This window comes from Chelmon rostratus, chromosome 16, assembly GCF_017976325.1.
Source record: "Chelmon rostratus isolate fCheRos1 chromosome 16, fCheRos1.pri, whole genome shotgun sequence".
NCBI lineage: Eukaryota > Metazoa > Chordata > Actinopteri > Chaetodontiformes > Chaetodontidae > Chelmon > Chelmon rostratus.
In genome coordinates, this window is record NC_055673.1 from 12,132,543 (window position 1) to 12,276,721 (window position 144,179).

Consider the following 144,179-nt stretch of genomic DNA (forward strand, 5'->3'; position numbering starts at 1 on the left):
ACAAACCGAGGGAAGGACCGTATACAAGCCATTAAACTCACCACAAGCCTGCTGAAGTTCGCAGAAATGTCTAATTCATCAGGAGCAGGTGAGCTGAAAGCAACTTCAGGTCCCTGCAACAGGCGAGCCGGACGAGGGCGCAGTGCACCCCTCACACTTCCAGGCACGGGAGGCGAGCTCGAGCTAGAACAGCGTGCGGATACAACGCGACTTCCGATTGGTTAGAATCATGCAGCGAATATGTCAACCCGGCCGCCATTGGGCAGCTGTAAGTGGGCGGTGCTGTGCATGGCATTTCATTGATATAGCCTACAGCTGGTGGCTTCGGATCCGCCACACGAAGTGGAAGGGCTGAGAAAGTGACGAGGGCTTGATGTAGGGGTGTTGTAGAGGGCTCGAGCATTGTTTTATTTTTATTTTTTTTAGAAGAGTGGCACACCAAAGATTTGCAGAAGACACGGCCAAAATGCTCTGCCACGTTACTCGTCCGGATTCGGTGGTGATGGAAGTGGAAGTTGACGCGAAGGCGAACGGTGAAGACTGTCTGAATAAGGTAGGCTGTGATGGAATACACATCGCGTTTTGTTATCGTGATGCCCTTTTAAAATACGGTGTCGTGATCAGGTATGGTGGAGGAGCTCCTACGAAACTTTACATTTCCCGTTTTCTTCACACTTAAAACGAGTCGTCGCCTATGCGCGACTGAGATATTCAGATAAACAAGGCTGATGAATTGAACCCTGCCTCGGCACGACGTAGGAATACTTAAATAAGATGTATTCGCTGCTTGACATAATGTTCAGTGGGAACTTCATCTGCAAACAACAGAAACTAAACTATGTGCTTCAGTTTTGCACGCAGGGACGCCGGAAACAAAATGTTCTGCTGCGCGCAACGTGCGGGGAAAAAGTCAAACACGTTCGTAACAATGAAGGCTTAAAATGTAGATTCATAGTCGAAACGTATGAGTCGATGCACAGGCAGTAAAGTTTTGCCCCCACGGTGTAAAACTGCTGGCAGTCGCCTCTACCTGCACGGCTTAGTCAGAGGCAGATGGCTTTGTGGAGGTTACTGGAGTTCATCCTGCCTCAGCGTTTCCCTGCCAGTCAATCCGAAACTTCAGTCACAACGAAGTTATTTAGTTTCCCTCCAAAGTGGACACTGCATGCGAACATTTCCTTTCATCAGTAGCCGCAAGCTGTTGTTACCCCCCGCTAATATAAAGCAATTTCACATGCACGGCACAGCCTCATCTTGCCGTGGGTGAGATGAATGAGTTTTATCTCAGCCTCCGGGCTCCCTGCAGACGTCCACCAGCAGTTGTGTAATAACCTCATGGCCGCCGCCGCAGAGGGGGCGTGGGATTGTGGGTTTGATGAGCCCCCTTTTTACCCCGGGAGAGCCTCCAAGTTCACTTCCACCCTATCGTGAGCTTTAGAATATTGATGGGCTTTTTATCTGTGTGAGAGGGGCACTGGGGTAGCGGAAATCCTAATGAGCAAAGTGATAAAAGCACTTGTAGCCAATTCTGTTAGCCTCCTGCAAATCTTGTGAAACTTCATTGATTCCTGTTGGGGAATTCTGTTGATTCCACCCTCCACTGGGAGTCCAAAGGCAGCATGGATTGAATATTCAAGTCCTTCCAGCATGCTGTCACAACTCAAAAGTCAAGATGTTAGGTGCCTCTCTGCTCACTCTTCTTTCTTGCTGTAAAAAATAACTTTTTTTTATAGAGCCTGTAAAGCTTCCTGTCTGATTTTAATTTCTTTGTCCCTTTATGACCCATTTCTCTCATCTTTCAGGTTTGCAGAAAGTTGGGCATAATTGAAGTGGACTACTTTGGGCTGCAGTTCACGGGCAGCAAAGGAGAGAACCTGTGGCTGAATCTGAGGAACCGCATCTGCCAGCAGATGGATAATGTGGCGCCCTGTCGGCTGAGGCTGCGCGTCAAGTTCTTCGTGGAGCCTCATCTGATTCTGCAGGAACAGACGAGGTATGTTTACCAACTTGCGGCGACTCCTTGCCCAGATCTGCCGCATGACACTCTTGTTTATGCTGCTGTAGTTGCATATGAGCAGGTATCACTGTATTTAACCACTTATTGACACATTCTCTACCAAGCACCTGCAAGTCAGCTTGTCATCTTCTCTGAACGAGCTCAGAGAAATTAAATCTTTGTCATCAAAACATACTTTTGTTTCCTTATGCATGCAATGATGTGCACAAGCCGCAAAGTAAACAACCATTAGTAAGTTCCTCCAAACATAATCTTATCGCTTTGTTTCCAATACAGTGAAATGCCCTGTGGTAACCTCTTCCCCCGGATGCTTCCGGGGTTATTGTAGGTCATTTTGGCAGAGCAGCAGGCAGGAAATGTGATCCAGCAGCTCTGGGGCTGTGTGCCCTTAGGGACCCTCTGTGTGACAGCCTGGACCTCTGTCACTGCCCCCATTCAAATCAAAATAACTTTTGTTGTGCTTTTTTTTGTTTCAATTGTTTGTGGCCATTTTTGTCTGAACAAAAGCACAGCCCTCCATTTGACATTACTGCAGATGCTGTTTGGAAACTGTGCGACAGGCCAGTGTAGGGTGTTTTCCACACAGTGTCCTCATCATTATGAGTCACTGTTGCAGCTGGTGTTCAGCAGTGTTTGAAAGCATCGGGATCTAAAATCTCACATGCACTTTGAGATCACATCACATACGCCCGAAATGTGACATTTCCATTTGCTCCAGCAATATAGCATGTTGGAGTCACATCTCCCCCCTCCACTATCTCTCCTTTATGCCAGATTGGAATATAAAGCACAAGTCAGAACAAAGTAAAAAGCCTTGACAAGTCTAGATCCTGACTCAGTATTCCCTAGCCCCAGTTTTGTTTAAAGTTATAAATAGCAAGTGCATTCGCAGCTCTCGGAACCTGTCCAAAAAACTTGTTTTACACACAGTGTCTAGTCTGATACCGTGGGTGTTATATTCGCCCCAGGCGGTGCCGCCGGTGTTTGATACTGCAGCGCTGGAATCATGGCTGGTGGAGGGAGGGCAGGCTTGAGGGGAAATTTGTTTGGTGTCTTTTTAAGCTCCGCCACGCTGCTCTTGCCCTCTCACTCACACACACAGCATGCCACTAGAGCCGTTCATTAAACTGACATGTATCTGCTTTGGCCAGAGTTCGTCTGGCATTCCAGTAAGCTCTCGGTCGGTCACCAGTTAACCCACAGCCCACCTTCAGCTGTTTCTCACTGCCTCTTCCCTCTACTCGCTGTGCTCGATCAAATGAAAAGATATAAAGTTTGCTCTCTTGCCATATTTTTTATCGCTGTCGGATATAAACTCGCGCTTCCTCTCCGTCCATCTCACCCACCCTGCACCCCCCCCCCCACTCTGGCCCATATTTGGCAAACCCTTTGAAGAGGAAAGTGAAACGGGGCTGAGGCGGAGTGCGGAGGGCACTTGGCTGCCTCTGCTCTGACCTCCACCAGATTAGCAGGGGTTATCAACAGATGGCTGCCGTCGGGTGGGGGTCACGGGGTTGTGAAAAAAAGGTGAGATAAAGATGTGAGATGGCAGGCGAGGCTATGAGGGGTTGCTGCTAAAAAAATACTCACACATGGCACACACCAACACGCTGTCAAGTTACGTGGTAATTTCTTTGCGCAGCCTTCATGCCATCCATCAGCTCAGATGTGATATAATTTAAGGGAGCATTTTGGGGGAGCAAAGCATCCGATTTAGAGATGAGACAAGATGTTGACAGCACACAGCAGTGGCACTTCCCTGGCTCTGGGAAACTGCTTTACTTCATTTACAAGGGTCATAAAGTTATTTATTTATGTCATATATTTAATGTCAAATACTATTTTTCATAACTGAAGTTTATTATTTAAACTTATTTAAAAAGTCTAACTTGATTTGTAGGGAGTCTGTTCATAATTTGACTGAATTAGTACTTTGACGACCAAGCAGAGTCCAATTTGCCCGTTTTTTTGTGCTGTCACCTTTGACCTACTTCCTACCACAGCCTCCTCACCACTTGTGCTGCCTGCAGGCACACCTCGTCATGGCAAGCACAGAAATCCTTCCTGTATTGCACATTTCTGTTACTCACACAGGGCATGTTTGCCATATTTACTGTGAAAAAACGCAGTTGAAGATGGTAGTCAAATTTAAGAAGATATTGCAATCATCAGCCACGTAAGTAGCAAATAGGAATTGTATGTGAGTAAATGTTCTCAGCAGCGTATGGACAAAGCAAACTGTCAGCTGAGCTGAGGGGTGGGCCTCTTTTTCTACGCCCTTCTTATAGGCCTTATTACATAACCTGCACTGGACTGAGCGTGCACAGAGCTGCTTATATAAGCTGCTATGCACTCTGCTGCCACGTAAAGCCTGGCGGGTCACTTCAGTGTTCATGCTCACATGCAGCTGACTATTTGGGTACTTTGTGTTAATTCATCTTGCTCTTATGAAGGGCCTAATTGTGTGTGATAAAGTTCAATCCAGACTTGAAGCAAATTTTTATAGCATTTAAACCAAGAAAGTGAATACTGGCTGCTCATGATACAGTTGTCTGGTCTAATTTCCTACAGTCAGTAATACTTAACCTATATAAGCTTTTGGAAGGGGTCTTTCTAATGCACACAACCGAAGTGCAGGCCATATCTATTTGAGTTGTGAGGCTTGAGCTCAGCTTGATTCTGAGGAAGCCGTGTCTTTTCTTCTAAAAGCCTTTTTTCTTTAATCCCATTGCTTTGAGATTCTCCATTCACCCATCTCTCCCAGGCTTGTTTTATAAATGTATTTCACAGCTTGCTTTGCCAAATAGGATACTTTTTGCAAATGCATGATGTCTCTCAGCTGTTTTAGACAGCTACACGAAACACAGGCTGAAGCGAGGTCATTCAAACCTTCCAGTGGTTGGAGATGGTTAACTTCGCACTGAAAGACGCTTCTAACAGTTTCTTGGCTTAATCTTTTTTTTTTTTTTTTAATTTCATGCCAGTGGAACCCCAGATCAGTCCCCCAAAATATAGTTGCTTATAAAGCATTTGAACTGTTTTTCCATGACACGTCAACTGACGTGAGGTAACAGTTTGCCTGCAGGAAGTACTACATTTATTGGCTGAGGGAGCCTGACCCAAGGTCCTGAACAACAGCCTGTGTTATCTGCATCATTAAACAGCACTTGCTGAGGGGTGTTTCTGGTTTAAATAGGTGAATGTTTCCCCTTCATTAGCCTATGTATTAACATTCTGATCAGGAAAACCCTGGATACACACAGCTATTAGAGGCTTTATCAGAGGTCCTGATTGTTAACCTGTGTGCCCTTTTTGCTGTGGAGCTTATCTTTAACTTAAATCCAAGCCAGAAGCCAGATGAGTTTTAACTAAGGTCATTTTAATCATTGTCTTTTAAGTCTGCTTGCTTGTTTTCCTGTGAAGAGTTCCTCAACCAACAGTGTTACAGATTTTTAAAAAGAGTTAAAAAAAAATATTCAAAAATAGCTAATGCTAAGAGGCAGTGAGGAAAGCTAAAAGTCATATTTTCTGTGATGCAGCACAGTGTTGGAAGTAGTTCCAGACTCAAAATAAAAATGTTTTTATCCATCTTACTACTACTTGCCCAATTGATGTCATATCTCAGAACAGTGACCCTTCCTCCTTATATAATCCCAGGCAGTGCAAAAACCTGTTGTCTGTAGAAGTTAAAGTGTTGCCTGCCTGTGTGTTAGCCTAGGTTATCGATCTATTCAGGGTGTTTCCTTTCCTTTCCCCCAGTGCACGGTGGGATAGGTTCCAACTTTATGTAGTGTTTGTAAAATGGATCACCAGAGAAAAGATTTTACAAAACAAAGACTTGACTTTGTGAACATTTACATTAATCCTCAATGATAAATCACAGCAGCGAGAAAACGGTTAACTCGACTACATCGTACATTCTGCATGATTCAGATGTGTTTCTACGACATCAAATTGCAGTTTAATCTTACATAAGCTCACACACGAAAACTGAGACATGGTCTCTGACAAAAATCCTACTTGTCTACTGAATGTTCTGCAAAAACAATTTGATTTAGTTTATTCAGGTCACACACCAGTTATCATTTCTAGCTCACTGTTGCAGGCTACGTAGACGATCAAGCTGAAGATCACACAACACGCCTGTGGGTCTTCAGATGTTCAAAAATACCTCCCCAAGTTTTTATCAGCAGGCTCCACCGTCAGTAGACACTTTTACTTTGCCTGTGAGTTTCTATGCACCTCCGTTTGTTGTGCACTCGAGTAGCCGAGCCCTGGTTCGTCTTGTTTGAAGTCATAACATTATCTGTTTTATGGCTGTCCGAGAATGACAGAATTGTTATATTTGTTTGTGTGCCTGAACTTCGGATTGATGCTGGGCTTTAATCACCATTTTACCATCCAGTACAGAGCACCAGCCTGTAGCCCCAAGGTATTTAGCATACAAACAGCTCCTTTGTTTTATTGCTGTATAGCTTTCAGTCCAACTCTGCACAAAGCAAAGGCGCATGTGTTATATTTAGTGCTTGAAATTATCATTTTGCAACCCCCTGGTAAATAACACGATTAAAGCCACAATAAGCGTTTGTGTCTGGCCATCCATGCAGCCCACACCTCTGGGAAGATGTTAAGCAGAGTTTACTTTAGTTCACTGACAGATAGTAACCTCGCAGCACACAGCTCCTGGCAGTGTGTTATTTGACTAGCTCACAAACCGCATTGTTGAGAGCCGGAGCGATGAGGTCGGAAACTCTACTGGTGATTGGCTGCATGAGGCGCAGTCTCTAGGCAGAGGTGTTAGGTTTCAGTTTGGTGGGGACGTTTTGTTCTTCTGTGTGGCGCTGACATTCTGCCTACTGGGGGAATAGACACTGGAGTTGGGGCAGAAAACACTAAAATGAGACAATGGTTTTATAGATGGGTGGAACGGACTGGAGAGTTCAGTTGACTTGGTAATAAGTCTCAAACTACTAGAAAAAGTACGCCTGTTCTTTCCAAATGGTTCAACACTGACTTGCTTAAAATGCGCAAACACTGCATTTTTGGGTGTTTTCAGTGTTTGAAATTTGAACGGTTCAAAGCCAGGGCAGAAGAAATCAGATGAATTATATCATCCATGTCCCCTTAGCTCAGCTGTGTAGCCAGTGACCTATTTTTCAAATATTCTTTCTCAGAGTTCAGGCCCGCTTTAATTGAATTATTCCAACCAGGCAATCAAGTATTCACACATTCTTGCAGTACCCCCATATGACTACCCCCCTACAACCACTGTTTTGAAGCATATTTATTTCTTCTTATACTGTCAGCATTCACAGGGGTATTATGACTGTAAATGAGAAAGCCTCTTAAGACTGTGATTATGGGTTATCTCTATGAAGGACACAACAATGTGAAGGGTGTATACAGTGTAATACGGTAAAAGTAGGCCATGAGACTTCAGGTCTGGTTTCAGCGCTGACTTCCTGGCATTCAGTCTGTCTAAAGAACAAGGCAAGGCTGTGCCGGTGGCTGCAGCACACATCACGGATGACTCTGTGAGACGTCTGCAAATGCGTCTGAACAGTAATGTATGTTGGTCTTTGACATGGTGAATCAAGCTGGCTGAAGCATACGCAGGAGAGGTCCCAGCAAGAGGCAGATTTTACCGCTGTGAATTCTGTCTCGACAAGGCACTCTCCTGAGTCGTAGTGACTTCAGCTCCCATCATCAGCTCAGATGCCCGGTCGGTTGAGCATTAGGGTCATTTATCTGTCATTTATTATTTATCTGTGTCCACCTGATGGGTTTGTCAAGGAATAAAATCTTTAAAACGTGTCCCCACATATACAGTGGCGTCACAGCAATGGGTCTCAAGTGTTGTTGTTTCTCCCATGCCCTAGTTTAGGATGGACCTCGACATGTGCTGAGCTGCAGTATCTGGTTAATATTCGTACAACTGGAAAGATGTATGACTTAACAGTTGATTGAACAGCCAGACTGTTACTTTAGGGTAATCTGTACAAAAACTTCTGCCCTTGTTATCATAAGAAGAGTTATGTAGTGAGCTCTTATTGCTGTGCAAAGCTGGTGTTTAGGGTAGATACAGTAGCAGAGTAGCTTCATGGGGGCCTCAGTGGGAGAAATTGCTACCTTCTGTGTGTGAAGCAGCTGCATGTTGATTTTTAGTCATGTTTTTGTGGTGTTTGGCAGAGTGCATATCTGATGCCTCTCATGCAGCCTCAGGGAAGTAACACCTTGAACTGTAGTTACCTGTTCGCGTATGATAATTGGAATTTTTGGCCTGAGCTCAGCAAAGCACACGCACCTGTTTACACACGTGGCCGCCTCGCTCGGCAGCTCAGTGGTCAAAAGTTGCACGCCAAAGTGCACATTGTTATAGATGGCTGGTCAAATGAAACAGCGGTTAAACTGAGAATAAGCAACATGAGGAGACATTAGTGGTGTCACAACACCAAACTAGCAAGCCAGGACACGCGCCGAAGGAAGCTGGTAAGATATCAAATGCCTTGCTCACCGGCACAGTGACCGACAGTAACCTCTTCCAACCCCCGCCTGAACTAGAGTAACCTCCACAGCTTGCCCTGTCGTAACCCTTTGTCGGCACCCTGTCGTAAAAAGTCAGCCCTATTGTTTGCGTCAGGCAGGTAGCTAACTAGCAGCGCTCCATCACATGATGCCTGCTGGGCCTGACACAATAGAGTGCAGTGTGTGTGTGTGTTTGTTGGAGGGAATGGGATGTTTAACACCATATCAAAGCACTGTTTGTTATGCCTGAGGCTAGTCAGCTATGGGGTTTCGTTGTTTTGGTCTGGCTTTATCAGGGGCGGTGTAGGCCGACTTTGTTTGTGTGCCTCACAGCTGCTTTGCGCTACTGTTGTTACTCCTCTGAAGCACCGTGAACATGTGTTGGATGAGGTGTGTCTGTGTTATTGCATACTGGAGAAGTTACAATACACAAGAGTGCATATTCTACCACCAGTCATCGTGTGCGGCTCCCACAAGAGTACAGAGGAAAGTCCCCTCCAGCTCATTCCCATGTTGTTCTTACCAGACATCTCGATAAGATGCCATTTCTACATGAGCACAACACAATGGGTTCAAATAAACTTAATACAGGAATGGTAAGTGCTACCTTCCCCCTCCACCCAAAGTGTCCCTCTAAACCCTCTCAAATATCCCCAAGTCACAGTTTGACCTGATTTGCTTAAATGAAAAATGTCTCCCTTTGCATCCTGCTTCAAAGAGAACTGTAGCCTGAGGGAGATTTTCTTTATTTATTATTGGAAATAAGCCATTTCAGGCACAGCTTACTGCTTTTAGTCAACCACATCAGGATGTAATTTGCCAAAATGTTGGTAGTCTATAGAGGTGTTAATAGCCCAAACATTGTGATCAGAGAGGTTTACACTAGGTCGCTGCAGCAGCGTCCACGCATGCATGAATCAACTTTGTATGTGTTGGCGAGAAGGCAGAAAATGGGATAATGTCTGGGGAGAAAAATCGAGTCAAGGCGTTGAAATGAAAGAACTCTGGTCACCATCAAACCAACAGGATCCCAGCTAGTCAGCAACATCAGCCAGTGGAAAGCTGTCCGACTCGTCGGACAGAAGCAGGTGACAGCGAGCAGGCTGGTGCGTGTACAATCTTCTTAAGGTTACTGTGCCGAAGGTCATCCCAAGGAAGGATCTGTCGAGGTTACTTTAGTTCAGCGCTCTTCATGCTGGAAGGATCGAGTCGGTCAGGGTGTTTCTCCTTGTGACGTCTTGTCACCTGCTGCTAGAGGGAGCGAATTCCACACATCTTCTGGTCAAAACAATGGAAAGCACCAGCCAGGGCTTATGTTTTGAAAATGTAGCTGTTTTCCTTGGCTGCACCGAAACTCCGTGTTCCCATTTAATCATTCAGCCCAAACAATAACAGCTGTTGTTTTTGACCACCACTAATCTTTGAACTATCAAAGATTTATTGTCACCTCATAAACCCACCTACTTTCCAACAAGCATTCAAATGTCAGGCGAAACGAGATTAGTGTTAATGTAGTGTTTCTTTAAATAGGCGTCTTTTCATGAGTGTGGGGGTGTAAGAACCACATTTTTGATAATGAGCCACAGACAGGACGCCGGCCATTCTAACTCCCTTTAAGTCACATGATTGTATTCAATATTTGATGTGGCGGTAACACTTAATCCCAGCAGATACAGTAGAAGTTGCCGTCAGTCCAAGTACTTCCTCTACTGGAAACAACCTCCATTCAATCCTGTAACTACTTTCCCTCTCACAACTTCCACTTTCAGAGCCTCTAGTGAATTCACACATAAAGGAAGCTCTAATAGTTTTGGGGAAGAGCTTGAACAAAAGGGAAAGTGAGTCATGGTGACAACTGAACAAATGTCAGTTCTGTTTCGTTCTGCTGCACACACACACACACACACACACACACACACCTGCTGTCTGTGGTGAAATTCTAGCCCTGTAATGACCACCTGCTCTGGGCTGTGTGTGTTCCAGACATCCCGACTCCTCGATGATTACACATGAGTCAGTTCAACGATGAAAGTGGGCATTGTTTGTGTTTGCAGTGGTAGAGATGAGCATTTGTGCTATATCTGGATAAATGTAAAATCACTCTTTGTTTATCCAGTTAACCATCGCCGACCACATCACATTGCCAATTGATAGATTTCCCATTTGACCACTGTTCTTTTTTTCCCTCCCTGTCCACCAGGCACGTCTTCTTCATGCATGTGAAGGAGGACCTCCATAACGGTCACCTACGCATGGGCTCAGAACAAGCGGAGGAGCTGAGTGCGCTCCTGGCACAGGCCGAGTTTGGTGACTACAACCAAAACACAGCCCAGTACTGGTACTCAGAGCTGTGCGGAGAGGAGCCCAGCACTGCCACTATCGACAGGTACAGCACTCTTTAAGCAAACCCAACACAGGCTTCAATCGGAGCAGGAAATTAAAGTTGTTTCCCAGTGGTGCACACTAAAACCTGGCCCTGAAGGCCCTGAATCGTTGTTCTCCCCACATCTAACTGTAATAAAAACCCTACCCTGACCCCAAAACCACCACTAATGATGTTGGGGTTTTGGTGTAGTTTACACAAGACAGCTGGAATTTGAACATCATTATAATCCCTTGTGTACACATAAGTTAACAAGCTCTGGCCTATCGGTAAAATCTTTTTTCTGCCACCTCTCCTGAAGGTCTACCTCATAAAGCCATGATGAAAAGTAAACGATGGTTCGTGGTAATGAGCCAAGGATAGTATAATGTAGCAGCTGGTGTTCTAGGAAATGAAAGTACTTTTAATAAATCAAAATGCTGTCTTTAGCAAAAAAAACACAAAAAAGAGCTACGCTGAGTTGAACTGATAGTGCTGTCTTTCATTTTCTGCAGCATATTTAGAAATTGCATTTTTTTTTCCCCAGCCAGAGTAACTTTATCTATGAGGGTGAAAGACTTTAGATAAGACTACAACACACACACACACACACACACACACACACTGATCAGCCAAACAGAGCAGCTGACAGGAGATCCCATAGCATGCATTTGCACTGATAGAACCCACTGTACATCTTCAACGTTTCGTTTGAGCGTGGGCCTCATGGTGCAAACACCGCACCACGTTTACCACAGCAATGCCTGTCCCACTTGCAACTGTTGGGACTTTTTCTAAGGCTCCATTTTGTAATTGCAGCCTTTGGCATGCCTAAAGGAACCAGTTGTCGTGCACATGGTACCGTTCCTCAAATGCTGAGACTCTTTAAATTATACATTATCAAGCCCCATCTGCCAAACGTGCCACATTAAACTCTTTATCTGTGTGCTGTATCGAGCCAATGGGCACTGTTATTCTCTGCTGCACCTACACTCACCCCCAGCCTGTTGTGTATGCGGGGGGCGGGGAGTACAGCTATTAAGTTTTCACACTGTTTATCATGACTTTTTCATGTGACCTTTTTTTTTAAACTCTCAAGGATGCCACTCAAAGTGTAGTCAAGTACGATAACAGATGCCATTGGGCATTTACTAGCAGCCTGTAGAAATCAGCAGGCTTCACAGGCTAAAAGAAGCATTCACTGTGCTGCCTAAGCATTGATCTCATAAGTGTAGTTGTCAGAAAAGACCCAGTTTAACATCAGAGCTTTCTGCCCAAGGTTGTGTTCAACTTTGACAGTTAAAGCACACTCTGGTGATGCATTCATCCTGCTTGTGTAATCCACCCGTCACAGTGGGTGTTCATTGATTATAGAAGATTATTTATATGGTAAAGCTTGTGTCAGAAAGTGTTCCAGTCTGAGTTTTACAGCTATATAAACTTAAGATGGTCTTTCTTTCCTTCTCTCCCAAACTTGTGCAGCATCATATCCAGACACAAGGCTCTTGAGGGTTCGAGCCAGGGCTCAGTGGAGTATCAGGCCCTGCAGCTGGTCTCCTCTCTGGAGCATTACGGGGTGGAGTGGCACTGGGCTCGTGATTCAAATGGCCAACGGTTGGCCATAGGAGTCGGCCCCGAGGGGATAGCCGTTTGCAAGGAGGACTTCAGCTTAGTCAACAGGTATGCTGCACCCAGGCCCCTGCAAAGAGCTGTGCATATTCCCATAGTGGTGGAACGTTTCATGTTGCAGTAGGTAGGCAAGTTTTTGTTTTAAGAACTATATTTCTGCCTTATTCTATATGTAACCATGTCATCTCTTTTTCTCTCATCTTAGAGTAAGCTATCCAGTCATCCAGATTGCCACCCAGTCAGGGAAAACCGTGTACCTGACAGTAACTAAGGACACAAGTGACAGCGTGGTGCTTCTGTTCAAGCTCATCAGTAACCGGGCAGCCAGTGGCCTTTACCGGGCCATCACAGAGACACATGCCTTCTACAGGTGAGAGCTTAAAAACATGCAGCATTTAAGTGCAGATCAATAACTCTCTCACTCTTTCTCACACACACACACACACACACACACACACACACACAGTCCCTGCAGCTATAGAGCTGTACAGTCAAATTTTAAAAGAAGCAGATTCAAGACTTTTAATAACTTGTTCCAAGTCAATACTGCCCTAAATTATTAGCAGTCGACTATAGACTGTGGCTCACCTCATGCTGAGCCAAGATAACGATTCAAATTATTTTGAAGCTCTGCCTGGTGGAGTTTTATGTTTCTATATTGGTCTGTCGACAGTCTTTGCTACAGCTGTCAGTCATTCACTAATCTGACCTGCATTAGAACAATCTATTACTCACTGTAGCATGGTTTGATGGAACAAGTTTATTGTTCACTGTCTAAAGTCTACTATAGACTAGTAGATGATTTAACCTTTAAAACATGCTCTGTAAAAACATGTTCTGCCCCACTTGGCATACAGTGCTTCCTGAGTATGCATTCTCACACATTTGTACACATTGACTCAGGGTGGCCCTGTTCCACCTGTCATTTTTAACCATGCATTATGGCGTAAATACATGCAAAGAGTCACACACAGCCACATAAAAAAGCATCCTTGACCCAAATGAGTGTGGATGGAAACGCAGATTGCACAGGACAATCTTCAGTAAAGTCAGAATTTTTCCTTCCCATTGGCTGCATGTGTGTCTGTGGGTCTGAAATTTGCAGTGAGCAGGGACAATTCAAATGGCTGAGCTATGAAAATGTACTCAGTCAGTCACAATAGTACAAAGGTACAAAAGACAGCCCTGTCCTTTTGTTTCTCCGATGGGTTTTAGCTCAGAGTCTGCAGGGTTTTGGGGTTTTTGGCAGCCATATCTACATCCTGCTTGCTCGGAAACGAGTGTTAATCTCACAGTGGTGAATACGGCATCAGAACAGGATGATAGTGCTTGACTGTGCTGTGCAGGGGGGATATTAAATTAACAGAACACAACAGTGAGGTGAAGAAGAGGTTGTAAGGCAGATGTTAGTCTTCTGCAAATAATTTATTGGTATTATTTATTGGAACTGGTAGCTTTTTGGGTGAAATGCTCTGATTTTGCTGACATTAGTAAGCATGTCTTCATTTCATTTCTAGGTGCGACACGGTCACTAATGCAGTGATGATGCAGTACAGCAGAGACTTTAAGGGCCACCTGGCTTCACTTTTCCTCAATGAAAACATCAACCTGGGCAAGAAGTACGTTTTTGACATCCGACGCACCTCCAAGGAAGTGTACGACCACGCCCGTCGTGCCCTCTACAACTCCGGCGTTGTGGACCTGGTGTCCCGCTCTGGCAGCGGCGAGCGCTCCTCTCCTTCACGCTCCCCGAGCAGAGGCGACCAGCAGGACGACGGGCTGGACTGCGGCAGCTGCCAGCAGAGCCGGGCCCTGCAGGAGCGGCTGCAGAAGCTCAGGGAGGCTCTGCTGTGCATGCTGTGCTGCGAGGAGGAGATAGATGCCGCGTTCTGCCCCTGCGGCCACATGGTGTGCTGCCAGACCTGCGCCAATCAGCTCCAGGTGAGACTCTTCTTCACTCATTGTGAAAATGTCGAAATGAGTTTTCTTTGGAGGGGTTTGTGTATCAGCCACATGCATTTGCTATACTGCAAATGGTGACGCTACCTTTAGAAGTAGTACTTTGTAAAAGTCAATTAGACAACCATGCTTTGTTTTTTGCCTTGGCTCAACACTCTTCTGCCTACTTTAAGTTTCCAGTTATGCTGAAAGCTCCTTAATTATATTTTACTTCCAACTTTTGATCCTTTTCATGGTCCTTTAAACAACATTCAAAGCTTTGCTTACACACTGCTGACCTGATTGTCCCCCTCTTAATCAGCTAAATGTTGCCCTTCTTTTTAGAAGCAGATGGTGTGTGTGTGAGAGAGAGTGTTTGTCTTATAAAGGGATTATAGCAGCCAGCCAAGTCTTACTTCAATTAACTCAACTAAGAAACGTGACCCAGCTAATAGACGTTCGAATGAGTCAGTAGAAACTTAAGATGAGAGAAGTTCCACCGCTGCAGCATCAGTGTGGAAACAGTTTTCACATGTAGCATGATTCAGCTGTTCCTGACCGTTCCTGGAAGACATTTGTCACATCCTTCAGTTTTAACGTGGATGTTGGTCAGATAACTTTAAATGGTAGCAGTGCTCTCCCTAACTCATATGATGACAGCAGGTTTCTGAGACTCTCGTTCTGATTGTGGTTGCATTTTCTCCTCGTTTGCGCCTTTTTGTTTGACTGGCTTTGACACCTCTTGGGCTCCCAAGTGTAATGCAACAGTCACATTTCCGACCAGAAGTGTGTAAACTCCCCTCTTTAGCCTTTGACATCTGCACACAAGCTCAATATTAAAAAAAAACTTGGTCCTAAGACTTTTCTCTCCTTTCCCCTCAGCTGTGTCCTGTGTGCCGGTCGGAGGTGGAGCACGTGCAGCACATCTACCTGCCCACCTGCACCAGCCTGCTGAACCTGACACTGACTGACAACCACCAACATCGCAGCAGCACCAGCGGCGGCATCCCGGCACCCATCCACAGAGAAATGGCTTCTCCTCACAGCTGCTCTGCCACAGAGTACGACCACAAGATCTACCACACGTAAAGACAACTCCACGAAAGCCCACCGAACTCCACTCTGAACACTTTGAAGCTGGACCAGCCAGATTAACGTTTCATTCAGAAGGAACACTTCGCGTCCGACTGGACTCCATGAACTACCAAACATATAGAAACTCCTGAGCAAAATCAAAGACCGACACATTCAAAACCACTCCCTCAACTAGTGTGTGTGTTTTACTATTTCACTTCGTCCCTTTGGACTGACTGAGTTTGTCTGGTCTGTTCTTAGTATTGTTATTAGCTGTCCAAATCTTGTATGTTTCTCCCCTGCCTCCACATGATTTTACATTAGGCTCTTATTTTTCTTTAAATTATTGCATCAGTTGACCTGATACAGAATAGAAAAATTATGCTTTGAATTTATATGCTGGTTGTTTTTCTTTGCCCCATATCTGGCCCCAGAACTTGAACCATATGATGAGCGTATGTGTTTTACAATGGCTGAACACTGTACATAGTGGTTGAGACTTCTTTTGTTTTGTTTTTTTATGCTCCCTGATATTTTAACGCTCATCTGTTTTGATTTGAGAACAGAATGTACCAGAGTGGAATGCATTGTTTTATATTTGATTTTTTTCATTTATTTTTCACGTTCCATGTTTTCCATGCCAATTAGGTGGGTATTTAGAGGCTAACCAGCACTGCTCTGGGTATAGCACTGCAAACTACTAAGACACACCAGGTGCTAAGGCCGCCCAGGTCCCGGTATGGTGATCTGTGGGTTAAATGGAAGTTTCTTTTAGCCCACAAGAACTGTGACCATGGACGTAAAATGCAGTATCTGGCAGACACTCCTCCAGCCTCCTTCACTGCGAAACAGGTCTTGTTGATTAACTGCCACTCGTCCAAAACAACAAGCCCAATACAGCTGCATCTTGAAATTTTTATCTCCATGCCAACAAACAGTTAATTAAGAGCACAAAATGCTCTTCTACTAGACGAAGGACCACAAGGTTCTATACTGTGTCTGTATATATATTTAAAAAACAGGAATTTGTCCAGCAGCAGCTGGTTCCTCTGAAGACCTCAGCTATAAATTTCTTCTCTGGGGTGTACTAGTGAGTTCCTTTTATATTTTTAAAGGGTACTAGGAGATCTATCTGTGCAATACTTGCTTGCTTTTTGAAAAGCTTTTCATTTATTTAATTTCAAAGACTATATTTAAAAGGAAAAAAAACAAACTACGTTGTCACTTTACCAAGGAAGTTTTCCACACGTCTGTAGGGGGTTTGGCCTTAATGTAGCAGCAACACCGTGTTTGTAATGAACTTTCCGCAGACTTTTTTTTCTGGCAAGAAAAGGAAAACTGTATTTCTTTAACGCTGACTCGATTTAAGCTCGGTCACTGCAGGGGAAGGACTTTTATTTTTCACATTGTACAAGTAGCGATTTGTTTCTGTTTTCTGAAGCAAAAGCCACTATGCTCTGTAAAATAACTCTTAGAATGAAATCATTTTTATATATTCTGTTTTTAACAAAAGAAAAAGTATTAATAAAGTTGTTTTTTAAAAACAAGCCCTCTGGATTTGTCTTTTAACTGAAAGCACTTACGTACACCAGTAAAACCAAAACTGTACCTAACTTCAGGAATTATAACTCAGACTGCTGTAAGTTGTATTGAACATATGTTGCACTGATGATTTCAGTGGAAATACTAGGTTGTTGGTTCCCAAGATGGAGGCCAAAGGCCAGAAAACATTTTACATTCCTGAACTTTGACTTTTCTTGTGAAATACTGGATACTTCTACCTCTTTAGGACTCAAAAAATCCTTCAAATAAGATATGAGAGAAGAGCAAATCTCTCTTTGGTCGGTTGAACTGCTCATAAATCTTGTCCACTACGGTCAGGATCTATGATGAGGGGTTTAAAGGGGAAACCAAGCAAAAATGTTTGGAACCCCTGCTTTAGGCAGACCAGCCATCATCCTCCTGACACTTTCACATTCAGGTCTCTGTTCTTAAAGGCATATGTACTGATGGGCACTAAAACAAGGAATTCAAATTAAAGCATCATTCAGGGGCCTGTTCTTAATTTTACTCAGCAAAGTTGCCGAGATCAGTCGGTAAACCTGCCTTCTTGATCAGTCACCTGGAGATTTCACGAGACACTGTGAGACAAGAAAGGGCCTGCTGTGTGGAGTGAATACCTGCCACGAGTTCTTAGTCGTCACTTCTCCAGCACCCAAGGTGTATCGTACACTGAAAGGTCAAGGCGTCATTTGTCATTGTCAGACGAGGAGCGGGATTTGAGAGTTGCACAGTCTGTGGTACAAAGAGGCTCTCTGTGTTGATGAGAAATGACAAGCTCCACTGGACTGTGATTATGAAGGCTGCAAGTAAGACTGAAGAGCAGGAGCTATTGATTAGTCCGACTCCATCCCTCTCTCTCTGAACACCTCTGGATGAGAACGCTTCTCTCTTTTTGCTCCAATCTTTCGTCTTTTTTTTATGTGCTCTCAGGCTTCACTGCCATTAAACTTCAAGGACACCTCTGACAGCAGGGAGGGAGATGAGGAAGAGTGTTGTGATTTCTACACAGTCAGCCACGCAGAACACTCGTTGTTGGAAACATTAACTGGCATCAGATGGAATACTGGCTGACTGTTTAACTTAGGTTAGCACACACAGCCACAAACAGGTGTGAGGCTGTGCCCAGAGCCAGCGACACGCATCTGAAGCACACAAACAGGAAAACCAGCAGTCATGTCAGGGAAAAGGTGGATACGCTCACGGTATTATGATACATGGCTAAAGAGAGCGGTGGAAAAAACATGGAAAGATGTTAAGCTCTTTGAAACGTGAAAATCTTTTGTCACACTAATCCAGAAGTGCGTTAATCTCTTGTTGAGGAATTTCCAACAAAATATGGATTTTGCTGTGGGAGGTGACATGTGGAGCCAGTGTCAGAGGAACATAGAAAGAGAAAAACTAAAAGGGTTTAACAGTTTCATTCGGGACCGTGGATTTTGGATTTGCCTAATCTGTTGCATATTTATGTTCTACTGGAATTGTGTTTCAATAAAATGTCATGGCATGTGGGACAATTACAGCCATTTTAATGATTTTTTAAAAAAATTATTAAAGGATAGGTTCACCATTTATTTATATATATATATATATATATATATATATATATATATATATATATATATATCCTTTGTCCCTTTTCTAGTGTGGATGTAGCCAAGAGCAACAGCCAATAAATCCTGATAGAGGCGTGCTTTGTGACACATTTTTTATCAGGAGAGCATACACAGGCTCGTCTGACGATACTGTACAGGGAGCTACTGTGTATTTTGTTATTGCCGTTAAGGTTGTGTGTGAATATAAATGATGGCAAACAGCATAATTCAAAGCACAGGCTGGAGAAGACACAGAAAGAAGGCGTATCAGGTGGGATATGATTTGTAGCTGGAAAGAGAGTGAAGTGACGGCGCAGGCGCCACCAGTCATTGCCTTTAAATAAATCTCCTGTTGCACACGTGTTAATTTATGAAATCCCGACCTACTCTTGATGTCATGACAGATCCATATCTCACAACTTACGCGGGTTTAGCGGCCTGAACGGTGCATTTCCTTCACATGTACTGTCAAACCCGGGCGGGGATTTCCGCTGGCCTGTGCTGCTGCCACCGATGTTGAACCACTTCACAGTCGCTCTCTGAGACCGAATGCCACAGACACATCTGCCACATTGACGGCTGATCTCTCGGCCTGTGTTCCACATGACACAGCCCAACAACAAATGGGAGATCAATTTGGGAGCCTCAAATTTTACTTTGATTTTCAACCAATTCAGACAGAAGTATGTAGCAGCGCGTAGTGTGCTGACAGGCCATCTCAAGCTTGTGCCTTGACAAACATTGACTGCACGGTGGTTAAAGGTTAGGAGCTTGTTTATGACTTTAGAAGCAAGTCTTCAAAATCAGGTTAAGCATGTCGAGTCAAACAGACAAGATCTTATACTGTGAGGCACAAAGGACAGGACAGCATGTAGCAAAATAGATGTAAGCAAGTCTGCTCCATCCCTCTGCATGTCACAGTGTCTCTGAAGACTTGCCATGCTTTCTTGTTAACCCAGAATGCCATTTGACCTACTTCTCTGGAGCTTGAGCTTGTTATTGTTATTTTTACACTTAACGCTTGTTTAAGTGGAGGCCGTGCAGAAGCCAGGGCCTACCGCGAAAGAGGAAGTGCTGCACATTTAGCTCAACGTCGTCTCCTGGCTTCAAATTCTAGTTCATCACTTCAAACCGCGAAACGCAAAGCGCCATTCGTACATTCACGCATATTCCCCGATGGAAAGGACTCGTCTTCATCCTCATTACCTGAGCCACTCGCACAGAAAACAAATAGAATTTTTAAGCTCTTATCATTTCAACTCGCGCCAGGAAAAGAACATCAAAGATTCTCACCACCTTCTCCCACCCACCGCCATGTGGTTTTCACATATGCTCGGCCCAATGACACGCTGCCAGGGGAGACGCAGCTCCTCTGAAATGTGTTTGAGGGAAGCTTCCTCAAGGCAAACAGAGCCCACCTCTGGATGGCATCGTCAGCTGGTAACTGGATAAAGGGTGAGGCAGTCTCTGGTCTCTGTGTTTGTGTGCGTTTGGACGTGTATTACTCATGATGTGGGGGTCACATTGTGGAGACTCACCTTATCCATAATGTACATGTGTTTAAGGTAAGGTTTAGGTTAAGGTTAGGGGAAGGGTTGGGGCCAAGTAGTTGTTATGATTATGGTTAGGTAAGTCTCAAGGAAATAATGTCTATGTAATGTCCTCTGAAGTGATGGAAACAGCTCTGTGTGTGTGTGTGTGTGTGTGTGTGTGTGTGTTTCCATGTTCTCTTGAAAGCCCTAGATGAGTGTAAACAACATGCCACTGCACGGCAACACAATGTTCTCAATGCAGTGTTGTCACACGCATGTATCCACTTCACTGTGTTATAGTGAAGTGTGGAGCTAATGCAGACTTAAATCCTCTGGGTAGACATGAAAAATGTTGAAAAAGCACAAAGGGCAATTTGTGTGCAAAACAAGTTCAGCTATTTAGAGTGGTACTGAAAAGAGTATCCACATGTTAAAGTATTTGTTTTTGGTATTTTCCAGATCGAAGATCACACCTGAGCAAATGAAAGCCAGCAAAAAAAATAACATCTGTGATGCTAGATACTATTTTCTTGCAGAAGATATATACACACACACGCACACACGCACACACGCACGCACACACACACACACGCACGAGACTTGGAATCATCCGCCATGCTAACTCCCTGGAGACGCAAAGCAGTATTTTGATCTGAATACTAATATGGTATAATGGTAATGGTAGCCTACTAACGTGCTGACAAAGGCAATGCTATCATGCTGATGTCTAGCAGATATAACCATAATATATATGACAATGCCATGATATATATATATACCATGTTCATTTTGCCAGTTTAGCATGCTAGCATGGTAACATTTGCAAATTCACTAAACGTGAAGTTCAAGTGAAGCTGATGGGAATGTCATTAGCTTTGCAGGTGCCAGAGGAAAAAAGAAAGGTTACAATAATTTATCCTGAAGGTGTCTCGAATGTCTGTATCAGAGTGCATCCAGTAGTTGTTAAGACATTTCACTCAAAGCCACAAATGTGAGCATGACGGTGGTGCAGCAGGGGATCAAGAAAGGATTAATGAATCTGGGAACCATTAACGTACATTCAATGGTTATGGAGATATTTCAGTCCAGTCAACAGGGTGGATCAACTGACTGAGATCATGGGACTCCTGACTTCTATATAGGACAGTTCTGGACATCGAGTTAAACATTACAGGTATTGTATATTAGGTTAAAGAGTCAGAGTCGCTCATGCCATACATGCAATAACCTGCATGTATATAGAGAGACAACTACTCATTGCACTTTCACCCACTTCCTTCCTCAGCCTGTAAGTCAGGCGAACACCTGAGACTCCAGCTGTGACCGCGGCAAGCTGACACAGGATACATGGAGTACACCAAGTTAAAGCCAGACTGTTGTTTCTTATCAGTTTTACTGCCTCGAGAGGCTTTAAGAGGCCGACCTTATTCAGCACCTTCTTATCAATGCTGGTAAGTGTGATGTGTTCAAGGGGTTAAAGAGCAGTGGGTTTATTGCAGCTGCTTAACCATGAGGCATGAGGTTGAATATCGGTGGATCCAGCGTACCATGACAGTGTTGTTTAGACACTCAGTTCAAGCTTTCTTGTTATTTTATAGAGCACTTTTTAACTTCTGCACAAAAAATATAAATAACGACCATGTATTACTGTCAGACCATAGATTTAATTGAAATCAGTCACCCAACATCCAATTTTCCAATTTCTGCTCAGTTTTACAAATCACATTACGTTTACTTCACTTCCTTTATTCCTATGGAACAGCAGAGTTTACACCGAAACATTCTGATGAATTAACCCATTCTCTTTAATTCTTCATTACATGCTTGCAGTGCAGGAAATGAGTGAATGCCAGCGGAAAAAGTTCATTTTTACAATTACCATGCTTTTAGGAAGTGCTTCCTGTAGGGATGGAATACAAAGAAAGCGCAGTTAGAGCAATCAAACAGTGCTGTAAAGGCAGCAAGAAATACATAACGGACAGATGCATAAATATCGTAAAGGCTCCTCTTGTTGCCAGGAAACACTTTAACAAGAGCTTTAACCCTGGTGCTCATTCTTCTCTTTATTTAGCAGCCACTTTCTTCAGCTATGCTGACATCTACTGGTCTCAATTTGTACAAACAATAAATGCTGGGAAACCTATGCTCATGTGCAGTGCGACGGCTTTTCTGTGATCTGCTGCTATGAAAAGAGACAACATAATCTCAGATGGATATTAGAATTTGTTTCAATAAAAATAATTGCTAAATAACTTGAAAGCACTGACTTTAAGTTGCTCATAACTGATCAAGCCATTGATTCTTCTGGGATATGGCTGTACAGCAGTTGCTCTCTTGCCAAACCATAGTTATGTAATATAACGACTTTCATGACTATCTTGAGTTGTAATTTATAATGTACTGTATTTATATAGTTTTACATTGTCATGTTGGGCCATTTAGAAGAAGAACACAGTAAATAATTGTGCTTTTTAACACCTCAGGGTACTTTTAGTAAAGATCTCGTTCTCGTAGACATGTTTTAAGACAGGTAAGAAACTGAGATTCTCGGTGAGCAGAGAAACTTTTCCCCCTCAGCAGATAAATGTGAAACAGGGATCGAGTGTCAAACTCTGCACATCATTTTGCACTGTGAAGCTCAAACATCCAAGTGAAATAACAAGAAGCAAAATTTTTGACTAGATACAATAACAGACTGTATGATACCCTCTAAACAAGTTTTTAGACTTTATCCAACAGGAGGGGTCAGAGTTGCTGATGCATCAAAGGGTTGAACTCTGATGAAAGTGATATTTCAAGCACAACGTCTTTTTCTCTTCTTTGCCATGCACAGCTGACACAGTACGAAAGCAGAACAAAAGACACACCAACGGGTGCATTAACAATTTAAATGGAACACAGCCGATAAATGCAAAAACAGCTGAATGCTCTCTATTGCACACTGTCCACCATGACTGACAAACAACTTTTCCTCAGTGTGCCTGTCAGTGCACTAGTCTGTCTTCTTCTGCGCCTCCATCTCTCTCTCTTTTCTTTGCCGCCTTCCTCCTTCTGTCTCCCTTTCTCCCTGTCCTGTCTGCCAACATCTAAGGGAGCAATGCCCCAACTGGACAGCAGGTGTGCTCTTTCGCACTGCAGCACACAACCCACTGCAGTGCTACCATGTCTGTGTGTGCAAGAGAGTGTGTGTATGTGTGTGTATATATGCGTCAGGCTTGCCTGCCAGCTTGGCCACTGCTGCTGCTGCCACTCTGCTGAAGGAGAGGGGGGAGAGAGAGGACGCTGGAGGAGTGGAGGGAGAAAGGGAGCAAGGGGGATAGAGAGACAGAGAGAGAGAGGGAGTCCAGGCCCAAATAAAGCCATGGGGGCCGGGGCTGGGCTGGGCCCCCTTTTGCTATAAATACGCTGGCCGCCTGGAGGTTCGGGTTTGGTGGTTGGGGCTTGGGACCAACGGCCACCACTGCTGCAGCAGCCTTCCTCAGGGGATTCTCCTCCGCATACTCATCATCCTCATCCTGGTCATCGGCGTTCTGGGCATCCAAGATGCCTCGTGTGGACGTAGACCTCAAGCTGGACTTTAAGGATGTCCTCTTCAGACCCAAGAGGAGCAGCCTGAAGAGTCGCTCAGAGGTCGGTGCTGTTAATGACTTACTCTGATAATGTAATCCAAATATTACAGCTACAGTTCAATCGAACATCAGACCAGGATACTTCTCAGGCGTGGAATCTGTTGACTGTAGCATTCAGGAAGTACACTTAATGCCTCTAGGTGACGCAATAGAGGTTAACTATTCATGCATGGGGTGGACGGTCGAGGGCGACTAATGTATGGGCCTCCAGTGCTAACACTGTTTTCTTTAATTATCATCCTGATAAAATTGATAACTGGACATATCTATTTGCAGAGCAGCAGCAGCACTCACATTGATTAACCCTGTATCTTGAAAAGACGTCTTACTCAAGCTGAAAAGTGCACGCTCAGTGTAATTCTATATTTGTGCCTTTTCTTTCGTGTAAGCCAGCAGGTGTACACTGCCTTTGTACTTCGGTGAGCAACATAAACGCTACCCTGAGGGAGAATATAACAGTGTAGTGACCTTCTTAAAGGTGACAGAAAACAAGACCACCCTGTGCCAGACGGAGGCTATGAACAATAACTGTCTGCAAACAGCAAAAGAAAAAGAACAGTCTGAGATTTAAAAAACACACACACACAAAAAGAAGATTTTCATCAGAACGGATTTGGGTCTGTCATCAATCACTGCCATTGTGAGCAGGTATAACAGGCCACAGGGTATCTAACATTCCCTGATTTGTCACTCTGAGACAACACAACCCTCTCCTTGTTGTTTCATCCTCGGAACTTCCTCAGCTTAGCTGTGTGTCACTAGATCAGGGACTGGTACCGATCCAAGATCATTATACTGGTGTGGTGGCACCAGATCTGGGGTGGAAGGTGGAAGTGGGTGGGAGTTGGCTTTTGACAAGTGGCAAGCAACATGAGACACAGGAGACTTCTCAGAAAACATGTTTAAAAATAGTAGTGCATGTTACAGTCAACCAGAGCACATTCCTTTCGCCACACATTCGATATATACACTGACACAGATAACAGCACAGAGAACAGCCAGTACATGAGCACTGAGTGCAGTAAAAGCCAAGTCTATATCTTACCTTATTCTCCACATTCCATCAAATTCTCTTTTCCTACAGTAACTAAATAATAAAGAAAAGACCTAAAATAACTGCCTTAATTTCAGACATCAGCGGTCTACACAGTATGACTTTACTGCAGCATATACTGCAGCCAGTATGCTGCAGGCAACTCTAATGGCCCATGCAGGCTGAAAGCATCCATCTGTTGACATCCTGACTGTTCTTGTTTGAATTATTGCTACATTTAGCAGGGGCAGAAATCCACCTGCCAAAGCTAAGCTTACCAGACATCCACACTGTTGTTCAGAGGAGGGGAGCGTATGTGAGCATCACGGAAGATAAACTGCATCAATAACAAGAGGCCGCATGGCGAGCTGGTCAGCAATCAAGCACTGATGCACCACCCAGTAGAAACCCTTCAGTTTGGACTTTACTGAGATTTCTCCAGATGCTTGCATGTCTGATGTGACTGATGTGACTGTACCATGGCAACAACAACACCTGCAACACACCTATAAATAGATGACTACTGTATTTAGGTGCTTCAAATTGTACGACTGCGCGTCTGTATCAGCTTAGCCAAATGTTTTTAGAATGCAACTCCAAAAACCCCCTCTGTAAAATCAGATGAATTCACAAATGTTTTACTTTTATCACACTGAGGGTGATTTAGTGCAAAAACTGCAGATTTAAACAAATTCTTTCAAATATATGCAGAGCTAACACAAATCAACTAATGAATGCCTTTTTTTTAGTGATTCTGTTATTTTTTAATAGTCAATTCATAGCAGAGACCCTAAGAATGCTTCATAACTGAGGCCATTGCATCCCTGTGTCATACTTGGTCATGATTTACTGGTGAATCAACCGGAGAATCCTGAGTCAGCGTGCCATTTTTAAAGAAGGGGCCTATATTGATTTTCTGCAGCGAGACGATGGACACGCACGACTTGACGCTCCTCCCTTCTCAGCCATACTTCTTTCGCCACCTTCCCCTTTCTCCAACCGTTATGAGTTATAGCCTCATTTTTGCTGTGATTCTGAAAATGATTCTGCCGTGAAGGTTACGGCACACTACTATTTCCACGGCTGCAGTAGTTGTGCATAATAGATGTCTTGGATCTCCTCAGCAAAAGCATTCAGCACTGACTGTTGGATTTAAATACATTGAATAATTTCAAAGCTTAAAATGTGTTTTAAACACTAAACAAGTTTCACTTTTGAATATAACTATCTTGAAAACAAACAACCATCTTCCTTCCCTGTAGCAAATATGTGTGCTTGTATATTGCCAGCTTGTTAACATGATACACCTTCTGTAAATCATATTTATAGCAAGACTATCTAACTGTTGCTAATTACAAGATAATAGAAAATGCTAAAATGTAGTGTAACATTAGCAAAAGTATTAATGCAGCGACTTACTAATGTGTCAGTTAGAGAATCTTCAGTTAGCTAACATAAGCTAACATTAGCCACCATAAGCTAGTAGTAGACCAGCCATGTACGGCTGTAGCAGCCAAAAACCCTTGGACATATCGAATAGAGCCAGGGTGCCTTTTATTGCTTTTGAATTCAACTTTTCTTTTTTTAACAAGAACATTATTTCTTCTTTGTGGGTCACATAAAGGAACATACCACATTTATGAGTAAACTCAGCTAAAGGTCCGTCACCTCACTAGAATAAGATTTATTTATAAATCTTCCGGAGAGAAATCATAGCTTCCACCATCAGTGCAGATACTTTGCTGTAAAGGGAGCCGCTGGTGTGTCACAATGAGCCCAAGCTCATCACATTACAGCGGCACCGGCGAAGTTCACCACCGCATCTAAATGATTCAGTGCGTCCCCATAAGGACCACGCAGATGCAGAGCACGAGCCACATGAGCTGCTCCCGTTTTCAAGAAAATCTGCAGCGTCCTTTCAGAAGCTTTAGAGACAAAAATAATAAAACATGATTATGAAACGCAGAATTACTCATGTCTCGTCCCCCTCAGGTGGACCTTCAGAGGACCTTCACATTCCGCAACTCCAAACAGACCTACACCGGCATCCCCATCATCGCCGCCAACATGGACACCACAGGAACATTTGAGATGGCGCAAGTCCTCAGCAAAGTGAGCGAACACGACTGAATGGATGAAAAATAAATAACAGCACCACTCTGTTCGTGCATTTGTCTCTGTACGGGCCTGCCAACATCTCTATTTGACATAGAATCACAAAACAAAAACCGGGATGCCGTGGGAAGCCTCTGGGAATAAACATGATTTAGCAACCTTGCCCTAGAAGCAGTAAGACGTCTGCTAGCTTCTGGGATGTCTTTCTTTTGTAGCACTTACTGAGTCAGAAAATCATGATGCGTAAATCAGAAACGAATAGACAAAAATTGAAATGTGGATTTTGATGTTGTTGTGTGAACACATATTTGTGCATTCCCTCTCTGGGTCTTTGTCTCTCTTTAGCACACCCTCTTCACAGCCATTCACAAACACTACTCTGTCGACGACTGGAAAAACTTCGCTGCTAATCATCCAGACTGCTTAGAGGTAATATCACCACCATGCCTTTACTAAGAAGCTTATTCCTCATTAGCAGCATGAACATAATTACGCATTTTTATTTGTAAGGATCTCCTCCTCACATACACTTGTGGCTTTTCTCCACAGCATGTAGCTGCCAGCTCAGGCAGCGGCACCGCAGACCTGGAGAAGCTGTGTGCCATCTTGGAAGCCGTCCCCGCCCTCAAGTACATCTGTCTGGACGTGGCCAATGGCTACTCTGAGTACTTTGTGGAGTTCGTCAAGACGGTCAGAGGAAAGTTCCCCAAACACACCATCATGGTAAGAGAGATGGCTCGCCACCTTGGCTGGCAGTTACGGGATGTGCTGTGAGATTGTGCCTTAGGGCTGATGCTGTCTGCCTTGCAGGCTGGCAACGTGGTAACCGGGGAGATGGTGGAGGAGCTCATACTCTCCGGTGCTGACATCATCAAAGTGGGCATCGGGCCAGGTGGGTGGAAACAGATGTCTCAGGAGTGTGCTCTCCCCAGTAATAAACACAAAGCTGGCCTTCAAGCACACACACAACTGAGATGTCTCATTTGCAAACCTTCAACAGCAAGGTTTGTCTTGTAGTAGTTTTTACTTTAAAGACTCATAAAGTGCATGTTACTGTATGTGCCCTTCATGTACAGCGCCAGGGGTACATGGACCACTTGCAGGATTTGAGTTAAAACTCTTAACTCTTAAGTTGTTGTAAAAAGAGAAAAAACATTATTACCAGTAGATTAGCCTTTTTCATTGCAGCAAATCCATGAACAAACTCAAGAGTCACTTATCTTATTGTTTGTTAAATCTCCTAAAGGCCTGGTATTTAGATGCTTATATTGAATAGCATGTTCCATATGAGCTACGCTGTCTCTTCGATCGTCTGCTGCTGTTTTCTGTCTCCAAATAGCGAGCTGGGCTGACAGAAGGACGACAGCTTCCTGTAGCTACAGCAGAAGCAATTTAAAACAGGCAGGCATCGCTACATGAAGATGGACTCCTCTAATGTGTTGCACTGTGTGTTGCAGGGTCTGTGTGCACGACAAGGATCAAGACAGGAGTGGGCTATCCACAACTCAGTGCTGTGATAGAGTGTGCAGACTCAGCCCATGGTCTCAAAGGACACATTATCTCCGTAAGTACGGCCACAAAGAAATAACAAGGGAAAAAACGAAGCACAACAGTTACTGAGGTTAGTGTTATGTTGAGTATGTAGCGTATTTAGCATTTATTGTACACTGTCAAAGCTGTTTTATTCTGCTGGTGGAGAGGAGTTACTATTTGAGTTGGTGGGCATCCGGCCAACACAAATCCTAGCTAGCTATGGTCAGGTTAGGGAAAAGCTTCGGAGGTTAGAAAAGGGCTTTAGATACAGCAGACGTAGAAATACAAATGACAAAGGAAAAAACACAACAATATAGTTTACATCTGTCAAGCCTATCAATGTAAAGGATAGGGTCTGAACATGAATTATCTAAGGACCCTCACCTAATCCATAGTGTAGATCACCATCATAGCCTGAGTATTAATTTCCATTATGGATAATTAGTGATTCAAATATTTTTACTTGCTTATTTTAAGGTGATTGCCTTGTGAGTGCATAATATCTTGTTGCATCAAGATTCTAATGTTGATACTAGGTTGCAGCCAGCAGAGGGCAGCCTCAGTCTTCAAAGGCTGGCAGCACAATTAGAAAACTGCTCTGACCTGTGACTCAGTGTGAAGCCGTATGAATGACGTGTATCTTTTCTCGGTACAGGACGGTGGCTGCAGTTGCCCAGGAGATGTAGCAAAAGCCTTTGGTAAGTATTCAACCGACAGTTCTTGCTCTTTTCACACTTAAAGGAGTCACGTGTTAGTGGTGATGCATGACTGTGCTGCACTGTTCTACAAATCTAACCACCGTGACTTTGCTCCTCAGGCGCGGGGGCTGACTTCGTAATGATGGGAGGAATGCTCGCAGGCCACGACCAGTGCTCTGGGGAGGTCATCGAGAAGAACGGGAAGAAATACAAACTCTTCTACGGCATGAGCTCCGACACAGCCATGAAGAAATATGTGGGTGGAGTTGCTGAGTATAGGTGAGAAACTCATATCAGGAGGTGCATAATAATTACTGAGTTCATAAACTTTAAAAATGTATGTATGTAAAATGTATGTGCTCAGTTCAACAACCCATGAAATTTCTGTTTTAACTACAAAATGCCCCACTTTCTCCTCACTCCTATGCACTCAGGGCGTCTGAGGGGAGGACAGTGGAGGTTCCCTACAGAGGGGACGTGGAGAACACCATCCGTGATGTGCTGGGGGGCCTCCGCTCCACCTGCACCTATGTGGGCGCCGCCAAGCTCAAGGAGCTGAGCAGGAGAACCACCTTCATCCGCGTCACACAGCAGTCCAGCCAAATGTTCACTTAGCGGGGCGTACACATGCCCACACACATGCAGTACACGCAGGTTGCATGATATGCACTGTGTGTGTACTATGCAGAGTTTAAACATGCAACAGGAGGACAGCGGCGTAACACATGGCAGAAAAAGAGGCACAGGCACCCACACACACACACTTCTACATGATTGCCCAACCTGTTTCTCTCAGGATATCTGCTGTCAGAAAGCTGTTAGTTTCCTGCAGGTTGTGATTAAAATTAACTCAACGTTTGACTTGAAGACTTTTCCCAGAAGAATCACAGCGCTCTAATCAACTTCATCCTGCAGCGAGTGCGTTTACATGCTTACAGACACCATAATATGCTACTGATAAATGCACATGTTGCAGTAACAACAGCCTAGATAACTTCTTCTCAGTTTTAGAAACAGGGAATAAGAGACTCAGACTGCTGAGGCGTGTGTACTTCAGATCTGATCTGTCAAAACACTCTTTTAACTTGTGCATGTACAGTAGGCTAGTGGGGTTTTTCCAGAACAGAGATGTCATCTGACACATCCCATGCAAACACACTCAGCAGGAGGAGGTTGATACTCATGCTCAGATCATTTGGGGAAAATGCTGAACTGTGCGCTGGAGTGAATGTGAAAAATCAATATGCAAGACTCAGAGACGTCACCCTTTAACTGTCACTGGAGGAATCATGTCGCAATAAATTGCATGCAGGACCTTCTGCTAATTCCCTCAGTGGTGTTGATCATTTTGTGAAGACATGTCTATCATCTTCCTGATGACAGACAATATAATGTGTGTGTATGTCTCTTAAGTGTCTGCGTGCATGTGTTTAGGGTGTGTGAGGCAGACGAAAACGAAGACCTCTGGGTTTATGCATTACGACATATCTGAGAAACACTTGATTCGCCCTGCTGTGCGTGGAAAACGTCCTGTTAAGTCTTCTTTCATTGCCTCCACTGTGCCTGACATTTCAGATGAAGGGTGTCTTGAGATTTGTGGCTTCTACTGCGTTGAAGAGTCGCTCTCTTGTACTTCAAGCGAGGAACTTCGAGGAAAAGTCATACTGAGCGATAACACAATTAAACACTGTTAAATGAAAAATTCGAATTCTAAAATATATCCTGGAAAAGCAGCTCTCACCCAGTTTCACCGCTATTGCAAAGAGGGCAGACATTTGTGTTAATAAACCCAAATGATCAGTGAATGATAGTGTGATTCATCTTTCTGGACAAGACACTGCACATTTGTTTGATTTAGAGGTGGGGAGGGGAAGCTTTTTCCTGTCAAGTGCCATTTCAGGTTTTTTTTAACATCCTTCGAGGGCCATGCTAAATTATCTAACACATGCCTCACACTCACCTGTGGGTTGACTGGGACTGCTCCATTTCGTGAGGCGTCTAATGTCAGATGACAGTGATAATGATGATGATGACGATCCAACCCGCAGCTGGTTTTCCAGGTTTGGTTCAGTCCATGCAAGAATCAGCTTTGAAAAGAGCCGCTCTCTGTAGCAGATCGTTGCTTGGCAGGTCAATGATTTCATGTTGTAGGTTGTCAGGCACATCAGCTGCTTCCACATTAAACAGCGAATATGCTCAGTTCCTTTGGTTTACTTCTTATCTCCTGAAACCTCTCAGCAAGGGCCTGAAGGAGTTTTAACACTCAGTATAGCAGCAGTATGTTCAGATGTCACAGCAGGCGTTTGTTCTGGCAGCAGCAGTGGCTGAGAAGCAGCTGGAGCTTGAGGTTCAGCTCTGAGAGGTTCTCCTTAATGTCCACCATGATGGCCAAATCACACAGACACTTGCTAACACTCAACAATTTCCCTTCGTCTGTTGCTAGCAGCTCCACAGCAGCAACGAGGCACTCAAATTCTCAAAACAAAGATTAGCCTAGGCTTTCCAGATGCTAGCTAGGCTAATAGTTTAACTTGCCTCCATAACACCATCTCTGGCAGAATGTGGTCATTCGAAAGCTCCTTGTTGGGCATCCAAACTCTGTGAAGAGCGTTAACTTTATCATTTGTTCGTGTTGTCTTCAAGCTTAGCATGTTTGCAGCTGTAGTGACGCTCGAGATTAAACTTAGTTTGTAGCAATGGCGGCGTTACTACAAAACTAACCTTGGCACACTGGCGTGTGTTTTCCTTTAGCAAAAAATGTAACCGATTGACCATTTCTCTTGAGAAACGCCACCCCCCTTCTACTTCCATGTTCTTGACAGTCGCTGTGATGCGTTGACGTGATATCAACGGCTACGTGCATGTTGCGTTCAAAGACCACTCGGAAGGACGCGTTAATCGACTACTTTATGTTATTTTCTTTTATCGCTGAAAAAAGTAATTGCTGTTGGAGCATTTGGACGACGCAGAATAAAGTTGCTATCTTTCTAAGACCACAAACTTGAAGTTAAGACCATTGCTTTATCATGTTTTTGCTGGGAGATGTGGCGATGTGTATTAAAACAAGCCACAATGAAGGCATACTGACAAGGGATCAAACATAAAATATTTTGGCAAGTAACTTTCTGCGGTCATAGTTGTTAACTTTGTGTTAATTGTTACCTAGTAGGACTAACCCATCAATTACATAAACCACCTATTCTTTTAATGTCTGCTATATTCATTCTCAAATAAAGAAAAGTGTTTTTGGACATAATATCATCGAGAAAAGACAGATTTTATTACTATACTGCAAAAATGGAGCAACAAAATTATAGAATGTATATGTTTTGCGGATCTTCTTAGAGTTAAAAAACACAAAAGTGCTGTTTCTTGCACTCAACCATTGCAGTCATGAGTCAAGCTGAGTTTTCTTCTATGATTTAAGATTCCATATTTAGACATATATGAGTGGACAGCAGAGTAAAACTGCTAAAGACAGCTGAATCAGAAAAATGAAGAATAAAGAACTCATGTGAGATAACTGACCTTACAATACTTGGTGTCTTGTCACTCAGGCCACTGTACACTAGAGGGAGCTATTTTCTGCTCAATTTCAGCACTAAATCCAAATCAATGGAGGAAAAATGTAATAGCTAATAAGACTTTCCATGGGGTGTTTGTGTGCGCTGGTATTCAAATAAACACAAAGATGCCCATTTATTCCAGATATGTCAAGGTTTCATTTTCTTTTTCAAAGAGGTGCATTTGTACAGTTGTCAAATACATACACCGACAGGGTTTCTCCATTGCTATAGAGGAAAGGGGTGGTGAGACACAGGGACTTGGTGAGTACAATATAGTACAAACAAGTTGGCTGGGAACTGCTGTGGCCCCCTGCAGGCCAGACTGTCCGTGCAGGTCTGTGCTGATGTCCGGTTCTCTGCCACCATCTCATGGGCCAAGTTTCAGTTCAGTACGTGGTGTCACAGGTTAGCAGAGAAACATCTAGACAGACTGGTTGCTAGCCTCAGGGCTGAGTGTTCAGAACAGGGGGAGGAATCAAATGAGCCACAGCTGACAGATAAGCTCCACCCCATCCGTGGCAGTGGGCAGGGTCAGAGGTCACAGCCTGTCCCCTGCTGAAGTGTTTGTCGCCTTGCACAGAGAGGCAGAGCAAAGACGTTCAGTACATTGAAGAGTAATCCAAGCCATCTCCAGCATAATACACATAATATCATAATAATAGTTCATAGTTAATTGTCAATAATGACATTTGTTAATCATATCAAATTATACTGTATGTAATAAATTTACATATCTTATAACCCATATGAAACAGCCCACTATGTAAATTGATTGGGGTGAAACTAAACTGTTAAGTGGGCCTCTACAAGTTTTTTTTTTTCTTTCTGCCTGAGTTGGTTATCCAGCGCTATGGACATTGACGACGTCATACAAAAAAAAAAGAATGAAAAAAAAAAGGAATCCTGATCGAATTCTGTTCACTTTTAAAACACAACAAAGTGCCAAAAACACATCCTTTTTGCAAAATGAAAGTACAAACATCAAGAAACAAAGAGCACACATGCCTTATTTTTCTGATCGAAAAGTCAAAGCTCACACACCAACATTCATTTTATTTGTAAAATTGTGCAAGAAGCCAATTTAGAAAAAAAAAATAAAGACAACATTAGCAGTGTTCCTCAAGTGAGGAAGCTTGTCATAAAAACTCAACAATGACACATTCTCTACATAGTTTTAAGTCCCCTGACATTATATTGAGTGCTACAAGGAGACCAAAAACACAGAAAAAGCTCCTGCACCAATGATAACGCAAACAAAGCAAAGGTTTGCACGCACTGTTTTCACACCGCACGGCCGAGCCAAGCTGTGCCGAACCCCTTACAAACGTATTGGCCGAATTAGACCTCAAAATGTGAACAAAACAGAACCCAATTAGCGGCACGGCCTGGTTGGTGCGCGGTGGAAAAGATTCCAAACAAACCCGAACACAACAAAAGAAGGGATGCATTCCATGAGAAAAGGTTTTCCTAGTAGAAAAGAACCAAGGAACCACCTAACACCTCGGCTCGTTGGACCCAAGAACGCGCCGGGCGCCAAGCGAGATGGAGCACAGACAGATAAACACAAGGTTACGGCAAGGTGATGTGCAAAAACCTAAACTGAGCCATCTCTCTTTTTCATCCTTATTCACCCCCTTTTTTTCATTCTCATTCTCTCTGTCTGTTTTGAACGAATGTTACCCCTAGGGAAGGTATCGGTCTGAGACAGAGGGGTTAGACCAAGCCCATCCTAGGATTAGAAAGTGCTGAAACATTATCAAGTCTTTTACATCTACTTACATGTGCATCTCTGTTGGTTGGTTGTTTTTTTTTTTTTCTTTTCTTTTTTTTTCTCTTTTTTACAAAAAGTGGTCCCCACTAGCAATGAGGTTTCTTTTTTTTCTGTGGGTCTCACCGTGAACCGTCGAGGGTCAGGGTTTACGATCTCACAGACAATTAGAGGAGAAAACACTCCGTTACACACACACACACGCACCTGCGTCACGCGCTCATACACATTTGAACACCAGGTGCACATAAGCACACATACTTCACGCGACATATGGTGCAGACACACGTGCGCACACGCGCACACACACACACACACACAACAAAGAGACATGACACAGTCTTTCACACACTCAAATTTAGGAAGGCCGCAAGGACAAAGGGAAAGAGAGGCGAAGACCAACTCTGCGTTGGTTTCGTTTCTCTTCACAAACATCCTGACTCTTGTTTAACAGATGTGACACACACATCAACACACAGTAAAATACACAAGCCATTAACAAGGAAGGACACTGGAGTAGGACTATGCTACACACACTTGGCACAGCAAGGGAGGGGCCGGGGAGGGGGGACAAAATGTAAGTATTGCACATTGTGGTACATTTCAAGGGGATAAAAAGGTTAAACTTGGGATTATCTTAACAAAATCAACACTACACCAAACCACCGTTCCCTCTCCTGCATTCACAATGTGTCTACATTTCAGATTGCTTTGATTCATAGTCTATTATTAAGCATGCATTTCCACTTCAAACACAATGACCTGTATAAGCTAGTAGTGAAAAGGAGACCGAATGTGAAAAGATGATGTTACGAGGGGAACAGGCAGTCCAGGCCAGCCCTGCTCTATCCAGGCCAGGCCACACTGACAGGTAGCTAACGGTTGTTGAGGGTTAATCGATTGCTTTGCCTCAGGAGGAGGTGCTTGTGAGGCCGGCTGGCTATGCTCAGGTACCTGAAACAAAGTTAACGAGGTCACTACGGGAGTCGTGGCAACGAGGCAGACCTGGGCGGAGTCAAAACGTCTGCTGGTTACTTCAGGTGACGCATGCAGAGTGAGTTTATGACTCTGGCCAGCTGGGAGAGTGGAGGTTTCGGGGGTTATGTTCAGTTACTGCATATATGAGACACTTCCCTGAAAAACTAGCAACTGGTGTTGCAACTGCAATTTCTATGTTTAAATGGACTTCATGACACGGGGAATAGTGTTAACTGAAGCGAGATGTGTTCAGCTGCATCAGCTTCTATGAAATTTTTCCAGAATGTGACAAGGTTGTATTTTCCGATGGGAAGAAAGGAAGAGTTGTTTTGGTTGTAATGCTAGAGGATTATTATTTAATGTTTATTGCAGAGATTTTGAGTGGAATGGCTGTGTGTGTGTGTGTGTGTGTGTGTGTGTGTGTGTGTGTGTGTGTGTGTTCCACTCATACACGAGCAGAGTGCCTGAATATTGTTGAACTATTGCTTTTTAAAGTAACCAAAGCAACAAAAGCATAACTCGGCTTTGGCTAAAAATGTCTTTGTTTGTAACCTGACAGTAAAGATTTTCATGGTCTGGGTGGCTGATAACTTCGATAAGATGTCGTGGTTCTGCTGTTTTACTGATTGGGAGTAGGGAGTTGGACAACAAAAAAAAATGCACACACAGTTACAAAACACACAGCCACGCACGCACAGAGATCGGAACATGCACACACACTCCACTATTTGTACTACTAATGATCATGATGTTTCAATAGGAAAAGGAAGAAATGAAAATGCACTCCCGCGGTGGTGTTGATCTGAGAAACCCTGTTTTATTATAAAAAAATAAAGCATTTTCAAATCTCATACGGGGTTGACTCATTCACTCACCATCACCATCCATCTGCCCATTTACTCAACCACCTATCCATCCCTTCCTCGTCCATCTGAGCACACATCCATCCTGCCATTGCCCTGGTAAACACCCACCACCTGAAACAGCGTCGCCTCACACAGCTAAACCTAAATAATCAGTGGGATGAAAATACGACCGATCCACTTCTTAGAGGCGACCAACGACGCCGCCCACTAAAAAAATATCTCATATGACATATGACAACACCTAAATACAGAGGTCGAGTAGAAAGCTCAACAGATATGCCTGCAGGAAGCCACCTCTTCTCCACCTCCTTAACAACACTATTACCTGCACACGTTAATCCAAGTACTGTGCATGATCACACTGCATTTTTAAGACAGCATGACAGAAACAGCTACCTGCTGAATATGTTGAAAGGCACCATGCAATCAGGTCATATTGAATCTCTGACCACATGTCCACCATCACTGCCAATTTCATTTAGGTTTTCCTTTATGTCAAAATTGAAATATAAAACAGTTCAGTTAAATAGATGTTAGGGGAAAAAAATATAACAGAAACAGAGCAGAATTTGGGCTTTCATTCGACCAGTCTATGAGGATGTTGCTCTAAACGCTGGGACAACCACCAAGCAAGCACATCTGTTGAGGTAACTGCTACATCTTAATAGGGTCTCAGCTTGCTGAAAGCACAGGCCGTGTTCAAAACTGAACCCTAGTCCCTACACTCTGGTTTCACCAGCAGGAAAAGTGGACCAAAAAAAAAAAAAAAAGTCTCAGCTTTCCTTCACAAACTACAACTTGTATATCTTTAACTACAGTCAGTAAATTCAGTAGGCAGGCACATGTTAAAATTCTGGTTTACAGCTGTGGTTATGTTTGTTCAAAAAAAAACAAAACTCAAATGTAATTTGACCTTAACTGCTTAGATGTAGAAACTTTTCCTCTACAACGTGACAAGTGCCTGTTGAGGAACAAAAACCCTGGTCTCCTCCAGTGTGTTACGTGGTCTAGGGCTCATTTCAGGACAGGGCCGTTAAAAATTACGTCTCCACCTTTCTCCCTCCTCCTAATGTGCAAATTGCAAGATTCTCTTAAGTACGACTCCAAGTAGAAACACTGGACATTTAGCACTGTCTATATATCAAATGAGTACATCCTTTTCCTATACACAGTATACATACACACATACACAAACTCACACACATACACAAACACGCCACAGAGCACTTTCTGTACAGCGGTACTGTTAGCAGTGTGCATTAATCCAATGTCAGTCAACTAGTGTCTTTGCAGGAGGGACAGTATGCACCAAAAACCATCTGCATTCCTCGAAATGCTTATTAACAAATACAGTACACATTATAGGTAATTGAGTTTCAGGGATGGTCTGTACTGTTTTGTGTTTGTGTTAGCATGTGTGTGTGTATGGACAGACACGGACCGGCATCACGCACACTCCAGCACGCACACTACAAACGCATGACGCCCTTCAAAAATCTGCGGCGTGCGTTTCTAACCAACGCTCTCACAACATCGTTGGGATATTTCAAAGCCTTTTCCTTGTAAATCCTCATGCCAGATCCCAAACCTTCAGAACACATTCCAATACTTTCCCTCTGACTTTTGCATGGCTGGCTGGCTGGCTGTACGAGCGCACAAGCTGAAAAACCATCATACTTCTAATTCCTTTTGTCACCGGGAGTTTTTCTCTAACCATCTACGATTTGGAATTTTCTCCAACACCTGTCACACACATCCCTTTCTTTGTGATCCCATGGCACATCTGCTCCCACGTCACCAAACAACCCCTTCACTTTTCCAAAAGCTTCACCTTTCCAAAGTGCTGTTGCTACTTTCTACCCTTGTCTAAATAGAAAAAAATCTTAAAAAAAAAAAAAAAAAAAAACATACAGTACTGCGTAAATAAAGAGACAATGACAAAACTTTGTCAGCTGTGTGGTGAGTGTGACAGGCGTGTTAAGTGCTTTGAAACATCTTGACCCTCTCAGAACTGACGTGCAGATTCTCTCGGTTCCTCTCACACAGCCGTTCTCCATAAAAAAATATAAAGAAATTCATCAAAAAACGATGAGGATTGTTTGAAGTCTTCCTCTTAACATTTTCTTTTAAAGTGAAGTCCGCCAACCCAGTGTGTTTGCACTTGTATGTATCAGGTTAGGGTATCTCACATTTATACATTAACATTGACCCACCTAGGTTCAAGCTAGGACTAAAATGACCCCTGATTAAAAGTTTCTGACAATCATTGAAAACAACTATCTGGTGAGATAGAAGACGAGGGGTTTAAGGAAAAAAAAAAAGAAAATTAAAATGCTCAAGATGAAAGTAAAGACTCCACCGTCATCAAACTGAACAGAGCAAGAGTTGTTCCCTCTCCATTGTGTGGCACACCGGCACCACTTGATGACATCACTGGTCAGGTCTGGCACACCCTGATGACACTGAATAACGCACTTCTACTAGAAGACACGGAGGATGATGTTCTTCCAACTCCAACTCTGATTCTGCAAAAAAATTTCATGATTTAGCCACAAATCCTTCAAGCTCAGGATCAGCTGACGTCATATCACTCCCATGGCCCTAGCGTGGAACCACCGGCGTGGCAAAAGGTGGTGGAAAAATGTTTTCATCCAGCCTCACGAGCAGTGCAAAGGGAGTGAAATCACTGTCGAGAAGCTAACTGTGAGCTAATTCAACTCGGGATTTACATAATGTGCAATGCGTAGCCAGCCAAGAAGAGCCATCAAGCCCTGCTCCTGTGTGCCACACAGCCACCAATAAACATTTAGCACACTTCACAGATCCCTCCCCATAAGTCATCTCATGAAAGCCACCAAAAACGGCACCGATTGCTTGTGTGATATCAAATCTATCTATAAAAAAAGTGTGTTATAAACTTCATGGACTTAATGTAAGGTGATACCATGTAGGGTAAGTTTACCTCTACAGTACAGTATTCAATATAGAAAAATAAAAACAGAAAACAAAACTTTAAAACCAAGACAGATGAAACATTAAGGTGGGCAGTTTTTTTGTAGAATCCTTTTCTGTTTTTTTTTTTCCAAATCCCAATGGTTATCTAACAGTCCTGCTGGCCTTCACTTGCCAATATTCGACCTTCCCTCAATGCTGACTTTCACCTCATGAGGGATGAAGGAAGGCTTGGGCAGGGTCAAGGGCGGCTCCTCCTCTGACTTTTCTACCTTTCGACCTTCAGGGGCAGACCACCTCCGCTTCCTGCCTCCTGATGGCTTACTGGAGCCAGCTTCTGCACTGCCAGCAACCTGACCTTTAGAGACGGACCCTCTTTCCCCAAACATGAGGTCTCCATTTTCCACATTGGTGCTCCCCCTGCTCCCGTTCCCACTTCCAACATCCCCTCGCTGGCCGATGCCATTCTCCCGCTCGCTGTGCCTGGAGCCTCCTCCACTGCAGCTTTGGGGAGCATCTGAGACAGCTCTGTGGGGTTTGAGGTGCCCGTGGCTGGAGGCTGGGACAGAGGCGGGGGTGGCCAGCTCCAGGGGCTGAGTCTTCTTCAGAGATCCGTTCCTCAGGTTCTTAAGGGTGAGTGAAATACAGACATCGCCCACAGAAAGCTTGGTGCATGGCAGCTCCAGAAGCTGGGTGGTCCGGTCAGGGCAGCATGAAGACCAGCCTTGGCCGAAGACGAAGAAGGGGTACTCCACCAAGACCTCCACACTCACCTGGAGGGGAGGGAAAAACACATCAACACAAAGACACTTCAATGGAGCAAAAAAATTGGTTTATCTGCTTCAACAGGACTGCATGGGTGTGGTATGATCAGACTTGGCTGACAGCAACAGTCAACCAACTACCATCACCTTCTGATTCAGATATCTTTTTAAGGATGATTTTTATATTTTTATTGGACAGTGAGTGTTGAAGGAAGAAAGAAACATGGGAAGAGAGGACACTACTTTATGCCCCAAAATGAATGCTGAATCCTAACTGGCTCATTAAAGCATGTTCCTTCACCTGAGCCCCACAAACAATACAGAAATTTCTCACGTCAAACACACAAAACTGCTTTAGCTTTAGCCAAAAAAGTGTGTGTTCATATTCATGTATAAGGACAGAGACATGGCTGCTTGTCAAATACTGCAAGGACTTTAGTATTGTCTAAATTTAGCTGAGTGAAAAGCATTTCAGAACATCCTTAAAATCAGCATGACAATTATGTAACAATTGTGATTGGTTTGTTAGAGGCACAGCTGGATATTGTTGGCATAGCTGTAGAAAAGAAATCCAAACATTCATTCTAGGAAGAAATGTCTGTGTGACCAAATATCAATCAAAAATGAAGCCTTGTGATCAGTTACACAAAATCAATGAAGAGGATGGAACATATTCATGTATAGAAACGGAAAGTGTCTGAATTTTGGATTAAAATTTGTACTTTGGGGTATGCATTATCATTTCTGACAGAATGAAGAGATGCTTCACGGAAGGCTTTGAGATATGAAGGGTAGAGCGAGGGAGAAAATAAACCGGAAGAGAAAGAAGAGTAAGTGAAGGAATGTCTGAAATACTGTAGAGAGCGTGGCGAATGAGAAGGTGGGAGAAAGTTGCTGAGATGGAGATGAAAAAGGCGAGATTACAAAGGGAGGGTGGGTTGAACAAGAAGAGGAGTGAGGAAGTGAGCGTGAAAGGGAAAAATGTCAAGAACGATGCAAGCGCAAGACGTATCAAACACCCTCTCAAAGCAAACGTCAGGCAATATTTTCCCTCCTGTATTATATAATTTTTGACTTCTCTGAGTAAGTCCTCTGAGCGTGGACTCAAAGCTGCTACCACCACCACTCAGGGAAAAAAAAAAAAAAAGTAAGAAGAGCCAGTGATGGAGTGCAAGAGAGAAAGATAAGTCTTTGAAATATTGTCAGCTTTTGTGGGGTACAGTATCAAAGAGCAGCCGGGGGCGGGAGAGATGGTTAGAGATGTACTGTGTGGGTGGACGAGTCACATCGTGGACAGATGAAACAGATTAACTGGCTTTAACGCACACCCTCAAAGACAGCGAGAAGGTGCATGAGTGTGTGAGAGTGTGTGTGCAAGTGTGTTTGAAGGAGAACCAGAGACAGAAAATAGAAGGATAAATTGTAGCAGAGTATTAGATGTGAAGAGATCATTAGATGTTAGGAGTGAGAGTTCTGTGTCAGAGCATTATCCAGGAATAAAGAATGAAACCTGAGCCTAATTTTAAATCAGTATTTAAGTTATTTTACAGACTAAAGTCACATATCAGTAAAAAAAAACCCCTCAAACACACCGCAAATGTTACATGCAGCAGCAGAAATGTGGTGGTGTATCAGTGCACTCATGAAAACCTGCTGAGTAGATTCCAACTCTTTGAACTTTCTCCACAGCCCATAATCAGAACATGTTTGTTACATGACTGCCAGCCTAGTACATTGAACTTAATTAGAGAGGGAACAGCAGAGTCCTGTGAGATTCACGATCATAGATTCATTAATAAGGGAGCAGCTCAACACTTGTCATTCAACATTAATAATACCAGTTGAGAGCACATGTAAAAGACTTCATAGGGATCTTGTTAAAAACTATTAATACTGGGATGAATATAGCATCACGCTGATTTTTAAAGAGGACTGAAAAAGAAAGGGAACGTAAAACATCAGTAAAAGTCTAAATAGAACAGTTAAATTAAGCGATAATGAAAAATTGCCATCTGTCAATTTTGTGATGCTCTACTGATCTTTTAAATCGACTGCAGGTTTTGGCATCAGTCATAATGATGGGTCTGATGGAAACTACCGTCACAAAACGGTTATCATGCTTAAATCACATCAAGGACAAACATTGCAGGGTAGTTAGACTTTTCTTGCAGCGAGTTAGACAAGAAGGTCGATAACAATCCTCTGTTGGCGCATTAATGATGAAGACAGCACTGAGAGTGGATTAGCTTAGCATAAAGAGTGGAAGCAGGAGAAAACACTTTGTGAAGTACCCTACTTCCCTAAGAAACCACAATTTGTTGTTTTCACATTTCGATATGTGTGTGGATTGAACAAACATGATTAAACATTGTTAAACAGTGAGCTTTGAAGAAACTAGTAGCCAAATTTCTCAACTTCTGATTATGCTAAGATAAGCTAATTGCTAATTAGTTCCATTGTTCGTGCACAGACACTAGAGTGTTATCAATCTAACTTTCACGAGAGAGTAGCAAAGTATCTTTTCCCAAAATGTCAAACCATTGCTCTAATAAAGGTTGCTTCCTGTCTCTCACCTGTGCACGGTGCTCACCAACAGAAAACTGAACCACAGCAAAGTTGGGTGAGGTGTGGCTCCCTTCGATGCGCTCCACTGTGGACGAGTCGATCTTCAGCTCGCTGCTGATCTCGGCGCTCTGGATGAAGTCCTCTGTCTTCAGGTCCTCCACACGTTTCAGCTCCCCATCGGCCAGCTGGATGATGGAGCCCTTGATGAAATATGGGGGAAGCGAGGGAGGCACCACCGTACTGGATGGGGGAGGAGGAGCAGAAGGAGCGACCAGCCCCGGCGGAGCGGGAACAATGGGGAGATGAAGCTGGGCTTGGACCACTGCACCTGAAGCGGCCTGGTGATAGGAGCCGCTGGAGGTTTCCAGAGTCTCTCCTTTGGGGGCAGTGGCAGCGATGTATGTGTGTGGGAGTGTGGTAGGAAACGTGGCCTGGGTAGATGATGTTACGTGAGAGGTTACGGGTTCCAATGTGGTGACTCCACCTCCACTGACAGGGATAATGACCGGCTGGGTGCCAGGAATGAGTAAGTGTTGTTGTAGGCTGGTGTGGTAGCTGATTGGCGTATGCTGGCTCCCATTGCCCCCTGCAATGTAACCAATGATGGGTGGCTGAGGGTAAATACTGGTGGATGGGAGCCCCATTGACAGTGACTCTGTAGCATTGTGGGTGGTCTGGATAACGGTCTGAGGCGACAGTGTGCTGACAGCGGCTTTCAGGCTGTTGACACTTAAAGGAGGTGGAAAGGTGAAAGAGGAGGTGGTGCTGGAGGAGGAGGGTGTGCGATTGACAGGCTTGCCCAGGATGATGCCACCTTTCTCCAGGTTTGCAGGGGCAGAGGTTGCCAGCTTCTCAGAACTGGCTCTGGGTGGTACCAGCTGGTGGTCTACATGGCTGTTGGGCATAAGCATGACAGAGGTTCTCAGCCCTGAGGGATCATGAGTAGAGTACTCTGACGGCAGAACCAGCTGGCGGGCCTCGTACGAGGACAAAGAAGAAGTGGCGTCTCGTGATTTGCTCCCCAGTTTGGAGAGACTGGACTCTGGGGACGCTCCAAAACGCCGGCCCCTTTCCAGCTCTCCATTGTGGAGCTCCCTGGGCCTCGAGCTAACTTCCTCTTTCCTGGTGGGTCCGTCCGCGTACTGCACCACAACCTGGGACATCCCATGTCCCAAAGTGTGGTGGTGGTGCAGTGACTGGGGAGGAAGGTGAACACCTCCTTGGTGATGAGGCGACGGCACAGTCCGGTGGGAGGTTGACATTTGAACGTGGTGAGGGGCGGGGTCTGACAGAGGTGGAGGCATGGAGGTACACCCTGTGGACGCTCTCTGCTGGTCATGTTTGGAGGCCTGCGAAGGAGCACAGACTGTCTCTGTGTGTGAGGGTCTCTGTGCGGCCAAAGAGGAGGAGGAGAGTTGGGGAGGTGGAGGAGGAGGTGGAAGAAGTTGGGGGGAGATGTAGCCTGTGTATGGGGCAGTGTAGGGTGAGGCTATAAACTGTAGGTTGGGTGGCAGTTGGGTGTAATGGACAGTTCCTCCAACTGTGGACTGTGACAGGGGGGACGTATACACCGTAGGAAGAGATGAGACTAGCCTCAGCGAGGAAGAGGAGGATGAAGAGTCTGATGTGGAGAAGAGGGATTTGTAGTGGGGCCCGTCAGACATACTGGAGCTACAGTGCCCACCCACACCACTCTCATTTCCACCAGCCACACTGGCAAGCCAGGCCATGTTCTCTGTGCGCTGGCTGTCACTGGCAGGCGGCATGATGGGTGAGCGGTTTTCTGATGGTAATGTACTGGAGGGGATCTCCCTCTTCTTTGGGGGCAGACACTCATTACTGCGTTCCTGGTTGGACTTCATGCTGACTTTGCCTCACGTCCCTCAACTGTACTTGCGTTTCTGTAACCTTTGGACTTCTGTATCTTTCTTTGTTCCTTCTCTCTCTGACTTTCTATTCCACTTTTTTGTCTCCTTTTCTCACTTTTGATGATCTGTCCCTTGTCACGTTAATTAGTTATGAATTATCTTTCCCAATCTTTTCGCTCTTTCACTCCCTATCCAGTTCACCCAAGCTCGCTCAATCAGGGCTTTTTTCTTAATAACAAAGAAAATCCGGGCCCTAACAAGCAGGTGAGGAAGGATTAAAGATGGAGATGAAGATATGAAGGGGTGGTTAGAGGGGAGGGGTAGGGCGATCTGTTTGGTCCAGGGGTCTTTAGCGGCTGAAGGGTGAGCTCAACGTGGTGAGGGAGAGTGTCACGACGTCACACCTGCTGCTGCCGCCGAGGACGACGGGGGGCCGAGTGCGTCGCACTTCATGCGGAATCATTTCCCTGCAAAGGCAAGCCTGCTGACACCCAGCACAATCCTGTGGAAGAGAGAGGTGGGCAGAGTGTTAGACAAAGGTGTGAATCTCACGAGTGAACACACACATTTATATCTTTGTGTGTGTGTGTGTGTGCAATTTGTTTTTACCTAAACAGCAAACACAATGAATGGCCAGTGCTCACAATTGCATCAGCTAATTGTATTTCAGTGAAAATGAAATAAGATGGCACACCGCAAGTTACCCAATATACTGCATCACACAGTAAGTAACTGTGGTGAGAGGTTCAGGGCCACAAGGATTATTGAAAGTGCTTTTTAAGTTAACTGTTAAGTTTTCAGTATAAATGTAAATCTAAGTTCTTATTTGGATATAACCATTAATTAATGACGAGATCCTAGATCATGTTTTGCAACCAGGTGCAAATTCAATTCACTGACAAATGGAGACAACAAACTGTTCCAGCAAACACAGGACGTGAAAATGGAAAAATATGGAATGAGGCAGAAAAGATGCACCAAGAGATTCAGGAGCACAATAAAACAGATGAGCTATACGTCTACTGCCACGAAGGTCGACAAACAGGCCATGAGCCAACAAACCCGGGAGCCCAACAAACAGCTACATAACAAAAACAAGGCCATGGACTCGCACAAAGACACGCTGCAACAAGAAATACAGGAGCGTAAAAACGAGTACGCGAACTAAGGGAACTGGAATGTTCTGAAGGATGAAGGCCATGAGCTGATGAAATGATGCCCCCCAAGCAGAAACTCAGGAGGTCACTTCAAGTATCCCATTAAAGACAAATGCATGTGGGCAGAACTAAGAGCTAGTATGTAAAAATGTGCATTAAATGTGGTTACTATGCCATTCATTCATGGGCAATGGCCCGTACATACATATACACACAGAAACGACATGAAATAATAATAAGCTGTAGCAAAACAGCCGGCAGTATCAAAAATCCCATCAGACAATTTTGTTTTGGACACTGCTTTTGTAGAAAAGTTTTCCACAACATCACAAATGATCAAAACTGGCGATAATAGTTGCAAGAAAAACACATCTTGTGCTTCTAGAGTGCTTAGAAAATTAGTTGGTGTGCTGCAACCAGGTGGCTACATGATCAGGTTTTTTTGGTGCCTCAACAGCGGGAATTGAAGCAGAATAAAAAATAATCCAAGCAGTTCCTATGGATTTACAGAAGATTGCTGCCTTAATAATAACAATCTTAAGAATTCCAAGAAGTTTCCTGCACCTGCTGTACTTGGACCTCTGACAATGACAATGTGCTGTACTCACTAGAGTGTGTGTGAGTGTGTACCACATGTGTGTGTGTGCCATCTGTTGGAGAGGACCCCCTGCTGCAAAAGATGGAAAGCTTGGTGTGAGTTTCATAAATAATGTACAAGCATTTAAAGCACAAGCACCCACCCACACATACGCAGCCATCCTGCTTGCTCAAGCACTGACACCTGGGCATATTCAATTATGCTGACACATGTTCTTTTCCTGACACACAGCACAAGTTCACACACTCTCTTTCACTGACCACAAAAGCAGCACATGCACAGGCTCAAGTGTTTCTACGACTGAAAGACTTCACATCTGCACACTTGAAAGTGGGCTGGGTATCAGTTGACCAACACACCGCAAACTTGCACTAAAAATGCACAGCTAGCACAACTGTTGTTATAGCAACGACATGCTGACTGCAACACAAGGTTTGTCAATTTACTTCCTCAGTTAAGAGTTTGCAAAGTCAGGGAGTTTACTTTGTCAAGGGCTGAGTTTGTTTTATGCAAGAATGATTGCACTAAGACCATAAATAAAATGATAACAAATGTGATATTTGGCATCGATTACAGTAAATGAATGCATGTAACAGCTTCGGTAAAAGTTAAAAAATTACATTACACAAAAAAAGTAGACAGTCATATAATAAACAAACACCTGGAAAGATCTTCAACCACCTGCAACATGTGAGAATCAGCCTATAGTTTCTACTGTCAACTACCAATAGAAGGCCAACATTCAAGTACCACCAAGAAGACAATGATGGACTGAAAAATGTGGAAATACACTGAAGTTTATGTCATGAAATGTTATATTAGTTAGACAAGAAAGGCAAAAACAATATCAATTTCCAGTAAATTATCCCTTGACATAACAATGGAAGCTTCTCACTTGACATCATTACCCAAGATTGAAGCATTTATTATTGAGCATTTGGGAACACAGAGAATCTGATCTGTGGATGTGGAGTAGAGCGATATAAAAGCAGGCAACAGCCACTTTTGCAACTGAATCACTGAATAAAAGACCGCAATTGTTGCTCACTGTACTCACATCAGACCCTGCCACACACCCTCTTGTGTTGGTGATGACCCCGACCAGCTGATCTCCATAGTTGACAAGCCACAAAAGATTTGATCTTTCAACCAGAAAGACTGGGTCAACACCTCCCAAACTACCTAAGACTTATCTGCAAATTCCTGCAGAGTGATACTAATTGCACCCACTGTGTCTATGTGTGTGCACGATGTACGTACGTGCATGTGTGTGTATATGTGTGTGTGTTCTGTAGTACAGGGGACATCTTGCATCTCAAGCAGATTCCTGTGATTTAAGAAGTGTTGCAGTGCTACTACCACACAACTGCAGAGACAGGCGTAGGAGTGCAATGCAATCACATGCAAATTCACATGCACATACAGTAGAAGAGCATCCGTGTGCGCACACATACAGCGTGTTATGGTAGTGAGCACACACATGCGCACACTTTCTCAAGCGCACACCATCTGTTCAATCAAGCAGGCATGACTCAGAGGTGTGCTGAGAGGTACTGTTGATCGGTGAGGTTTCAGCACTGAGATGCAATCTTCTCTGCCTCTCCCTCCTTCACTCTACCTCCACTCGACTCCTCTCCTGCCTCAGCCTGCCCACCTCTCCTTCTTCATAACTCCATTCTCAATTATCATTCTTCCATCTAATGGCTTTATGGTCTTAATCCCCTGTCTACTAATGTCTCTGCTTCTTGTTTCTTGGCATCCTCTCCCATGAACCTTCTACTTGTCTCTCTACTGTACTGCACATCATTCGCCGTGCTGTTCATGCTGTGTCATAAAACATGGTCGGTATATTCAACAAGCTCTTGTTCAAAAGAAAACTTTGAGATAAGAGGAATATTATGCGTCTGAGAGCTGTCAGATTAGAGACATTTCATCTCAGCTGTCACATCAAACACTGACAGTGTCTGTACATCCAGCCGCAGATCTGTTCATGCTGCCATCTATGAGGACTTTTATCTTCAGAGCGAGGTGCGTCATTTCTACTGTAACTCCGGCATGTGGAAAAGGTTTCTGAAAAATTCCAGGAGTAATATTATATGCGTATGCATATGTGGGATGTATTGTAATGGGATATATTGTACCACTGCCCCATACCGTATGTGTATAAAGTGTGGCGTGGCACTGCATCGGCTGAGCGCTAAGACAAGCAACATGTCACATTGAGACTGTTGCAGCAATAGAAGGGATGTAAACTACAAGAAAAGTGGTTTATCATCTTGCTTGACTGCTGAGTTACACAATAAACCTCAAATTTTACAACGTTTGAATATAGGAACTTAAAACTTAAACAATACTCACTCTCCTTTTAGCTCTATTTTGGTCTCCACCAAATCCTGAAGCAAATATGGAGCTCTTCAACAGCTTAACAGTCCACTGCCTTCACCAGTTAGTCGCCATCTTTGCCCGTCTGCTGTTTGGTGCTGTGCAGGTAGTAAAGTGGGATTTTAGAACTTTTTTTGGTAGCAGCTGCCTGCTGCTTACGGAAATGACGCAGTTGAGAGTGCACAGTTATGTTGCGGGTTGAAAAACCAAAACGGTTGGGGGAAAAGGTGCAAAAATGCTCAATGCGGCAGAGTCAGGTGATAATTGTCTGTGGGTTTTTCACTACAAGCAACACCCTCACATTACACACAGTCATTCGATTCATCGTTAAAATCAAAATCCTAATCAGAGTAGCTTTAACTCAAAAACTGCAGGAACAGACGGTGAGATAGTGTACACGCACAGAACAATCCAGGGGAAAAACTTGAACCCTGAAGTTTGGGTCCATTCTTTTCAACTCTGTCCTGCAGTGTTAGCGAGAGAGCAAAAGCAAGAGAAAAACACTGAGCTGAGAGAGAGGGAGGAGAAGCAGTGAAAGTAAGAAAAAGACTCATTCTCGCTGTAAACTCTTCAGCTGAGACTCCGCTGAGGGCTACATTCCCCTCTCATTAACCCTTCCAGCATGCAGGCTGGGAAACTTTGGTATTTTAAACCAAAAAACAACTACAGCAACAATTAATGAAGGAGGAGGATCAACGAAGGGATTTGAGGGAGGGATAAAGAGAGGAAGGTGGCAGAACAGGGGTGTGAGTGTGAGGAAAGGCATGGGACGCATGGGAGGGAGAAAGAGAGGCAACTGACCTACATTACAAAAAGAGAGAGCACTGCTTCACTGAAACTGACACTCAAACACACATTCACTGATAAGCTATGTCACCTGAATCTTGCTGAGCTTGCAGCGTGAACGTGTGTGTGTGTGTGTGTGTGTGTGTGTGTGAGTAAGTGAATGTGTGTGTGGATATCAGATGACCTGTAACCCAAGCCGTCTGTCCTCCATGTGCTTTAGTCTCTCTCTCTCTCTCTCTCTCACACACACGTAGACACATTCACAAACACAATGATCCACCTTACAACAATGTGTGTGTGTGTGTGTGTGAGTCAGTAACCTGAATCATTCACTCATGCACTACACTATTGTCCTTCTACGGTCAAAACAGCGAAGGTGTGTGTATGTCACCCTTCCTTTCTTTCACACACACACACACACACATAGTGTACTTCTTTCTATCACGCATAACCAGGTCCAGTTTATGCTGCAGCTGATGTGGCACCAGAAAAAACCCAAACACATAGATTCATGGATGAATTATAAAGTACTCAGACTGTCTGATGTTTGTGATTACAACCCTGCAGGGAGACAGAATTAAACTGATCTTTCATGTATCAATTATGTATAAAAATGACATGTTACAGTAATACACATTAAACCATACTGTCTAATTGATGCATTTAACTTATATGACAATCTATAATTTATAAACCCTCCTAGTTTACTCGAGCAGTAATGGAGTGCTTTGTGGTTACGGCGCCACTGCTGCAGTAGTATGGCTGACAATACTGTAACTGTGGTCAGCTACAACAATGTTTATGACAGACATTCAAAGACACAGACACACAGTTCTGCAGCACATCTCTAAGCACTTCCTAAACTTCAGCCAACGCAGTATAATAAATGCAAACAAGTCTAAAAGATGTACATTTAAAGAATGTATTGTGTCTGCCCCATTAACCTCTACACAGTAAACTCTTAGGAACACGGGTTATGAGGTATTATCATATGACTTTCATGGTTCTGACTCAATGACGCACAAGCTATGCAAACATATCTGCAACAATGACTTTACTTTTCCATTTAATTAAGGCAGTGTTAAATTCTAGTTTTGTTGTTTCATTTTGGTTGCCACTATTAACTCTGCTGCATTCAGCTTCAGTTCAGTTGGCAGCATGACCAACAACAATACGCTGGTATGTCTGATTCATAAACAAAATCCACTTAAAACATCCCTTAAGACAAGGACCTCTATTCAACTTTGCGTTTCCGCTCAGGGTGTGAAGGCGAGCAGAGCATTACTTTAAAAATGGCTTGTCACGTCAAGGTTCAGTGGTGACTGTTGTAGTGAGCAGGAGCGCTCACTGGAAATGCTTTTTGTTTCTGTTTTTGGAAGGGACGGCAGGTTACAGAACGTACCGAACTGTGTCCCGTGCTAATTGCATGTAAGAAGAACAAAACAAAAACTCTTTGTCAATGGCCGAGTGGCTGCAGAATACGGTCATGCAGAGCAAGGTATCAATAAGTGCTTTATAATGACAGATAAAGAGCCAATATGCTACTAATATGTAAGCTAATTAGCAGCTAGTTGATGGTGACTACAGGTACTCTAATATAAAGTGTTACCAGGATTTTTTCAGAATTTGAGATAATAACTGTGTTGTTTTGCCATCAGCTAACCAACTATTTTGCCTGCAAAAGCATTCAGATAAACGCAAGATTAATATAAAAACTGGTATGCATGGGCTACATATGTCTGTTGCATTTGAGTCTGTGTGTGTGTGTGTGTGTGTGTGTGTGAGATTGCCCAGTCATAATCATAATCATGATCAAAGGGATAAGTCCAACGTGATGTGTTATCTCACTGCTAAATATAGTTCAACTGGAAAGTACAGTGTTGCTGCAGGCTTATACTTCTCTGTCTCTCTACTTCTCTCTTTCTTCCTCTATGTCCCTCTGTGTGGTTTTTCATTAGTGCGGGGGTGTTTGTGTGTGTGCGTGTGTTTGCATATGTGCGTGCATGTGTGTGCACATTACAGGGACCCGTGCCAGACTGGGAACTCTGACAAGGCTGCCACTCTCCACTAGTGATTACACACAAACAACAACAAACACACACACACACACACACACACACGCACGCACACACACACACACACAGGAGTATGGTCAGATAGTGAGGGAGTAATGGAGGACAGATGGAGACAGAGAGTTAGAGAGAGAAGCAGGGGAAGAGAGGAGGGAGGGGGTGACGGAGAAAAAGAGAAGCAAGAGCGAGGGAGAGGGAAAGAGTGGTTAAGAGTTACACAAACAAAGAGAGACAGAGATGGAGAGAAACAAACGACTGTGAGAAAAAGAGCGAGTCTCTTTCAGAAAACAAACACTTAGGCAGCGTTGCATGACTTGCACTTTCTCACCCCTCGACAACCCTGAGGTTGGGTGATGGGTTGGGGGGTAGACAGACACACAGTCAGGGGGAGCCTGAGAAAGAAAAGAGCCCGGAGGGAGAAGAGAAGAGAAGAGAAGAGAAGAGAAGAGAAGAGAAGAGAAGAGAAGAGAAGAGAAGAGAAGAGAAGAGAAGAGGGGAAACACTTCAGGACGACGGCCGGATGGGAGAAAGAAGCGACGTCGATTGTAGGAAAAACTAGGGCAGACGCAGTACGCACTTACAAACGACACACTGTGATACAACAAGACAAGCGTTGGGCACACACACACACACACACACACACACGCTGACTCTCGCTCCCACACACACACACACACACACACACACACTTCATTCAGAGTGAGCACAAAACTATGTGAAGTGTACTTACCAGGGTAGCAGGAGTAGCCCACTTCTGCAGCATGCTCTCTCTCCCCCCTTCTCATTCCTGTCCTCCCTTAACTTCTCTCTTCTCCTCCTCTCTTCTGCTGTATCCGTTGTACAGCACCCTGATTCTCTCTCTCTCTCTCTCTCTATCTCTCTCTCCCCCTCAAGCTGAAAATCCTGAGCAGATTCAGCGTACTTGTGCTACAAACTGCTCTCGGCCTTTCTCACCCCCCCCCGAACATACACACACACACACACACACACAATCACACACACACTCACACACACCGCAGACACACGAGCACACAGCCAACAGCCCTCTCCTAAATCTTGACAGCGAGGCAGGAAGCTCCCTCACTAGCACTGATACACAGCACTCAGGTGATCTCTCTCTCACACACACACACACACAAAACTGGTAGCACACACTTGCACACGCCCACAGGGAGGGAGTCCCGCATACAGAGCTCCAACGTGTATTATGCAAGGGGTTGAATGCGAGCCAGAGCTCTCACACTGTCTGCCGTACACACACACACACACACACGCACACATACACAGGGCCCCTCCCACGGTTCGCTCGGCCAACTTCATCAGGTATTCATTCAAAAAACACACACACGCCAGCTGGCTGCACGCCCGGAGACCGCTTACAAGCGGCGAAAGAGAACGAGAGGAGGGGGGGCGGCAGAGAGAGAGCGAGAGAGTGAGAGAGAGAGAGAGGGTGGGAGGCTGTTTCAGTGAGAAGGGCAGAGAGGGGGAGTGTGGGAGAGATAAAGAGGGAGGGAGGGAGTGAGCAGTAGAGATTAGAGAGAGAGTACATGAAAGAGTGACACATGGACAGCTCATGTACCCGTACAGATACACAACCACGATTGATCCGTCGTTTGTTTCTATTTAAAATGATATAAAACAGAATTCATTGACAAATCATTTGAGGAGTAGGTGTATCATCAATACACATGTGCATACATACATACCTCCATACAGGTAAGTGCACTAAAAACATCCAGTCTCATGTACGCAAACACAATCTTCCCAACCTGCACGCAACAACTTCTGTACTTTCCTTGTAGGTGTTGTGCTCAGATGCAACAAGGCTGCACTTCCTACTTTCCACCACTAGATGTCACGCCTGATTACCTCACCGACACTGTGCAGCAGTCTATTTCGGTTAGTTAGCTGACCTAGATAAAAGACCATTTGGAAGTAAATATAGATGAAATGTGCTCCTCAACGCTAAGAGATGTAGCACGCACAGGGAAGAAGTGAGCACTCACTCATAAGATGTTAACACACACACACACACACACACACACACACACACACATACATGCAGAATTGTAATGATTCCCACTAGACTCAATTGGTCTAAACATGCACCAAAAAACACATCCTGTTTGTGTTGGTCGGTCTTCCTGTTAGCTTGATATCAATCCTAAGGTTCAGCATCGGATACTCATGGAGTGTTTAACTATCGCAGGGCAGCAGGCATTTCAAAGATTGCTTTTAATGTGGGAAAGAGAACTAAAAGAACATACAAAATGTGCCCGGAGAGGCTCGGCTGGGTAAGAGGATTGAAAAGTGGTAATCTGACTGTTCTTTGTGCTCTTTTTTATTTCATTCGGGAGGCATTTTTAGTGATAAGCACTAACAGCTATGATGTTTTACATTAATTTTTCACGTCACGTGTCACTCAAGCAACGCACTGTATGATGTTGATGTTTCTCTTCTTGGACCTTGTCTGGGGTCAGTTTTCACTTTCTGAAGATACTCCTCTGTGTTTTGCTCACTTGTGAGTTGTTGTTGCTCACGTTAAAGATATAGTTCCTGATTGCTATAACGCAGTGGCCACAAATCGCAAAATTTCCTTCCTGTTTTGAAATTAAACCACATACTTTTGGAACTTTAGGGGTTTTTTTGGTGCACTGTTGTGAATTATTACATTATCAGAGTGTGTATCTTTTAACCAGTTTGTCTTGTCTATATAATGCAAACGAATCACGAACTGAGTGATATAATTACAAAAAAAAATATCAGAGCAGGACGGAGAGAGACAGAATGACGAACGGAAGGACAAGAGTACAGAAACTCAAGAGAGACTGAATAAAGAAAGAAGAATAAGACAGAAGGCCAAGTCAGCAGAGACTGTTTCTGTTTCAGTGTAATATCTGTTTGGTCAGGTGACCTCAGTGGCACAGCTAAACTCACCTGTTGCCTTAGCAGCTAATTGGATCCTCTCGGCATTTAAGCATAATTCATTTGTGTGGGTTTGTGTACAATCCGCCCCCAAGGGGAAGTGGTGTGAGAGCAAGAAAGGGAGAAAGTGACGGCAGAGAACAGGCACAAAGAGCTGAGAAAAGAGAGAATCAATCAGTTTAACAACATTTTTTTGATTGGTGATTTTAGTTCAGTCTTTGTTTGGCCTATCAGCTACAGCGGTCACGTGTCAACGTCCACCGACCGTTTCCGAAAACACATGACCCCATAACCTCCAAACCCAGACTCCAGATCCACATGAATATCCACTTTCTTCAAATTTCATTGTTCTCCGTCATCCTCCAAGCAGGAAACCTGTTTTGGTTGGATGTTAATAACAACTGGAGACCATCACTAAATATCTAGAGTATCACCACTTGATCATAACTTGCTAATATCGAGTGTCACTCCTTCGGCAAAATCATTGTTTTATTTTCCCTGAGCTTAAAAATCTCTTCATAAACCTGTCACCTCCTTGCAATTTACAGCTCTGCTCCGTGACTGATGGATTTTATGTGTATTACATGAAATCACTGAGGTCTCTTAGCTATTTCACACAGCTGGGGAGCTTGTACACGGTTTCTGAACACGCAGATATCCCAACTCTATTCTGTTTTTCATAAATGCAGACTGAAATTTATTTGTATCAAGCACAAGTTATTCATTTTAAAAACTCAGCAGCAGTGTCTCTTTCCAGAAAATCATGACCTGGTTACTCAAGATAATCCACAGGCCTCGCTGTGAGCAGTTTCATGTGGGAACTACTTTCTTTCTCCTAACTACACCCAGCAACCGTATCACTGCACAAAAAAACAAGTTTTTAAGATGTATTTTTTTGACTTTGGGCACAGTGTCATCTAGTTTCATTACATTCAACAGGAGGCAGACATCTCTACAGCCGATATCTCCAGAACTTGACGATAAATAGCACAACAGGTGGGAGGGAAAAAATTTATATTGATTTTAAAGTGAACTGTCACTTTGAGTGAAGGTTTGAATCAAGATACAGGCAACAGCTTCTTCTTAACGACTAACTCAGTCAATATCACCTCATAATAAGAGGCAATATACTGTGCAGTAAAATTCTGTGTTTCATCGGAGTGGAGAACAGTCTCAGTCAGAGCCAGTCACTAAGGAAACTGATGAAAAGCTTCTATACACACACACACACACACACACACACAGACACACACACACACACCTACAGTATATACATATCACAAACGTTGCTGCTCTCTCTCTCTGCCACCTACACATTCTGACTCTCACTCTGTCAGTCGCCCACGCAAACTTCAGACACACACTGTGGTTATGACAGCAGCAACCCCCTTCCACCACACACACACACACACACACACACACACCTACTCCCTTCCTACACTCTCCTTAGCCATCCATCCCTCTTTCGTCTCTGTCGGCGAACACTTATCCATGTCTTTCCATCTGTCTCTGTGTGTATGAGTGACTGAGTGTGTGTGCAGGAGCTCGTGAGACAGCAGGTGCAGAGCCATCTAATGGTCACACACGAAACACACACACACACACACACACACACAAATGATCACGGCGAAGCTGGCTTGTACGAAGGCGCGCCCTTATAACCAGATCTTAATCATATCATACCCATGTTCTCTTCATAATCTATTATTCGTAACCTTTTGTTATCATTACATAATCACGTTAACAGTGAACCCTCTGAACCGTGGGCCGTCTACACACTCCACAAACATCTTTCACTTTCTGTATCCCTTCATCCCTCTCACAAACCCCTCTGCCGGTCCTGTGTTAACTCGCTGGCAGTGTAGTGTGCTACTTCAGCCCAGGCCACATCCCATTCACAAACCTACTAATCCACACACTATGAGATCCCTGCTCATCACACACACACACACACACACACACACACACACACACACACACACACAAAGAAGTGTGTGTGTCTGTGTGTGCAGGATTAGGGTGGGACTGGAATGGATGGGCAAATCACTGCTAAGCCCCTCTATTGCTATATAATCCCACTGAGTATATACACACACACACACACACACACACAAATGCAAATGCAAGGATGCGTAAATATGAAAAACACAGCTTCAGACGTGCACATGCGCGAACGTGCACTGATGCTCCCTCGCTCTCTCGTTCTCACACACGTACAAAGCACGAGTTTGCACACGCCCACACACACGCAAACAGCAGCAGTCATCGCAGACATTCAGACGCACAGATACGCAGGCAAACGTCCAACACGCTCATTCAAGGGCAAACGCAGACATAAACACCCAAATATGATTTCAGAGACAATGCATAATCCTGTTCCAGAGAATGTGCGCCGCAGTACAAAGAGAGTACGAGAGAAATGTAGGAGGGGAGGCAGTTTCAGAGAGAAAAGAGAAAAGTAAAAAGGCAGAAAAGAGGATTGAGAGAAAGGGGACAGATAAATGTAATTCAAACTCCATTCATCCTCACACCATCCATTCATTCATTCTACCCACACAACTACCCCCCCTTTGTGCGGCCCTTCAACACAAGACCTCAACAACTGTTAAAAGAGAACGTCACCCACTTTGGAAACTGGAATATGGAGATTTGCAAGCCTGTTTTTATTATGAACTACGACAGCTCAATTAGCATTAAGAACATGGAAATAGCCTGCTACTATATTGACTTAATCTGGCTTTTCATTGGATATTTTAAGTATGAGTGGAAGAAAAAATAACCACAAAACCCTCCAAACAGGAAGTTCGGTATATTTCAGATTCTGCACACATGAATTTCCTCTCTGAATAATCAAGTAAAGCTTGAACTTAATATTTATTGGTATTATTGATATTTTTATTACTCTACAGGCACACATTTTTGTCTGAAGACAACTGGGAACCCCTGTTCCTTTTTGCTTCTAATGGTTACATTCATTACTGATTTATGTGGTGCTTATTTCTCAATAATAAAAATAATGGCTTAACCGTTTGCTTTATAAAGTGTCAGAAAACAGTGAATAATCCACCACAACAGTTTCTCAGAGCACAAGTTCACATATTCAAATAGCTTGTTTTGTGTCACCAACAGTCCAAAAGTCTTTAATTTACTTTGAAAGAGGAATAAAAAAGCAGCAATTACTCACATTTGAGAGGCAACAACCACAAAATATTTGGCATTTTTGCATATAAATGACTGATTTACTGATTAAGTTTGTTTTTTTGTTAAACTTTTAGCCCATCCATCATCTGCGTGACTACAGGTCAACGTCTGTGGCTTTCATACGACCACTCACAGGTATCAAAGTCAGGATTTTTTTAATACTATACCCCTAACCTTCAAAATATGCCTGACATTTTAAAATTTACATCTTAAAATGCAGCCGTATTATACACCATATGCAACACGCCCATACACTTCATACATAGCGTGTCAGTTACTGACAGAGCACATTGTTTTTGGAATGGATTTTTCTTCTTCGCTATTCACACAAAAAGTCAATTAGCAATGCTAATTTAAAGCAAATCCTCTTTAACATTTATCACACCTCATCTCTGTGCTCCCATGATCTTTTCATGCGAGTGGGACATGGTGAGAAATGCGAGAGAGCCAATCAGACTCAGATGGCGTGAGTGTGACGGTTTCTTCGCTGAAGTCGGGGGGCAGGTGTGGGATGTGTGACTCTGAGGGGCTGCAGGGAGCACGGCGTTAAACAGGATGCCTGCGGAGGCAAATGGTAATATGCACACATCTGTCGGCTAATGCTGCTGTACGTGCTTATCAGCACACACGCACACCTGCACGTCAGAATAGAGGAAAAAGACTGTTTTTTTTACATCCACATGCGTCCATATCTAGGACAGAGAACCCTCCTGTTGTGTGCGCTGAAGGTGAACTGCACTGCTGTGATGGGCACAGGCAGGCAGACTGGCACTAATTGGCATGAATGGGCATGGCAGCGGGCATTGTGTGGATGAAGAGGAGGTGGGCGACTGCTCGGCATGTGTCCTCGTCGGTGAATAATGTGTTCCACCTTTTCAAAAGGCGCACGCTCAAAAATGTCAGACAGGCAGCGGCGCTCGTTGAGCGCGCACACTCACACGGATCATCAAAGGCCTCTGCTGCTCGGCACAGACACACATCCAGCACCCCTGATGCTCGACGGGACACACGTGCAGTACACACCGGAGCCATGCAGGACTCAGCCATCATGCACACACACACACACGCGCACACACGCACACGCGCACACACACACACTCACACACTCTCTCCACAGGTGTCTGCATGCTGCCCAGCTGTGTGTCTGCTCCTGAGGCCAAAACCTGCTTGGTGAACACAATAGACTTTGATTAAATAGACAAACCCATGTATATCCATTCACTCTGTACAATCAAACGTATATAATTGTGTTGATTGCTGTCAGACTCCCAGAAGGGAAAATGGCTCCAGTCAATTGGGCAATTTCTCCAGAGTGAAGCCTGTATTGTATGTGCTGTTAACAAAGGGCCAATGTTTACAACGCATAAAAACAAACTGGGGGAAAAAGCCCTAAAGGTCCAGTGAGGTTGCAGACTGCTGCAAACTGAGTACGCCTCAACTCACGCTCCCATTCCAAAGTTGGTGAGAGGTGAAAGGCGCTCTCTGGTGCCAGCGTTTGGTTTGTCCATTCCAGGCTAGGGTAGAAACATGGTGGTGCAACATGGTGGCCTCTCTAAGCTCACTCTGAAGTAACAGAAACACATTTCTTATTTTTAGGTGATTATACATTAATGAAAGTATAATCCTAAATATTGTATTCCTTTCTGCCAATAGATCCCCCTAAATCCCACATACTGGTCCTTTAACATCTGCGCACAAACACCAGGTTATTCCTCTGTCTAATGCCGGGATCAGACTACATGAATCCAGCCTGATTTTGAGATGGTTTTGTCATGGTCAACCAATTACCAGCGTTATGGCTGAATATTTTCAATATCATAACTTTCAGGGCTTGACAGATTCTTCATTCATTTATAAGTTCACCAACAATACTTGAGAGTAATAGAGCTCTCTTAACAACAAACTAGTCGATTTAGTGTTGACATTTCTCATTATTTGTATCTTAACTGGACAATTCTGTAACTAACTTGAGCTGAAGTTTGTGTTTGTGCTTTACAATCCACTTTCCAGAGTCTCCTGACTGAACAGACCAGTTTGCATACAGAGGCTACTGTTATTCGACTGCACACTCACAGTGGCCGCGCTGGAGTTGAGGAAGAGCAGCTTCACGGCATTTCAGTGAGTTTGCAGAGAGACAGACTGACTAACTGCACAGGCGTCTCACTGCTTGTCTCACTCTTCCAACTAGTCTTTCACTTTCTTTCAACATCATTATTTTCAGCAGTTTTTATGCACGCACACGCACACACGCACACACACACACACATTGTACACACAAACACAGATGAAAGGAAATTCCATCTCAGTGACATTCTCTGGGTGGGCCTTTTTCTTTGTGTGTGTGTGTATGTGTGTGTGTGTGTGTGTGTGTGTGTGTGTGTGTGTACTGTTTAAAAAAAAAACACTTTTTTGTGTGCGCAATTCTTCTGCATGCATGCAGCTGTCTCATGAACTGAAAATAACATGTTTTAAAAGCTGTGGCACCCATACAGACACACACACACACATACACACACACACACACACACACACACGTAGCTGTCTTGAGACTGCTCGTATGTGTCCTTACAAACACACAAAACCCTTTGACCCTGACACAATTTCATGGCCAAACTCAACTCCTGCCTTGAAGACCACTGACAGTGTGCGCACATAGTTCGACGGCGGTTATGTAAGGATTCGCAGTGAAAGGGAGAAATGTGTGTGTGTGTGTGTGTGGGGGGGGGGGGGGGGGGGGGGGTGGAGAGAGACAGTGATGTCTCCCTGTAGTGGTGCTGCAGTGACAGGGACACAGAAACAGAAAGAGAGAGAGAAGAAAGCGAAAAGGACAACGAGAAAGAGACATAGGAGATCTATTAGCTGATAGAAGTCATGCAGACAACCTCCCACTCCTCCAATTGATTCGAGGATCCTGTGGTGTGTGTGAGGGAGTGAGAGTGAGTGACAGGGAAACTCTGGCTTTGGGCCTTGGGGCATAATGTAGTACTACTAGAAGTCTCTCTTTTGAGGCTGCACTTAGTCTTTCTCCTGTCAGTGTGTGTGTGTGAGTGAGCATGCATGCAGACATTGATGTGTGTGTTTGTGTGTGTGTGTGTGTGTATGTCCTTCTGTTGCTCATGTTGTGGGTCCTGCTCACACAAGGAAAAGCATTAAATTTGAGGGTGAAGTCTAATGTAAGGTTTAGGTTTAGTCCCCAGAGGAAGAATACAATGTCCCCCTGAGGGATGAAAACAAGTTTGTGTATCTGTCTCTGCGTGTGATTGTTTCAAGAGGACAGCATAAAGGAATGCCTCAGTTCAAGACTTGCCAAGAGCACTTTTCCCATACGCCAGAGAGCCAAGACTTCCCCAACCAGCCAAGAATAGCACCGACTCTCTCTCTCTCTCTCTCTGTATCACCCACACACCCACACACACACACACACACACAAGCGCTCACACTCTTTACTCTTTGGATTCAACGAGAAAGAGTGTGATAGTGTGAAGGAAGCACAGGCTCACACACTTCAATCAGCAGAGAGAAAGAGACTAATTTTCTCAATCATTATGCTGTAAGTACAATGTAAGTCTTGTACAACATGCTTTGGAAATACTCACGACATATGCTCATGTCAGTTAAGCACATTTGGGACAGTGGGTGACGTGTTTTTGATCAAAATGTCACGCTGATAAAGCTTCACTGAATTGAACTGAAATGAACTCAGAGGGAGACATGGAGGCAGTGAGAGAGGGAGGCATGGAGGAAGAAGGAGAGCCAGAGAGGCAGCGAGAGAGGGAGAGATCGGCATACAACACAGAGACAAGAGATTCCAGCAGAGAATCTGCAGCTCTCTCCACACTGTCTGCTCCCTGTGGGGTAAATGAGAGTGCTCTCTCTCTGTCAATGTGTGTGTGTGTGCACTTAAACAAGCCTGTTTAAGACGAAGACCAGAGTGCACTCCCCGCTCCCATTGCGAGGCACCAAATGTTGAGGCAACAGAACAACAGGCAGCAACACGGTTACTAATCCGAAAGCATGGAAAGACTGTACGAGAAATACTTCGTTCTCAGCCACAAAGAATGAGGAAGTTTTACACGTTTTTTCTCTTAAAAAGCATTTAAAGCCGCAGTGCCGAGCTCTTGTCTCCCCCTTCTGGCAGTGAGGGTAATTCCACAAACACTGCCGATACCCACAGGTGAGCTTGCCCCCGTGAGTTTCTTTTTTTATGAGGACCATGGGAAACTTTTCCTTGCCGCTGTAGCCTACTCCGTCGCTATGGCTTCTCCACCTCTCAGCTACGGCCCACCCAATAATTGCTGGTCCACATCAAATGCATCACTCGCGGTGCAACAGTGTGGGAACGTCGCCACAGACGCCAGATTTAAAAGCTCTGATATTTGGCGAAATACAGAGAGATTTAGCTCTTGGTGACAGGCTTATCGGTATTGCATGAAGTCGATTGAAAAGGGCTTGAATGTAGAGGACGTTGATTTATATGTAAAAGTCCTGCACTGCAGGTTTAAGTATGAATGACTCATCTCTCTGTCAGAAATCTGCATCTCAAAGGACTTAAAGCAACAAATGATGCAAAAAAAAAACCCCTAAACTTTTAGCCGTGACCTTGTGCTGTAGATTTTCTCTACAGCTGAGGCTGCTGCTCCAAACACTCAGGGCTGTCCAGTATTACTTTTTAATGTCTGCACTGTTGATGCCTGTACGGTGCAATAATGAAATGTTTTTAATTAGTTTGTGATGCATATTATTAGCTCATAGCCGGACAGATCAGTGCTGCCTTGAGACTTAACCTGCCAATTAGTATCCCGACACTCTTGTAAATTCAAACATAAATCTTCCACTCTGTGCGCAGACTCCTAGCAGAGGTCGCTTAGTGTTTGTTATTAAAGTCACCCGTGTCCATCGTTTATTGCTCACGACAGCAGTAAAAAGACACGCAGAGTATCCCTCAGGGAGCCAGAGGCAAGTGGAAAATAACACTCATCTCCAAACTTGCAAGGCAATCTGGGTGAGAGAACTTGCAAAACTTTGCTTTAATGTTTCTTCATACTGATTTTCTTTGACTTACTGGAAAAATGTAAAAATAGCAAGTAGAGAGACTATCCATCAAGCAGAAGGCCCAAGTTCAAACCCTCGACCTCAAGCGTTTGCTCTGCCGAATGTCCGCGAGCCAGATAATCACCAGCCGCTCCGAAGGTGATATTCTGCAGCTGACCCTGTGGTCTTACTTCCTCTGTGGACGGGGAGAAAGCGAAAGAAGAATTTCCCCTCTGGGGATCAATATTAGCACAAAAAAAGGCTGCATTTGAGCTGCGAGTAAGAAAAGCACAGCGGTCATAGCCTGTGGTTCGTGAGTGATTTACAGAATGGCACGATTGCGTATCTAGAGATTCATCAATGAACAAGCAGCACATAAGCAATAAACATAAACAAAGCAATAAACTACAATACATTCCTCTGTCCTGATGCCTCACAGAGATATTATTATAGGGTGTTTCTCACACTCACTGCACTGCCAATAAGACCTCCATTCTCACAGGAAGACCCCTCACTAACTGGTTCCTGCAGGTGTTATGCAAGAAAATATATTGCTGAGAGAACTCAAATGCACCCTCATAAACAAAGACACTATCACTAGGCAGACTAGTTTACCTCACACTCAAAACGCCTCTCCTCCAATCCCAACGCAGGCAGGAAGCAAACTCCAGCGAGCCGGGGCCCACTGGCTTCATTTCAGCAGCTGAGAGATGCCTTCTTATCTGTCTGACTGTTCTTTAACCTTTACACAGAGGAATCATCTACCATATGGGTTTGGTAAACTCATTATACCGCATGACAGAGGAGGAGGATTAGGAGAGTAAGGCGCCGATTTGAACCGAGCCATACATTCGCGACGTGCCCTGGCTCGGGGCGACAGAGAGGAAAGCCTTGGTTCATTCACTGCGAGCTGTGCGTGTGATGAGCCGCCTCTTTACTCACATTAAAATCAAAAGGACTTTACTTTACTTTACAGCATCTGTGCTGCGACCAGGGTGACAGGTTTATCAGCAAAGCAAGGCTCTCGGCCATGGAGAAAACACAGGGCTGAAAAGTCCTTGATGTCACAACCAATAACATCATATTAAACGTGACAGTCACACTTGCAGCTTTTAGGTTGGACGCAGTGAAAAAGTGTCTTCTAGCTTATTGGACACAACCCCAACTGGAAGACATGGCTCGTGTTTTATTAACAAAACAAGCTTATGTAGTAAAAAAAAATTGCTGAATTCATTGAAGTGTGAGGATGCAGTCATGGCACTTGTTAACAGCAGGGACAATCTCACCTCATTCAACACAGCTCCTCCAGACCCCCCTGGTTTGTCAGCAGGTGGTGCAGCCCATGGAGAGGGTTCCAGACTATCCCAGAATGCAGTGTGTCGACTCAGGGACTCAGCACTCCCTGGTGGATGAAAACAACAAGAGGACTTTTTTTTTATCTTCCCTGCAATCTCTGAATGTCATGTCTGCGTTGTAACACGGGCACAATGTCACGTCACGATAAGCGCGAGCAGGATACGCAGCTCAGGGTGCATCACGAGGTTGAACAAAGCAACACGGTAACTTTGATCCTTAATCATATACAAAGATACGGGATTCTCACATCTCGCTTCAAATAGAGCTACGGCTGCGAAGCATTTGTCTCTCACATGCCAACAACAACAAAAGCGCTACAGTGATGCTTACTGATGATGATGATGATGATGATGGTGGTGGTGGTGGTGCATCCAAGCAAGTAAAGAGAAAAAGAGGAGACCTTACTGCACAAATAAATAAGCACATTCGTAAAGAATTTCTCTCTTTGCTCTTGTTTGACATTTTCACTGTGCATCCTTTCTCTTTCATTTGCCACTGTCTGCAAAGTGTTTTATTATCCTAAAAACTGCTATGCAAAATACAGGTCATCATTATAAAAAACGACCCGACATATTCATTGGGGGGGGGGGGATTTCTGCAGTGCATCTTTAAAGACATCTAATGTGCAACAAGCTGACTTAAGCAGACACCCACACACCGGCATCAGAGACAGACCGGCTGATTGTCGACAGCGTGCACACACACTCTCTGGGACTAATTAGGCAGGTTGTGGTGGAATGATGGGGATGTTACGGGGATACGGGAGACATGTTCCCTGCTGTTAGTCAGCTGCGGTGTGTGTTTGTGTGTGTACGTGAAGGTGTGTGGGACGTCAGACATCCTACTGACCCACTTCTTACATGTCTAAAGACAAGAAAGAGGTGGGTAGGAGTGTGTTTGTGTGAGTGTTGCTGTCTCGCTGTGGGAAAGTGTTTTACTGCAGCCTAAGGATGACAGATAGGGGAATTAAAGTATGTGGCTGGTTTTGTTTGTGTTTTACATTAGTAATGGTTATATATATCATTCCATGCTCACTTTTTATGTTATGCAGAGTGACTCTATTCTACAGGGAATTGAGAGCAACGGTGGAAATGAGATGCGATAATGGGACCGTGAGGCTGATGCATAACGAGGGAAAGAATTAGAGGAATGTGCGGTATGGCAGACATGGGAAAATCAATAGGCTTCCACAGGGGGCTATAGTGTAGTGTCAGGCTTAAGTCTAGGCAAACACACTTTAAAGTGGCTGCACACAAGAAAGCGGTATGTTTTGTGTGCACTAATGATGTTTGTAATGTGTGTATGCAAGGCAGAAAGAAAAAATAGATGCGCACTGAGGGCGCGGGTTAGCAGACGCCAACTGGCAAAGGAATCCATCATATGGTATTAAAAAGGCAAAGAAGACAGAGGAAGAAGCAACAAAGAGTGAGAAATAGCAAAAGTTTAAAGAAAAAGCAGGAGAGATCCAGAGGCAACAGGAAGGAAGACAGATGGAGAGAATGGAAAGGACAATGAGGTAAAGCAGACAGAGAGAAAGACAGGGAAGTGAAAGGAAGGCAGAGAGAGAGAAACAGATGGCGGCGGGGAAGAGGCAGATAGAAACTCGCTAGGAGGACAACACTGGCACAGCCAGCGAGGCTCAGCAGGGAGTATGGAAAGCTGAAAAATGTCAGCGGAAAAGGGAGGAGGAGGATAGTGAGAGGGAGGGCAGAGCAGGACGGAGAGTCAGGGCTTCATTCCAAAACTCAAACAACTTTTAGGGGAAAATACTACGACACCTGTCTTTAAAAGAAGTTTCTATACGCCACCTGCTACAGGCCGCATCACGGCAAATACAGGAAGTGCGTGCAAGGGATTAACTGAAAGGAGGAGGTTAATTTATCTTAACAAATGTGACAAAATTGTTGATTCAGGCTAATTAAGATGATACTAAATAAACTACAGTATATAGAAAATCAGAAACTTAACACAAGGTGGTGCCAGGGGAGAGGGAGCCTCCAGACTGTCAAGATGGGGCAGGTCTTACGTAACCTGGCCTCCAGCTCTTTTCAAATATAATGAAAAGAAAAAAGGCTTCATTATCACGACGATAATGTTGTGAAGATAGGAAAATACATGCTTGGGTTTAACATGTGCAACCAGAACTAGTGATAGTTTTGTTTGCTTATGAAAAGAAAGTACATTAAACATGACAAGACCTTAAAGCACTGATATTAATGCAGTACAAGAGCTTTTCAGCCTGATTAGAAGCCTTTCTTTACATCAAACACACACCAGCCAACAGTGCACACTTCCTGTCACACACACGCACACACACACACACACACACACACACACACACACACACACACATACACACACACTTTGTCTCAATCCATCATGTCCAATCCAGAGATCAGGCAGGCTAAATTAGTCAGGAATGGTTCAGTGTAAACCACATTAAGCGAACGGCTGATTGAATTGCAAAGCACAGTGGAGCAGCCAGGACCTGCAGTGTGTGTGTGAGTGTGTCTGCGCGTGCACGCTTTGAGGTTTTGTCAGTGCATATCATTACATTCGTTTAGCGGACGCTTCTGTCCAGAGTGACATACAATAAGTGCATTCAACCTCAGAACAAACAGCGAGGAGTACGTTCAGCGCCACAGAACTTGTACTCTTGCCTCGCTCACCGACCTGACTATGCAATCAAGAGGAACTCGCAGCGAGTGAACAGGTGAGGGTCTGGGGTCTTGCTCAGGGTGTTTGCTGAACGCTGGACGCAGAGTTCAAGGGACTGAATGAGTTGCTGACAAAAGTTTCGTGTGCATGTCCTGCTGCTGCTTTCTGCCACAGTGGATGAACATTGTCGCAATTTTTGGCCATTTATGCGTGTGTGTGTGTGTGTGTGTGTGTGTGTGTGTGTGTGTGTGTGTCCGTGTCCGTGTCCATGTGTGTGTGTGGTAATGATACTCAACATGTCTGACAAGTGTCCTCTGTGTGAGTGTTTCTCTGTACTTGACTACCTGCTGCCGTGATTACACCATGAATACTTTCATCCACTCACTTGCTCACTCATCTGTTTTGAGAGCTCACATTGCCCCCCCTCCCCGAAAAAAAAAAAAGCTGTCCACTGTCCACCCACAGTCACCAAATCCTTTGCCAACTCTACATGTTTTTAATGGCTGTAGACTGTGGAACCACAAGTACTGGGTTCAAAGGCTAACATCAGCAAAAGATTTACCCAACAATGCCTCTGAAGGCTGCTTTAAATACAGAGCTGAATGCCAAACTCTGGCTGGATAAATGTAAAGTTAAAGGTTACGCTAGATACGCTAGTTACGCTGCGGATCATTGAAACGTGATAGTGAATGAATGACTTTCAAATCAAAATGCTTGAGGCTTGAGATTTTTGCATTTTTTACAAATAATTTAGCTTTTTCTAAGTGAATCTTTACAGAGATGTGCAGAAACCTCTCAAAGCCTGAAGCATTCAGATCCTCTTCCCACTTGCTGAGACCAGCTACACGTGCCGGGGTACACGACTCATCCTTTATCACGGATATGACAATCATGCAAACAGGAACACACACACACACACACACACACACACACACACACATAGACAGAATAGTTTGGGAGCTGACGTAGTGTCTGACAGAAGAATGCAGCCATCTTTTTGAGTGTGCACATGTGTGTGTGTGTGTGTGGACTGAATGACTGACCATCACTGTAATGTAAGGGAAATGCCTTCCTCAACCACAACCTCATTTTCCTAGACTCCAACATATCTGCCATACCACAAGTGAGGAATCAGCCCCGTGAAGGTTCAAGGTGCTCCAAGCAGGGAGGAATTTTATCTTGGGCGCACACATGTCTGGAAAGACCAGTGTCCTTCGCTTATCGTCGTCGTTTATCTGCCGTTCTGCGCTCTCTTGCTGTGTTGCTGGAAGTGCGTACGTGGCAACTGTGCGAGGTTCAGCGCCATAACAGAAATTCCTCCCACGGACCTGAACTATTTTTAATATCCAGTTTTACAAGGAAGGTTGTTGGAAGGAAGGAAAGAAGAAAGAGAGATCACAAGCCAGGAAGCAAAGTACAAATCATTCAGCGAAGACAAACATAAAAGAAAGGTCAGCATATCCAGGTTTACAACGCTATCTCTCCCTCTCGCTCTGTCCTTCTCCCTTCACTTCACAATCAAACACCATTTATAGCCATTCGTGACCATCAAGTCTCAAATCTCATGTGAGGGACAGTCGGGGTTAATTGCAATCAGACCACATCATAAGGAGGAATGTTGCTACTACAAGTGAGAGAGGTCTGCAGCCCAGTGGTGCGACACATACATTCTGGTCTTACTGATCGGAGTCGTACTCCTCAGCCACTTTCTGGCCTGCGAGCTGACATTACTTTGGGCATTTTCTTACTGTGTTTTAAGAGTGCATAGAGTCGGATTGGTGGCTGTAAAATAAAACGGATAAAAGTTGGAGTGCCATGACTCATAGAATAAACTTGGCTGAATGCATGCAACGCAAAAGAGGGAGAACAAGCGCTGTCCCCGACTCCACGCTGATCAGTGGGGACCAGGTTTTGCTTATGGCCCCGTGTAGTTAGAGTTAAAGGTTTCCCATCCAGGTCCCTGTTTAGAGGCAGCTAGATAGCTAGCTCGCTAGCTAATGTTGATCATACCAACGGTCCCCCGACAAATTGTAATGAGATCTGCACCCATGACACACACACAAATATAGAGAATGGACATGCATTCATTTGTCCCACATAAAGACAATGAGGTAAGACAAATCCAAGGCTGTGTGTGTGTGTGTGTGTGTGTTTGTGTGTGTGTAGGCTTCTGCATTAAGAGGGCATGCTGAGAGAATAGGAAGCGTGCTTTCTGTGTACCCTCTCCTTGGCAGTCAAACAAGGACACTCTCTCTCTCTCTCTCTCTCACACACACACCAACCCACACACACACACACACTGCTGAGTGTTTTTAATTGGCCACTGATTTGCCAGTTAGTGTTCTTGCCACTCTCTTCACCTCACCGTGCTGGCCCCCTGCCCTCCAGCCTGGCAGAGACACAGCTGGACCTGGAGAATGTGTGCAGGAGTGTGTGGTAGTGTGTGTGACATCCTAAAGTAATTTGTTTCACAAGAGTGTGTGTGTGTGTGTGTCTGTGTGTGTTGTGTGCATGTGTGTGTCGGTATAGGAAGGTGACATTTCAATAAACACACACTTCACCTTTGCTCATGTTTGCGTGCGTGTAACTGAAGGAGGCTCGGTGTCACGGTCAGACTCCTCAAACTGCCACACACTGGGGTCGCCGCACTCTGCAAAACATCTCAAGTGTTGTGCACCAGTACTGTGTGGCTGAGATTGTGTGTAATTTTACTCTAATCTTTTTAGTGATTCTACACCAAGGCCAAAACATTTCCTGCATGAGTGTGCTGCAGAGTATCCCGGTGAAACAAAACAAAGAAATAATAAAAAAACACATTTCAGAGTTCGATGATGGTTTAAAAGACTTTGCAATGGACTTCTTCAGGAACATCTAGTCAGTACTACAAGGCGTCTTGTGTGTGTGTGTGTGTGTGTGTGTGTGTGTCATCAACAGACTGAATCCTCTCCTCTCCTCTGCAAGGCAATTACAATCACCACGCCGCACACACTGACACACAAAAACACACACACAGACAAGCACAGACACACACACACACAGCACACAAATCTAGGAGCAACCCAAGGTCAAAACAAAGAGGATGAGATAAGTGTGTGTATGCATGTGTGTGTTTGTGTGCGTCTGTGTGTGTGTGTGATGACATCATTACTAGAGCAGAGCACTCAATAGCTGATTGATGGAGAGAGAGGTTGTTATGGTCGACTGCTGTGAGCTCATTGCCCAGCAACCAGACAATTGGTCCTCGCTACTATGTGTGCGTGTGCACGTGTATGCATGTGTGTGCGATCTGAAACACAAGTGGACACACAGCACCAACACACAGATGTCTCATGCACATACACGTGTACATGTACTGTAGTGCACACACGTAGATATCCCCATACTGTGCTGCTTTACAGATAATCAAACAGATGAGGAGATTGCTCTCTCTCTCACTCACTCACACACACACACACACACACACACACACACACACACACACCTCCTGTATGCCTTTAGTGTAACTAGACAGTCAGGTTCTCATCTTGACTACTAAGTAGCAGACACTGCTGCCTAATTACTGCTTCTAATGCTGCAACATAGTTGACTAGTCTTACACATTTGGCATTAGAACAGTGATTATCTAAAGTGTGTGATTATCACACTATGTGTGTGTTGTGTGTTGTGTGAAGTATGAAATAGGAAAGACTCATTCATCATATTTCTTTAGGTATTTTTAGCTGCACATTTCCTCGTGTTTCCTCTTTTTTTCTCTCTTTCAAATTAAAATTAGTTTTATTTGCATGAACGCTTATCAGCTAATGTTGCGAAAGCAACAACAATAGTAATAATAAGTGGCAGTGAAAGATGCACACTGTCAAAACATTAACTATAAATAAATAAGTGACAATAATAGATCAAATGGTAAATGTCCACACACCTCTGTATGCATATACACAGCACAGAGAGACCTCTGAACAGTGCTGTATATGCTGATATACACACAATGAATGCCTCCGCATGCACATACATGATGCAAGACGAGCCGTGCGCTGGATACAGAGCTGTTCTCTCTCTGAACTGACGGCGGGTGAGGCTGCAGATATTTGCGTCTGTGTTTTCACAGAGCAGGGCCCAGACTAACTATTGTGGAAAATACATATTTCTGTAATTACATCAGATGTATTTTAGCAGACGTATAAGAACATGCTGTTCGTTCTCTACGGGTCCAAATTGAGCGTTTGCTCCTCTGTTGTCTGCAGCCCTGGCTTCCTGGCAGCAATGTGTCTTAAAATCAAGACAATTTGATATTGATGTCTATTTTTTTGGGTTATGAGACTTCAAGTGGTGAAACAGGGTTTGGCTGTTTTTTGTGAGCCAGCTGTTGTTCTCTGGGTTATGTCGTTCCATATAAAAACTTCCTATTGGTAGGAGTCTGGATCACTTCGGGACCAGTTGCTTCAGAATTTCACAGCTCCTTTTTTCTATTTGCAATACAGGCTGTTACCTTCCCGCCTGCAGAGATACGCTTCTGAGGACTTTTCTTTCTCTTTTGTTGCAGTACAGTAACTTTTATAGACTTGTGAGGACTTCCTCCCACATGTGCCCTATCAGTTTACCAATCACACACATTCACACACTGACACGCTTCTCAGATGACCGCTCATTGAGAAGCGAAGAGAGGAGACACAACACGAGCATCACGTCGTGGCTCGGCCGGCTCTCATGTCACCTGAGCTGCTGAAACCTATCGGGCTCTTCAGTGGGAACTAACACTGATTAAACAGGAGCTAAAAGGGCAACAAAAACAAAACAGTGATATTTTTAACTGCTTTTAATATGAGCAAATAGGGCGGTGAAAGCTCCCATTATATCCCAACATCCGTTCCATAATGCCCATGGTCAGGCTTCATGTGAGCAGAAACATGCATTATTTTAGCCTCCAGAGGGCTTGGAGCCCAGATATAATGCGACCAAGTGTTGGGAAGCACTCGCCACAGCTGGAGGCCCTCTCACACCGCAGCTCCATTAACAATACTGTAAACACACACACTCGTTCTGGTAGCTTTCCAAACTGATTACAACAGAAATGACGCTCTGTGCCTTATTTGTGTCTTTGAAGAACGGGGAAACAAGAAAGGTGTTTTGATGATGACAACAATGATTTGATGGTTGGTTGCATGTGGCTGAAATAAAAGCTGTAATCGTGCACCACTGCTGAGAAAATGATAGATATGTCTAAAGTAGTACGCCTCAGGTAGTCACCGTATAGCTCAATGAATAAAACATTTCACTGCCAAGGTTCAGGGGGGTTTATTTCCACTGAGATCACATATTACAAGAAGAAAAATCCAGTAGGTAATAGTACAAAACCTCTTGCTGATTGTGGCCCAATTTATATATGGGGCAGCAGTGCAGCCTCATGGTTAGTCTGACCATCTCATAAGGGAGGATCGCAGGTTAATGTGTCCTTCAGTGAGAGAGCAATGCCCCATTAAGGCGAGTCACTCTCTTCTTCTTCCTCATATAGTAAGTGTGTCAGATAAAATGTAAAGCAGGGTTACTGGCTGTGTGGTGGGTCACATTTTATCAATGAGTATTTAATAATGTGGATGGTAGCGAAACTCGCTTTCTGCCTGCACGAGAAGTGAGATTATCAAAAGCAGTTAAACCCAGACTTAAACACACTGCGAGGCTGCAGAATGAAAACAGGGTATCTTTGAACCCAAGGCAGATCAAAAAAAAAGAGACAAAATTGAAAAAAATGCAGTGGCAGATGAGGGTGGGGTGATAACAGAGGGAATGAACAAGAGAACGAGACGAAACACAGAAGAAAAAACGAAGAAACCGAGCTGAGTATAATAAAAGAAAGAGGAACTCGTCTCTCTGTGTGTGTCTCTCTCTCCTTCTAAGATGTTCAAAGACTAATGCAACACTCCCGAGACGCTGCTACCAACACTGGCGACACACACACACGCACACACTAGTACATCCTGCTGAGAGACAAGCTCTGTGCTCCCCTCCTCTGAACCAAAGTAATGATACACTAGAAACTCAGACAGACACATGAAGGGGGAGAAAGAGGCCGAGTGGGAGAGAAAAAAGCACAGAGGAAGAAATTAGATAACACGTATTAAAACATGTGTTGAACAACAGCTGCAGGTCTGATACTAGTCGGATATGTTTGCAAAGCCAGTTCACAACACTGTCATATGAGGCAGATAAAAGCCCACAACTCCAACTATGATGCGATCATTACCATGTCATCAAGATAATAATTAAAGCTGCTGTTTTCTGCACAGAAATCTCTGATAAACCCACTGCATACTACGTGCTCAGCAGACACACACAGTTAGCAGCTTGCTGGCGAACAGAGTGGAGCATTTAGCAGCTAAAGAACGAGATATTTCCATCAGGAGTCGGTGGAGACAAAAACCGAGCTACAAAGAGGTCGAATATGGGACTTAATAATAATAATTTGGTGGCCACAAACATGACTTCTAGTGATTGAGCTCTGTCTGCTGGATGATATGGCTACTACTAGCATGTGCAAAGCATATGTCACTGTCTTACACTGCGTTTACAGCTTGTTGCGCTTCCCCCAAGTGGTAAAAATATATAATTTAATGCAGGTTTACACATCACAGATTTGTTCTTAATTATTTTCATTAAGGAAATAACAAAAGTCATGCCAGCTAGAAGGTTCTGCATCAACACAGCAACAAGTTAATCTATCATTTGGACTTAATCTCCTGTAAATGAAGGCATCAAGCCTGTGTTAATAATAAAGATCGCCTTTACTCCTTTATGCCGCCGTTTTCTGTAAAACACAGGTGTGCACGCATCTACATGGTTGCATGATGGCAGCCACGAGCTTGACTTTACTGTCATTACTTTCATAATGAAAATAATTCCTGTTATTTTTAAACGAAACATTACAGAAATAAAAGCAACACAATGAAGACGTCTGCCTTCTCCAGACAGCTGTCATAGGTTGCTTTTTATCTGCATCTCTGCCCTGGGAGAACATCCTTAACCCATCATGACATCAGCGCGTTTCCTCTCACAGCTTAGAAGATGAGTCTTACAGTGTGCAGCGTGAAAATGTGTGCCGTACACGGCTTTATCACCAATCTGCACGGCTGATAAAGTCGGACTCATTATTTGCCGCGGTTGTTACTGGGGCTGCTTGGTCTGGGGAAATAATATTCTTGCACGCCTTGTTAACTCTGTTTCTCTTCAGCTCTCTCACCCGCCCGCATTTTCTCTTTGTCTCCGTCTTTCTCTACACAAACCGCCTAATTCTCGTCTCCCTCGCCACCTTTTTCATTGTTTTGTTTTTTTTTACTTTGTTTCTCACTGTGGCTGTAGGCACATCTCACTCTTCTTCATTTGACCTTCCTACTCTCCTCTCTCCTTTACCCTCCACTCCCCACACATACAGGTTGTGCAGCACTGTGGCCCCCTGAGTCAGCTTACTCATGTGTGGCCTGTGGCGCGCTGAATACACTTGTCAAATCAGCTCGAAGGATGTTTTACACACAGCTCAATTCCACGCTCAGTTGGTTAACCGACAGAGCGTTTTGATGAGAACCAGTATGTTGATGGTGACAACGCTCCAAGTTACTGCACAAATACAATAACTGTCTTAGGTTATTGCATTGTATTGCAGGGATGTTTCACTTTCTGGTAGCAGCACAACCATTTTAAACTAGATTTTCAGAAGATTTCTGCTACCTATGCATGTGCACAAACAAAAAAGTAGCAACAGTGGAAATAAACCACTCTACTAGATTCTAATAAGGTACTTTTTCCAGTCAGAACTAGGTGAAAGAAGAGCAATTCAGAAGAGAGATAAGGGAGATGAAGCTAGAAAGAAAGAGACGGAGGGGCAGATATGAGAACAAACCAGCATAAACAAATAAGGGGTTGGTTCTTCAACTTATTGAAACCAAAGCAGCACCTGACTCCCAGTCGCACTTTGCAGGTTGAGTACAGATGAACGCACAGAGGCATGCTAAGAGGCGTCATACTCCTTTAAGAGTGTGGGTTCTTTTCAGCAGTCACACACTGAGCCACATCTATTTATAACCCTGCTGTTTTTGAGGACTCTGCTACATTTACATGGGAACTGTGCACAAACACACATTCATGGATGTCCACGCGTATGCATTCTCACACACACGTTTGCGTCGGGCACTCACGCTGGTTGACGCTGAGCACACTTTTTCTGCAGCATGTGGTTGTGTGTGTGTGTGTGGTTTGGCATCACTCTGACAGTAAATGTATGGTGCTGCTCGACAGTGGAGTACAGCTCAGAGGCGTGTGTGTACTTACAGTATGTTTGAGCACATATATTTGACTGTAACTGCAGTAAGTGCACTAAGACAAAGAGCAAACAGTCGGTAAAAGTGAAAGCAAACTTTACACCTTTTATCACACATTTTGACTTGTCATAGCAGGTAAAGCACACATGTAATAAGTCAATTTAAACAGGGTTCCATTCCGTTTGAGAGCCTGATTAAGCCACGCTAGTTCACAAGCATGCATAATATGGCTTTTTCACTGCAGACATTTGCACAGGCGTTAACAGTAACGATGGCTCTGGTCTATTCAAGCATCCCAGTAAGCCATGACAGTGTGACAGTGAGCCAGCATGCAAAAATACCCGGACCCTGAACTGTAACAGCTAAATGGAATTCAGCCAACATTCATTTTATTATTTGCGCCAGTGCTTTTCTGACTTTGACATGTCAAAAAGCCTATACCAATGCATGTTCTGCATGTATTTCTGTGTGTTCAGTGTTGCAGCACTATGTGATATTCATACATAAAAAAAACATATATACAGCACGACAACTCGAATCCAGGACTGTCATAAAGACAGAAAGACAGCATGTATTTATCAGCTTATAGAGAGCAGCTTAGAAAGAAATCACCCATCTACAGATATACTGTTTTCCCTTCTATCGCATGTCAAAGTGTCTGCTGCATGCATGCACAATTGCATACATACACATACATCCCAACTATTCCCTGTTTGAACCCATGCTGGCTGTGCGTGACTTCAATTATAAGACCGACCTTGTAAAACCTTTCAGCGAAGATGCTCTCGCAATGTTAATCCCTTGTTTATCAAAGGATATTGCACGGTTGTGTTGAACGTCTGAGGAGTGTTGTGAAAGACAGAATGCTATGGTTTCTGTGTGCGTGTGTGTGTGTGTGAGAGAGAGAGAGAGAGAGAGAGAGAGAGAGAGGATGACATCATTACTATGACTGGGCGCTGGCCGGTGGAAGGTCATTATGGCTTGCTGCCATCAGCTCTTAGTTTGTGGACGTGTGTGTGTGTGTGTGTGTGTGTATTCTGTCCTCTTCTTTGGGACAGTGGGGATATTTTAATGAGTTCATAAACATAATGTACACCCACACAGTCTTTCTCTGCATGAAAATGAACATGCCATGAAGGCGCCTCTTCCCGATTCCTCTCTTTCATCGTCTTTCTCCAACCATCCCCCTTTTTTCCATCCTCTTCCAGCCCCATCTTGTTTACTTGCAACATACACAACATCCATCTCTCCCTCAGTTTGTCCTCTTTTGCTCTTTCTACTCTCAATATCATACCACATGCAAAAAAATAAATCGAAATCCACCTCTCAGATTGGGAAATGCGCGTGACTTTTACTACCTAAATCAACACAAATGTTCATGATTCATGTCAGGCAGAGAGAGAACATAGTCATCTTCTCATCTCTTCCTCTTTGACTCCCTCTGTTTAACCCCCGCTGAGCTCTAAATTCTTCCTCTCTTATCTCACTCTCAGCATAAATATCTGCCTTCCTCTCACTCCCCTTGCTCTCCATTCACTGCCTTTCAATGCCCTGCTTGTCCTTTTTCCAGCTTTCTTCCCTCCCTCCCTTCCCCCATCTGCTCACTGTCCTTCACCTCCCCGTAGCTGCACCTCACACCTTCCATCCACCCCGATTTCCTTCGCTGTCTGTCGTTCGGTAGGTGGGTGGGATAATCCCAGTTACAGCCATAAAGTCTGCGCACACACACACAGACACTGTTTGAGCATAAACAGTGTGATCATAAAGCTGGCACTACTGTCATTCACACATCTGGAGATACAGCAAAGGGTATATGTGAGAGAGTTAGCAATGTGTGTGTGTATGTGTGTGTGGGCTGAAGTCTGGAGCAGGGGGGGAGCCACTACAACCATTTATTGCAGTAAATCAAATGAAGAGAAAACTCAGTGTTTGACCGGAGGGACTTTCCTATATGCTCCATTCACTCTTAGTACAACAACCTCAGAATGTGTGTCTTTGAGTGTGTGTGTGGGTGTGTGCGTGTGTGTGTGTGTGTGTGTGTGTGTGGTAGGGGAATCCGCAGCTTGCTCTGCTCAGTTTCTCATTACATCATCACATGGTGCTCTGGGCTCACTCACACAAAAGGCACACACACACACACACAAACACATATGCGCACACATACGCAAGTGGGTATACACACAAGCATACAGACAGAGGGGGTGTGTGTGTGTGTCAGTGTGGATGTACTGTAGTGAAGTCATATGATTGCTGGGGCACCTTGGTTGACTCTCAAAGAGCTTTTATAATAACTTTTCAATGCGACTGTGTTAACGCTTGTAAAGAGGAAGAGGAGCGGCAGCCAGAAGGGGAGGAGAGAACAAGGAGGGAGAAAGAAAGAAGGTGGGAGGCAAGAGAGAGAGAGAGAGAAAGAGAGAGAGAGATGGAATTTAAGAGTCAGTGACAAAGAGACAAAGTAAGCTTGTAAAAGAAAGGCACAGGACAGAGGGGGAGTGACTTAGACAGAGAGGATGAAGGTGACACACAAACAACACATCCACTGTGCTCCATCACCAGTAGAAAAACTAAAACCTGAATCGGTAATGGAAGAATGAAAGGCAGGAGGAAAGAAAGAAACGTATAGTGACTCAAGAGACACAAACAGAAGTAAACAAAGTGAGGCGGAGATGAAACAGAGGAGCCAGTGTGTGAAGCAGTCAAAGGCAGAAGGAGAAACAGAAAACAGCAACAGAAAGTCAGCTCCAAACATGTTTCCTCCATATCTTTCTGTGCAGCTGTCAGCTAGGCTGACAAAACCGCACAGCACTATAGAAATGCACACGTTTAATAGGTGCATGCCTGTTTATGCCCTGACCTGAGTTACTATTTAAGAGCAGCTGGACTCAAACGTTCCTCTTTTCCTGCTTTCTCTCATTTCGAAATGCTGAAGAAATGCTGTCAATCACTGGTCCAGAATGCTGTAAAGGCATTGCTAGTAAATGCCAGTAAGAAGTACACTTTGACATAAAAAAGTCACTTAACTGTCTAACACTGCAAACAAGTGTTACACATAATACTTAGTGAGTGAGTGAATGCGTGTTTGACTGGCTGACTGACTGCACAGCTGTTTGAATCGCTGACGGCCTGGTTATCTGAACAGCTGGCTGACTCACTGCACAGCTGTAAGACTGGCAAACAGACAAATTGATTATCCATCTCACTGGCTGGCTGCCTGCTTGCTGAACAGCTGTCTTGCCGACTGATGAAGCTGGCTGACTGGAAGTTTGCTGACTGAATACGTGAATGACTTAATAGCAGGGGGACCGTCCTGCTGACTGAATACCTGCGTTGCTGACATGCCTGGTGACTGACAGTCTGGTTGGCTAATATGGTGCGTACTGTGAAAAGTGTCTTTCAAGGGGATAGCACATTTCTACGTACGTGTGTTTGCACAGAGAGACACTGCAGCGATGTGTTTACCACCTGTCTGTAAGTGAATGACTGGATGTGTGTGTCGGTGTGTGTGTGTGTTGCTTCTCCATGCACCGGGAGGGGGCCTGTTGCTCTCTGCTGTTATACAATACATATTGTATAACAACTGGCAGTGTGTGGGCGGCTCCCGCCATCTGGAGAGATGCAACCCCTGCTGTGCCTGACACTACACACTGTACGTGTGTGTGTGTGTGTGTGTCTGTGCATGCGCTTGTGTGTGTGTGTCTACCCTGCAGCTACAAATAGACAAAGCGTCTTCTACAGTAGCTAGGTTCCTGGGTTCATGCACACGATGAATTGAAGGAAGGTAACTGAGTTCATGTTTTGCTTTGTGTATCAAGACTGTTCATCTTGATAACTGTTATAAATATATTACTGCAAGAAAAATCCATGCATTGACAGTTGTACGCACATGCGGGGACTCGTCATCACACCTACGTTCTCGTGTCCTCTGGGGTGTTTGACAACAGACAGTGACGACTTCATTATCTGGCTTAGCGGGAGCCAAAGTCTGCCAGTGCCGTTTCGCTCCTCGTTCTGGGTTTCCACAGAGATGGACTCAATCAAACAAACAACGTCTTGGAACTCTTCGTCCACAAATAAACAAAGACACACTCAGAGGAAGACATACAAGGCACACACACACACACACACAAACTCTCTCTCTCTACCGCACACACAGAGTAAATAAGGTGCTGAGAGAATCCACTCCATCAACTCCAAGTCAGTGCTCAACAGCGAACTGTTGCTATGGAGAGGAAAAGCATGGCTTTCCAGTCTATTTTAAGGCAACCAGTGTTACTTTTCTTTTTTCCACTGCATATATAAGAGTCAAACACACTACGATCGGGAGCATTGCCACTACACCGTATAGCAACTGTGAGATGCTTTTTAATACCAGACTTGCTCCTCCCTGCTGCTGCCGATCTGCAACCAATCAGTCCAACAAAAAGGAACAAAGATATCTTGCTTCAAATCAAGAATGCAATATGTCCAAATTAAACCAGAGCATGTGCTAAATTCTGATCACAGTAAGATGACTTTCTTTTCTGTTGCAGGTTAGGGAAGTTTGCAGAAGCTGTTACTGCCTCCTCTCATGTCAAAGCTTTCATTGATAAGTCATAATACTGCACGCGCAGAACGACTTGGGCTGAAAAGTTCCCTCTCTGCTCAGATCCACACAAAGCTTCACACTACAGCACGCTGTTGTTCACCTTCGTGAGACTGTCCGTGAAGACTTTTTGTTCACTTGTGTTTGCACGCAGCGGCGTTTGTATGTGTATGATGTGTATGTGCGCGTACATGAGTGCACGCACACTCCTGTATTTTCTGTTTCAAGGTGAATGTGTAAGATCCACGCCACGAGCGAGGTGTTAAATTGCCTCTGTTTTTAGCAGATGACTTCACACCTGAGGAGGAAGTCGCTGGAGTTCACATCCTGCATGCTGCAGCAGTGAATCCCAGCTTTTCCTTTGCAGATATCACTTACCTCGTTGCTGATAATTATTCTCTGAATTTATAACTTTATAACACTTACATGGGTGTATTCCTATACATCTATATAGTTGATATCTTAAAAAAATCTGAAATTATTTGCTTCATAATTAAACCTTTAATGGGACAGTGTGGTTAATGGACAACTGCCCTAATGACAGCTGAAAAAAGGCATTTTCATATGCGAATAATGAAAAAAGTATCAAAACACAGACTTTAATGAACTCCAAGGTTCAGGTGTTAGAGATGCTAATTTCATTTCTCTTGCTTGTCAGGTAGGAACCACCCACGGTGCTGAAAAAGCAGGAAAAGTGTGAAATATGTGGACTTTAAAAATGAATAAAAATAATTGCTCTCAGCATGAAGTTATGTGGTGTACAAAGAGGAAATGTGTCACTACCTTTTTCAAGCCGTCACCTAATGAAGCACATGAAGGCGATTTTGCACATAAAGGCGAGCTGAGAACAACTCGGCCTCTCAGCCTTTTCATAACAGACAGGCCAAGTTCATCAAGTTCATAACATGCAGTGGACCTGGGGTCTGTTTCACCACATTTGCAACATGCAAGCTGCAATTTGCATTACGCTCACACTCACACGTTTGGCTAATTAAAATGGTATGCTTGAGCACGCAAGAGCTCTGCAGGACTCCCAAATTCATCTGCAACTTTCGATCTGCGTGCAAAAAGCGCAAATAACTTTTGTGAAACAGGCCCAAGGATTACTGACTTTGCTGGGCTGCTGGCAGCTGCACACATGGTGAAATTAATGAAACTAAACTCTAAACTAAACTAACCAACACCCAGGCCCTAGTAGAGCACACAGGAAGACCACCGCTGTTGTTACGTCACATTTCATCCTCGCTACTTCCCCTTTCTCCCTAGCCCCAAACAGGAAATAGCTCTAATACAAATCCCCGAGGCCTGTGTAATGAGGCCTGCACTGTACACGGGGGGGGTGTATATATGTGTGTGCACACAAGTGGGTGTGTGCAGAAGGCTCGCACGCGTTTCGATCTGCGCAGAAACACACGCAGACATACACACACGGGTCTGAAAAGGTTATGGGAAAGAGTCTTTGGCTGCAATTCTAGGAGGGCACGAGTGAAAGAGCAAGAGAAGAAAACAAGAGAAAGTAAGAAATAGAGAGCAGAACATTCATACGTAAACATGAGCCAAAATCATACCATTACATTTTCTGCATAACGCCACATTCTGATTCTGACTCTGACAGGGTGGTGTACAGCTGAAGATCAGGCTGCTCTCGCTGATTAGATTTGACTAGAAAAGAATTTTACTGTAGAGCCTGAGCCAATGGAAAAATACCAGGGAGGGGCCTCATAAATAACTGGACCAATGACAGCTCATATCAATACTGAAGAGGACAGAGGAAACAGTGGAAGAGAGGCAGAAGAGACACGGGGGGGCAGAGATGGAGAAAAATCCTTACCAGCAATCCAAAGACACACTCAAGATTACAGCTGATGGTTCTGGTTTATTTTAAGGACACAAATCATTACATGGCCTCAAAGGTAGTTTTTTGATTAATTGATTAATTGTTTCGTCTATTAAGTGTGAAATACTGAAGTTCCAAATCGCTTATTTTGTGCTAAAACTGTTATAACTGAAACTAGTGATTTTTTTTTTAGCATTTTTTCTTGACAAAAGATAAATATAGTTAAATATATTATCAAAACTACTTCTGATTAATTTTGTGTTGATCCACTAATCAATTAATCTACCAATCATTTCAGCTGCACATTACAGTACAACAGACCTAGATGTTAATGTACTGACCTGCAGAAAGCAGCATATTAGTTTGAGAGATGGTAAATCAATATTCAGGTATTAAATATCGTTTTAAATCTTGGATGTTGGACAATGTCTGAGTCAGAGTAAGTTGAGAGCCTCTGGGAAAATAATCAGATAAAGTGATAAAGACAGAGATAGTCAGTGATCAAATAAAAAATGATGCCCACTAGTTGATATACAATCTGACTTCCTTGAATGCATCATTTGTAGCAGAGCCTACAATGTGACTAGAATGAAAAAAAAAACAGTCTTTAAAAGGTCGTCCACGCACATCTGAGTGCAAACCTTCCTTTGTATCCATCCCGGCTGCCGTCTCTTTCTATAAAGCCAAAGCATCAGCGAAAACAGACACGAGTGCGTCTGTTTGACATGCTCAACATAGCATGTGATCCCTGCGGAGCGTGCCGGTTATTAGTGCACCATTCATCAACTGCTGTCATAAAAACAGGATGGAGACCTGCCAACACCGAGCCACGGCGCTACCTCACATGAATACTCATTTCCAGCTATTGATGACCAAATCTATACAAACAAAAAGCACTACTTTTCTTCTGTCTTATCCGGAAGTGTGTGTGAGAGGCAGGGAGGCCACGGCCGCTGTCAGCGATAAGCCCTGGGTGATAAACGACGGACAACGAAGTACTTTCCCACTGGTCCCTACATGTCTGTGGCTGCTGATCAGCCATTACCACTGGGTGGTGTATGGTGTAGTAAGCTGACCTCTGTTGACTGGTTGATGGTGGGACTGCATGTTTTCCAGTCATATTACACAGATAAGTGTTAATACTGTGTTTAATTTGCCTTCAGTCTTCAGTTACAACCTTTTTCTCTCTGTGTCTGTACTTTTATACTTTTAAACAAACCACATTGTAATGATAGTAGTATTGTCCATTCTATGTACAAACAGAAACTATTTTTCATTGTTTTTTACACTATCGTTGATTGTTTTCCTTAATTAACTCACCAAGGGAAGTGCTAACGTCTCGTTATCATCTCACTGGGCGACATCATCTGCTGAGGAAGGTCGTGTGACACGACTGAAAGCTCCAGAGCAGCTGTTGAGCGGCTCTTCTGGTGAGATTTATTTCGTCACCTGCAGATTTAAAGGTCAAGAACGAACTTAGCGTCTCTTAAAAGTGAACAGGCTTCTCTGCCAGCTGTGTCCAGAGGCATTATGTTTTCAGCTTGGCCATCTGTCACTTTCTCATGAAAGTTGAATATCTCTTGAGGGAGTTTCTTCAAACTTGGCACAAACGTCCACTCGGACTCAAGGATGAGCTTGATGGCAAAAGGTCAAAGGTCACTGCAACCTCACTTTTGCCATAACTCAAGAATTCACACGCTAATTAGGATTACAAATGATGGAGTGATGACATTTTACACCCCAAAGGTCAAAGGTCAGCTTCACTGTGACAATATAATGTTGAGCAAAAACTCTTTTCTGGCCATTACTCAACACCATAACTCAGGAACAGGAGGGGAACCATATTTCACATTTGGTCAGATACTGAGTTGGTGACACTAATCTTGATCTTCTGTGCAGCAGTTGTGTGTGAGGCGTCCATGTTTTACAATTTGTAGCTTCTTTCCAGCAACATCCTTATTTGAGGCACAGTAGCCGACCACAGACTCATTGGTTCTGCTGATATTGAGCTTCAGGTGATTGACGTTGCTCAATGTGATGAAGCTCTCTATCAGTCCTCTCTGGAAAAATAGTCTCTAAGTGAAGACAGCATGTTTCTGACTGGAAATTATTCTCTGGAATCATGCATGTCAACATAGTGAGAACTTTTATTTTGCCAAAAAATACACTTAATACCTTTTATCAAACTCCTTCAAGGCCTTCACCACACTGTCTCTGTCGCTATCTGGACAGACATGGATGTAAACTGCAACTTGACTGCTTGGCGGAGGGATGCAACCACAAGGAGGTAATTAAGCTATTTTTGTTTCTTCTATTGGGGAAAAAAAGAAGAAGCTCCTTTTTCAGCAGGCAAAACAGGCAATTTATCATAGAAGAGTGTTGTAAAAGCTGTAAAATAAAAGATATGTATACTTAATAAGATTTAGTATGTTAAAGGTGCTATTTCCTCTTTTAATCATGATGTTAGCCTGAATTGTTTTGCGTTGATACAGTGGGCATTTCTCCAATGTACTGTAACTGAATGTGAAAGTATTTTGTATGAAATCTCCGCTCTGTCTGTATTTGCTGTTGCAGAGCAGGGTGGAGCCTTATGAAAGAAAAATGCTAGTGAGGGAGTTGGGACGACGCATGGCAGTAAATAATGACTGTCTCAATGCACAGGAGATTTCAGATGCAGTAATAGCAGGCTGTAATATGGGCCAAATCTGTCCCCAAAGACAACACTGGATTAACCAACATCACTCAAATCACACAAATACACACACACACACACACATACTGAACTACTGGTTCACAAATAAAGCTGACCCTCCTTCCTGCTTATCTAATAGAGGAGACTAAAAGAGGAAAAAAGAAGGAAGGAAGGAGCAAGGGAAGATAAGAGTGTGTGTGTGTGTGTGTGTGTGTGAAAAATGAGATCTAAAGAGGGAGAGAAGAGAGAAAGAGATGGAGAGGGAGCAGAGAAGGAGGACAGGCATTTCAATAATTCACAAACTCCTGCTTCATTTAGAATAGAATCAGTGCTCGAACTGGACCCGTGTGTCCTCCACACATGGCACGTCATCCACTCATGAACGCTGCGCCTCCTCTGTGCTTGTAGAGGGATGAGGGCAGCTCTGCAGGCATGGATTTCTATTAAAGGAGTAATGCGGATTCATTAGCACAGCTGGTGCAGTGGGAGGAGAGGGGACGGGGCTGAGGAGCAGACTGCACTACATGTTTACATCAAGACTCCTTTTCAAGTTTGTAGAGTCCAGCATGTTCAGCGCCAAAAAGCACTACTACCAACACGGTCTAAAAATACTTGCACAAAGCTGGCAACTCCGCGCCTCCTGTGTGTGTGTGTGTAGCAGCAGAAGTCAATAGTCCAACACATAGAAACAGACAGATGGATCCCTGTGTGTGTGTAGGTGGACTGCGTATGTCTCTTTGCGTGCGCGTGTGTTTGCCTCACTGCTACAGTTGAGACGCACGCCTGCGTTCGTTTGTGCACATTTGCATGCACTGTCCCGTCATTAACACTCTCCAGGAATCCCTTCAAATCGCAGCAGAGACACTGAGAGGGAAACAAACGCGGTTCTCTGGAAGCCATTGTTCGAAAGACAAACCAGCTGGGGTTGACAAGCAGAGGAGTCTTACTGTTCTGTGCAGAAAGATTTCATCATATACACTGAATATAAAAAAAAAAACCTTTCAGCTAATCAGGCTCCAGATCAAATAGACCAGATGGAATGATAAGAGAAAGAGAGAGCAAAGACACGCAAAAAAGCATACAGGAGGAGGTAGGTGTGTGTGTGTGTGTGTGTGTGTGTGTGTGTGTGTGTGTGTGTGTGCAGCTCCGACATATTCGCATTTGTAATGATTTGCATGTGTGCCTGCGTGTGTGTGTGTGTCTGCTCCTGTCATTCACGGTGACCTGCAGCAGCAGGCATCTCTGTTATGTAATACTTGCTGTCAAAGGCATTCACACACACCTCCGCACTCACACACACGTACCGTACATAAACACACACACACACACACACACACAAACACACACACACACACCTGCTGGCGCCTTCTAGCAGCTCAGAGGTTATTCTCGAGTCGTGGTGAGAAAACCCTGCGTGCTATCTCAGCACAATCAGGACCGGCGCGTTCATCCCTCCTGCAGCGAGTAAATAACTAACTAGCATAATTAATGGCTCGAGTTTGAGGTCTGCTATGCTCTCATCACCATTTATGCTACTGCTTCAGTGATTTTAGGGATGACAACCTATCAAAGTCCTTTTAAGCTTTCTCAGAGCAATGCACAGACACTTGTTCATCATCAGGGCGCTTCTACAAATCATTTTTAGCGAAAAGCTGTGAGGACCCACCCTTTAGTCCAGCAACAGAGCATCAATTTGACATAGTTTTGATTCACGTCCTCTTTCAAACACAGACTCGTCTTTTTTTGCACATATTTATGAATGTGACATTATGGCAGTTCTCTCCTCCCTCGCTGTGTATGTTTATGTAACCTCCCACGCAATAGTCAACACAGCCTACAGTTATGTACAGTGGCATTGTGCTGCTGTGTGATGTGTACAGCACGTTCCCTATCTAAGACTATCACAATACTGTATGAAGTCCCACCAGGGTGCAGCACCACAGCTCTGGATTATTGCTTGAGAGGGGCCGTGATGTACAAACACATTCATGAAGGGTTTGGGGAATTCAGTCAAACAAAGAGATTTTATTTATTTTTTTGGTGAAAATACGTTAAGGACTGAGAAGATCTATGTGCAACTGTAATGCATCTGTTGCTATGTGTAGAACTTGGCTGAATCATATATTCTAGCAAATAAGTCCCAACAGAGTTGAGATACTGCACTTGCATTTGGGCAGATATATAAGGGACTGGAGCTAAAGCTAAAGTGATCACTCCATTAATCGATTACTCGATGATCACGAATATAATCGGCAATCATTTTGGTAATTGAATAGTGCTGATTTTCTTTGTCTTATGTGATTATACTTACTGGACTGTTAGTTGGACAAAACAAGCAATCTGAAGGCCTCCATTTGAACTCCAGCAATTTACTCCCTATTCAATGTCATTTTATTTTGAAAAGAATTAAATGATTATTTGAAAAGAAAAAAAAAGGAAAAATGAAACAATATTTTGAGAAAAGCTCGAAACAAGCACCAGAAAGACAGCTTTCTGATGGAGAGCAGCACTTTCACTGAAGGTACTTAGTTTTTTTTGTAAGGGGTTTACAAACATTCACTGCAACTTTTAAAATCAGGTGTCTGCGTTGAATAATGTCTGCTGGCTATCACCCCGGACTGTTTCATTAAAATCCCTCAACCGAAGCCGAGCGCCATTGTTATACCATTGAGGAAACCACAGGGCTCTGCATTAGCCCCGAGTTCACTCCTTTCCTCCAAGTGAAGGAAAACTGGTTTAGCTCAATGGGCTATTAGCCCACACCTCTCCACACATAAAAGGATTGAGTAGAGGAGCATAAGTGGATAGTATATAGGGATACTGGTAAGTGGCCATCCATCAACACTGCTGCACAGACTGTGCTGACAATTCAGTGATGGTAGGAAGGTCTGGTGTACGCAGCACGATGCAAGAATGATGCTGTAACTTCTGAGATCGGCAACCAGAGTCCCACAGCAAAATGTTTGTTTTATAGATAATCAAGAAGCAATGCTGATATGTTGGTGTGTATAACTGTAAAACAGGTTATCTACATCATCACTAGCTGGCACAAATCCAGTCTTTCTGCCTCCCTGGCTCCCGTTGAGTCAACTTGACTGGTTTTCTCAAGGTAATTATCACCAAGGGTGGGAGGCAGTGATTGGAGCTAACAGCTCAGGTATCATATCATCAGATAACGAACATGGACCAATTTGCCAATTAGACACACCACTCAGCGTCTGCTCAGCCACGCCAACCACTTGAGGGAAAGGAAACTGACACAAATAACGTTAAAAAGCAGAGGCTGCTAACTGTTAAAGGGAGGAGGGAGAGGGAGTGAGAGAGAGCCACGCAGAGACGAGAAGAGGGACACTGACAGAGCAATAAGGACACACATGAAAGGGGGGAAAAAGAGGGGACAAAAAAAGGACAAGACAACAGAAGCAAGGAGGCACACAGACGGAGTAACACACAGAGAGGCAGCAAGAGATGGAGAGCGACCGGTCGGTGGGAGAGAGTGGGTGGTCAGAGGGATGGCACTTCATCATAAAGCCGAGTTGTAAAAGCAATAAGCCCTCTATAGGTCTCAGCATAAGGACTTCACAGGCACCACAAAGGCCATCCCCATTCATCTTACTAAAAGCTGAAGTTGCTGAAGTGAGCTCAACGCCTCCTGGGGGAAAAGTGTTTGTCATCATGAACTCCTGACTATTTCCGAACATCCAGGCGCACAATCCATAAAAACATGTGAGAACCACTTTTATTTGCTGCTTCTGAGGTGAGGGGACCATCTGCTTTTTATCCTTTCATCATGTTAATGTGAAAACAAACAAAACCTAGATTTGGAGCTCGACCGAGACGCTGCCTTAATCGTGTGCAGAACTTTTCTTTTATTGTACGGAATCGTTTTTTTATGGATCGAATGAATCTGTAGGCCAAATCAAAATCAAAGGGAAATAACTCTGCTGGGCATTTCTTACCATCGCTTCAGTGCCTCATGACTGGTATTCACAGACCTTCCATGCTTTCCAGCCTTGAAAACTTAGAAACAAATTAGCGGTTCCATGATTGTACAGATGACATTTAAGCCAAGAAACTACACGGGCACTCGACTTCCAGGAGAACCTGTAAATTATCTAATTTGCATGACTTCTCTGTCCTGTCTCCAGGTAACTATCATCCTCTGATGTGATCACTCCCGCCTGCCGCCACCCCCCCAGTCCCCCTTCTGCATCTTCCTATACTTTCTCATCTCTCCTCTCGAATGCCTCCCTCACGGTGCACTTACACTGAAGGTGTGATTGCATTAAGCCGCAGAGAGTAAGGGCATTCCCGAGGCCACGCTAATGCACAGAACAGAATGTACAGAGTGGCGACTGTGAAGGAGAGCGAGAAAAAGGTTGGAGTGGGGGGCATCCATTACTGTAATCATTTTACCTCACTTGAAAAGGTGGCTCTTAGAGAGGCTGCTGCGAAAAGAAGAAGACAGAGGAGACAAGAGAGAGATCTGAGTGGAGGAAAAAGCCTCTCATGGCTGTTAGTAAATCTAGGCGCAACTACATTTTTCAACCTTTATTGCTTTCTCACATGAGCACCCAGAGCGCCCACACAATAACCAAAGACATTCCAGTGGTATATTATTGTCCCCGTAGCGCGTTTGTAATATCCTTGAAGTGTCCTGAGACTGTGCATTTTCAGTGATAGCAATTACCAAGACCAGACAAAGCTTATCAGAAATCACAACATTATTCACTTTTAAATGCACAAAGCTTTTTAACCAGTTAATACATTTCTACCATTAATACAATAACCAAAAAACAAAGGCCACACAAAAGCAATATGTTGCTCCATGCAAACAATGAGGGATATCTTTCAAAGCGGGGGTGGAGGACAGGGAATACCCTGAAGGAATAACATCTAATGCAATCAGATCGCTCTGGCCAATTAGTCGGCACTAGCCTAGCCAGAGATGATGTCAGTCATCATTACTCATTGCTTAATGCTATAAAGCAGAAGGGAATCAAGAGCAAACAAAGGAAAGAGCAACAAAAGTGGGTCGGAGTTAGGAAGGACAGTGGATTAATCACGCCGAAGGCAGACAAGCACTCTTCTGTGAATAATGGCACCCACACAGAGTGGAATTAGACACACACACACACACACACAGTCCTAAAGTTCTTAAAACACACACTTTGTCTGCCTAAATACGAATTTAAGCGTAAATGCTTAGACGCACTGAGTCACAGAGATACAGTACGCACCACAAAAATGCAGACGCAGGCATCCACCCCCATTCCCACACACACACACACACCCTCTTACAGACACACACAATGTTCCAGCTCATGTATGGCTCATTAGCAACGACCTACAGCAACATGTTTTTCCATGCTGATGGCTGAATTCCGGTCGATACCCCACAGCTCCACATGACATTTCACATTTCACTTACACATGTGTTTCAGCACGTTGCGGCGCGCAAACACAAACTACTGAAGGCTGCAGCACACACGCAGACACGCGCAGTGCACGCACACGCAGACACGCCACGTTAACAAACACGCTGAATTGCACACTTGCAGAGAGACACACACGCGGTGATGTCTATCAGGATGGAGTAATGGCGCACGGTGGTTGAGTCAAGCAGACAAGCGCGTGCTGATTAGCTCCTATGGAATATTGATATTCAGTGAGTTTGAACGTCAGTGAATACCTCCTCATGGTCCGCTTGCTGCCTCTTCTGTGTGCACACTGAAAAAGAAAGACTATTCCGGACAATCAGCAACAGGTGGCGTTTGTGCTCGTGCACAGGGCAAGAGGAAGATGGAGGGAGCGGGAGGGACGGTAAATGCTGAGGTGTGGCCACGTTGTGAAGAAGAAGAGGTGGCAATATCAACTATCTTTCTCCAGAATTGACTTCAACACATCTACTTTTGTGGAGCATGAGGAGCTGCTCAAACTGATTTTTATTTTGTGGTTCTCGGAACAGAAAGGGCAGTTTCCTTCCATGAAACCGCCTTTTATGACTGTATCAACCTTGCTGCTTCGATCAATACTGTGACATAACTGCTCTATCGGTCGGTACTCGGCAGCGAGAGACAGAAGATTCATTTTTTTTGTGTGTTCTGTCCACATGCAGATTGGAGTATGCTGCCAGGTGTTTTCAGGTGTTTTCATGTGGACTCGTGCACACCTCGAATTTCAAGGAAATATCCTTACAAATGTCTCCACTAAGAAGATATGATATTCTTTTATGAGCTTTTTCAAACACAATGGCCTCGGCTGATACATTCAAACAAATTGTGTTCAAAAGCACTTCATTGTATTCTTCTTTTCTTTTTCAAGCAGCTGCACAATAGGCAGTCTCAGGTCAGCTCTTCCTATTGAGAACGCCTCTCCTTTCATTCAGTCCTCCACTCCTCATTTGCCTGCCTCCTCTCCTCTCTCTTCTCCTCTTAGTAATTCAGAAAGAAAAATCAGCCTGGATGGACTCAGCAACGCTGGATGAGGTAATTAACTAATTGCTTAGTGTGCAGAGACAGCCACAGTATGCACGTGTGTGTGTGTGTGTGTGTGTTTGTGGAGGCACGACAAGTGAAGACGGCGAGACAAGAGTGAGACTGAGCGAGGGAGTCGGGAGGCGAGCAGCAATAGAGGACAGAGGATACGAGGAAGAAAGAGAGATTCAGATTAAATGTGTGATTTAATGAATTCCCTCTGCTCGTCTGTGGCCTGCAGAGGAGAATACTTTCATTTTAAGATGCAAGCTCTCCGGCATGGTTCATTCCAACAATCCACAATTTTTCCTCCTAGCTGTCTCTTCCTTTCTCTCCTTTCTCACCACCTCCTCTATCCTAGTGTATCTTACTACTCTCCCGCTGCCCCTCCTCCACCTCCCTCCCTCCTTCCTCTGCTCTCCTCTATTTCGCTCCCTCTCCTTCATTCTGGGGCAGCTGCTGTAGCAGTTGGCAGTCTCAGGTGTGTGTATATGTGTGTGTGTGTGTGTGTGTGTGTGTGTGTGTGTGTGTGTGTGTGTGTGTGTGTTTCCCTTGCTCTCCAGACCCAATTCAATCCTACTATGAGAGCGGGGGCCCAGATCAAATAAAGCAGAGCGCAGCTATTACAAGAAAACAGAGAAGGGGAAATCCATGCTCACACACAGGGAGAGAGATGGGGGGACCTCTCCATTTACTCAGGTTGTTTAACCCTCTGAAGGAAGCAGTCTGCACAAAATGTAACAGGTTTCTCAATGCAGGAAACTGGATTTCTGAATTTCTTGCATGTGTGACATTGAAATGGCATTAATGCTAACCTTCAGCAGGCTCAAACAAACAATACTTTTAACCCCCTTGCCTGTGCAGTCTAATGTCACACAACAAGAACATGTTTAGTTCACTTAACACTGAGCACTTGGAGAGATACCCCCTGGCATTGCCGGACATCTTGAGGCTCCTCTGAAGCTTTATTATAGAGAGCATTGCTGGGTTAATTGGTAATTTGACATCTTTGAGATTACTGTGAGCTGTTGCTGCAGGCTGTACTGAGTCTAACCATGAGAGAGTGGGTGGGAGTCATTTCAGTTTCAAATGAAAAATAAAAATCAAAAACTGAAAACATAAAGTTAATATAAAGCAGTCAGATCGCCGATTGGCGTATAAAATATCACAGCACGGCCTTGCGGTGCTGAAATAAAAGCCTAGCATAATTTGCAAATGTGCCCCAGGTATTATCTGAATTTAGAGTTACAGCCTTCCTGTAGTGTAAGAAACTTAATGAGTGGATCAATGTGACACTTCCAGTAACGGCAGAGAAAAGGCTGATGTTGTTCCTGATGTCTGTGGTGTCTGTACAGTGTCACAGTCACAAAGTTTAGGGGTCTGTAATTTAATCTTAAAGGTTCAAAGAAAGAAGCATGTAATCTGGTACTACTTGTATGAAAAAAACCCACATAAGTATTTATACCTTATTCAATTATTGTTGTAAACTTTATTTTCCATATAAATAGTGCTGTTTTTCTGGTTATCCTTGGTCATGCAAGCAATCCATTGAAATGATTTAAGTGGAAGTAGACCAGTTGAACACTGTCTTCACTTCCCCTATGATTAATACCACATTGTATTGTTATTTCCAGCAAACTTGCAAGGAAATTTTTAAGAATTTACCAAGAAAAATAAGGCGTTACTGTTAGATGTGCATGTATGCCATCATTTTTGGTTAGTTTGCAGCAGAGTACTGACTTACAGTAGCACACCATGGCCATTGTATCCTCAAATATTCAAACTAGTCATACTCTCTAACATGCAGCTGGAAAAAACAGCTGGAAATAACCGAGTAGGCTTCCTCAGTTCGGGCGCTCCAGACTAGATAGGACAGCTCTAGTCTGGAGCACCTGAACTGAGGAAGCCTACTCGGATGAGAGGAGAAACGTCTTCCAAAACAAACTGACAAGTCCAGTTGCGAACGACTCAAGGACCTGAAGTTTACAATGACTGGATGAATGAGAATATCCACAGGCAGCTGTAAATAACACAACCTGACATGTGATCGTCCAAAACTACATAGATATTATGAGAAGAAATTCTTCTGGTTAAGGAGATGCATGCTTTTCATATCTCCCTGCCCAAAATACAAAGCAAATTGGTCTCAAAGCGAAAGTTTTTTTAAAAAAAAAACAAGCCAACTAAATTGCTCAGATCTGTCACAAACAACTCCCTGTACTGTTTTCCATGCATGTTTTTTCCAAAAACCTGCAGTAGATTCAACATAAACTCAAAAAAGAGAGATTTCTAGCACAGGCGAGCAAACCAGGAGCCTCATTAGCACCATCTTAATAACACACATCCATAAGAAGTGTATTATTCATGAATTGCAATGTTAGCTGTAAAATAAGCTTGTAGAAAGCATGTGTCAAACATCTGAACACACATGTCAAGTTGTAGGTGATTGGACTCCACATCCTCAGCAGGCAGCGGGACAAAAATGGGTCCATCCCTTATATATAGATGAGTGACAGTCTGTATATGGTTCCCCCATTAACAGCTATTTTCTGACATGTGTTGATCACCACGACTTGCCGCCCAGCGTCATTGTTTGAGCCTCGAGACTGTCAGCCCTCCATCTGCTCATTTCTGAGGCTTTCTGCTCGAAGAAAGGCAACTGTCAACAGCGAATTTACAAAAGAGGAGAGGAAGCAGAAAGAAGCATGTGAAATGTGTAATTTCCATTCAGCGAGACTGATGGGTAAAGAAAGGAGGAGACAGGGAGGAGAGAGGAGAGGGGGGGAAGAAGGGCAGGGAGAGGTTGAATCTTTGTGAGTGAGAAAGAAACAGAAAATCAGCGTCTTTATAGGCAGCTGTTTGTTTAATTATGTGCTTCTCTTGCATCTGTTTCATCTAAATCTTACCTTACCTTTATTTTTTTTCTCTCTCAGAAGCTCTGCTTCTTTTACCCCCTCCTCGCTACTCCTCTCTGAATTGGTACAAAGTTAAATTAATAAACTAATTAGTCTGCACTTCAAAACATATTTGTATAGTTATGAAGCAAGTCCCCAAGCACAGCGAGGTACCTCACAGCAAAATCTAATGATGCTGTTGGTGAGTCAAGCATAACTGTACATTGCTGAAGGCTGATAAACAAAAAACTGTTTAGTAAAAAGTCAGTAGGTATGCTGCAACTGGGAGGAGACTCACAAGGCACTTCTCTTTGGGTTTTTTAACTAATTAAAATTCTGAATTTGTAGTTTTTAATCGTGCCAAATAATCTAGCCTGTACTTCGGTTGTGCTCAATTTCTGTGTTGAAACACATCTTCCTTAAAGATAACAGAGCATGTGAGACAGTGGGAGCAGCGAGCAGCAGGAGGCGGAGGAGACAGGATTGGTCACAGCAGAGTCTTAGGACAGAGGAGAGGACAGGAGGAGAGGAGTAAAGAGATGTGCTCAATGAGACCAAAGGCAGGGATTGGCTTTTCTCGCTGTTCTCACTGTAAGCTCTTCTATTCATTCCACTCTGCCTCATAGGAGAGAATGGAGCTTCAACACACAGCTGGTGAGACACAGATAAAGGACCGGCGGAGGAGCTTCAAGAGATACAGCGGAGGGCGAGGACACAGGAAAGGGGAAAAAAGGGGAGGGAGGGAGCGGAAAAAAGAGAGACATGAGTGGGTGGGTCAATGTGAAGAATGAGAACGCAAAGACTGTAATCAAAACACATATTATGGATGGAAGAGGAGAGGACGAGGGTGAAGGAGGGAACGTTTATCCTCTGGGGCACAGAAGTATTCAAAAATCCAAAAACACATACAAGCCTTCTGACTGTTCTACGTTACAACTCTATGACAATAAATACAATATGTAGCCCGCAAAGTGGTCCCAAAATAAATGTGAGGGGTCGCAACATGATTAAAGGAATAAAAGGGAAAATATATACTCCTGTTACACACAGTTAGGTTTATCTTGGAGGGAACCACCACCAGTCTAGTGCATTCAAAAAAATGTGTATTAAAAACTTTTCCAATTCTGTTAATTCCAAACCATTTCCAGGCCTGGAAAACTGTAAACAAACCCAGTTTCAACTCCTTTTCACTCAACTGAGGGAGGAAAATTCCAGCATTCAAATGCTTATGCATATGTGCCTCATTCATGCTAAAATCACATCTCAAAACTCCAGCTCGTGTGACCTGCGGCCTACCTGAGCAGAGGAGGCGGGGCTACTTGGGCAGAGTAGGTGGAGTCTGCTCAGTTGAGAGCTGCCGACCGATCGGGGCTACAGTTCCTGGTGTGAAGTCTGGATCTCTCCACCAATGGGAGGGAAGCGTTCCGGGTGCCTGCGCCGTCTGTCCACGTCTGTCTGTCTGCAGGTGCTGTCACCATTCCCTGCAGGGACACACAGAGAGAGCGTCAACGCTGCTTTCAAAGCGTCCTTCATTCTTATTCTACACATCGGCAGAAAATGATATTTTCCTGATCTGATTATTGCCTGTTCTAGTTCAATTATCACTGCATAATAACCAAATCACCTGCGAGGCCATTACAATCATCAGCTTAACCTTTCAGCCAAGTGTTCTTCTCCACAAAACGATTTGCTTTCACTTTTCACAGCAGCTTATGAAGAATGATAAACTCTGTGACTCATCTGAGGCGCCGGGACACTCTGACTGCTAACAACTTGCTCACTTGCATCCACAGTTTATTGATCTTTCTAGTTTGCTCTCCAAAGTCAGCAAAACAGCGCAACTAATCTGACTTAGAAAACAAGACCATCAAAATGATCATCAGATAAAACTTCAAAAGACACATAAAGCAACATTTATGTGGTGTTATTTGCAGTATTTTTGCAGCACACCAACACAGTGATGAGAAAAGGGTCTAAATATTAATAGATCGGACTGGTTGACTTTGAATGCATGCTGACTGCCACTGTCCCGGACTAGACAGACAGAACCCCATGTTCAACACTAACATCCATGCGAGCAGAAGCTCTTCCTCTGCTATCCTAATCCTAATCTGTGCATAAATCTGTAAAACTGCAAACCTTGTGCGTCTGTAGATATCTGTGCTTGTGTTTTTACACACTGGCTATCACCGTCTCCCTCTCTCACTCTCTCAGGAGTATTCAGAACAAACACCCATGCTATTTATACACTGACGCCCCATCGGCATGGCAACCACGCTTTGTTTACCCGCATGAGACACTGGTTTGAGGCGTGTGTCCTCCCGTTTTTTGTTGAAATAAAAACATAGTTATTTGGAGGCATTCAGGCCTCTTTCATGAGCTTGGCTCACTTTCCGGTGGACAATGTTTCACTTTGACCAAATGCCTCCAGTAAACCGAGAGCTATTATGATGAAATGGAAAGCTGATAATAAAACGAGTGCATCTGTGGATACAAAATGTTGTTTGTTTGTTGGTTTTCTCATTGTTTGGGTCATAGGCTTGTAGCGTTGTTGCTAAAATGTTCAAATAATTTAATGCTCCTAATGTTTATGTGACTGAATACACACTGAAACAGAAACTGATGTTTAACACTATAATAAACATATTTGTACACTTTATTTGTGTCTTGTAATGCCTTAAACAATAGTAAGAGTATCACACTTCTCCTTTTTTACTCTGCACATACATCATTCACGGAAATAAATGCTATTTTGAAGTCCCACAAGTCAAAGACTTAACAGATGCAGCCCAAACTTCTGTTTACAACTACTGTGCAAAGCACCCCAGCGGCACTGCACAGCAGCCTAGAGCGGCAGTGTGTGTGAGTGTTGTCTCATGTTTCACCCAGGTGTGAATGTAACTTTATGAAAGTGTTGCAGAGTGTTCCTGAAAAGGAGTTAATCTTCCCCGGCGAAGTAAATGTGGTAAAGTGCCTAATTTGATGCACGAGCACAGAGAAAAATGCTCGGCGCACCCATCCAATGCGCTCCTCTCATTTACAGTAACCCTGGAGGCTGTTGCCACGGTGACAAAGACATGTCCCAAGGTCATGGGGCGGAGCTCAGCATTAAGTTGAACCCTGAAACATGGCATCGCCTTGGCAACACAAAATCAGGTCAGCCGATCATGTGACAACGAGGCCCTGGGGACAGAAAGTGATAATAAAGCACAGTTTTTCTTGTTTGTACTAATCTGACACAAACTCACCAAACACAAAAACACATGAACACACACTTAGAAACTCACAGCTCTAGAAACACGTCCATACGACACAAACTTGAAGAGTCCTACATTAGCATCATACAGCTTTAGCAACGATACCATCAAAGAGTCTATGTACGATAAGCTGAGAGAGCATTGTTGCCTGTTGCACATAGTTCATGCGCTTTAACTCATTAAAATAATCTAAAATTTTACAAATTTTGATGTAAGGTACAAGAACTGGCCACCTGTTGAAGGTACCTCCAAACAAACAGGGGAAAGCACATCACTAGATCGAACGCTAATCTTCTACCACAGTGTATGCAATTTTATATCAAGGTAGCGGTGTAGACACCCTGAATGACAGTGTGTAAATACGGTTTAATGGACAGCTCCTGGTGGACACATTTGTCCACTATAACGTCATACCGCCCAACCTGACTGCTCACTATTGTCTTTGCGGTAGCTATTTATGGCTATAGCTACTAGCTGCCATTAGCTAGCAGGTGGCTAGCAGGTGAGCACATATAAGCGTAACCCCAGAGGGCTGATGTGGAGCTGAGCCACACAAAGAGAGCTAGAAAACACACAAGTCAGACTTTTTACAACAGAAATATAGATAATACGGAACATGACGATACATGCAGCACATCAACTATGTGCTTCTTGGAAAAGAGCCATTCAGGTAATCACTATCTGCCTTAAAAATATTACAACCACCAATAAGATTGTTACTTCTCTATTCCCATGTTATATCTCAGTTGTATCAACATGTTCAAAATTCATATATCAATATTAATCTGATGGATTTCAGAGTTGAGAGGATACAGGGACAGAGCTTTCACCTGGATTCACCTTGTATGTTTCCTGGAAAAGAGAGGTCCACACAGGTTTGTGAATATGCACACACACACACACACACACACACACACACACACACACACACACACACACACACACACACGCAAGCTGCAAGTTTTTTCTCCAACTCAGCAGGCTGGGATTCAGTTCCCTGTCTGTCGCACAACACACTCGACAATACTGGCAGCCTGCGTGTGTGTGTGTTTGTGTGCATGCGTGCGCATCTCTGTGTGCACCTATGAAACCATGCCCTGCCCCTTTCAATCTGCTTTCCTATTGGTCCCCTGCCTGCTGTCCCTCTGTCACACACAGGGTTGGACTCACATGCACGCACCCACACACACATTACACACGCACACCCAGAGACGCAGCAAGCACAGCTGTCAACAAAGAGCACGGAGCCATAGGTGGGGCGTGTGTGTGTGTGTGTGTGTGTGTGTGTGTGTGTGTGTGTGTGTGTGTGCGTGTGTGTAATGAGAGGCAGAGCAGTAACTCTTGCAGGATCACACCCTGACCTAGCTTGTCTAGCAAATGCTTCTGTTACCATCGACAACATCTACACGTCCTCTAGACAAAGAGGAACACCAGAGGCTCATTTCTGCAGCTATTTAGAGCATGTTATGTTATGTTTTTCACTTTTTCTTTGGCATTTAAGTTTTACTTAAACACCGCGGTCACATTTCATGTCACATCAGCTTCTGTTCTCACACATTATTCTTTTTTTGCTCCCATTTGATGTGATTAAATTCATTAAAATCTTTCCCAGGAGGCGTGGAGGACAGTCCATGCTCCCTTGTGGGCTTGTTTGGCTCCATAAGCATGTCCTTCCTTATGCTGCCTTTGTGCTTTATTTGTATCTTTGTATGTAGATAAAAAAAAAATTAATAAACCCTCGAATAAAAGGAATAGACCAAATGCACCAGAAGGCAACTGGCCTCAGAAGGGAATTCCACTGAAACTGACTTTTACTTGGCTAGTCTGCAAAAGATACAGTGCAACAAACAAGCTGTTTTTCTGGTTTAAAATGCGTCATAAGTGTTGGCTTCCAAGGACTGAGGAAAGTGCAGCATTGCAAAGTTCTTGGATTGCACTGCAGGCTCTGGGTTCACTGGCTGCAGACAACAAGACAAGCAACTAACTGGCCAATGATAGGCTGTTTAGTTGAATGTAACCCAGCACCCGCTCACATCCCTTCGTGTATGCAAAGGATAGTTATCACCCAAATTACCAGAGACCCTAAAAAAGTCACGTACGAGCAGACTCTTTCAGATAACTACTCTACTAGTCTGAATATAAGGCTCCATAAAGCGGCAACTACTCATAGTACATTAGATTACATCGGAACAATTCACACAACTGATCAAGAAATAAATCCTGCATATCCCACATACACGATGACTGTCTGTGCTCGATGTATCACAGGTCAAGGCGTAAAAAAAAACTATCTTAGCTTAATATTACAGAATATAACTCAATATGATGACACACAAACTATCTGCAATAATCCTCAACATCTGCATATCTGCTTCCTGTTTTGATCATTTTCTCCATTTTTCTTGCAGACGCTCAAACATAAACCAGGCCTCATTATTATCTCGATCAATTATACGCGACTGCTTTGGTATACCAATACCATTTGTGAACTATTACACCAGTGAAGCTCAATAAACTGAAATTGAGAAAAGCAGTGAGCGGGAAATAGAGAAAAGAGAGAGAAACATGAACTACCTCTTGGTTGTGCAACCCACTCCCACTCTAAGCCACAGCACTATCGCTGCAGGTTAAAGTTCAGCGCTCTTAAAATGTGCTTCTGTGTACCTGACGATCACGCTTTGTCCTGCTGATGAACTAAACGGTCGTAAATGTCTCTACTGCCATTCATACAGAATGCTTGCATGCACAATGCAACTGCACGCCTTGCAGCTGAGATAGTGTAGATAGCGGTGAAGCTAAAATAGAGAAGAGACATGCTGTATCGACTACTACTGAGATAAGGCAAAGTAATGTACAGAGAAGCATGAAGAAAAAACCACAGTATTGAGACATCATCGAGAACTTGCTGTCTAGCGGAAAGGCTGCATTTGTTCAGACTGAAAGCGTGTGCCCGCTCTCCTCTATTTGGCCTTCACAGGTGGGGATGTTAATTGAGCATCTTCTGATGTCATTAAACTTCTCGTGATACAATAGCAGCTGTTTAATGGCATGGTGTGATCGCATTGCTTCACACAGGAATTTACAAGGTCAGCTTGATGAGAGGCCGTCAAGGTTGGTGTTTTTCATGTTACAAAAGGCTTTCACTGTTAGAGCTGAAGGAAATTCAGAGCGAAGTTCAGCACTGAGAAAGAAGCTATAAGTAGTGGAGCATTTCTTATCAGCTGCTGCGCCCTCAAACCAGAGGATTTTAATGTAGGCTAACCAAGGTTTTAATCATATCCAACACTCTTGTTTCTTCGTCCCCTCTCCCTTCGCCTTCCTCTTTTCTCTCCTATGATCTCACATCTCTACTCTCCTCCTTTCGTTTCCCCATCCCTCCTCTGTAACACTACTATTCTCCAGGGCAACGCATCACAGCACAACAACATCACCATGACACGTGACAGAGATGCGAGCGAGGGGGAATGAAATACAGAGCAGTAACTCACACAAACGCTCCACGTTGTGTGCAGCGGCGAGGAAACGTGTGTGAAAGAGGTAAAAAGAAGAGAAAAGTGAAATGGAACTGAAAATCCATTGCTGCTTTTGTATCTGTGCACATATGTACAGTATTTACCGGTGAACACACACGTGTGTGAGGAGCTGACATGTGTAAGTGAGGCTGACAGAGTGTACCAACACTGAACATCAGAGCACACGCTGCCACCTGAGGGAATTACTCAGCATTCCTCAGTCGAGCAGCGTTAGCGCCGAGGGCCTGGAGACGCGAGAGTCGCAGGGAGCCCGGCTTTGATCGCACCCCTAAGATCCCAACACTGGGATGCGTGGAATGTGCTGGGAGGGGGGCCTGCAGGGAACACACACACACACAATCACATTTTCAAATGTGTACACATGCACGCACACAAACTGTGGCCTTCAATTTACATCTTTCCAAACATTCAAAAGACATACATGCTACCCACGCATGCATAGTAATAACCTGGTGCTTTTGATCCTTTCTCAGGCCTTTTTCTCCCTCTATCACTCACAACTGTGCATGCAGCACATACACTCACACACACACACACACACACACACACACGTGCACACAATCTAAAAACATTAACATGGATGATCTCTTAATGTCATCTTTACACAAAGCAAATCTTCTCCCCTTCACTCAAACGTGCATACGTTCCGACCCACCAGCAAAAACATCATGAGCCCCAAACTTCGCTCAGAAAGAAGTCAAGAAGTACAATTCACCAACCGTCCAGTCAAAAACAGGTGTTAAAATGTTTAAATATAAAGTATATAAGGAGAGCAAACAGTCCTTAATGCGGCAGACCTGCTCTCCAGCAGTAATCTGACAGTGAAGCAGGCGGCAGGTATAATGGCCGGATTATGGACGTCCTACCACCGTATTACAGCAGCGGGAGACAAGCTGCTGCTGTAAGAGCAGGTTTCATGAGACCTCATTCTACTCTCTGACACAAACTTTTAGTCTCACTCGCCCCCACAATTTGGTTGCCGTCAGCGCACGCTGGATGACGAGTCAACCTGCCCTCTTTTTCTTGTCTGTCATCCTTTTAACTGTGGCGAGACAGCTCTCTTTCTTTCTGATGGCTTGAATGCTTGTAGACATCAAAGTCAGAAGTTCACAGGTGAAGTCAAGAAAATGTTCTGCAATCGTGGTTCGATGAAGCTCCTTCCAGAAGAGTGAAGAATGTAAATACCTGGATCGGAGGGGACGACGGACTTTACCAATCAAAAGCAAATTAGACACAACAAAATGCTTCTTTGTTTGAAGGACTATGTAATCTATTAGGCAGTTGACAGTAGAGAGTGACAGGGCCCGGGTTAGGTTAGTTACTACAAGTTCAGCAGTATACCAGACCCAAACGCACACTGATGCAAAATGACTCAAAATACACTTAATGATTGAAGATTCACATTGATCAGGAAAATGCAAATATCTCATAATAAAGACATGAAGGCAGCACCTTGAATCTTCATGGTTCTCCTTCGCCATTATTGTGCATGCTGACAAGTTTAAGTTATTTTTAATGGTGGGAGAATAACTAAGATTAAAGGAAATTACATATCACAAACAACCCTGTTTGACACCGTTGATTATAAAGATTTGTGCATTGAAAGTATTTGTATCGATCATGTACCTGTAAAACCTCAACATCCTCCTCTGGACACTAAGGCGAGTTGACTTTAAGAAGATAATAGTTATTATGGGGTTCACAGCACGACCTTAGGAAGTCACCAGCGTACGTCATGAAGCACCACGGCTGTGGCAGGTTCCTGCTGGCAGCACAGGTGCTCACATGCACACTCTTAACACACACTAAACACACTCACACACATGCACAGACACTTGGCCAGAACACTGCAGGTACCCCCTCCCAACCCCACTGATGTACATAAGCACACACATAAAGATGCACATGCACACAGTGCAGGTGCTCACACTGCCCCACCAGCTGTCCCTTGAGATCCCGCTACAAGGTCTGATGACCAAGACAGAGAGGACGAAGGAACGGAGAGAGACTACAAGAAAGAGGACTGAGCAGACGCCAACACTGACAGGTGTGTGGAGTATGTGTGTGTGTGTGTGTGTGTGTGTGTGTGTGTGTGTGTGTGTGTGTGTGTGTGTGTCAGGCTCACTTCCAACATGCTGCACTGCCCTTAACCCAAATAAAGTCCAGTTATCTTTGTTTAACCTTGACTGCTAGTGCTGTGTGTGTATTTATGTGCATATGAGTGTGTTTGTGTACCGTGCCCTTGGTGGCCTTTGACAAAGCATGAATGCAACATAGGTGCTCATTTAAATCTGCAAAATCATCAAAAACACAAGGCCGGGGGGAAAAGAAGAAATAAATACATTCATGCACCATCTGAAATGTAACTTAAAGAGTAATGTGGCACTTCAGGTCAACACAACAACTTGTGACTTTAGGTTACATCATCGTCGTGTCAAGTCATGTGAGCAGCACAACACATCAGGAAACGTTGTTATCTCTCACTCCTACAGAAAGACTGACGATCAGTTATATAAGCGAGGTCACAGTATCAGAGCGCCGTGGCCACACCCTGCCTGGCTTTTAGCATTCCATAGTGAGCTACACTGTCAATACTTGACAGGCCGGAGATGTACAGCACTGCTGTCCTGGCCCCAACACGTCCACTGTGACCTCTCCTCACCCCGCAGTTACACACAAGAAGAGCAGCAAAAAATGCAGAATAACTCCCACAGATTGTAGTAAAAGATAACAAACAGTAATGGACAACTTAGGTAAATCAGGTCGATAAAATTTAAGCAGCGTTTTTTTTATCCCAATGGACAGCCAATGGACAGATGCTTTGTTTGTATGGCATATGAGGGGAGAAACAGTAAGAGTAAGATCCCCCCTGAGCCAAACCACACACAACTGTCCAACATTTTCTAAGTGCATTGTGTACTACATGCAAACTGCGTCTTGCAAGGCGCTGCCGCCCATCAGTGTGCTTCCTGTTCTGCCGATGAAACCCATGGCTAAAATACTTCAAGGGCTTTAGAACTAAATATTGCTCTATTTTTAAAGATGATCGCTACCTTGAGGCAACAATGGTAACCAGTGAGACACTGCATCACTCTTAAGTACAAATATCTAATTCAAAGCACTTTAAGCACTTCTGCTACCTATCTTTATATCACTAAACACAACATACTGCTCTGCACGAAGAGGGGAGGTTTGCTGAAGCTTGCTGTCCGGCTCTATATCTCACTGTGTTCTTTTCAAGCACAATAGCGCCGCTGCTTAAGGCTGCTTGTTAGACTGGGTGTTAGTCATAGGGATGGCCACCGTGGGGCTACAAACTGCTACAAGGTCATACCGAGTTTACGCTCCACCAAACGAACCGTGCACTCACACAAACACAGACACACGCTGTTGCGTAGAGATTGTACTTAACTGTTGATGGCCACTGCTACATAAATTTAGTTGGCATCTAAATTTTAAATGACATGTGAAGCAGGTACTTTAGAGCAATTAAGAATATTGAATTGTTTACATGTCCTTAATAGGACCAGTATGTAAGATGTAGTGGCGTCTGGTCGTGAGGTTGCAGATTCCAACCGACTTAATACCCCTCGCCTCATGAAGCGCGTTCTCTTGTATTGTTTTAGTTTGTCCACTGTAGAAACATGGCGGTACAACATGGTGGACTTCCCTCTGTAGATATAAAGAGCTCATTCTAATGTGACGAAAACACAGCGCTTCTTATTTTCAGCTGATTATACACTAATGAACACGTAACTATGAATATCATATCCCATTTCTGCCAACAGAGTCCTCGAAATCCTACATACTGGACCTTTCACATTCACATGATTCATACAACTATCATACTTAGCTCTTATATTCTGCCAGTTTACTCGAAAATCTCAGAGAATAAATGTCAGCTTAACAAAGTTCAATCCGATGAATCGCTGCCAACAAAGCTGGTTGCAGCCCAAAAGTTTAAATGAGGACAGTGTACTGACCAATTTCCACTTTCTATGTAGAAGGAAAGACATAGGCATTAGAAAGTACACACACACACACACACACGCACACACAGTCCGGACAGGGAGTTCTTAGTGCAATCTCTTCTGACACCAAAACCCTCTCTCACACTCATGGATTAACACGGATACAGTACACACACATGTGCGCACACAGACAAACACACACAGGAGTGCCCCGAGTGTCTATACATGATTAAGAGGCTGAAAGTGGGGCAGGCACACAGCTCTAGCTCTAGTGAAATTACTGCAGTTCCTTTCAGCCCACCTCAAACACACACACACACACACAAACACACACACACATCCAACAAGCTCTGTGTCCGGTCAGTTTGCACGGTTACATGCACACGCTCACACAGCCTACATAGCATTAGTTCAATAATTGAGTGATTCCCCCGATGGAGCAGCCAGGGTGAGGGGAGCACAAGAGCCAACCAGTTATTGGTGCTGGCCAGACAAGAGATGAAACGATGTCTTAAATATCAGTGATTCGGCTTCCATTCATCTACCTGCTGAGCTAATGTTTTCCCGTGCTCTGCACTTGACAGGACGGTGTACATTATTATTTTATAGGAGCATTCTGTCACAGTCCACATATCGAGCGGGAGTCCACAAACTGCTCAAACCAAACCCCCACGCTGCTAGAAGATGTGAATATGGTCTGTGAAATCTTTGGGAATTGCACATGCTACATCAGCCTTTAATTTAAAGCAGTTCGCTGTGAATTGAATCTGGCTTCGCCGTACCGTACTGCATATTTCAAAAGTAGCTTACAGAAAGCTTTTCAGCTGAGCACAAATTAAAGGATCAATTTAAAGGATTAAAAAAATAGCCCGGGGAATTGAAAGGCCTCATTAAAGTCAAATCAGTGGTCATGATGCTTGTCTTGCGGTGGATGCACAACTGCAAAAATGTTGCTCCCTGAGATATTGTTTGGAAACGGGATTTAGCTTCAAATATCAATGATTGCTTATCCAGATACGCTGGAACAAAGAACAAAACTTAACCTTGACTGGACCTCGGATCTCTTAAAAGATGGTCGGACACAAACATATTTTAGTGAGGGAGAGCTCACACTGAGTCATCCACAAATGTTGAGAATCAGGCTGGGAATGTACCATGACTCACAGCACCTCGGTCTGGAGACGGGGCTGAAATGACTTCAGTTATTCTCAGTTAAATGGATTCACAAGAAGAGGTGTCTGAGATATACTGCAGGATTTACATCATTAAATGTTAAAATTAGCATTTGCATGATTTTGCCAAATGCTAAATAACGGAAATGGAGAAATCTGGCTCACTGTTTCATCATATATGTCAATTTACCTCAAAAAACATTAGCCTTTAATAGAAGCTGCTCAGTTAAAAGCAACTGATACGAGTTGTAGTGGAGAAGAAAGAGTTACGAATCTTTCAGTGAGTGCACAGCCGGAGATAATTCTCAGAGAAAACTAGACAGTCTGAGCTGAGCCACATCTGGTCAAAAACCTTTCTTTTCACGTCTCGTGGGGTTTACAAACAGAAAAATCATTTAAAGGAGTGCAGGACACAAGCTTACTACTTTTACGAGGCATTATGAAACTGTGCCTCAGTTTTTGAAGATTAGAGGTAAACAACAACAATATAAACCCCACAAATCTCTCCTCCAAAGCTGAACCGGAGGGGGCTGAGCAGCATTACTATTGGTGGACTCTAATCATGTGTTGCGCTTGGCAAACACACTTAGGACAGAGAAAAACCTTCAAAAACAGTTCAAATAGAAACCTGCAAATCCAGCAACTTCTTAGCGGCCTTGTGCAAGGTTTCCGAGAACCAGATCACAGGGTGTTTGTGGCTGAGGGGACTTGAGTTTCTCTGTTGTGATTTGGGGATTGAGAGCACGCTTTTGCAATGTGAATCTTTGAACTTGCGGATTTGTCCAGCGTTTGATTGATCATTCGGCTGAAAATGGATGCTTCTGTTTCAACATCGCCACCAGATACACAGAAAAAGTGCCACACCGCAAATTATCTCTTCCAAGAGGAGCTTTTATGAAATGCAGATAGCCTGTGGGTCATGTTGATAAAGTCTAGACTTGTTGCAAGTCAGCAGATACAAAGTCAAACACAGTCACACTTGCACATGTATGCACATATTCTAATATGATTGTAAATGCCTGCATTTTACGAACAAGCACACATAGCATGCAATGCAAACACTGACACTCTTACTTTGTCATGTTTCTAATACGTTTAGGCCTAATTAAAGGCACATGCTGACACCCCTCTATGAGTAAGCCAACTGGCACAGAGCAATATTTGCAAGCCTTTTTCTTAAGTATGCATAACATCTGCAATTATGTCATTAACAATACATGGACCTTGCCCAGCCAACCAAATATAAACACGAGGAGTAAACACTAGTACTCAAGCTGCAAAACAGTATCAACTAGCTGATATTAAAACACATCTAAAGTTTCTATCGCACAGTCATGGCTTGCTATATAATTCATAGCAGCCATCACACAGTAGAAAATGTTTAATGCAAACATGCATCATCATGTGGAGGACCTGGCCCTAAAAAAACAGGTCCTCGTCGACAGAATGGTTCTTGAATATTGCAGAAGCAGAATGATCAGCAGTGGTGAGTTCAAACCAGTCCAGAATTTATGCTGCTCTTAATCCACCAGGAGGGTATTTGCAGATGCTAACTGATGCTCAGTGTCACAGTGAATCACAGTATCCCTCAGATGGTTGAGGGTCACTCTGGCTCTGAGGCAAAGGTCGTGGAGTTCGGGTCGGTTTGACCAAACCTCAAATCCAGCAGTGTGTGTGTGTGTGTGTGTGTGTGTTACAGCTGGGTTTTCGTCAGTAGCTGAGAAAACCTGGTTTGCTCTTTTCTACAGAAAGACCCTGCATTGCCTCATGTCCAAGAATAGAGAGGCTGCAGCAAGTTGCCTTGAAGTCTCACCATCATTATTCAACAAAAATGAGAGCCTTATAGATCAGCTGCACATGTCTCTCTCCTGTTTAGTGGGTAAGATAATATCTCAAGTGGTACGAGTGTTGGAGCCAAAGTACTTACAAACCAAGCAACAACTTCTTAATTTACCTTACCTGGAGTTTTTCAAGGGGAATGAACACAGGAGAAAATATGTCAGATCTTAAACAAGGCAATCCACTAAATAGCATCCAGTTGTGGTGGTACTGAACCGCCAATCAGGTCCAGCCAAGAGCTGAACTCAGAAATATTGAAGCAAGGTTATATTATATTGTCAGCTTAGGCTTTCCATTCACCTGCTAAGTTCAACTTATGTCTCAGAAAAGTATACTGCATGCCTTTTGAAACACATTAAGATAAAAGATTCAGTCTCAACCATTACTACTCACATTGCAAACATTCTTTCCCCTTCTGAATCATGATCATTCAAGAATGGAGTGGGCAGGCACTTGACAGTTAAGCTACAATCACACAACCAGCTGTTGGGGTCACTGGTGTGGTATCTGAATGATGTAGTTTGCATGTTATCTCAGATCTCTCAAATACAGTGGGTGTGCGTGTGCGACATCAGTGATGGCAGTTATGACAGGTGCATTTTGTTCAGGTCTGATGCCCCGAAACAACATGAATTTTGGATGCTCGTACTCATAATGTCCCCCACCCCTGACCCACATGCACACAGAAATTCTCTCTTCCCTCCCCAAACACCAGACCTCTTGCCTTAAGTAAGTGTAAATGGTATCCATGAAGTGCCTCCTAAAAGGGTTGTGCTACCTCCGCACTCCCCCCTCCGACCCTTTCAGCAGTAGTCTACAGTTAGGTAGCGTGTCCTGTCAGGTTGCAAATGCACTCAGCTATCCATCTCAGGCAGCCACGCTAGAGGTAGTGTGGGGGCAAACCTCTAGCTAATGGCACGTTATGTAGAATTAAACCAAGCTGACGGGGCGCTCGCCTCAAAAACAAAAGCAATGGCCTGAAAGAGGAAGGGAGAGAAAAGCATCTCTTCACTCAAAAACATTATCTGTTGTTGGGTTTTGAGGCTAATTGGTGGTGAGAGGTTTGATAGGAGGTGGAGAGTTCTGCTGCTCTTTTTTTTTTTTTTGAGGTTAGCGGTTAGCGCTACACATCTGACAGGCGGGCGTAGCAGGAGCCCATTCAGAATCTGTCTTGATGCAGGATTTCTTCAAGTGCAGTGGGAAATATTGCACTAACACTTTCAGAACACATTACCGATCACACAGCGTAGTAAAGGCGGCATGGAAACTCACAGTTTCTTTTTATTCGAGCTGCACTGCTGGGACATTTATGGGACGTGCTATCAGAGGAGAATAGTGGCGAGCGCAGAAGCAACCTCAACAACTGGCAGTAAAAGTTACGTCCAGTCAATTTACTTGTCGGGCCCTTAATCACTATTATGGTCTTACAGCACTTCTCAATATCCCCACTGCTACAAAATGGAAAGTACGTCTGAAATCTTCAACCTTCCACTGAGAACATTTGTATTAAAACATCGATATGAGAGAAAATATTTTAAAGGGATCTTTATGGCTTGAATAAAAAAGGGTGAAACATCCAGAACCACATCAAATGTAGCGTGGTTTCTCTAGCAGATTATCAATCACACATAATACACAGTGAGTGTTTATTGCATACAGTATATAACATGTTTTGGACGTTGTTGGCATTGGATCTCCAGTTTCCCATGTTGTTACATGTTTAAAAGAGACCTGCTTGTTCAATGGATGACAACTCCAAAACCACCTGATACTCAAACTGTGCTTACTGAGATCTGAAGTTTAAAACTTCCCGTAAGAGCTATCAAGGTTATGGAATGTAAGAATTATTTTGGTCTGATGAGGATGCCTAGTAATTTCCCATTAGGTCAACTTTATTCACCTACCACAGGTATTTTCCCTGGGCAAGCCCCTGCAATGGGTGTGTACCCTAGCATAAGCACAGCTGCACCAAGTGTGTGTGTTTATGAGCTGTGTGTCCACGCCAATATCTGCTCTGACTGTCTGTATATTATGTAAGTCGTGTGTGAGATTGATGTGAAATGTGAGAGTCTACATAGACACATTTATTTCTTGTCTGTCTGCTGTGCACATGTGCATGAGTGTGTACAAATGTGGCTCATCCAGGCACGACACTGGGCCATTTTGCAGCCAAGTTACCGCTCCTACTGTCGCAGCTGATAGTGGATGACAGTGTCAGGACAGCAGACCTGCCCAGGCTGCAGCGAAACCTCACATTAACCTCATTTATCCGTGTCGTAGCTCATCACCTGACCCTGTTACACGCTCGCCCTCTATTCACGCTGGCAGAAATACAAGCGCGCACACACAAAATAAAACAACTGACTCAACACACAACACACAGTCACGGATACATTCAAACACAAATACAAGCTGCGTGCCAGCGTTCCTATTCCTCAACACAAGTTCCCGCTTAACAGCGATCCTATGCAGCCAGTGAAACGTGTGAAAAATCACACTACGTTTTTGTTTTCAACTTTTAAAAGTACAGGAAGATACTGGATTTTTCTCTGTTTTGCCAGTGCAGTACCATGCACAGCAGTACAAAAATGAATTTCATATGCTGACATATTTGTCTTGCGCTGTGCTTTTGTCGCTACACTCAAAGCAGGAGTAATGCCACCATCTTAGAACATGTCTGTGTAATTTATAGCTCCAATTAAGTCACCTCTCCTCAGACAACAATGTACACATTCCTGTTACCTTCCAGGGATGCTTTGGTGCTCATCAAGCAGTCGCAGCAGGCCACCGGAGAAACTGAAACATAATATTATCAAAGATTTGAGTGTCGGATGGTGAAAGAAAAATAGAGAAAGAGATGCTCTCTAAAGAGGTCCTGATACTGTAATTGGGGATGGACTCACACGGCTCATGGGTAGGCAGGGAACATCCTGGCTCACTCGGTCTTATCTCTGTCAGCAGTGTTTTAGCGCACCTCCCTGACTGCCATAGCCAAATGTCCCTGTTCCAATGTCATGAGCTTACTACATAGCTAAAGGAAGGGCCAGAAATAACAGCCAGTCAGTCAGGCAGCCAGCGAGTCAGTCAGCCAGACGGGTATCCAGAAAGCTTGTCAGATAGCTATCCTGCAGCCAAGCATCCAGTCAAATGTCCAGCCAGATGAGGCTGATCCACGGCCATCCAGCCATCCAGTAAAAAAGATGAACTGGCCAAGCCACAACTACCAGCCAGCCAGCCAGCGGGACAGACAGACGGACAGAGAGAGCCAGCAATCTAGCTACTTGCTCTATTCAAACCACACCGCAGCTCTGTCCGAGAGGAAATACTTTCAGCCTTACAGACACTGTTTTAAATATTGCCTGCGGTTTGGTTGCACAGGCTTGTCAAAACCTGTCCTCCAGTGCCCACCCATTTGTGCCCCTTACCATATGGCGACCCGGGTCCAGTGTTTTCATACGCCGATGCACTGTCAGCAAGAGGGAGACGGTGATAACAACTGGCCGCAGACAGACTGGAATTCAGGACTTCACTGCACATGCCACATCACGAAACCATCAATGAAATTAGATGTTTGAGGATGCATTGTACTTGGCATCAGCATCCTGGGGAGTAAACAGTAGTAATGGAAAGCAAGCTTGTGCCAAGAACAGCACTGGTGAAGGGTGGGTTTTGGTATTCCAGGGATTGTTTCTATCACTGGCCATTTTCCTGTTATTGAATTCCTCTCTCTAAATGCATATCCTCCTGGCTCAGACTTAAGTCATTGTTGATACCTACACACCCACCTTGCAGCTGAGGGGCTGGAGGCTTCTCTCCCAACAACTGAGGTAGAAGCACCAATAAAAATACAGGCACAGGCACATGAAGTTTTTTTTTCTACTAAAATGTGTATTTTTTGTACAGATTTAGCCCCTTCAGTCCCCATGTCCACAAAAAGCTTATGTTTATTACACTTGAAGGTGAAAGTTTGTGTCATGAGAACCTGATCTGAAGGTGAAATTACAGTCGCACCATTGTAGAAACCAAGGTTTCGAAACAGGATTAAAACTATAGAGGGTTTTGGACATTAATGCTCATACAGAATGCATATTACTGAAATGTGATCCATTATAGATGAAGATTCTCCGCTCAAGGTCAGCATTCAAATGAAACCAATATATATTCTGGTTAATATATTTACTGTTTGAATCAGTGTAAAAATTAATTAACTGCATTTAAACCTTGCTGCAATACCTGTGAATGCAATGCTAATGTTTGGGTAATAGAAATCATTACATTTGTGCTCCAATATATGTACATGACCCCAATTCCATGCATTCTTCTTTCATTTCTCTTCTTCATCACTATCTATCTGGCTGTGTCCCAGGTTGTCAGCTTATCCCAGTCCCAGGCCTAGAGCTCTATGGGGGAGAGAAGTCTGCAGGAGCTGTCTGACTGCCAGTCAGTGTCAACTCCCCACTGTAATCCTCTACAGCCTCCGATAAGGATAAGGCAGAGAAGACTAGGCTAGCAGAAGGGAAGAGAAGAAAAGAAGGTGTAAAATGCTGCAAGAAGACAGAAACAGAAGACTGAAGAAAGGGTTGAGGTTACACGAGACAACGGGGGGTTGGGATGTGATGAGTGGACAATCATTTAAGCAACAAACCCAGATTCAAATCCCAGAGAAAAAAAAGTCTTGTGGCTTTGTCATTGAGCGAGCCACAGCTGAAAGAGCTTAGAGCCATTGCTCTGTGATGTATAAGACCATTATACATAGAGAAAATAACTCCAACCACATTTGGATGTCCTATAAAGAGGGAGCTGTTATCAGTAAGGCTCTCCCTCATTTAACTTGGCCCTCAAAAGGCCAATGCTCAAAACCATTTCCTCTCACCAAGGTTTCGCTTGGAGTCTGATCAAATATGAATCAAGGCAGAGAAATCAAAGGAGCAGCACACTGAATCAAATATCGCATGATGGCTTACATGAGGCATTACATTTGATGTATAGCTCAGGCACAGGAGCTATCTTTCTAGAGACAGTTTATGAAACAGCTCTGGGGATTTTAACTGATTTTGATGACTACAAATTGTCAGAGGAACTAAAATTTGTAGCCTAAAAGCTTGTTTTTTGCTCATGAGGCCACTCATGTCGTCATTTAGACACTGCACACCCTGCAGTTCAGTCAAGGTTAGCCTTTCACAGCAACTTGCCTGGCATATAGACAACTGTATATCATGTCAGCTACAGTGGCAGCCATTACAGAGCCAAAGCCAACACACGGCAGAGCTGAGTCCCAAAGCCAGCTTCCCTTTTTCACATGGTTATTGAGCCATGCAGTGGCTTATCGACCCGACGGTGTAGCACAAGTTTGTCGGATGGCTTCAGTCCTCTCTCCCTCTATTTCTCTCCCTCTGTCGCTCTCCCGCTGATTCGAACAGTGGGATTACCTTGGCCATTCAGAAGATTGCTATTGATTAGATTGCCGCTTCAAAATAAAGATGGTAAGCAAGGAAGCAGGGTCACAAAGGCTGCAAATTTATATGTGCACTCCAATGATGACACACAGAGTGAAAATCCACAAGTGCTGTAAAGCGCTAAACAGAACAACAACCCCCTCTGAATGCTAGAATGAATCTTTTGATTGACTTATACATTTAAACAAGGCTAAAGAGACTTCAACAAGTGTTCTCATTGACCCCTATATTGCCAGAGACATGTTTTCACTCATAGATGCATTGAGATGATTTAAGTGCTTGCCAATGCACTTCGACTGAATCGCTATTGCTGTCCCACACAGAGAGCACTCTAAGAAACACAAGACTGTGCGCGATGCGATGAAAGCCACACACGATCGCAAACGGTGGAATGTTCTTTCACGCAAAATACATAAAAAAACCTCTCATTGATCCCCTTTAAAAGCAGCAGTCAGTGTGTGAGTGCGTCCTTTCTCTTGTGTGCATGCACGTGTACTCAGTGCGCTCATGAATAGAGGAGGATGAAAGGAAAAGCTGAAAAGGTCTGAGCGCACTGCCTGCATGGTTCAACCAGACAGCTCAATCTCTTGATCTGCCCCCACCCACGCCCACCACTCTTCATTTTTTTTTTTTTTCAAAATCATTTTTCTCACACACACACACACACACACACACACACACACACACACACACACACACACACACACACACACACACACACAGCTTTTTCTCCCACTTCGATCTGTTCCTACTGCTGTGTAGCTCCTGCACCTTCTTGTGGAAAAGGAGACGACCAGGGATTAACCTGCGACAGCAGTCTGGAGTGAGTGCAACTCAACAGGGGCTGACATCACTTTCAGCATCCTGCATCAAACATAACGCTTTTGTGTGTGACAGTTGTATAAAACATGAGCGAGAGATAGGAAGAATGGAAGGGAGGAAGGAAACAGAACAATATCGAATCAATATTGCCGTGTAATTTCTGTTCTGTTTGTTTGAGTGAATTGCTTTGTCTCCTTTCAGTGTACGGTCTTCTTTGAAGACAGAGCAGGTAAATATTTTGCTGCGTATGTTTACATTACGTTAAGTGCCTATGTTTGTTGTGACTGCTTGCAGCAGAGAGAGTTTGCAGCCTGGGCGAATGGCACATGGAGAAAACTTTGGCAGCTGAAAGCTTCTTATTGAAGTTGTGCTCTATTATACACATTATATTTATTGCAGCATGATTTACATACATTTGGATGTCTATTCTGTCTTGTTGCGTTATTGCTCTGCCAGAATACCACCTAAAGCTATTGCAGACTTCAGTGCGGAGCAGGGTCTGTTTGTTATTATCACATGAAGACATCACGATCTGGCAGAGGACAACGCATGCCAGAACGGCGGGATATCACGGGATATGGGCAAACACTATTTCAGGATTTTACGCTTGTGTGTTCACCCTTCACTACACCTCTGCCTGCAGTGTGTAACCTGTCAAAGTTATTCTGTAAACAAATGTTGAGGGCAAGCGCTGCTGTTCCGACTAATTTCCACAAACACCTGTCTCAGCCATTGGTCGATCCATTTGCCCCACCTATCCATCATTCACTCTTCCTGTATCTGCCGGGTGGAGCATGGAGCCATCTCTGTCACATATTCACTCAGCCGTGAAACCTCCGCCCAATCATTACCTGGAAATTTCTCGCTGCCTCTCTCAACCACACAGGCTCACTAATATACAATTTTTCCTCTTTTCCCTCACATATGCAGCAAATTCCAGAGACAAAGCTGTGTGTGCTCATGTGTGTTTGAATGTGTGGGTCGGTGCGCACATATGGCTGACAAATGAGCCAAGCTCACTTAAATGGCTTGTGATTAGGACACATTGGCTTCTAATTGCCTCTCATTACCATTTGAAAGTGAGTGGCGGCTGGAATCAAAGGCTATGGTGGCAGTGGTAAGTACGTCTGTGTGTGTGTGTGTGTGTGTCTGTGTGTGTGTGTGTGTGTGTGTGTGTGTGTGTGTGTGTGTGTGTGTGTGTGTGTGTGTGTGTGTGTGTGTGTTTCTGGGGGGAGGGTGGATACGTGGGTGGAACAGCACGCCTGCTTCAGAGTGGCATCTGCACAATGGAGCACTATAGTTTGGTGTTAAAGCCTACAAGTTCACCATCATAACTGAGGCAAAGCTGTGACTTAAGAATACTGAACCTACACAAACCTTCTCTGCTCCAATCTGAAACTCCTTCAACTCCACACTCGTGACCAACTACTCCCTCTACTGTTCCCTGAGCAACTAGAATACATTTTAGCATTACCTCATACCCCAGCAGCTGGTTAATCCTTACCTCGCTACCTAAATCCCTACTAGACCCTCTGTTTACCTACCGTGTACAAGCATGTCTGTCTTCACTCTCCACCCTTTGTATTAACATCTCTCCTTTGTCTATGTATTCAACACTCTTAAGACTTGCAGGCTTCAGCTGTCCACTCCAATCCGGAACAACTGAGTTTAACTTTTGTTCCATCCCAACCCTGAAAGTCTTTTCTAAAATTAGTCCTGGAATGTACTTTTTCCACTCAGCTTATCTCGCACCTGCAGGGCAACAACTACATCATGTATAATACTACAAGCTTTTAATGTGCCGTCTCATTAAATCAACAATGCTGAACACCTTCGGTTTTTCACTTCAGAAAAACAGGTTGTCTCCATTAAGGCAAAGATCTCAAAGGCCTCCTCATGGCATTCCACAGGGATGAATACTGGGTCTCCTTCACTTTATCATCTACTGCCGCCCCATGCCATCTCCCGTTACAGACTTGATGCTCCGCTATAAATTTCTATTGAACCTCTTGGTTACAACCGCACTCCTTTCTCCAACCTGCTGCCTCTACAAAACAAAGAAGCAGATGCGCCAAAGTCTTGGTAAACAAAACAGAAACAAAACAGAAATTCTTCAAATACTCCCCAAATATAACTCTACAAATACCACAATCTCAATATCTCTATTGCTCACAGTTCCCTCTCTGCTTCCATTGGACAAGTTATCATAAAAATACTAAGCAACAGTCATAGGAGTGGGCGATACGGCCAAAATCTTCTATCACAGTATATGTAATTTTATTTCATGGTAGTAAGAAATAACTTCCTCATCTTGGGTTGGTTGCGACACCTCCTGCCCCCTTCTTACAATTTCACTCTCCTTCTCTATGTTTTCATGTCATTCTCCTCTTCTGCAGGGGTTGGCAAACCATCTTAGAGGTGCATTACCACCACCAACTGTTGCACATGAGAACACGGTAAGCAGTCGTGTCGCCCAAATCACGCTACTAAGATCACGCAAGATTGCAAGATCACACGAGAATCTAGCCCTGATTTGGATAGCCTGAATCAGATGTACAGAAGAGACACTACGGGAAAGCCCCTGCGGTGGAAAGGCTAGTGCCAAATCTCTATCAGTGGACACATTTCTGTTGTTGCATCATATTGACCATCATTTCTTGCAACCCTTAACAGTCACCAATTGTCACATTCAAACTCTACTCCAGAATTAAAAAGACTCCTTGGACTTGCACCACTCAACATTGTTGTTATTGAAGTTATGCTGTCCTGACACTGTGGTATATAATCAATACACTCTCTACACTATGCTTACCTTGGACCATGTAGATACAGTATACTAAAGAGGAATGGCAAAAGCAGGTATATCTCATGATTTTTTCCTTCTCTGCATTTGTGAACACACAGTATAGGCCATGAATATCTTTAATGGCCTATACTGTCTAACATTAAACATCAGGTATACCATTAAACATGAAAGATCATCCATCGCCATGATCTAAATGAAATTATTCATACACATATTTACATTTTTTATCAGCTCATGCAAAACATACTATATTATTTAACTATTCAGGAGGCTGTACGAAACGCCAGTGTGGGAATTTCAGCTAGATCTATGACCGCCACATAAGATCACAGATTTCTCTTACTACTACAACTCACCACAACTATCACAACAAATACATCCAGCGTACACAGCCATCACCCACACACTTCTTCACAAAAAAAGGAAAAAATGCTGAACATGTTATAGTCTACTATCTAATTAAGCATAAGTATAAAATATTCTGTTTACAGTACAGAGCCAAAGCAAGGCAATTCATTAGTTTCTCCCATAAAAAAGTGGTATCCATTTCTGGTACATTGATATTGACTGCTGACCCAATGTAACAACAGCAAAAACAGACATTTCCAAAACCTAAACATGAAAGCTTGAGTTGATCGAAGCTGATCAAGGCATTTTATAACTGAGCAGCAGACTATATGACCGCTCAATGCATATCAAAGCACTGCAAATGCTCCCTATAATGCACAATTATGTCACAAAGCAGCAGGAACAAACAAACAGCAACTTGCAGTATCTTTTAATATCAAACCAGACAGAATATGTCAGTAATCAGCGAGAAGAGCCACTTGTTTCAAGCATGACATATAACATAAATATTGTCTGGGCTGATGCTCAATTTTGAAAGAAGTGGATAAAGACTGGGGTTAAAAGAAGGGCGTTTGTTACTGTGCAAAACCTTATTAAGTTACTCTAGAAGCATAATCCAAAAAATATTGAAATATATGCTCATTTGGTCTCAAATATTGTACTTGTATTTTTACCAAAATCCTGCTTGATAAATATGATCAAGTACTACTGGTCAATGGAGAAGCAGCCAGGTGGCAACTTTTTAAAATCAGTATTTTAGCAAAATTACATGTGTTTGGGGCACAAGCAGCACTTGAGAACTGAAATACGAGGCACAGGAAATTTGAAAAGTTTTTTTTTAATTGCATGGACATTAACCTTCAAACTTTTCTCTGCACCAGTGTGAGAAAAGGTGAGGAGCTGATACCAAACGTCAAATCATCCTATTAAGTGTAAACATCTGTCAGTTAAACATCTCTGTGTAGATAATTTATTCCACCTAACAGCGAGTTCAGAGCTTAATACATTCAGATATATTACTATTATAATATACTCTCATATGTGTGAGCATAGCTTTTGATGAGGTATTCGTACAGTAGCAGCCCTCTTCAGCTTGACTAGTTCATTCATTGCTTAAAGGAAGGCAGGACACACCTCAAAACATGAGAAGACACAAAATCCACAAGTAGAACTGGCTGACTTCAAATTGCAAATAATTACACAAACACGAGCAGAAATGGGGAACACACACTTTAAAGCATCGGTGCAGCTGTGTGTGTGTGTGGGTGGGGAGTTGCAGCTTTTCATCTTTATCACATGCATCTGTCCATACACTTGGTCTCAACTGGATGCCACACTCAATTCATAATGTGAGTGAACAGCATAGGCTACCACTTGGGACGCATAGCCTACCCAGAGTGCAACTCCGAGGTGTAAACAGAGTAAAAATAGCCTGCTATCACAGGCTTCCCTACAGTCCCGTTATATAATGGTCCAAGCGCGGATGAATGACATCACGGGTAGTCCAGCAATCACAAACCCTATGTCCTTTACAACCAGCTGGCAATGTAAAACAGTGTAGTAACACAATACATACGCAACAATGTCCAATAAACGGTCGCAACATGCACAATAGGTGTAACTACGTCTTCGCAAACACTGGACAAAATTATGTGGACTGTGGTTAGTTGTTCTTCGTCTCTTTTCGTGTGGAGAAAACACTTCCGCGATGGTGAAACGTAGATAAAAATGTAACGCTCGCCTTTGACAGTCCTTGTCAGCAACAAAAGAGTTCATAAGAAGACACGTACGGCTTTAAGCGACGTTATTTAGTGGCGTGTGTCAGTGTTAAGCGCTAAGAAACAGTCTGCAAGGAGCAAATGTTTGAGCCGAGGTCGAGTGGCGCAGTTATTGGAAGTGCAGCGCCTGCCCGACACCAGCTCCCCCGGCGGACGCGCTCCTCGCTCGGTCAGAATCCGGCCAAACCTCCGCTCTCTTTCGCCGCACTTGAACGCTACTTTGCGTTTACGTCCCGAAATGACAAGTGTACGCGCTCAAACCCCGCACGACCCCGCGCCGCTTGGTCACTTAAAAATGGGTCAGAGGGCGAAGTAAACATTTTCCAAGCCTTTGAAGTAAACCAGAGCGTCAGCGCCACCCTGCCCAGTTCTTCCAGCCATTTTCTCTTCACGGCTCCAGGAGAGAAAAGTGGCACGGTGAAAGCAGTGACAGCTTAGTGAAACCAGTATTGAATGGACAGTTTTGTGTGACTTACTGTAGGGTGTACCGGGCTGCTGAGTTTGTGTCTCTCCTTGTTGCCAGGGCTCCCCTGCTCTGCTCCGGCGCTGACGGTGGAAAGCGTCTCCCCTCCCGATGATGTTTGCAGCGCACGGCTAATAGCTCTCTGCCCCCACCGTCAGAGAGAGTGAGAGCGAAAGAGAGAGAGAGAGGGGGGGGGGGGGGCAGAGAAGTTCAAAAATGGAGCAGTTTGTAAGCTACTCATGCAAAAATATGAGAGGAGCAGAGTGCACAGCGACAGAATTACAAGGGAAGTTCACTGACAGGACTGGGGCGTGAGACTGCACAGCTCACAGCGACGCAGCCCCATGCTATGATTAGTTCAAGTGCGTTTGGATATATCCATAGCATAGCAAATTCCAGAGGTGTGTGTGTGTGAGAGAGAGAGCGAAAGAGAGACAGGGGGGGTAAAAAAAAAAAAAAAAAGATTTATTTGAATAATAACTTTGTTTTTTATTGATAGTTTTAATCACAAATATCGACAGAGGCTTCATAACCAAACCTCATTCAAAAAAGTAGCCATTTAAGCTTTTTTGCAGTGTACCCGTCTTTGCAAATGATGAATTTACATGTAAAACATATGATCAGGTCATAAAATTGTGACGCATTGTTTTAAATTAAACTACCAGAGCTGTCATAATAAAAAATAATAAACTTTATTTGCATGGCACATTTCATGCAAGAAATGCAGCTCAAAGTGCTTCACGTTAAAAAAGACTGAACATAAAAAATGTCATTGAGAATAAAACCCACTCTATAATGATAAGAAAAATAAGATAGGATAAGGATGAAAATAGAGTAAGGAGAATGAATTACATAAGATGGAAGATAAAACCCACCTAATAATAGTAGAAAAATAAAATAGAGTACGTAGAATGCATAAAGTAAAATAGGACGTCTTAAAGGAGGTGCAGCAGTGTGTAAGTGTGAGGCAAAGGACAAACGTTTCAGGCCTGTATCAACAAAGTAAAGGCTAAAGGGAAGAGATAAGTATATATATAAGTAACCTTAAAAGACAGAATACTATTATGAGGCAAAGAAGAAAAACATTATATACACAGACTCTGAAATATTACAATTACACAGCAATTTTTGACCGTGAAAAACAAAGCTGACTCGATGAGATGAGCAAAATGAATACAGTCCACATTCAAGACATTCTTCACAATGACATTTTTGAAACACTGATGTTTATTCCATGAGTACAGTCTTATGTTTGATATCGCATGGTGGGTATACCATGTCATATTTACATTTGATTTATTTGATTTTATGAACAGAGAGCTGCTGTCAGCAGGGCAAAGGGTCACGGCAGGCATTTGACGCAGAGACCTTGCTATCTCAGAGAAAATCAGCTCAGCTTAAGGCTGACAGTCAGCTGACAGTAACAAGGTGGAAAAATCGCAGCAACTGTTTTCACACACGCACACAAAACCAGAAACATACACGAAATGACACGAATGAGGGAGCAATACTAGAAAACATGTTGTTGGCATTTAGTTACTCATGACATGATTCAGTTATTGCTAATTCACTTAAAGCTGACAAATTTAATTGGATCTCCGTGGCTCAGTCACAGGTTTTAAAAAACCTGGGATGTTTAACAGTTTTCTTGAAAAGATGAGTTATTATTGTATGAACCAAAACTCGGAAAAAACATAAAATCAACCAAAGATAAATTCAGGATACTGTTGCTAAAAAGGTATTAAAATCAACTGATTAACTGATCAATATTAGAAAAGCATGTACCCAGTTAACCCCTCCCTTCTATTTTCAGTATGCATAAAAATATATTTTTATCATCTTGACCTCCGTGACCTCTCCCAGATTTCCAACATGGCAGCAATCGCCTTTGCCTCTTCGTCACAGGAGAGGGCAACCTGACACTGCCCATGAGCCGTAGGTTGCACGAGGCTGCGGAGTGACAGACGATCTGGGATGTATCCCACTCCCTGCCAGTCACTCAATAAGTGGCCTATTGTCCAGCGCTCTATTGTGCCCTTGTCACATGCATACCGAACAAAGAGACAGAGAGGTAGGCTGCCCTGTGTGCCAGGAGGCTTCCATTACATTCATGGCCTGGATGCATAGAAATGAAGAGACAGCATCTGCTGGTGAATGGACTTCGATATTTGAATGGAGCATTTCAGTTTACAGCCATTTATTGGACTGCAGGCTGTGTGCATGCTGTTTGATACTTAAGGTCACTGTTGTGCTTCCTGTAGTGTCGATTCAAAGTTTTCAACTTAATAGTAAGATTGCTAAGTGTCTTGCTAACTTGCAGAAGTGCTTGCATTTACTGATTTGCATACACACAAGCATGTACTTGTTCCTGTCTCTCTCTCTCGCTCTCTCTTTTGTCCCTGCATGTACTTACAGGTATACACCTACTCACTCTTACAGTGGGCTGATGAATGGCTCTAAATATGGAAAACTCCAGGTTAGACTTTTAGCAGATGAAATAGACCAGCGCAGGTAGGAAAAGTTACTCAGTTGCCTAGCCCAAGGCCTTCATTTGAATGACTTTCACCTCCATTCAGAACGTATACCAGAACGAACATATACTGTTGTTGTTGTTGTTGTTGTGTGTGTGTGTGTGTGTGTGTGTGTGTGCATGTGTGTAGTAGAGGGCCATGGTGTGCTTGGGGAATATTAAAGACCTATTGTGAAGGGAGGAGCAGATTCTTTGAGGGTTGGGTTACTTCCTCGAGATGTATCTGTGTTCTTTGCAGGAGGTGTGAACAGTATACACTCAAGAATAAAGTGTGCCAGGTGTGGCCTGTATGAGAAGAGCCTTGAGAAATGGAGGCTGGCTGTTCAAACCTGCGTGCCTGTATGGCTATTTTGTGAGATTAAATGACTCATGTCTTAAATGCCAATGCATTTTTTAAACCTCAGTGCTTAAAAAGCTCTCTCTGGGGGAAAGGGTGCCAAATTAAACATAGGGATATGGCCAGAAGTACCGATTATGAAATGTGTTCCTATCAAAAAAAAAAAGGTAGTGCCAAGGTTTTGTGTCAGTTTTTAACCCTCTCTGACCAGAAACAAACAAGATAGAGCTGTATTCAGCCAAAACATTCAACTAAATAAGATGCATCCACTTAACTGACAAGTATACACAAACAAGGGATTTGACACTTCACCTGGGATATGAATAAATAACACGCTGAACTCAAAACACACACAGAGTGAGATGAATAATTAATCATCACCAGTCTTTGGAAGCAGCTCTTCTGGGATTTTCAAAGATTTTAATGGTCATGGACATTTCTGCTTTATTAGACAGCAGAATAACGGAGTAGCGTGGTGTCTGAAGTGCATGCCAATAGCACACTCAGCTACTGAGCGCCCCAGCTGTTCAGGCAATTATGTGAGTTTTACCATATACCTGTTCAGCTGCTGTGAAAAAATATAAGCAGGAGGAAGAGCAGGCCACTGCATTGACATGTCAACTCTTCACAAAATCCAATAAAGACTTTCTCAGTGGAAGCTGAACTCTCATCCTGTACGCTTTGAAAGCAGCTGTCACTTCAGATTTCAGGGCAACAGAGTGTGTTGAAGTTCTCCCTGAGCACAGGGGACGGTGTGTTTCACAGCTGCTCACTGCTCCCCCTTTTGCTCAAATGTGGAAGCGTTTACAAGTTTCAGGGCCAGATGACTCGACAGCACCACATGAAACACAATATGAGGAGAATAAATGAACTGTTTCACTTCCTGCTTTTATTTTGCATCCACGTTGGAAATGCATATTAATATCCACTGCTGTGCTTTTGAACAGGTGATCAGCTCTGAAACGGTATTATCTTTTGAGTGATACTGTATATTATAACAGTGGATCCAACCTTTGTTGACAGATGTACCCATACAGCCGTGTCAAATGGATTCAAGTGGCCCTTCATCAACGCTACCATGTATTACAATCATATCCATTAGTTTAAGCTAACCTTTTCAACTTCTTATCCAGTAATTTTAGCTGCTATTTCACACATTTTCCTATTAGGCTACTTCAAGCTAACCACTTCAACTGCTTAGCCCACCAATTACTATTAGCTATATAATGTAGTTCAGTTGTTTGTTTGTTTTTTATCTCAGTGCTCAGATATTTTAACCATTATCCAATATTTTTAGCTATTTACCATTCAGTAGCTATTTCAATTGTTAATGATTTTAACCCATTTAGCCATCACAATTAGTTAGCTATCTGTTTAACATTTTATCCAGCACTATTAGCTAGCTATACCTTTTAGCCATTTAACCTTTAGTTAATATTAGCTAGCTATGTCTTTTAACTGTTTAGCCTTCAGTTACTATTAGCTAGCTATCTCTTTTAACAATGTATCCAGTACTATTAGCTAGCTATCTCCTTAACCATTTATCCAGCAGTATTAGCTAACTATACCTTTTAACAATTTAACCTTTAGTTAATATTAGCTATCTATATCTATTAACTACGTATCAATCACTATTAGCTGGCTATATCTTTTAACCGCGTATCAATCTATCTATATTTTTTAACCATCAATCACTGTTAGCTAGCGTCTATTAACAATTTCCATTATTATTAGCTAGCTCTTTTAATCATGTATCCATTACTTTCAGCTTTTCAAACAATTTGTTGACAAATTGTAGCTATTTTCATTCAATTTTAGCTATTGATCCATACTGCTACTATTTGAGCTGTTTATCAGTTGCTTTAAGCAATCTGTTTCAACATCTGTCTATCATTTTTAGCTAAAGGTTTCAACATCTGGCTACTTGCTTCCTAGTTTTCAGACACACCTCCAACACACGGTGTTCAGATGTTTGTTGATTCAAAATGTGACTTTTTTCATCATAGTTAAGATACTTGACAATCCCCTAAGACACCACCCCCAAGAAACTGCATACTCCCTTGAATAAGTATGTCTAGGTAGGAATCACCAGATGCTAATAGCTATATATTTTACCTGCCAACGAATGCAGACATTTCTGTATGCACGTGTAATCTAGTCCAAACATGCACTGAATTCTTTTTCCTTTTGCTTTTCTTTACATAATAAACACAAAACAACCAATGAATTGAACTTCACTTCTTGCACTCAGTTGCCTCTCTCCCCTATGTTTTCATACAGTATGCTGCAGCAATGATGTTGATGCACCTCAGTCACAGGTGAAATTCATTGAATTCTAAGCATGAAAATCCATCTTCTGCAGCATTTTAATCAGCATGTAACAATCACAAGCTCACTTATGTACCATCATTTTCACACCACCTCTCTAACAACCAAATTACACAGGCTTAAAGTTGCCCTCGTGTAATCCTGCAGCGAATGCCTGGTATCGGCTAACCTGTTCTCACACACCTTCCCTATTCCTCGACAAGGGAGAACGAAGCGAGGAGGATTAGGATGCAAAGAGAGTTCCATAATCTGTGTATTAACAGCAGCCAATTGAATCAGGCTGTCTTGGGCAGGCAGATTTTGGGAAGTAATCTGGACTGCCTTAATGTGATCTGTGTTAAAAGTACAGACCTAATTAGAGTGAAGAAACATACTTGGAATGCTCAAAGGTATGCAAGGTGTGCATACACTCATAAAACAGAAAGAAATGTGTGGGGGTGTCTTAGGCAAAACACACATCACCACTATGCACACAGTACCTCTGCTCTTGCACATGCATGCACAGAGAGGAATCTGACATTTGAATGTTGCTATGAGTATTGCAGCAGACCGGAAATGGCATTACATTTTCCTACTGATGAAACATAAAGAAGGGTGGAAATAGAGGAACAGAGCAAAGAAGAGTGTGTGCATGTGCATGTGTGTCTAACAGCTGAGTTCCCTCCGTATGAAAAAATAATTGGCTCTTAGTTCTGGACCAAGAACTTATTATTAGACTGCTGCCTTTGCACATGAGACTGCGATTTTACACAAACACAGGATGCTTTTCTACTTATTACTCTGAGCTGTTGTTGTACCGTTTGCACCCCATGTTTAAACTGCAAGTCATTTTGGTGGTAATGTTTAATTCCACTTTCACCGTTATTGTTATTCCCTCTGCGCAAGGTGTCGGCTTGTCTTTAAATGTGACGTCTGAGTTCCACCCTCCGTCCCAGAAAATAAAAACATCAGCCCCTCATGTATCATAAATGAGGATGGTTCCTCAGCCATCTTTTCTGGCTTAATAAGGGTAGAAAAAAAATGTCTGCTATGCCCGAGCCACTCTCCTCCTACTAACCAGTGACTTTAATTATTGACCAGGCGAGGGAGGCTCTCCGACACACTTTTGTACGCTCACAAACATCCTGGTGTACACAGGCACACATGCATACAAACAGTGGTGAGTGATATCAGGACAGGCTTTTACAGTACACTGTCACCAACGCGGGGGTCAGCGAGGAGTCAGCTGGATAATAGATGAGCTTGAAAGAGGCAGCCAACAAATCTATAGCGCTCGCCTTACACCCTGGCTGTCTGCCCGGGTGCCTGATTTTCCTTTCTGTGTGTGACAATGTGACTGTGTTAGAGGAACAGAGGGGAGAGCTGGCAGTCTGAGGAGACACTTTTTGAAACGCAAGTAAGAGGGAGACTGACAGAGACAGAGGTAAGGGAGGGAAGAAGGGAAAGTAGAGCAGGGTGTCTCTGTGATTTATTGTGAATGTAGCTGTGTGTGCACTGCAAGAACCCCCTTCATTTCAGCTGAACATATGTTAAACTGGGTTTGTCCCATTTGTTTGTTAACATAGTAACCGTGCTGATATTCAAGTATTATTCTAGACACCATTAGTTGAAGTCAGTTGACAGGATTAACAACGATTTTGACAATCGATCAATTGTTTGAAGGAGTTTTTCAGGATTTGGGAACAAGCATTTGCTTTCTTTAAGTTATTCAAGAAGCTACAGCAAGCGGTTAGCTTAGCTTAGCATAAATACTGGAAACGGGAGAAACAGCTAGCCTGGCTCTGTCTAAAGGTGACAAAATCTGTCTACCAGCACCTCCAAAGCTCACTTATTATCTTCTCTGATTAATTTTGTGGTTATACAGGGAGTTATCTGCCATACTAGCCCAGTGGTATCCATCTTCTCCTCTAAACACTTGGTAAGAAAACAAATAAACATCCTCATAATGTTCAAATATTGTTTTTATTATTTTAAAAGAAAAAATAGAAAAAATGTTTGGGTCTCTCTTTTCAAATGTGCCTTTGGGCTGTGGGTCAGACAAAACACCTAATTCAAAGATATGCCCCACTATTTCACTATATTCTGACATTACTAAATCTACTTCAAAAACAAATAATCAACAGATTCATTGATAATGAAAACAATCTTATCAATGTTATTGCAAACGTTGTTAGAGGGCAAGTGGAGCAGGAGGACAGCAGACTGCTGCAAACGCCCTGTCTTACCACATGCATTGATTACAATGCGTTGTAGTCATCAATCGATACTGCTTATGTGGCTTCACCCTCTGACCACCATCATTAGTACCTTCCGCTGTGTCCCACCTCTGTGTCTCTGAAGCCCTCCTGCCACCTCTCTCTATCTCTGCCTTTCTTCTCTCTACATTGCCTGTTGAGGTTGATTTTGCCTCTTCACACCTCTCTTAGAGATATAATACACTTGAGGGTTGGCCCTTAATGTTTTTGTGAGGATTGATATGTGGATTAAAAGTTTATCTGAGTTTGCCTGTGAATATTCTCATTCATCCAGGTCATTGTAAGCTTTAGAGCATTCAATGGTTCGCAACTGGACCTCGTCAGTTTGTCTTAGAAGACGTTTCGCCTCTCATCCGAGCAGGCGTCATCAGTTCGTACGCAACCAGACTAGATAGGACAGCTCTAGTCCAAGAGACTATCCCCACCCCCCCATTAAGGCGGGGTGGGGATCGTTTGCCTCACAATAGAGTGATACCATTCTTGTTTTTTGTGGGTTGGTCTCACTCAGGGGATAAATACTTGAACCTAACACCATTGCATTGGACTAGAGCTGTCCTATCTAGTCTGGTTGCGTACGAACTGATGAAGCCTGCTCGGATGAGAGGCGAAACGTCTTCTAAGACAAACTGACGAGGTCCAGTTGCGAACCATTGAATGCTCTAAAGCTTTATCTGAGTTTATTTAACATTATGGGAGGAATAGCATAGAATCACACACGTCTACAAATTTGGAGGACAAAATAAAATCAATAGAGGCTCAGGAAGCTACCGATCCTTTACATTTTTGTGTGCATTAAAAAATGAGTTAAACCATGTTAATCAATGAGCTGTAGAGGTGGGAGTGGATTTTATTAACTTTGGACACAGCCGGGCTAGCTGTTTCCAGTCTTTCTGCCATGCTAAGGTAAGCTAAGCTAACAGTCTTTAGCTACATATTTAAAATTACCACAAAGACATGAACAAGCAACGATCTTCTCATCTTACTTGACAAGAAAGTGAATGAATATTTTCTAAAATATCAAATAATTCAATATCAAACAAAAAAATATGGCATGTCTTTGCAATTCATATTCTTTGTTTGCCTTCCTGTAACTTTCCTTAAAAATGTATTTCTGGTTATGTTCTCTAATATCAGCTATTGTCATTCACTGCAGTCAGTGCAGGTTTTAAAGTGCTTCTACTCTTCCACCTCCCCAGGTATGTGAATACATTCAGTTCAATGTGTTCAGCTGAACAAGAACCATGTACTAGTAGTCTAATTCAGCAGTAAGTCTTGACATTGTGCTTGTTACAGTGAAATGCAAATGCCTGACTGTGATGTAAACTTGTTAAAAAAGCCACTTTATCTGTTATATAATCTCCCCCACCCTTTCATTCTGCCACCGAGAGTATCTGGCTGCCGTGTTCTTCAAGTGCACTTCGACATGAACATCTGCCGGGCCGGATCGTCTAGACGCTCCGTTTCAAAGGCCTTTTAAAAAACTCAAATCAATAAAGATGCTGCCTCATCAACACGCTGCTTCCCCAGACGCCCGGCCACAAGAGGCCCGATAACGTTCTGCTTCTACAAACTCAGCAACGCCATCAACTAATCTTTATCGTTGCGTCTCTCTGCGTGTCTCTGCTTGTGTGGTCATCGTCAGAGGCGGAGAGGAGCTCTCTCAGTGAGCGAGAGTCCCAGTGTGAAAGTGCTGCGTGTGTTCTCACTGTTTGTTTATGCTGGATTACAGTGAACCTTCATGTTTGCATGGGATTATATGTTCTTATGTGTTATCTGTGCATGGAGGAGTGTGGACTTGGCGAATGTTTGAAAATGTTTCCACTTACATACAGTGTAGCAATCATCTCCCATGCTTGTAAATGTTTACTGGTTAATTTGAGTGTAATATGGTACTTACATTTTTGTGACATGGTAATTATTTACATTCAACATACACCTGTGCTTCAGGTTCTACTGTAAAATGAGATCTAAGAGTAACATTGCACTGCAGGCATTAGTACTCCAAGTCTAATGTAACAATTAACCAGAGGCTAATACTGACAGACAAGCTGGACCATTACCTCTCAAATAATAACGGAAACACAGATAGGCGCAGCCATGAATGCAAAAGTATATATTTACCATTTTTCCACATTTAATTTCACATAGCGTACTTGCTAGATTGTTAATTCAGCCCCGGATGAATGGATTAATGAAATATGAATTATATCCTCATACAAGGATACTGAGTTAATTAACAGACAGGCATGACACTTGTAGATTAACATTGATACAAATAAGGATTTCAAAGAGATATAAGACTTAACTGTTGCAGAAAATTCAAAGGGATTCAAATGTTTGCTATTTTTGCAGTGTTTTCTGTCTGTTCTCCTCTTCTATTCAAACAACCTTTAATCTTTATTTATAGATCGCTTCCTCTTTAATTTCCTATTTCTCTGGATTTTCAGTTATGCAGGCATATTATTTATGTGTACTAGCTTTAACACATCTCATGCCTGACTGTGGATCATTAGCTGGTTTCCAGCTTTATTTCATACAAAGCTGAATGTACTTTGTCCTACAAATGCCCCCACAACTTTACAGAGGCTAACACTGACTGGCTTTCCATGCGTATTTGAGTCATGCATTGCAGCTGATGGTTTCCTCTTCTGTGCGTGTGTGTATGTGTATGTGTGTGTGTGTGTGTGTCTGAGTGTGCTACATGACTCATTTACAGTGGAAAAAGGAAGGGTTTTCCAAGCACTATAAATATCTGTGGCGATGCACTCCATGCATGTTGCCTGTGAACATGGCTAAATTATCAAATGTACGCAACTTGGACAAAGACACATTTCACCACACGCTCAACATCCTCCTTGTACAACAGCTGATTATGAAAGGATGTATCACGTTATGGATTGTGAAGCCCGACTTTCCGTGTTGTAAAACGTGTGTCCTGAAATTAATGAAGTGTGACAGGAAACACAGGAGCAAAAAAAAAAAAAGAGCCCAAACTCTGGTTGATGGAGGTCAGGAGACATTGTGAGTGAAACTAAATTGAATTACTGTCACATGTAGCTGTGCAAAGGGCAAACAGGAAATTGTGAAATATAAAGGCTAAAATAGTGAAAACATCTGCGCAGCACTGGCAGCAGTTTAGAGTTCATTTAGATGGAAATTTTCGGACACACACTTCCTTCTGGTAGAACAAGGACAATAATACCCCTTGAAAACCCGTGTGCATTCATTTAATTTTTCATTATCACTATTCGCAGCTCTATGGCTTTATTTGCAAGTGAAACCCTACATGTGACTTTGCCAGCTTTATGTTTTTTATAGAAGTAAATCGTTAAAGTAAACCTGTGTTAGAACTGTCCTGTTCTGTGCACAGACATCTTGATCTGTGTGCAGTTATGCATGCGTGCATCTGTTGTGTGTGTGTGTGTGTGTGCGTGTGTGTGCTTGCTCTCCATTCTATTAATAGTGGACACCAGTAGCTGACCCTGCAATAACACATGTTGTCAGTCAGCAGGCCAGATTATGACCCATCAGATTGTTACTCCGCCATCTGGGATGGGATTTCTCTGATTCCCCCCCATATAAACACACACCAAAACACAACACGATTACCGTACACACTGTATGTTACTTTTAATAATATGTTTTTCAGCATGCGAGTATATCTTTTGAGACTAAATAAAACCAACCCTAAATCTTTCAATCTGTCCTGGAGATACAAGAATACAAGGATGTTTATGTTACATCATTTGTGGGTTAAATAACAAATTCGTACTCAACCTCCATGCTTCCTCTGTCCCTTTTCATTCTTTTCACCTTTCATGCTTTCTGATCCGCTTCTGTGTTCTTATATTCCTCCCACTCACCTCCTCCAACCACTTAAGGCACACACAATCGCACTCATAAATGCTATCCGTCTGCAGACATATGCGTGTACACATATGGGCATACAGTGCACCTACACCAGCAGCAGATTATTTTAGATCTGTAAGTCTGTGGGACTCACTAGCATACAGTACATACCTCCACCAGGGGGAACCAGGTGGTGGGTCTGCTGAGGCCCCCCACTGGAGAGGCACTAATCCTGGGTCACTGCTGGCTGTCGGAGCCTGGAGCCTGAAACTTCCATGCATCAACACAGCCTCACAGAGGACACGAAGGCTCTGTTTCACCCTGGCAAGGGATTAAATGCACGACTCAGGACTGTATGTTCAGTATGTTCTCACACATACACACACACACACACAAAAACATTGCAAACCCATACTTGAACTTCCACAAATCCTTTTCATACTGTAACTATACAAAATACTATTTGTCTTCCTGCAGTACCTTTTAAAACTGGATCACTCCTTTGATTGCCAATCTTACTCTGTATATATATACATTATATAAAGATAAACAATTGCTTTATTTGTTCATGCGTGTGTGAGAAAGTACATGTGAGAATATAATGAACTCACAAGAGGGAGAGGCTCAGAGGGTGGGGCACATTTCTGGATGTTAAGCAACGTAGAACAGCTGACAGTACTGCTTTTTACACGCACACACACACACACACATTAACACACTGCACAATAAGACTACTGCTCTGTCATCGAGTGCTTACCACTTCCTCCTCCGCTCTACTTGTCTCCTCCCTCTATCCGCATATAGTATAGTACTACATGCTCTGGTTGACAGCTCATGCCGAGCCAGCACATTCCACATTATTACTACTTCAGATGTTTGTGGCCCAGAAGCGCGCCGATTGGCTGAGCTGCCTCCGACACCGGGGCTATTGAGAACCAATGAACGGCCTGCTCTAGGGAGCCAGGACACAGACAGCAAATTCAAAGGGAACTCCCTCTGCTGGGTAATACGGAGAACGGCTGAGTTTGTCTAAACACAGACACAACTGCCTGTTAATGGAATGTAATCCGGCGTTCGCTTCACAAGGGAGGTTTCTGTTGTGTCCTAATTGCTTATACTCCTATTAGCTCTCATATTTGCTCTCCTTCTCGCTCTATTACCTTCCCCAGCTCCACCGTCCTCTCTCCTCTGACCACTCAGACTCTTTATTATTACTGTTTTCGCACAAATCCTCCTCCCTTATATGAATTTTAAGCACATGCTGTTTTCCTTCTTCCCCCTCCCGCTCCCCTGATCTTTCTCACCATGCAGTAAATCAGTCAGTCAAACAATCGTGGTCCTGCAGCTCAGCCTGCAGCGGCAGTCAAAACGTAAGGATACCAAGTGAACTAGACATCGCCACACAAATTCACACACTGGGTTCCATCAGTGATACACAAATCATGTACAGCCTCAGGCATGCAGACATGCAAAAACCACGAGAACAAACACAAAACACAAAGACCAGTTGTTGCTGCTCCCCAGGAGGTAACTTGGCCCCGTGCAGTCTAGGAAGGCATCCAAAGGCCAGGAATGAGGTTCTGTCAGGGTGGAGCCTCCATGAAGTTTCAATCTATTGAGTCAGACTGAAAGCTCAGTAGTGACAGAGTTGTAAGAGGTGAGTGACAAATATGCATGCAGGCCTGTGTAAACTTCGCTCAGTTCACTTCCAGCCAGAATCAAATGAAGCACAAGGCAGGCGTGAGTTAAGTTAATACTGACACAGGTTTTTCCAGTTAAACTCACTTAGTCTTCACTCCCTGGTATGAGAGGTTGCGGAAGCTGTTGTAGTAGTAAAGATGTGAAGGAGCCTTGTTAAAGGACCAATGTGTAAAATTTAGTGGCATCTAATGGCGATGTTGCAGATTGCAGCCAATTGAATACACCAAATCTGGAGAAGAACTTACTGTGGCAGCGAAATTTGTAGGTTGGGCAGAGTCAAATGATAAGTAGTGTTGTACCACATTTGTTGTTTATGTCATCTGACAAAAATCAGTGGAACAATATCCATCAACCTCAACTGCAAGGGATAGCCATGTACATCTGCAACTACAACAACAACAACTACTACTGTTTGCTAACGAGTTTGCTATATCAACACCATAGCAGCAGAGGTGATGATAGTTGATAATATGCAACTGTTGGGTTTATAGCTTGTTTCTGCTGCCCCCAAGTGGACAAAAAGGAGGCAACACAGGTAGAATTTTCCCACAAAAAAATACTCTGCTCAAAAGATGATATGAAAAGCGTTGCCCATAGCGATGAATCTGCTCTCCACAACAGCACTTAAAAGCAAGCTGTTCAGCTGTCCGACCTGCAACCTGATTGTTTTGCTTCACCCTGGTCCATCGTATTGCTGCAGCAGGTGTTTTTAGTAAAAAGCTCACTGTACACTACCTGCTCAGCTCCAAATGGCAAACAGACGCAGTTAGCCACTAGCTGGTGATCATACTGGAGCATTTAGCAGCTAAAGGGCCAGATATTTCCCTCTGGTGTTGGTGGAGACCAAAAGAGTGAACTTTGGACTTCCAAATGACTCACATTATTGCTCCGTCACTGCTGATGTGTAAAGAAGTGGCCAGATAATCAGTCAGTGTAGCTTTAATTTCCGTACAAAACAATATTCTTCTCAAAAAAATGTTGATTGGGGCGGTGCGGTAGCTCACCTGGTAGACTGTGTGCAATGCATCAAGGCTGACTCCTTACTGCAGTGGCCCTTTGAAGCATGTTGTCCCCTCTGTCTCCCCTGCCTTTAGGTCTCTATCAAAATAAAGCAGAAATGCCACAAAAAGTCTTAAAAAAAAAAAAAACTTGATTTTTCCAAAGTGGTCAAATTGGACTGAGTGATATTTGCTAAAACCCCATTTAAGGCCTTAAAACCTACATACCTTCACCACTCAGTTCTGATGAAGTTTTAAAGTTGTATATTACTGTATGAAGTAAAGTTCAAAAGCATTGTCCTCAAGTTTCCCCCTTCGTCTATCAGTGAAGACGACTTTGGTTCTGTGTGTGTGTGTGTGTGTGTGTGCATCTGCTTGCCTTTCGTCTTTGCCCGTGCGCTGTGTGCATGCGACAGAGAGCAAACAGAGAAAGCTGAGCTGTGCAGGGCATCTCTTGTATAATAACTGAGAGCTTTAGCGAGGCTGGATGAATTTTAATAGAGTTCTGCGGGGTATTCCATCGCCTCTGGTCCCACGGCTCAAAGATCAGAGAGAATTTTCAAGCATGGTGTCCCTCAGCCGCTCACACTCACTCCCTCTCATTCTTCCCCTCTTCCTCCCTTTCTTTTTTCCCTCCACTTCTCTTCCCATTTTCAGCTCCCTCTTCCAATCCATTCCTTCCTCTTGGGCTTTTGTCTCTCTCTTAATCCCTTTCTGTGTCTCACACTTTCTGTTGGTTTCTCTCCACTCTGTCTCCCTGTGAAATTTGTATTAGAGCCACTCGAGGCGTAATTATTGCTAAGCCACTCTCAGTTCCCTGGCACAGAGAACAACTCATGACTCTCAGCACAAAAACTTGCTACTGAAGGACAAAATGCTGTGATGAACTTTTAAAATCATGCACAATGGCTGACAAAATGTTTGGATAGTTTTTTCTACGCACAGAGATTATACAACAGAAAGCTAATTTTCTCACTGCCTCAAAGCCATTTATGGAGTTTAGCACTTTTTTTTTTTTTTACTCATGTCTAAGTTCTACAAGCTCCAAATTTATGGAGGATGTTAGACATTTATAATTCAGACTGGCAATTTACATATGTTCAACCATTCCTCGCTGGCATGAGACCACACATGTGGGCGTAGGTGCAAACTCCGTGATGATCTACTGATCCCCAGAGGGAAGAATTCAGAAGGAAAAAGGGAGGACACAGATGAAATGTACAGATAAAGACAACAAGGTAAACCCAGGCTGCCGTGACAGCAGCGTGACACACACACACACAGCTCAGGAGAGTCAATTTGAAAGACTGAGGCGAGCAAAAAATGTCTTGAATGGTCGCTTTGATTTGTGTATTTTGTTTCGTGTGTGCACGTTGGAGTGAGAAACTTGGCGAGAGACTGGTGATAATTACTAATTCATAAGGATTAATGGTTGCTATTTAAAAACCTACCATTCTGAGGAGAGCCAAATGAACGCTGTGTCTTCCTACTGGGACCTAAGACAAAATATGCCCCCGGCTAATCTTACATGAACACAGCTCATAAAAATTCAGCTCCACAGCACTTTAGCACTGGAGATCTAAAAAATTTGTCGAACTGAAGTTATGCATTAGTTGTGTTACCTGAATGAATTGTCTCTGAATAACATATGAGTAACCCCGTTAATTATCTTAAACCTTTAAAACAACTGCAAGTAACTTTCACTTTTGTTGATTTTGGCGGCCCCTGTGGTCCAAAGCGGTAGTGTTTCTGCAACCTCACCGCTACATGCCTCTGCATTGCACACAGTGGACCTTTAAAAAGTCCTTGTAGCTGCTTTAATCAAACACCAAAGGTTTGTTTACATGTAAGAGGAGTCAGTACAGCGGCAATACCATAAAAAATAGCATGTAAGGTCAATTTTACCATATAACGGTTTATCTGGAGGCACTAACTCACCTGGTTTCTCACTCCTTAAGGGCACTCAAACTGTTTCTCAGTCAGCTTAGAAGTGATGGGATACTGCTGTATACGAGCACACAGTTTTCTGCCAAAGTTAGAACAGTTTTGGTTATTTCACATGAGACTTTTCTGTGCTTCTATTTTCTCTGAACTCTTCTCACTGGTTTCAAACAGGCGAGGCTCTGTAAAAAAAACTCGCCAAAAATTATTTAGCACCATTTCAACCAGAATCCGACGATAACAGGCGGGTTGTTTCGTCTCTATCAAACGAAATCTGATTCTGATCTTAATTTCTTAATAAATAATAACTAAGATGTTTTCTTTACTTTGATGTTGCTTATTTGGTCATAAAAAATGTATTTTCCAGAGGAACATCGATGTTAAAAGTTGAAAAAGTAACACAAGTTAGAACATAAAATCAACTTCTCCAACTTTACAAAAGCACATGCACAATCATAAAATGCTGATATGATGCACACCTCTGTAACAGGCTGAGCCCCACAATCCCTGTGCAACATGTAATTAATAAAGTGAAGTACTCACACTAGTAAAGCATTGTCAGTAAGTTGCATCATTGTATATCAGAGTGAACAACCTTGCGTGACCTGTGGCCTAATGATATCTTTGCTCCAGGAGTGAGTTTGCAGATGTCAGCAACTCCTGTATGGCTGGAGATGTCACAAACGCTGTCTGAGGGTTAAAAGGGATGTCTGACAGTGTGCAATCATTAGCTGCCAAGACTCACGTTTGAGACGTACCGGACAAGACGCTGAAGGACAGGAGCTGTGAAGTGACTGACAGACAGGTCGAAGGCAGCTACTGCAGAAAATATATGTTTGGGCATCAGCATGTGGTTTTTGTCAGTTTGAAAACACAGGTCATGCTTTTTTACTTCTCCATACAGGCATTTTTGAAAATAATGCCAACATCCTGTTTCTGCAGTCTCTTTCAATCTACTGTATCTGGGCTACAGCATGTATTGTGTATTGTGTCTGTGTTGTCCAACGTCGCCCTCATGTGGCAATGAGTGGTTTGGCAACTCATGCCAAAAGATGCAACTTCCCAAATGAAGACATTTAACATCTATATGAAATTCTCTTCTCTTTAATGTGAAAAGAGCAAAACTGTGACTTGGGAGCGTACATGAAAGACAAGCAGCAGACATTATTGCTACTGTAGATTTATTGACATCCTGACGATGCAGTTTGGATGACTTTTGTCACGATCCCTAGCAGGAAGTTGGTCTGTTTTCAGTTTAAAGCCAAATGTTGACATTAAGGTGCATACCACGTGCCTGTTGTACCAGAGCGTGTAATGTCCTTTACAGGTCCTTAAGGAAAAAATAATCCCTGTAATCCTGGCTTCCTATAGCACAGTAGCTCAATCACCCACATGCTCAGGCATGGGACAAAGAAAATTGATTTCTTAATGTATTCTGAAAATCCTGTTCAAACTTTATTTAGCTAAATCAGCCGTTTTTACTCTTTGAACTCTGAAACTGCCTCAACTTTGACCCATAGATAATAATTGGCCCTTCCCTTATGTTTTAAACTTACTCAGTAGTTACTAGACACTGCACTGTGATCAGACACTTAGCATCTCAGCACTCGAACGTTTCCTCCATGCACAGCTGCAGCCCTTTGCTCAAGAGCTGTGCAGAACTAGGCTGTCAAGAAACATGCCCCCCCCTTCAATGATGCTGCACCGCCTTTGGATCAAGGACACCAATTAAAATTTCATTCCAGCAAGAGCAGAAACGTCATCGAGAATCTAAAAGAAGAAGCGGATTGTGTGGAATCTTTTGTTTAATCATCTTCAGCCACTTCCCCAGCATTTAATCAGTGTCATGCTCTAAATGCTCGATCAGCAGCAAGTCTTTTCATTTAGGGTTTGTCGCAAATTGACTGGTAAATTCAAATATCATGCACAAGGCAGCTAGAAAACTATGTGAATTAGTTTTTCTTTCAAATGTGAAGACATGGATATTTGAGAGCATGAATCAAATCTGACTGCAGCTTTAAGATTTTGCATAAATTGTGCACGGCTCAACAAGTACACAACATCCAGTGGTCATCAATTTAATACCAGAGTGGACAAATCAGGAGCTGCCTTTCAGCGCTGCCAATGAGATATTTGATAATATTGTTGATAAATAAGTCATTGTCAATTTTTATCCTTTTTCTTCTTCGTCTTCCTGATTGACTGCGTGTGTTTGGCATTCAGCATGAGTGTACTTGCTTAGCACAGCGCAAAAAAATTCATCTGATTCCAAAATTCAATTAAATACACCGAGTTACAACATTAAAACCACCTGCCTATTATTGTGTAGGTTCCTGCTCCATTAAATTCCCCTGTGAGGTGGGGCCTCCACCTGTTCCAGCACCTCCCACAGACACTCGATTGGACTGAGATCAGGGGAACTCTTTGTCATGATCCTCAAACTATTCCTGAGCAATTTTGGGAAAGTTGCAGGGTGCATTATCCTGCAGGGAATACCGCTGCCATTAGAGGGTGTTTAGGTAGGTGGTGTATATCAAAGCAACATCCATGTTTCCTGTCGGTGCTTTTAATGTTGTGGTTGATCGGTGTAAGTGGCCATACTGTGCAAACTCTACAGTAGACTGCTGAACCAGCATTATAGTATGTGAATTAATCATTTATAATTTTTAATACCAGAAGAGTTTTACAATGTGCATAACTAATAATCTGACATGAGCAGTGGTGTTCAGTAATCAGACAATCAGTGGTACTGCCCTGAGAATTACAAGTCTAAAGACAAAAAAAATGAGCAGGGAATTCACAAACATTTAACATTTCCTGTGTTTGAACCTCACACACTGGAGGCAAAAGTTATTGTTACATTTGACCATGGCCGAAAGATAGCAAAACATCACATTAAAATATCCATAGGCACAGAGAATGGATACAAATAAGCCTGCTGTTATTCTTCCTCAGTCTGAGTTCTTACAAATAATCAGAACGGAACAAAATAAACTATTAGCAAACCAAAAATTTGATTCACCATTATTACCTTGAAGAAAAGAACAATGCATTTAAGAAAATGCTGCAAACTCTAGAGCCCAATCACGTTTAATCCTGCTGTAAAAGGCCCTTTGTTTATAACTCTCATGCAATTATGGCATGTGTAAAATTATTCTGATGAAAAAAGTAGACAATCACTGTGAAATTTGGTGGCCATGTTGAGGTCTTTTCTGGTATGGCCACTGGGGGTCGCCAGAGTTACAAGTTTTTAAACTCTACACGCAGGGGCTTTAAACGTCGCAAAAACAAATAAACCATATCACAAAGCCAACAAATTCAGATCCACATCATATGAGGAAAAGTCTGCGGAAACACTGGACAGCAGCCAACATACAAAAGTCACAATACTTCAGAGGCTTTCCCGACAGCTTGTGTGTTGATTCAGCAGGTAAAAAAAACTTACACCAAAAGATGTAAAGCTGGATTCTTTCGATTCCAACGTACCGGGCCCAAACCTGCATGTATCCAATTTTAAAGTGCAGTGTGAGTCTGTGTTTGATCCAGTGAGGAGATGCGAAATGACTGGTTCAAATCTTCAAGACACCCAGCACGCACAGGCCTGTAGCACTCAGCCATTATCACGCCAAGCGTACGACAGTCTGCAGCTGCACGAGAGGCTATCTGCCCCCTCGGCGCTGGACTACAATGGTCCCTGCCACAATGTCGTACACAGTCCTGTTGTGCTGGAAGAAGAGGAGGGTGATGAAGACGGGAAAGAGGAAGGCGATGGAGAAGTTCTTATTCAGTGCCCTCACTGTAGAGCTAAGACAGTTAGGACAAAGAGACAAAACAAGACGTTAGATTGAGAATTCCCACACAGATGCTCAAAAGGTGTAAGAGACTATCAGAGAGCCTGGTCTGAGATTTAGACCTTGACCACACGTATACAGATGTTTTTTTTTTTTATTTCTGTCCTTCATTTTACAAAATATCTCCACACATGCGGGAACGCAACAACAATTCCAAATGCACAAACAAGCATTATCCAAACACAGCGTATGTCATATGTCGTTAAAATCAATACTTTGTTTCTTCTTCTCACTCAGAAAGAAACATATCCAGTGTGTGATCACTCACGCAGAGAGGGAAACATTCGACGCTGGGACTACGAGGACCCGGTTGGGTCGGACCAGAGTGGATGTGTCGCACGACACCACCCGCAGGCCCAGCAGGAATTTCCCCGGTGTAGCACCACCAGCACCCCAAATACAGATTGTCTGATTGGCCAAGAAGGAAAAAACACTTGCTTAAAGGTGAGAAGCACATTGTTAATAACCCGCCTACTTCTGACCATGCTAATAAAATGCATTGTACAACAGCTAACTTGTTAATGATATCACGCTGTCACACGAGGGAGTAAAAAGACAAGAAATTGAATTTTCAGGTTTACAAAAACAAGGTCAAAGGCTCAGAATGAAGAAAACGTGCCAGATGGCGTTAGTCTGAGCCCGAGTGTCCCAGTGCTGGTTCCCACCTGGGAGAACAAGCCACTGATGCGCGAGTTGAACAAGAGACGTGATACATGACTTCATCCCAGGCAACTATGAATGCAACGTTGCATCAGTGTCCTCTGTGGGAAGCACTGTTGTGTTGCAGATGAACCGTGACTCTTCTCATTAAACGAGAGCATGTGGCAACGAGGCACCGAATGTGAAAGGACAAAACGGGGAATGCTGAATGTTTTTACGGAGTATTTTCGTATTTTCTTTTGACTGTGAATAGAGATGATGTGTTGATGAGTGCTTCCATTCAACTGGGAAAATCCTGTACGCAGCATTACATTCATTTTGGACAATACATCGATAGTGTGATACACGATCTTGCTATCTAAGTTAACAATACAAACACCATTACTAAGTTTGATTTCTATCCAGCTAAAAATGACTGACGCTAATAACCAAAGTGGATTAACTGATTGAAAGAAAATTACTTGGCAACTATTTTGATAATTGATGAATCCATTCAATCAGTTTTCAAGCAAAAATGTCAAACATTTGCTGCTTCCAGCTTCTTAAATGTCAGGATTTGAGGCTTCGCTTTGTCATTTCTGATGTAAATGAGTCTTTGGGGGTTTGGACTGTTGGCTGAAGAAATGTCCACGTGTCTCTTCAGGCTCTGGGGAATTGTGATGAGCATTTTTGACAATTGTTTTGACATAAAAGATTAATCAATAATTATAACAATAACTGGCAGAACATGAGTACTCAGCTTGACATTGGTCTTCATCAGCTATGATACTTCATCTATATCACCTAAAACATGACTCACCTCATAGATGCACACTAGCACCCTGTAGACCAGAGCTACAGCCATCATCTTCTGCAGGTCCTCCATGGACGTGTTCTCATCGATCTCCTCCACGATGAAGTGGGTAATAAATTTGGCAATGTCCCTTTAAAGAGAGACACAGTATGCCTGTGTGAGGGCAGATCTGGGGAATGTTGAAACAGCTTAGCATTAAAGTAATGATGCAAACTCTTCCTTCATGCAAATGCTTTTTGCAGAAATGGCCCACAACCACACCACTGCCTGGTTACTGTGACCAAAACGATCACCGGGAACTGGAGCGTGGTTCGTTTAGACTCTGTTTGCAACACCTTCATTTGTCTATCCGCTTCACTTTGAACGATCTGTTTCCACTGAGCAGTGTTTAATGGCTTCACTCACTTCATACCACTCAGATGCATGATCCACAGCACGATGGTGGCCTTCACACAAAACAGGATGAAGAAGTCCACAGTCTCAGCCAGGAACCTCTGAAGAGGAGAGGGGATGGTGTACTCCCGCCCTGTGCAAGGCAGATGCAAAGAGGACGCTGTTGCTTTTTATATCACATATTTGTGCCTAATGTATACACTAATCACCTCGAATCAGTGACCAGCTGTTGCAGGTCTGCTGAAACCTACCAGAGGTTAACAGAGCACTCAGACTCCTCTAAGCATATAAGCCTGTTTCCACAGGGCCACTTACTTAAGCCTGCCTCTCACCACACTTATAGAAAATAAAGCCCACCGATCACTATGGCAACCGTCTGTCACACTTAGCCGTACCTGCCTGAGGTGGATTCCCATTCTGCTGCTGGGCTGGCCGGGCATCAGAAGCTGGGGTCGGGGTCGCTGGGAGACTGAGGGGATACTGGTAGCTGTACCAGTTTCCGGCGTCAAAAGCCGGCTGTCCGCCGCCCGAGGTTGCGGCATGTGTACCCGGTGTCTGAGCGCTCGTCCCCGGTGGATGGAAGCTGCACGGCGGCGGGAAGGCGGACAGAGTCAGCCAGCTCTGCCAGTTGGCGTAGCCCCAGTAATACTGCCACATCCAGCGCTGCAACTTTGCGCAGTATTCCGCTGTTGCGGTGGCGGGCGGCTTTAGGTCGCTTTCAGGGGCCTCACGCCGGATGTCACTCGTCGTGGTCGCAAACATGTCTGACCCAAGTTCACACTCTTCCCTAATTTGACCTGAAAGTCTTTTTTAAACGTCTCTATTATCTGTTTTCCTCCGTTCATTAGCTCTCTGTAGGTTCCAAACCGAGCGCTGGCTAAGCTACCGGTACGTGTATGTAAATACAGGGATTTCCGGGACCTCTCGACGTTAAACATTACTCTCCAGATCGGTGTCATTGTACAACATTTCAGGAATTCAAATGAGGCAATAATGTGTAATTTAGCGCTTACCTTGTATGTGCAACAGATATCAGCGAAATACCATCATGATGTGGAAATAGCTAACATCAGTCCCCCCCTGTTGGCATTAATGGTATGATCCATTTAAAGGCGCTTCCTGAGTATTTGCTTTATGTTTAACAGCTCCATCATCAGGCACAAAATTCACTTTCTCATAGTATCTTCTACTAACAAAGACTATTTATAGAACCATTGCTAAAACAATATATATATATATGTTAAACTTATAATAAGTACACAATATTATAATAAAAAAATGCAGTATATTTAACTTTTTGGCTGTTTAGAAAGAAATTAAGCTTTTATTCTTTTCTTTGTGTTAGTCCAAAACATACACTGTACACATCTGCTCATTTCACTACGACCAGCATGTCTCTTGTCAGATGTAGTTCAACTATCTATCACCTTCAAATGTTTTAGTCTCATCACTCTGAGCTGGATGATTAAATAACAGAAATATACTAGCTGTCAGAAATTAAATAGGTTCTACAAAGCAACAGTATGAAGATCTTATATTTACCTTTTAGTGAAATGAGGAACTAAGTAGCTTCCTTTTTTAAAATCGAGTGAGTGAGTGACTCTGCAATCACTCTATACACATCTACAAGACAAACAGGTGTCGAAAAATAAACACACTGCTGCATAAAGATAACTGTCCTTCCTCTTATTACTACCTCAATGAACACAATCTTTCAGCTGCACCACAAGAGAGCAGCAGAGGCCAGCTGAAACATTTTCTAGCTGCATTTGTCATTGTATCTTGTTTGCCTTGGGTCAGGTATATGAACATTTTTATGCTCATGCAGTTTTTGATCGTTATCTGGACATTGGGGGGGGGTGCGAGGCAGGAGTTTTAGGCTGCAGCCACTTTCGGGGATCTCAAACTTCTGAGTTCATTGACAAATCAGTTTTGCTGCAGAGGCCATCAGGGTCAAAAACTCCAAACTATGTAAAAGCTGCTGCGGAAATGGCTTTGATTCAAAAGACCTACTGACCAGTCAGCTGATTTTACTCGCGCACACACACATGCACACACACACACACACACACTCACACACTCAGTCTCTCTTTTTCTATAGGCCCCTCTTTCTCAACATGCAAGAGTTGCTCACTCATGTCTCCCACTCTCTCCTCCATTCCACCTTTGCTCCTACTTCTCTCTGTCTCTTTCTTTGTCTCACCCTTTCTCTCATTTTACTCCCCCTGCCCTCTGACTACGAAAGGGGGGGTGGTGTTGTATTTGCTGACTGGGCTGGCCCGGCTCTGTGGGTTAGGTGTTAGGTCCGCCAGTTCTAAATGATTGTGCCTGGGCCAATGAATGGAGCCAGTGAGGCGGACTCCAATCCGACCCCAATAAGCGTTATCCCTGTCGACAGAGGCCATGCGATGACTGTGCCCAAAAGTAATCGGGCCCAAATAAAAGCTGCGTCCGGCAAACGCTGACCCCCATAGAACCCAACAACCTGGTGGGATTAATGCTGTGGAGGTGTGTGTGTGTGTGTTTGTGTGTCTGGGAGAGTGTGTATGGTAGGAGAGGGGTGAGTGGAGAGGGGAGTTTGGGTGAGGGGGTTTCTGGACTAGCAGCAGGTGGACAGTGTATCAAACAGAAAGTAACTGAGTACATTCAGCATCTTTTTAAAGAAATGCTTTGATGAGACTCATTACTTTTCTTTTCCACACACATTTACTCCATCAGATCTTACGGCTGCAGGAACAAACAAGGAATATGTTTGTATGCAGAATATTTAAGCTCACAAAATGTGATACATTCTCACTGTTTATGCCTGCTGATATGAACTTATCAACACACAACACTAAATATTATCCATGCAGTGATAGCTTCACCACTGGATTTACAGCCTTAAATGAAGTGAATTTAATTGTTCATCCTACACCTCACTGAAAAAGTATGTGCTGAACCATTGTTAAGATGTACAAAAAAACAAGTTTGCAATAAGAGCAACTAAGAGCACTGGTAGGCAAATCTTGTCTGCCAAATCACCGGGTGATAAGGGTATCTTTATCAAATATTTGACACACTGCCGCATCAACAGAGCTCACAGCGCGATACGTATCGTCTAAAATCAGAGCCAATCTGTTCTACCTTTACTCTTTTGAGTCAACTCAGGTTGATAGCATGGTGAAAGCCAGGAGATGACCATGCTGCCACTACATGAGTAGTTTGAGCAGCGAAAAGTTGTGCAAACTCTAATGTCACACAAGGCACATGCTCCTCTGGTGGGGTCAAGTTCACTGTAGAGGCACATGACACCTTCCTTTTTTTCATCTGTAGCAGCTTTGTGAGTGGACGTTTGCATCTTCATTTTTTTCTTAATGTCACAAGGAAATTGCTTCTTCTACTATGGCTGCAGCCTCAATGCTCGCACACACTATCTGTGCTTACACAGTGCATGGAAGACATATCTGATAAATTTTTGGCCCTCAGAAAGTCAGTGCACAGCACTGAGAGTGTCGACAGACAGGAGGATGAGTGATGCACGTGACGTTCACACAGTTTATAGAAGAAAAAGTTTGCTGTGTCTGCACAGGATGTGT

The 144,179-nt window shown here is 43.5% G+C and overlaps 4 protein-coding genes across 7 annotated transcripts; 2 read left to right on the plus strand and 2 right to left on the minus strand.

Annotated features, from left to right (window-relative positions):
* Window positions 1-352: 352 nt before the first annotated feature.
* Window positions 353-17,085, plus strand: mylipa (myosin regulatory light chain interacting protein a). The gene is made up of 7 exons (XM_041955369.1): window positions 353-553; window positions 1,803-1,993; window positions 10,743-10,928; window positions 12,387-12,584; window positions 12,739-12,903; window positions 14,051-14,474; window positions 15,354-17,085. The coding sequence occupies exons 1-7, from the start codon at window positions 467-469 to the stop codon at window positions 15,558-15,560; spliced, it is 1,458 nt and encodes a 485-aa protein (XP_041811303.1). The 5' UTR covers window positions 353-466; the 3' UTR covers window positions 15,561-17,085.
* A 6,589-nt stretch (window positions 17,086-23,674) lies between these two features.
* On the plus strand, window positions 23,675-30,969 carry gmpr (guanosine monophosphate reductase). The gene is made up of 9 exons (XM_041955573.1): window positions 23,675-23,862; window positions 26,887-27,006; window positions 27,355-27,438; window positions 27,559-27,732; window positions 27,820-27,901; window positions 28,467-28,573; window positions 29,198-29,240; window positions 29,360-29,519; window positions 29,675-30,969. The coding sequence occupies exons 1-9, from the start codon at window positions 23,776-23,778 to the stop codon at window positions 29,853-29,855; spliced, it is 1,038 nt and encodes a 345-aa protein (XP_041811507.1). The 5' UTR covers window positions 23,675-23,775; the 3' UTR covers window positions 29,856-30,969.
* A 3,623-nt stretch (window positions 30,970-34,592) lies between these two features.
* atxn1a (ataxin 1a) lies at window positions 34,593-119,088 on the minus strand. Of its 4 annotated transcripts, XM_041955493.1 has the most exons (5): window positions 118,979-119,088; window positions 94,817-95,001; window positions 64,006-64,121; window positions 42,708-45,069; window positions 34,593-40,143 (listed from the first exon to the last, which is right to left on the minus strand). In XM_041955493.1, the coding sequence occupies exons 4-5, from the start codon at window positions 44,559-44,561 to the stop codon at window positions 39,538-39,540; spliced, it is 2,460 nt and encodes an 819-aa protein (XP_041811427.1). In that variant the 5' UTR covers window positions 44,562-45,069; window positions 64,006-64,121; window positions 94,817-95,001; window positions 118,979-119,088; the 3' UTR covers window positions 34,593-39,537. The 4 variants fall into 4 exon arrangements, with proteins under 4 accessions (XP_041811427.1, XP_041811428.1, XP_041811429.1 ...); XM_041955494.1 differs by lacking the exon at window positions 64,006-64,121; XM_041955495.1 differs by lacking the exon at window positions 94,817-95,001 and having other exon boundaries at window positions 118,979-119,064.
* A 17,634-nt stretch (window positions 119,089-136,722) lies between these two features.
* On the minus strand, window positions 136,723-141,473 carry fam8a1a (family with sequence similarity 8 member A1a). The gene is made up of 5 exons (XM_041955742.1): window positions 140,997-141,473; window positions 140,614-140,734; window positions 140,215-140,338; window positions 139,024-139,163; window positions 136,723-138,708 (listed from the first exon to the last, which is right to left on the minus strand). Exons 1-5 carry the CDS (start codon window positions 141,361-141,363, stop codon window positions 138,564-138,566), a joined length of 897 nt encoding a protein of 298 aa, XP_041811676.1. The 5' UTR covers window positions 141,364-141,473; the 3' UTR covers window positions 136,723-138,563.
* Between the last annotated feature and the right edge of the window lie 2,706 nt (window positions 141,474-144,179).

What these genes read in the sequence shown, in the direction of transcription:
- mylipa (XM_041955369.1), top strand. Translation starts at nt 467, where the DNA reads ATGCTCTGCCACGTTACTCGTCCGGATTCGGTGGTGATGGAAGTGGAA. An exon ending in ATTCTGCAGGAACAGACGAG is followed by an intron (nt 1,994 to 10,742) that starts GTATGTTTACCA and finishes CCTGTCCACCAG; the next exon opens with GCACGTCTTCTTCATGCATG. An exon ending in AGCACTGCCACTATCGACAG is followed by an intron (nt 10,929 to 12,386) that starts GTACAGCACTCT and finishes AAACTTGTGCAG; the next exon opens with CATCATATCCAGACACAAGG.
- gmpr (XM_041955573.1), top strand. Translation starts at nt 23,776, where the DNA reads ATGCCTCGTGTGGACGTAGACCTCAAGCTGGACTTTAAGGATGTCCTC. An exon ending in ATCATCCAGACTGCTTAGAG is followed by an intron (nt 27,439 to 27,558) that starts GTAATATCACCA and finishes TTTTCTCCACAG; the next exon opens with CATGTAGCTGCCAGCTCAGG. An exon ending in CAAAGTGGGCATCGGGCCAG is followed by an intron (nt 27,902 to 28,466) that starts GTGGGTGGAAAC and finishes TGTGTGTTGCAG; the next exon opens with GGTCTGTGTGCACGACAAGG.
- fam8a1a (XM_041955742.1), bottom strand. Translation starts at nt 141,363, where the DNA reads ATGTTTGCGACCACGACGAGTGACATCCGGCGTGAGGCCCCTGAAAGC. An exon ending in TGCTAGTGTGCATCTATGAG is followed by an intron (nt 139,164 to 140,214) that starts GTGAGTCATGTT and finishes TTGGCCAATCAG; the next exon opens with ACAATCTGTATTTGGGGTGC. An exon ending in TCGAATGTTTCCCTCTCTGC is followed by an intron (nt 138,709 to 139,023) that starts GTGAGTGATCAC and finishes TAACTGTCTTAG; the next exon opens with CTCTACAGTGAGGGCACTGA.
- atxn1a (XM_041955494.1), bottom strand. Translation starts at nt 44,561, where the DNA reads ATGAAGTCCAACCAGGAACGCAGTAATGAGTGTCTGCCCCCAAAGAAG. An exon ending in TTGGTGAGCACCGTGCACAG is followed by an intron (nt 40,144 to 42,707) that starts GTGAGAGACAGG and finishes CCTCCCCTCCAG; the next exon opens with GTGAGTGTGGAGGTCTTGGT.